We start from the raw sequence: 124,280 nt of genomic DNA, 5'->3' as shown, positions 1-124,280 counted from the left end.
TATAAACGGGGCCAAAGCAGGTATAAACGGGCCAAAGGAGGTATAAACGGGCCAAAGCAGGTATAAACGGGGCCAAAGGAGGTATAAACGGGGCCAAAGGAGGTATAAATGGGCCAAAGCAGGTATAAACGGGCCAAAGCAGGTATAAACGGGGCCAAAGCAGGTATAAACGGGCCAAAGCAGGTATAAACGGGCCAAAGCAGGTATAAACGGGCCAAAGGAGGTATAAACGGGGCCAAAGCAGGTATAAACGGGCCAAAGCGGGTATAAACGGGCCAAAGGAGGTATAAACGGGCCAAAGGAGGTATAAACGGGCCAAAGCAGGTATAAACAGGCCAAAGCAGGTATAAACGGGGCCAAAGGAGGTATAAACGGGCCAAAGGAGGTATAAACGGGCCAAAGCAGGTATAAACAGGCCAAAGCAGGTATAAACGGGGCCAAAGGAGGTATAAACGGGCCAAAGCGGGTATAAACGGGCCAAAGGAGGTATAAACGGGCCAAAGCAGGTATAAACGGGGCCAAAGGAGGTATAAACGGGCCAAAGCAGGTATAAACGGGGCCAAAGGAGGTATAAACGGGCCAAAGGAGGTATAAACGGGCCAAAGGAGGTATAAACGGGCCAAAGGGGGGTGAAAATGGCTGTAAAAGCCGCTAAAACAGCAAAACCGGGGATAAAGGGACCAAAACAGGTACAGAGGGAGAAAACCTTGGTTTAAATGGAGCTAAACCCGGGATAAATGGAGCTAAACCCGGGATAAATGGAGCTAAACCGGGGAGAAACGGGGCTAAACCCGGGATAAATGGAGCTAAACCCGGGATAAATGGAGCTAAACCCAGGATAAATGGAGCTAAACCCGGGATAAATGGAGCTAAACTGGGGAGAAACGGAGCTAAACCCGGGATAAATGGAGCTAAACCGGGGAGAAATGGAGCTAAACCCGGGATAAATGGAGCTAAACTGGGGAGAAACGGAGCTAAACCCGGGATAAATGGAGCTAAACCGGGGAGAAATGGAGCTAAACCCAGGATAAATGGAGCTAAACCTGGGATAAATGGAGCTAAACCGGGGAGAAACGGAGCTAAACCCGGGAGAAATGGACCAAACCCGGGATATATGGAGCTAAACCCGGGATAAATGGAGCTAAACCCGGGATAAATGGAGCTAAACCCGGGATAAATGGAGCAAACCTGGGATAAATGGGCCATAACTGGGACAAATGGAGCAAACCCAGGATAAATGGAGCAAACCTGGGATAAATGGACCAAACCCGGGATAAATGGAGCTAAACCTGGGATAAATGGACCAAACCCGGGATAAATGGACCAAACCCAGGATAAATGGACCAAACCCGGGATAAATGGAGCTAAACCTGGGATAAATGGACCAAAACCTGGGATAAATGGACAAAACCCGGGATAAATGGGCCAAACCCGGGATAAATGGACCAAACCCGGGATAAATGGGCCAAACCTGGGATAAATGGACCAAACCCGGGATAAATGGACCAAACCCGGGATAAATGGACCAAACCCGGGATAATGGACCAAACCCGGGATAAATGGACCAAACCCGGGATAAATGGACCAAAACTGTGGATAGATGGGCCAAACCCGGGATAAATGGACCAAACCTGGGATAAATGGAGCAAACCCGGGATAAATGGAGCAAAACTGTGGATAGATGGGCCAAACCCGGGATAAATGGAGCAAACCCGGGATAAATGGACCAAACCCAGGATAAATGGAGCAAACCCGGGATAAATGGACCAAACCCGGGATAAATGGAGCAAACCCGGGATAAATGGAGCTAAACCCGGGATAAATGGAGCTAAACCCGGGATAAATGGAGCTAAACCGGGATAAATGGGCCAAACCCGGGATAAATGGAGCTAAACCCGGGATAAATGGAGCTAAACCCAGGATAAATGGAGCTAAACCCGGGATAAATGGAGCTAAACCCGGGATAAATGGAGCTAAACGGGGGATAAATGGAGCTAAACCCGGGATAAATGGAGCTAAACCCGGGATAAATGGAGCTAAACCCAGGATAAATGGACCAAACCCGGGATAAATGGAGCTAAACCGGGGAGAAACGGAGCTAAACCCGGGATAAATGGAGCTAAACCCGGGATAAATGGAGCTAAACACAGGATAAATGGACCAAACCCGGGATAAATGAACCAAATCTGGGATAAATGGGCCAAACCCGGGATAAATGGACCAAACCCGGGATAAATGAACCAAACCTGGGATAAATGGAGCAAACCCGGGATAAATGAACCAAACCCGGGATAAATGGACCAAACCCGGGATAAATGGACCAAACCAGCCCAGTCCAGCCCAGGGAACAGAGCCCAGGTGTGGCCACAGGCAGGGCTGAACCTGCCCTGAAATTCAGCCCAGAGCAGCCAAACGGACCCAAAATGGACCCAAAAACCCGGCCCAGGGTGGACCTGAAATAGTCCTAAAATGGAACTGAAATGGTCCTAAAATGGGACTGAAATGGTCCTAAAATAGATTTAAAATGGGTCTAAATGAGACCCAAACCAGCCCTGGAAACAGCCCCAAAGTGGAGCCAAACCAGCCCCAAAATCAGCCCCAAATCAGCCCAAAAACCAGCCCAAAACACCCCCAAAATCAGCCCCAAAACCAGCCCAAAACACCCCCAAAATCAGCACCAAAACCAGCCCAAAACACCCCCAAAATCAGCACCAAAACCAGCCCCAAAATCAGCCACAAAACTGCCCAATAATCAGCCCAAAATAGGCCCCAAACCAAGCCCAAACCAGCTCCAAAATCACCCCAAAACAGCCCCAAAGTCAACCCCAAAGACCCCCAAAATCAGCCTCAAAGCACCCCCAAAATCAGCCCCAAATCAGCCCGAAACACCCCATAAATCAGCCCAAACCAGCCCCAAAATCAGCCCCAAAGTGCCCCAAAACAGCCCCAAAATCACCCCCAAAACAGCCCCAAAACACCCCCAAAATCAGCCCAAAACACCCCCAAAATCACCCCAAAACAGAACCAAAACAGAACCAAACCCAGGGCCAAACCAGGCCCAACCACCCCAAACCACCCCAGAACACCCCAAAAACCACCCCAAAAACACCCCAAAAATCGCCCCAAAACCACCCCAAATCCACCCCAAATCACCCCAAATCCACCCCAAATATCCCCAAACCACCCCAAAAACACCCCAAAAACACCCCAAATATCACCCCAAAAATCAGCCCCAAACCACCCCAAAAATTCAGCCCCAAACCGCCCCAAACCACCCCAAACCACCCCAAACCGCCCCAAACCACCCCAAATCTCCCCAAACCACCCCAAAACCGCCCCAAACCATCCCAAACCACCCCAAACCACCCCAAAACCACCCCAAATCACCCTAAATCTCCCCAAACCACCCAAAACCACCCCAAAAATCACCCCAAACTCCCCAAACCACCCCAAATCACCCCAAACCGCCCCACACCACCCCAAAAATCACCCCCAAACCACCCCAAATCTCCCCAAACCACCCCAAACCGCCCCAAAACCACCCCAAATCACCCCAAATCTCCCCAAATCACCCCAAAACCACCCCAAACGTCACCAACATTTATTTGCTCGTATTTACACGGTGGGGGTGGGGGAGGGGGCGGTGCTGGCCACGCCCCCTCTGTCGCGACAGCGGCGACAGAGGGGAGGGGCGGGAGCCGTCCGGGCTGTCCCCGCGGGTGCCTCCCCCACGCGGGGCTTTTGGGGGGGGGTCGGAAAATTCCCGATTTTCCCTCAATCCCAAAACAGTCAGGGACCCCCCCGGGACCCCAAAAACCCTCAGGGGACCCCAAAAAACCCCCGGGACCCTAAAAACTGTCAGGGGACCCCAAAAACCCCTCAGGGGACCCCAAAACACCCCCGGGACCCTAAAAACCGTCAGGGGACCCCAAAACACTCCCCGGGACCCCAAAAACCCTCAGGGGACCCCAAAATCCCCCCCAGGGACGCACCCAGCCCGAAGCCCCCTCCCCAAAACCGTCCCAGGCAGGAATTGGGGACAAACCCGAGGGTTTTGGGGTCGGGAAGGGGAAATCCGTCCCTTTGTGGGGTCGGGGGGATCCTCCCACCCCAAAACCCCCGGGGAGCACCCAGGGACCCCCCAAATTCTGGCTCCACCGCCTGTGATCGGGATCCCCCTCCCCAAAATAGTCCCAGTCAGGAATTGGGGACAAAACCGAGGGTTTTGGGGTCGGGAGGGGGAAATCCGTCCCTTTGTGGGGTCAGGGGGATCCTCCCACTCCAAAACATGCGGGGAGCACCCAGGGACCCCAAAAAAAAACCCCAAATCCCACCCCCGATCGGGATCCCCCTCCCCAGAGCAGTCCCAGGCAGGAATTGGGGACAAACCCGAGGGTTTTGGGGTCGGGAGGGGGAAATCCGTCCCTTTGTGGGGTCGGGGGGATCCTCCCACCCCAAAACCCCCGGGGAGCACCCCCAAAAAAACCCCAAATCCCACCCCCGATCGGGATTCCCCTCCCCAGAGCAGTCCCAGGCAGGAACTGGGGAGAAACCCGAGGGTTTTGGGGTCGGGAGGGGGAAATCCGTCCCTTTGTGGGGTCGGGGGCTCCCGCGGTGCCCGGGCCGGGTTTTGGGGCGCGGGTTTTGGGGTCGGGGTTTGGCACACGACGCTTCACAGCCCTTCCAGGGGGTCCCGGCGCTGCGGGGCCCTGCGGGGACAGGCCCCGCTTTTGTGGGGTCGGGGGTCCCCGGAAGGGAGGAGACCCCGCGGTCGGTCCCGCCTTTAGGGGCGGCCCCTTCCCCAAACCTTTAATCACCGTTGTGGGGCCGTTCCCCTCCCCAAACCCTTCACCCCGGCTCCTTTGGGGTCCCCTTTTTGGGGACACCCCAACCCCTTAACCCCGGCTCCTTTGGGCTCCGGGGTGTCCCCAAATATCCCAGTTTTGGGACACCCCAACCCTTTATCCCCCACTCTTTTTGGGGACACTCCCAAGCCCTTCACCCCGGCTCTTTTGGGGTCCCCAAATGTCCCTTTTTTGGGGACACCCCAACCCTTTAACCCCCACTCTTTTTGGGGACACCCCAGCCCCTTAACCCCGGCTCTTTTGGGGTCCCCCAAATGTCCCTTTTTGGGACACCCCAACCCTTTATCCCCCACTCTTTTGGGGTCCCCGAAATGTCACTTTTTGGGGACACCCCAACCCCTTAACCCCGGCTCTTTTTGGGGTCCCCTTTTTGGGGATACCCCAACCTTTTATCCCCCACTCTTTTGGGGTCCCCCAAATGTCCCTTTTTGGGACACCCAAACCATTTATTCCCCACTATTTTGGGGTCCCCTTTTTGGGGCCGTTCCCCCTCCCCAACCCCTTAAGCCCGGCTCTTTTTGGGGTATCCCAAATGTCCCTGTTTTGGGGACACCCCAACCCTTTATCCCCGTCTCTTTTTGGGGTCCCCCAAATGTCCCTTTTTGGGGGCAAGCCCTCCCAAAAAATACCCCTTTATCCCTTTAACACCCTCTATTTTGGGGTGCCCTTTTTGGGGCCGTTCCCCCTCCCCAACCCCTTAACCCCGGCCCTTTTGGGCTCCGGGGAGTCCCCAAATGTCCCTTTTTGGGGACAGTCCCTCCCAAAAAAAACCCTTTAACCCCTTAACCCCGGCTCTTTTGGGGTCCCCGTTGTGGGGACACCCCAACCCTTTAACGCCCACTCTTTTGGGGTCCCCCAAATGTCCCTTTTTGGGGACAGTCCCTCACAAAAATCCCTTTAACCCTTTATCCCCCTCTCTTTTGGGGTCCCCTTTTTGGGGCCGTTCCCCTTCCCCAGCCCCTTAACCCCGGCTCTTTTTGGGGTATCCCAAATGTCTCTGTTTTGGGGACACCCCAACCCTTGATCGCCCTCTCTTTTGGGGTCCCCCAAATGTCCCTTTTTGCGGTCGGCCCAACCCTTTATCCCTCGCTCTTTTGGGGTCCCCAAATGTCCCTTTTTAGGACACCCCAACCCTTTATCCCCGGCTTTTTTAGGGTCCCCGGAGTGTCCCTTTTTGGGGACAGTCCCTCCCAAAAAAACCCCCTTTAACCCTTAATCCCGCTCTTTTTTGGGGACATTCCAACCCTTTAACCCCGGCTCTTTTTGGGGTCCCCCAAATGTCCCTGTTTTCGGGACACCCCAACCCTTTATCCCTCGCTCTTTTGGGGTCCCCAAATATCCCTGTTTTTGGGACACCCCAACCCCTTATCCCTCCTATTTTGGTGTCCCCAAATGTCCCTTTTTGGGCTCGGCCCCTCCCCAATTAGCCTTTGCCCCTGTCCCCCTTTCCCCCCGGCAGTTTTGGGGTGTGCCCGGTTTTTGGGGTCCCCTCACCTGCGGCCCTATGTCACCTCCTCGGCCTCCTCCGGGGCTTTCTGCTCGCCGCCCCCCGGGGAGGCTTTTGGGGCCGCGGGCTCCGATTTTTGGGGTTCGCTGGGTTCCTGCGGGGCCTCGGGGGGGCTGGGACCCTGCGGGGCGAGATTTGGGGTCCCCCCTCGGTTTTTGGGGTTCCCCCGACGTTTTTGGGGTCCCCCCGAGGTTTCTGGGATCCCCCCGACGTTTTTGGGATCCCTCCCGAGGTTTTTGGGATTCTCGTGGTTTTTGGAATTCCAGCGGGTTTTGTGGGGATCACCCGACGGTTTTTGGGATTCTCGTGATTTTTGGGATCCTCGCGCGGTTTTTGGGGCCCCCCGAGGTTTTTGGGATTGCCAAGGTTTTTGGGATTTCCGGGGGTTTTGTGGGGATCACCTCTCGGTTTTTGGGGTCCCCACGGTTTTTGGGATTCTCGTGGTGTTTGGGGTCTCCCCGAGGTTTTTGGGTTGCCGAGGTTTTGGGATTCTCGCGGTTTTGGGGATTTCCGGGGGTTTTGTGGGGATCACCCCGAGGTTTTTGGGATTCTCGTGGTTTTTGGGGTCCCCGCGCAGTTTTTGGGATCCCCCTGCGGTTTCTGGGATTTCTGAGGTTTTTGGGATTCTCGCGGTTTTTGGGATTTCCGGGGGTTTTGTGGGGATCCCCCCACAGTTTTTGGGGTCCCCACGGTTTTTGGGATTCTTGCGGTTTTTGGAATTTCTGGGGTTTTTGAGGTCCCTCCGCGGTTTTTGGGGTCCCCACGGTTTTTGGGGTCCCCGCGCGGTTTTTGGGATCCCCCCTTGGTTTTTGGGATTCCCGAGGTTTTTGGGATTTCCGGGGGTTTTGTGGGGATCACCCCGCGGTTTTTGGGGTCCCCACGGTTTTTTGGGTCCCCGCGCGGTTTTTGGGATTCTGATGGGTTTTTTGGGGGGAACTCTCCCCGTTTTTGGGGACTCCCCCAGAATTTGGGAACTCCCGTGGCTTTTAGGAACTCCCGTGGCTTTTGGGATTCCTGTGTTTTTTTTAGGACTCCTGCGGGTTTTTTGGGATTTTTAGGATTTCCCGCGGTGGTTTTGGGGTTCCCGCAGTTTTTGGGGTCCCCTCCCGGGTTTTGGGGTCCCGACCTGGTCGTTGCCCTCGGGGGGGCTCCTGCAGACGATGTCGCTGTACTGGGGCTCCCCGGGGCTCTCCTCGGGCGGCGCCGTGGGCGTGGCGGCTGCGGGGAAAAATGGGGGGAAAAACGGGGAAATTGGGAAAAATGGGGAAAAGGGGAAAAAAATTGAAAAAATTGGGGAAAATGGGGAAATTGGGAAAAAAAATGGGGGAAATGGGGAAAAATTGGGAAAGGGGGAAAAAAATCCAGGGAAACCGGGAAAAAAAATTTGTAAAAATGGGGAAAAATGGGGAAAATGGGAAAAAAATGGGGGAAATGGGGAAAAATGGGGAAATGGGGAAAATTTGGGAAAATGGGAAAAAAACCAGGGAAAATGGGGAAAAAAGATGAAAAAATGGGAAAAAATAGGGAAAATGGGGAAAAAATGGGGGAAATGGGAGAAAATGGGGAAAATGGGAAAAAATCCAGGGAAAATGGGAAATAAACCCCGGGGGAAATGGGGAAAAATGGAGAAATGGGGAAACAGGACAACAAGAAAATGGGTGAGTGGGAAAATGAGAAAAATGGGGAAGTGGGAAAAGGGAAAAGAGGGAAAATGGGAAATAAGGGGGGATGGGAAATGGGAAAGCAGGAAAATGGGAAGAGGAGAAAAATGGGAAAACCAGGAACTGGGGAATTGGGAGCTGGGAATTGGGAACTGGGAGCTGGGAATTGGGAATTGGGAACTGGGAATTGGGAACTGGGGACTGGGAGCTGGGAGCTGGGAATTGGGAATTGGGAACTGGGGAATTGGGGATGGGGAACTGGGAATTGGGAACTGGGAATTGTGGATTGGAGATTGGGAACTGGGAATTGGGAACTGGGGACTGGGAGCTGGGAATTGGGAATTGGAAATTGGGAATTGGGAACTGGGAGTTGGGAGTTGGGAGCTGGGGATTGGGAATGGGGGATTGGGAACTGGGAATTGGGAATTGGGGATTGGGAATTGGGAATTGGGGATTGGGAACTGGGGAATTGGGGATTGGGGACGGGGAACTGGGAATTGGGGATTGGGAAGTGGGGAATTGGCGATTGGAGATTGGAAACTGGGAATTGGGGATTGGGAACTGGGGATTGGGAATTGGGAGCTGGGAATTGGGAACTGGGAGCTGGGAATTGAGGATTTGGGAACTGGGAATTGAGGATTTGGGAACTGGGAACTGGGAATTGGGAACTTGGAATTGGGGACTGGGGAATTGGGAACTGGGAACAGGGAATTGGGGATTGGGAGCTGGGAACAGGGAGCTGGGAGCCGGGGATTGGGATTTGGGAACTGGGATCTGGGATCTGGGAGCTGGGAATTGGGAACAGGGATTTGGGAACAGGGAGCTGGGATCTGGGAGCTGGGATTTGGGAACAGGGATTTGGGAACAGGGAATTGGGAACAGGGAGCTGGGATTTGGGAACAGGGATTTGGGAACTGGGATCTGGGAGCTGGGATTTGGGAACAGGGGATTGGGATCTGGGAGCTGGGATTTGGGAACAGGGATTTGGGAACAGGGATCTGGGATCTGGGAGCTGGGATTTGGGAACAGGGATTGGGATCTGGGATCTGGGAGCTGGGATTTGGGAACAGGGATTGGGATCTGGGATCTGGGAGCTGGGATTTGGGAACAGGGATTGGGATCTGGGAGCTGGGAGCTGGGAGCTGGGAACAGGGATCTGGGATCTGGGATCTGGGAGCTGGGAGCTGGGAACAGGGATTGGGAACTGGGAACAGGGAGTTGGGATTTGGGAACAGGGATTTGGGAACAGGGAGCTGGGAGCTGGGAACAGGGATCTGGGATCTGGGAGCTGGGAGCTGGGATTTGGGAACAGGGATTTGGGAACAGGGATTTGGGAACAGGGATCTGGGAGCTGGGATCTGGGATCTGGGATCTGGGATCGGGCTGTGCCCACCTGCCTCGGCCGCCTTCTCGCTGTTCACCCTCCAGCACCAGAAGGCGCCGCCCAGGCCCACGGCCACCAGGATCAGCGAGAGCACCACGTAGCCCGAGGTGGAGAAGGCCGAGTGTCCCCCTGCCCGCGAGGGACACGCCGTGCCACCCTGCCTGTGCCACCCTGCCTGTGCCACCCTGCCTGTGCCACCCTGCCTGTGCCACCCTGGCCGTGCCACCGCGGCCGTGCCACCCTGGTTGTGTCACCCCAACTGTGTCACCTGGCTCTGCCACCCTGACTGTGCCACCCCGGCCATGCCACCCCGGCTGTGCCACCCCGGCCGTGCCACCCTGGCTGTGTCACCCCGGCTGTGTCACCTGGCTCTGCCACCCTGACTGTGCCACCCCGGCTGTGCCAGCCTGGCTGTGTCACCCCGGCTGTGCCACCCCGGCTGTGCCACCCTGGCCGTGCCACCCTGGCCGTGCCACCCTGGTTGTGTCACCCTGGCTGTGCCACCCCGGCTGTGTCACCCTGCCTGTGCCACCCCAACTGTGCCACCCTGGCTGTGCCACCCTGGCCATGCCACCCCGGCTGTGCCACCCCGGCTGTGCCACCCTGACTGTGTCACCCTGACTGTGCCACTCCAACTGTGCCACCCCGGCCGTGCCACCCCGGCTGTGCCACCCCGGCTGTGCCACTCCAACTGTGTCACCCCGGCTGCGCCACCCCGGCTGTGGCACCTCAGCTGTGCCACCCTGACTGTGCCACCCCGGCCGTGCCACCCTGGCTGTGTCACCCTGGCAGTGTCACCCCGGCTGTGCCACCCTGGCCGTGCCACCCCATATGTGCCACCCTGACTGTGTCACCCGGGCTGTGCCACCCCGGCTGTGTCACCCCGGCTGTGCCACCCTGGCCGTGCCACCCCAACTGTGTCACCCTGGCTGTGCCACCCTGGCCGTGCCACCCTGGTTGTGTCACCCTGGCTGTATCACCCTGGCTGTGCCACCCTGGCTGTGTCACCCTGGCTGTGTCACTCGGCTGTGTCACCCTGGCTGTGTCATCTCAGCCGTGCCAGCCTGACTGTGCCACCTCAACCGTGTCACCTCAGTTGTGCCACCTCAGCTGTGCCACCTCAGCTGTGCCACCTCGACTGTGTCACTTCAGCTGAGCCACCCCAGCCGTGCCACCCCAGCCGTGCCACCCCAGCCGTGCCACCCCGGCCATGCCATCTCATCCATGTCACCCCAGCCGTGCCACCCCTGGCAGTGTCCCTGTGTCCCCAGCCGTGCCCCCGGCCGTGCCACCTCATCCATGTCACCCCAGCTGTGCCACCCCCGGCAGTGTCCCTGTGTCCCCAGCCGTGCCACCCCGGCCATGCCACCTCATCCATGTCACCCCAGCTGTGCCACCCCCGGCAGTGTCCCTGTGTCCCCAGCCGTGCCACCCCGGCCGTGCCACCTCATCCATGTCACCGCAGCCGTGCCACCCCTGGCAGTGTCCCCGTGTCCCCAGCCATGCCACCGCAGCCGTGCCACCCCTGGCAGTGTCCCTGTGTCCCCAGCCATGCCACCCCAGCCGTGCCACCCCTGGCAGTGTCCCCGTGTCCCCAGCCATGTCACCCCAGCTGTGCCACCCCTGGCAGTGTCCCTGTGTCCCCAGCCGTGCCCCCGGCCGTGCCCGGCGCTCACCTCCGCCCTGGCACAGGCTCTGCAGGTGGAACAGGGCGACCTTGTGGTCGGCGGGGTTGCTGACGGTGCAGGCGTAGGTGACGTTGGTGGCGGCGGGTGGCAGTGCCACGCGCAGGGTGGTGCCGTCCGGGGACAGCTGGTGCCGCCCGGGGCCCGGCTCGGCCCAGGCGAGGCTGTCGCGCCGCCAGGTGACGTTGACGGCGCCGCGGCCGCTGCCCTGGCACTGCAGCGTCAGGTTGCACCAGTCCAGGGTGCTGGCCAGCAGCTGGCTGCGCGTCCGCGGGCTGGGCACGGCCTCTGCCGCCGGGAGGGCACGGGACGGCACCAGAATACCCAAAATCAGCCCGAATCAGCCCAAATCAGCCCAAAAATCAGGAAAAATCAGCCCCAATCAGCAAAAATCAGCAAAAATCAGCCCAAAATCAGCCCCAATCAGTAAAACCCAGCCCAAATCAGCCCAAATCAGCCCAAATCAGTAAAAACTAGCAAAAATCAGCCCCAAATCAGCCCAAATCAGCCCAAAAATCAGCCCAAATCAGCCCAAAAATCAGCCCAAATCAGTAAAAACCAGCAAAAATCAGGAAAAATCAGCCCAAAAATCAGCCAAAATCAGCCAAAATCAGCCCAAATCAGTAAAAACTAGCAAAAATCAGCCCAAAAATCAGCCCCAAATCAGTAAAACCCAGCAAAAATCAGCCCAAAAATCAGCCAAAACCAGCCAAAATCACCCCAAAATCAGCCCCAAATCAGTCAAAACCAGCCCCAAAATCAGCAAAAATCATCCAAAATCACCCCTAAATCAGCAAAAATCAGCCCAAAAATTGGCAAAAATCATCTCAAATCAGCCAAAATCAGGCCCGTCAGCCAAAATCAGCTAAAATCAGCCAAAATCAGCCAAAATCACCCCAAATCAGCCAAAATCACCCCAAATCGGCAAAAAAACCCAGCCAAAAACCAGCCAAAATCAGCCCAAATCAGCCCAAATCAGCAAAAATCAGCCCCAAATCAGCCCAAATCAGCCAAAATCAGCCCAAATCAGCCCAAAAATCAGCCCAAATCAGCAAAAATCAGCCCAAAATCAGCTCAAAATCAGCAAAAATCCTCCAAAATCAGCCCCAAATCAGCCAAAATCAGCCCCAAAATCAGCAAAAATCTTCCAAAATCACCCCTAAATCAGCAAAAATCAGCCCAAAAATTGGCAAAAATCATCTCAAATCAGCCAAAATCAGGCCCAAGTCAGCCAAAATCAGCTAAAATCAGCCAAAATCAGCCAAAATCACCCCAAATCAGCCAAAATCACCCAAAATCGGCAAAAAAACCCAGCCAAAATCAGCCAAAATCAGTCCAAAAATCAGCCCAAATCAGCCAAAACCAGCCCCAAGTCAGCCAAAATCAGCTAAAATCAGCAAAAAATCAGTCAAAATCAGCCCAAAATCAGCAAAAATCAGCCAAAATACCCCAAAATTACCCCAAATCACCTCAAAAATCAGCAAAAATCAGCCAAAATACCCCCACATCAGCCAAAATCAGCCAAAATCAGCCAAAATCAGCCAAAATCACTCAAAAACCAGCCACAATGAGCCAAAATATACCAGAATCAGCCAAAATCAACCAAAATCACACCAAAATCACCCAAAATCACAAAAAATTGCCCCAAAATCACCCAAAATCACCCAAAACCACCCAAAATCACACCAAAATCACCCCAAAATCCCCCAAAATCCCCCCAAGGCTCTGCCTCTGCCACCGGGAGGGGCACCCAGCTGGCACCGGGACCCTCAGCCCTCCCTGGGGCTCCAGTGAAGGGAATTTGGGATCCCTGCCTCAGTTTCCCCATCCTAAACGCGCCTTAGCTACGTGATTAATTCGCTAATTAATTAATTAAGTTCATGAATCAAGCCCCACCCACCGTAGACGGACAGGTTGAAGGCCTGCTCACCCACCAGCGCCGGCTAAAAACCCCCATTTGTGCTCCGTGCCTCAGTTTCCCCGCCCAAAAAAACCCCAACGTACCCAAAGGAATAAGGAACTAATGAAGGAATGAATTAAAACACCAGGCCCCGCTCACCGTAGACGGACAGGTTGAAGGCCTGGTCGTCCACCAGGGCGGGTTGCAGCTTGATGCGGGCGCCGAAGACGCCGCTGTCGCCGCGCTGCAGCTCGCGGAGGCGCAGCGCCGTGCCGTTCACCAGCTCCAGGCGCCGGCCGAAGCGGTCGCGCGGGTCCGGCCGCTCGAAGCCGCCCGGGCCCACCTCGGCCACCTGGATGGTGGCGCCGGTGCCCGCCGAGAAGCTCCACTCGATCTCCTTCACCGTCTGGTTGGGCGGCAGCGCCGGCGACAGCAGCACCGAGCCGCCCAGCACGCCGTTCACCTGGCGCGGCGCGGCGCGGGCCTGCCCGAACAGCAGCTCTGCGGCACACAAACGGCGCCCGGGGGAGTTAGGGACATCTGGGGACGTTTGGGGACGTTTGGGGATGTTTTGGGGACGTTTTGGGGATGTTTTGGGGATGTTTTGTCAGGGGTGACAGCAGCACGGAGCCGCCCAGCACGCCGTTCACCTGCCCAGGACTGCCCGAACAGCAGCTCTGGGGCACACAAACGGTACCCGAGAGCAGTTAGGGACATCTGGAGACGTTTTGGGGACATCTGGGGACGTTTTGGGGACATTTGGGGATGTTTGGGGACGTTTTGGGGACATTTGGGGATGTTTGGTCAGGGGTGACAGCAGCACCGAGCCGCCCAGCACGCCGTTCACCTGGCGCGGCGCGGCGCGGCGCGGGCCTGCCCGAACAGCAGCTCTGCGGCACACAAACGGCGCCCGGGGGAGTTAGGGACATCTGGGGACGTTTGGGGACGTTTGGGGACATTTTGGGGACGTTTTGGGGACATTTTGGGGACGTTTTGGGGATGTTTTGTCAGAGGTGACAGCAACACGGAGCTGCTCAGCCTGCCCAGGACTGCCCGAACAGCAGCTCTGCGGCACACAAACGGCGCCCGGGGGAGTTAGGGACATCTGGGGACGTTTGGGGACGTTTGGGGACGTTTTGGGGACATTTGGGGACATTTGGGGACATTTTGGGGACATTTGGGGATGTTTGGTCAGGGGTGACAGCAGCACCGAGCCGCCCAGCACGCCGTTCACCTGGCGCGGCGCGGCGCGGCGCGGGCCTGCCCGAACAGCAGCTCTGCGGCACACAAACGGCGCCCGGGGGAGTTAGGGACATCTGGGGACGTTTGGGGACGTTTGGGGACATTTTGGGGATGTTTTGGGGACATCTGGGGACATTTTGGGGACATTTTGTCAGGGCTGACAGCAGCACGGAGCCGCCCAGCACGCCGTTCACCTGCCCAGGACTGGCCAAAGAGCAGCTCTGGAACACAGAAATGGCTCCCAAGAGCATTTGGGGACATTTGGAGACATTCGTGGATGTTTTAGGGACATTTGGGGACATTTTGGGGACATTTGGGGACGTTTTGGGGACGTTTGGGGACATTTGGGGACCATTTTCAGGACGTTTGGGGACATGTGGGGATGTTTTGTCAGAGGTGACAGCAGCACGGAGCTGCTCAGCCTGCCCAGGTCTGCCCGAAGAGCAGCTCTGGGACACAGAAATGGCACCACAGGGGGTTTGGGGACGTTTCGGGACATTTGGGGACTGTTTTGGGGACATTTGGGGACGTTTGGAGACGTTTGGGGACGTTCTGGGGACATTTGGGGACTGTTTTGGGGACATTTGGGGACATTTGGAGACGTCTGGGGACGTTCTGGGGACATTTGGGGACGTTTGGGGACATTTGGGGATGTTTTGTCAGGGGTGACAGCAGCACGGAGCCGCCCAGCACGCCGTTCACCTGCCCAGGATTGGCCAAAGAGCAGCTCTGGGGCACAGAAACGGCTCCCAAGAGCATTTGGGGACATTTGAGGAAATTTGGGGACATGTGGGGACATCTGGGAACTTTTGTGGACATTTGGGGACATTTTGGGGACGTTTTGTTGGAGGTGACAGCAGCACGGAGCTGCCCAGCCTGCCCAGAGAGCAGCTCTGCGGCACACAAACAGCACCCGAGGGCAGTTAGGGACATCTGGGGACATCTGGGGACGTTTTGGGGACGTTTGGAGACGTTTGGGGACGTTCTGGGGACGTTTTGGGGACGTTTTGGGGACATTTGGGGACGTTTTGGGGACGTTTTGTCGGGGATAACAGCAGCACGGAGCCGCCCAGCCTGCCCGGGATTGGCCAAAGAGCAGCTCTGGGACACAGAAATGGCACCTGAGGGCAGTTAGGGACATCTGGGGACATCTGGGGACAATTTGGGGACATTTTGGGGACGTTTGGGGATGTTTAGGGACGTTTTAAGGATATTTTGTCAGGGCTGACAGCAGCACGGAGCCGCCCAGCACGCCGTTCACCGGCCCAGGATTGGCCAAGGAGCAGCTCTGGAACACAGAAACGGCTCCTGAGAGCATTTAGGGACATTTTGGGGACATTTGGGAACGTTCTGGGGACATTTGGGGACGTTTGGGGACATTTGGGGACGTTTTGGGGACGTTTTGGGGACATTTGGGGACATTTGGGGACATTTTGTCAGGGATGACAGCAGCACGGAGCCGCCCAGCCTGCCCGGGATTGGCCAAAGAGCAGCTCTGGGACACAGAAATGGCACCTGAGAGCATTTGGGGACATCTGGGGACATTTGGGGACGTTTTGGGGACGTTTGGGGACATTTGGGGACCATTTTCAGGACGTTTGGGGACATGTGGGGACGTTTTGTCAGAGGTGACAGCAGCACGGAGCTGCTCAGCCTGCCCAGGTCTGCCCGAAGAGCAGCTCTGGAACACAGAAACGGCTCCCAAGAGCATTTGGGGACATTTGAGGAAATTTGGGGACATTTGGGGACATCTGGGAACTTTTGTGGACATTTGGGGACATTTTGGGGACGTTTTGTTGGAGGTGACAGCAGCACGGAGCTGCCCAGCCTGCCCAGAGAGCAGCTCTGCGGCACACAAACAGCACCCGAGGGCAGTTAGGGACATCTGGGGACATCTGGGGACGTTTTGGGGACGTTTGGAGACGTTTGGGGACGTTCTGGGGACGTTTTGGGGACGTTTTGGGGACATTTGGGGACGTTTTGGGGACGTTTTGTCGGGGATAACAGCAGCACGGAGCCGCCCAGCCTGCCCGGGATTGGCCAAAGAGCAGCTCTGGGACACAGAAATGGCACCTGAGGGCAGTTAGGGACATCTGGGGACATCTGGGGACAATTTGGGGACATTTTGGGGACGTTTGGGGATGTTTAGGGACGTTTTAAGGATATTTTGTCAGGGCTGACAGCAGCACGGAGCCGCCCAGCACGCCGTTCACCTGCCCAGGATTGGCCAAAGAGCAGCTCTGGGGCACAGAAACGGCTCCTGAGAGCATTTAGGGACATTTTGGGGACATTTGGGGACTGTTTTGGGGACATTTGGGGACGTTTGGGACTTCTGGGGACCGTTTTGGGGACATTTTGGGGCGTTTGGGAACTCTTTTGGGGACATTTGGGGACATTTTGGGGCGTTTGGGGACTGTTTTGGGGACGTTTGGGGGGTTTGGGGACATTTTGGGGCATTTGGGGACATTTTGGGGCGTTTGGGGACTGTTTTGGGGACATTTGGGGACATTTTGGGGTGTTTGGGGACATTTGGGGACATTTGGGGACATCTGTTGGAGGTGACAGCAGCACGGAGCCGCCCAGCCTGCCCGGAGAGCAGCTCTGGGACAGAAAAATGTCACCAGAGGGGGTTTGGGGACATCTGGGGACATTTCTAGGACATTTGGGGACGCTTTTAGGACATTTGGAGAGCATTTTGAGGACTTTTGGGGACATTTGGGGACACTTGGTGACACTTTGGGGATATTTTTAGGACGTTTGTGGACATTTGAGGCCGTTTGAGGCCATTTTGGGGTCATTTGGGGCCATTTTGGGGTCAGTTGGGACCATTTTGGGGTCATTTGGGGCCATTTTGGGGCCATTTGGGGATGTTTGGGGGACGTTTTGGGGCCATTTGAGGGCATGGTGGGACATTTGGGGACGTTTTGGGGTCACTTGGGGCCATTTTGGGGTCACTTGGGGCCGTTTTGGGCACGTTCGGGAATGTTTGGGGGACATTTTGGGGCCATTTGAGGGCATTTTGGGACATTTGGGGACGTTTTGGGGTCACTTGGGGCCATTTTGGGGTCACTTGGGGCCGTTTTGGGGTCATTTGGGGACGTTTGGGGTCATTTGGGGCCATTTGGGGAGGAAGAGGAGGAGGAGGAGCGGCCTTGGCCGGGTTCAGAGTTGTTCTTGTTGTTAAAAAAAAGAGGGAAAAGCAGAAATTTTGGGGGAAAAGCGGCCAAAAAGGCGAATCAATCCCAGGCGAGGAATTGCCTCCAAAAAAGAGAAGGAAAGATGGAAATTTTGGGGGGAAAAGCGGCTGAAAAGGGGAATCACTGCGGGTTTGGAGCGGGGTGTTGTCGAAAAAAAGAGGGAAAAGCAGAAAATTTGAGGTGAAAAGAGCAAAAAAAGGTGAATTAACAAACGTGAGGTCTCTGAGCCTCCAAAAACGAGAGGGAAAGGCAGAGGTTTTGGGGAAAAATCGGCCAAAAAGGTCAAAAACTAAAAACTACAGGTTTGGCTGTGGGGTGAACCCCAAAAAAGAGAGGAAAAGGATGGAAATCTTGGGGGGAAATCGGCTAAAAAGTGAATTTATTGCAGGGAAGGGATTTCCTCAGAAAAAGAGAGGGGGAAAAATGGAAATTTTGGGGGGAAAAATCGGCCAAAAAGGTCAAAAACTAAAAAACTACAGGTTTGGCTGTGGGGTGAACCCGAAAAAAAGAGGAAAAGGATGGAAATTTTGGGGGGAAATCGGCTAAAAAGTGAATTTATTGCAGGGAAGGGATTTCCTCAGAAAAAGAGAGGGGGAAAAATGGAAATTTTTTGGGGGAAAAAATCGGCCAAAAAGGTCAAAAACTAAAAAACTACAGGTTCAGATGCGGCCCCATCTGAACTCGGGGCTCACCAGAACAACGCTCCAGGAGAGACTGGGTGGAATTCCCAGCCAGAATTTCCAAAACCTCATTTTCTGCCTCAAAACGCGCCTCCTGCAAGAGCCCTGCGGAAAACCGAGAGGGTTTTTTTTTTTTTTTTGGGGTAGAATTTCTGCAAAATTGGGGTTTTGGGGGCGGAATTTCTGCAAAATTTGGTTTTTTGGGGGTAGAATTTCTGTAAAATTGGGGTTTTGGGGTAGAATTTCTGCAAAGTTGGGGTTTTGGGAGAGGAATGTCTGCAAAGTTGGGGGATTTTGGGGAGTAGAATTTCCACAAAAATTGAATTTATTTGGTGGAGAATTTCTGTAAAATTGGGGTTTTGGGGGCGGAATTTCTGCAAAATTGGTTTTTTTTTTTTGTGGTAGAATTTCTGCAAATTTGGTTTTTTTTGGGGGGCGGAATTTCTGCAAAATTGGGGGATTTTGTGCAGTAGAATTTCCACAAAAAATGGAGTTTATTGGGGGGAGAATTTCTGCAAAACTGGGGTTTATTTGGGGTAGAATTTCTGCAAAATTGGGGTTTTTTGGAACAGAATTTCTGCAAAATTTGGGTTTTTTGGGGGGCAGAATTTCTGCAAAATTGGGGTTTTGGGGGTGGAATTTCTGCAAAAGTTAGTTTATTTGGGGTAGATTTTCTGCAAAATTGGGGTATTGGGGCAGAATTTCTGCAATATTGGGTTTTTGGGAACAGAATTTCTGCAAAGTTGGGGTTTTTTGGGGGTAGAATTTCTGCACAATTGGGTTTTTGGGGGCGGAATTTCTGTAAAATTGTTTTTTTTGGGGAGAATTTCTGCCCAATTCCTGCTCCCAGGAGCCGCTGGGCAGCTCCAGGCAGGGACAAAACCCCAAAATTTTGGGATTGGCGATTCCCCCCGGGATGGGGCCTGATCCCAGCTCCAGGGGAAGGTTCTGAGATTCCATTTGGGAATTTTTCAATTTTTTTTTTTTTTTTTGGCATTTCCCTGGAAAAATTCCGCTCGGCGCCGCCTCCCCCGCTGCTGGCAGCGCCCTCCCCCTGCCAAGCTGTCACCTGCGCCACCCCCGCGTCCCCTGCGCCGGGAATTTCGGGAATTTCGGGAGTTTCGGGAGTTTGTCGGGAAATTTTCGGGAATTTTTCGGGATTTCGGGACCAGCGGCTCCACCCCGCTGGGGATGGGACGGGTCCCTCCCGCCTTGGGGACATTCCCGGGGTCCCCTCCCGGTCCTCGTCCCGATTAAACCGGGCTTAAACCCGGGCGGCGCTCGCTGCAAGTCCCGTCTGGCCGGGCTTGAGTCCCGCTTTTCCCGGGTTTAATTCCCGCTTTTCCCAGGTTTAATTCCCGCTTTTCCCAGGTTTGATTCCTGCTTTTCCCGGGTTTTATTCCTGCTTTTCCCAGGTTTGATTCCCGCTTTTCCCGGGTTTTATTCCCGCTTTTCCCGGGTTTGAGTCCCGCTTTTCCCAGGCTTTATTCCTGCTTTTCCCGGGTTTAATTCCCGCTTTTCCCGGGTTTAATTCCTGCTTTTCCCAGGTTTAATTCCCGCTTTTCCCAGGTTTAATTCCCGCTTTTCCCAGGTTTGATTCCCGCTTTTCCCGGGTTTTATTCCTGCTTTTCCCAGGTTTGATTCCTGCTTTTCCCAGGTTTTATTCCCACTTTTCCCAGGTTTGATTCCAGCTTTTCCCAGGTTTTATTCCCGCTTTTCCCAGGTTTGATTCCTGCTTTTCCCGGGTTTTATTCCTGCTTTTCCCGGGTTTGATTCCCGCTTTTCCCAGATTTAATTCCTGCTTTTCCCAGATTTGATTCCTGCTTTTCCCGGGCTTGATGTTTGCTTTTCCTGAGTTTGATCCCTGCTTTTCCTGAGTTTCATTCCCGCTTTTCCAGGATTTGATCCCTGCTCATCCCGGCTTTCATTCCCATTTTTCCCCGGTTTTATTCCTGCTCCTCCCGGCTTTCATTCCTGCTTTTCCGACCCGACTTTAAAACTGAGGGAATTTTTGAGCGCTCGGTGAAGTTTTTTTGGGGGGCTGAAGCACCCCCAGACCCCGGGGGAGGATGCTGAGAGCCGGGAGGGGCTGGGGAGGCGCTTCCCAAAATCCCCCGGAATTCCAAAATAAATCCCCCCGGCATTCCAAAATCCTCTCCCGAATCCACAACCCGCTCCCGCTCTGGGATCGTCTCCGTGCCCCCCTCCCTTGGCCCCGGCTTTGCAGCCCCCCAGGCGCTCCCTGAGCCTTTCCCGGGATTTTTCCCCCTTTTTCCAGGCCGGGAGAAGCGGCCCGGGGGGATTTGGGGCCGGGGGGAGCGCGGGCTGCAGGCTCGGCCCCTCCCGCGCCAAGCGCCTCCCCGCCTCAGGCTGTTTATCCCAGATTTTGATTTTTTTTTTTGGGAGCACGAGGCTCTCCCGCAGCCTCGGCAGCGCGGAGAGGAGGGAGGAGGAAAAGCGGGATCCATCCCTGCTCCCAGTCCATCCCGAACCGCCAAAAATTCCCAAAAAACCAACTCCAGCCTGGCGTTTAACCCCGCGTCTCTTCCCCCCCAGCCGCGCTCTGCTTTTCCTCGCTTCCCACGCTCCCAGCGCTCCCAATCCCGGGAATTCGCGTTTTTCCCACCTTTCCCGAGCTGATTTTGTGGGGCATCACCTGGCGGCACCATCCGCGAGGCCAATTAATCACCGAGGCTAATGACCCCCCCCCCCCGTAATTAACCTGCCTGCCCGGTGGGACGCTCTTCCCGCAGGAATCCTCCCGCGGATGGGGATTTGCGGGAATTCTGGAATGTTTGGGAATTCCGAGGGGATCCCTCGCTCCCGGCTTTACGTAACTTCCCAACCCCCGGGGAGGGGGGGGGAAAAATCGCAGCCCCCCCCCAATAAAAAACCAAAAATCCGCGTCGGGAGGGGTGGGGAGACCCCGGCGGGTGCGGCATTCCAGAGCTTTCCAGGGATCGGGGGGGGGCGAGGGGGTCCGGCCCCAAAGCCCGAGGGGGTCCCGCGGCTCCGGGGTCGCCCCCAACTCACCTGGGCCGAGCCCCAGCAGCGCCAGGAGCAGCGAGGGCAGCCGCGATTTGGCGCGGGGCAGCTCCCGCTCCATCCCCGCGTTATTTCTGGCTCTGTTTTCCCGGGAATTGCCTCGGCTCGGAGCAGGAATCAGCGGCCGGAGCGGCGAGGAGGAGGAGGAGGAGGAGGAGGAGGAGGAGGAAGGAGGAGCGACCACCCCGGGGCGCGGAGCATCGCGGGGCTCAGAGCGAGCGCTTCTCCATGGCGGGGGGAAAAAACCGGGAATGGGGGGGGGGGGGGAAAACCGGGAATGAGGGGGGGAAAAAGCCGGGAATGGGGGGAAAATCCGGGAGCGCGGGCGGGCGGAGCGCGGGCGGGGCGGGGGCCGCGCTGACCCCCGACCCTGCGGCATCAGCCCGGATCAGTGCCCGGATTAGCGGCGGCCGCGCCGGGCACGGCCCCGGGCAGCTCCCGCTGCCTTCCCGCGGGGATCCAGCGGGGAAATTCCCCAATTCCTGGCGTTCCAGAGCGGCTCCCGCGGAACCGGCGCGTCCCGGAGCCGGGAAAGGTTCGGGGCGTTTGGGGAAAAGGAGCCGGAATCGCTGCCGGGGGCTCCCGGTTCATCCAGCCGGGATCGCTCTGGGAATCCAAATCCCAAACCTGGCGAGGGAAAACAGGGAATGTGGGGAGAGGGGATCCGCGGCGGGCTTGGCACCCAAGGGGTTAATCCCAGCTTTATTTTATTTATTTTATTTATTTTATTTTATTTTATTTTATTTTATTTATTTTATATTTTATTTTATTTTGTTTTATTTTACTTTTATTTTATTTTATTTTATTTTATTTATTTTATTTTATTATGTTTTATTTTACTTTTATTTTATTTTATATTTTACTTTATTTTATTTTATTTTATTTTATTTTATATTATATTAATTTTATTTTATTTATTTTATTTTATTTTATTTTATTTTATTTTATTTTATATTTATTTTATTTTATTTTATTTATTTTATTTTATTTTATTTTATTTTCACTGATTTTTTTTTTTTTTTTTAGGAATTCCCAAAATGGACACGGGAGAATCCAGGGGTCCCAAAAAGTCGATTTTTTTGGGGCGCTTCAGCGGCCTTTGGGTGCCCCAAACCCCTCCAGGATTCCCCTTTTTTCCGCCTCATCCCAAAAAAAACCTCCTGGAAAAACGGCCGCAGCTGAAGGGTTAATTAAGGATAATTAAGGGTTAATGAAGGGGGAATGAAAGCTCTGGAATTCCCAGGGGGAGAAAGGGAAGAGTTTGGAGCAAAATCCAACCTGGGAAATTCGGGATGCAGAGAAGGAAAATTGAAATTATTCCCAAAAAATTTTTAGGGATCCTGAAGTGAAACCACGCAGGAAATTGGGAATGGGGAATTTTTTTTTTGGGATTTATCGGGATCAGAGCCGGAAAAAAATAAGGAAACGAGAAAAGGATCCAGGGAAAAACGCATTCCCAGCGCCAGGAATGGCCGGGATTTTTTGGGAATCCTGGAATAATTTGGGTTGGAAGTCCCAGGATGCTCCGAGCTGGGATTTTGAGAAATTCCCGATTTTTTTCCCAGCCCCATTTCCTTGGATCATAGCGGTGGGAGATCCTGTCGTGTGGAAATTAGGGAATTTTCGGGAATTTTTGGGAATTTTCAGGAATTTCCGCTTCTTGATTTTAAAGAATTCTAAGGGATTTTCAGGATTTTTCAGGAATCTTCAGGAGTTTTCAGGAATTTTCAGGAATTTCTGCTCCTTAATTTTAAGGGATTTTAAGGAATTTAAGGCATTTTAAAGAGTTCTAAGGGATTTCAGGGAATTTTCAGGAATTTTAGGGAATTTTCAGGAATCTTCAGGAGTTTTCAGGAATTTTCAGGAATTTCTGCTCCTTGATTTTAAGGGATTTTAAGGGATTTTAAGGGATTTAAGACATTTTAAAGAATTCTAAGGTATTTTAGGGAATTTTCAGGAATTTTCAGGAATCTTCGGGGATTTTTAGGAATTTTCAGAAATTTTCAGGAATTTCAGCTTCTTAATTTTAAGGCATTTTAAGGGATTTTAAGGAATTTAAGGCATTTTAGGGAACCTTCAGGAATTTTCAGGGATTTTAGGGAATTTTCAGGAATTCTAAAGAATTTCCAGGAATTTTCAGAATTTTTCAGGAATTTTCAGGGATTTTAAGGAACTTTCAGGAATTCTAAGGGATTTTAGAAAAGTTTCAGGAATTTTCAGGGATCTTAAGGCACTTTAAAGAATTCTAAGGGATTTTAAGGCATTTTCAGGAATTCTAAGGAATTTTAGGGAATTTTTCGGGGATTTTAAGGCCTTTTAAAGAATTTTAAAGGATTTTATTGGATTTTAGGGAATTTTAAGGCCTTTTAAAGAATTCTATGGGATTTTAAGGACTTTTCAGGAATTTTCAATAATTTTCAGGGATTTTAGGGAACTTCCAGGAATTCTAAGGAATTTAAAGGAATTTTCAGGAATTTTCAGGGATTTTAGAAAATTTTCAGGAATTTTCAGGGATTTTAAGGCATTTTAAAGGATTCTAAAGGATTTTAAGGGATTTTCGGGAATTTTTGGGAATTTTCAGGAATTCCCGCTTTTTCCCAGCCCCGCAGATGGGGAAGGATCCGTGGGATACCCCCGGGATGGATCCGTAGGGATCCACCCCAAATCCAGGAATGGGACCCCAAATCCAGGAATGGGACCCCAAATCCAGGGAAGAGAGATCCAGGGTTTGGGATCCAAAATTCAGGGTTTGGGATCCCCAAATCCTGGAATGGGGACCCCAAATTTAGGGAAGAGAGATCCAGGGTTTGGGATCCAAAATTCAGGAATGGGACCCCAAGTTTAGGGAAAGGGACCCCAAATCCAGGAAATGGGGGGCCCAAAATTCAGAGTTTGGGATCCCCAAATCCAGGGAATGGGACCCAAAATCCAGGAATGGGGACCCCAAATTTAGGGAAAGGGACCCCAAATCCAGGAATGGGACCCCAAATCCAGGAATGGGACCCCAAATCCAGGAATGGGGACCCCAAATCCAGGGAAGAGAGATCCAGGGTTTGGGATCCAAAATTCAGAGTTTGGGGTCCCCAAATCCAGGGTTGGGAACCCAAAATCCAGGAATGGGACCCCAAGTTTAGGGAAAGGGACCCCAAATCCTGGAATGGGGACCCCAAATTTAGGGAATGGGACCCCAAATCCAGGAATGGGGACCCCAAATCCAGGAATGGGGACCCCAAATCCTGGAATCGGAACCCCAAATCCAGGGAAGAGAGATCCAGGTTTTGGGATCCAAAATTCAGAGTTTGGGGTCCCCAAATCCAGGGTTGGGAACCCAAAATCCAGGAATGGGACCCCACATTTAGGGAAAGGGACCCCAAATCCAGGAATGGGGACCCCAAATTCTGGAATCGGAACCCCAAATCCAGGGAAGAGAGATCCAGGGTTTGGGATCCAAAATTCAGAGTTTGGGGTCCCCAAATCCAGGGTTTGTAACTGAAAATCCAGGAATGGGACCCCAAATCCAGGAATGGGGACTCCAAATCCAGGGAAGAGAGATCCAGTGTTTGGGATCCAAAATTCCGAGTTTGGGATCCAAAATTCAGAGTTTGGGATCCCCAAAGCCAGGAATGGCACCCCAAATTTAGGGATGGGAAGCCAAATTTAGGGGTTGGAGCCCACAGCCAGGGACGGGACCCCGAACCCGGGGGGGGACGCCCCCGAACCCCACAGAACTGGGGGGACCCTCACAGCCCCGCTTGGGACCCCCCAAACCCCCCCGGGCCCCGGGGCCGCTCCCTGAGGCCGCAGCGCTCCTGGGGCCGCACACGGGGGGGATCCAGGCGGGGATTTTGGGGGGATTTTGGGGGATTTTGGCGGATTTTGGGGTTTTTTGTCACCCCGACCCCTCTCGGGGGACCCCAACCCCCATTATGGCAGAATGACGTCATGGGGAGAAGCCACGCCCACTACGCTATGGCGGGACGGCAAGTCTCGCGGGATCTCGCGGTATCCCGAGGTTATAAATACCCCCGCATGCGGGACGCGGCCCTCAGAGCCCGCCCAGCCGGGGGCGGGCGCGGGTAGGGGGGGGCGCTGCTCTGCGGGTCCGACCAGGCCCCGTCATGGCGGAGTTTGTGAGGGGAGAGGGGCCAAACGCCGGGAATCCGCGCCGGGAATTCGGGGATTCCTCCTTGGAACGACCCCGCTGTCCCCCTGTCCCCCTGTCCCGCTGTCCCCTGCCTCGGGGGTCGCTGGCTCTGGAAGAGCTGTGGGCGGGCGGGGGAAACTGAGGCACGCTGGATCCCGCTTTTCCATTTTTCCGTATAAAATCCTGGAAAAATCCCTCCCGATTCCTTCTTTTCCTCTGCCAGGTTGAGGAGAATTCCAATGGAATGAATTAATTAGTGGCGTTTTGTCAGCAGGCCGGGGAAGGGAAGGGCTGCAAGGTGAAATTCCAGCGGGATGGGGAAAGAAAAAAAAAAGGGAATTTTCCTTCCAAAAGCCAAATTCCGCATTCCGTGAGGGAATCCTGATTTAATTTTTGGATTAAAAGCGTTTTTCACATAAAGGGAAGCGCGAGGAAGGATGAGGCGAGGGATTTGTGGTGAAAATTCTCGGGGAATAAATGGGGATAAAGGCAGGAATAAATCAGATAAATCCCTGGAATAAATTCTTCCGGAAATCTGGGTTTTTGCACCAAAACCCCTCCAGGGATTTGGGAACGCTGGAATTGTGGGAATTCCGGATGGAAAAGGCAAATATTCCTCCCTCCATCCATTCCTCAATTCTCCCAGAAAAACTATTGAGCAATGACAAAAATCCCCCTTTTTTTAAAGTAAAACCCCCCAAAAAGTTAAAAGGAAAACTCGGAGCCGCTTCAATTATTTTTTTAACCATTTATATTTATATATATATATATAAAAAAATTAAATATATATAATATATCGTGTTTAAGACTAAAAATATAGTACAGAATATTTAAAAAAAAAAAAAAAGGAAAATGCAACATAAAATTAAAAAAAAAAAAGGGGGAGAAATCGCGGAATTTTGGGGGGGAAAGAATGGAGGGGGGGGGGTCTCTCTAAACCAACCTGCACTAAAAAAAAAATGCAAAAAAAAGGGGGAAATTCCATTTTCCAGCCCCAAAGTGGGGTTGGAATGTTAAAGCTTCCCGGCGGCCGGGGCGGGGCTCCCCCTTTTCCCGTGGGATATTGCTCTGGAATTTGGGGTGCAGCACCTGGAGCGGGAATTCCCTCCCCCCTCGGGGTGTTTGGGGTCAGTTCAGGCACCTTTGGGGCTTTCGGGACCTCCTTTTGTTGTTTTCGGGGAATTTCGGGAGAGGGGAACGAGGTCCCGCGGCTCGTACCGGGATTGGCCGTGGGGGATTTGGGAATTCGGGGGTTTTGGGGAAGCTCCCGACCCCGGGGCAGCCCCCGGAGGGGTGGGGAGGGGTCTCGTACCTCATCCTTCTTTTTGGGAATCGACCGGGAATTCTCCCCAAAATTCATCACCTCAAAATTCATCCCGCAAAATTCAACACCTCAAAATTCGTCCCCCCAAAATTCATCATCCCAAATTGGGGCTGGGAATCCTCTGGGAATTCCCCCCAAAATTCCCCCATCCCAAATTGGGGCTGGGAATCCTCTGGGAATTCCCCCCAAAATTCCCCCATCCCAAATTGGGACCCCCTTTGGGAATTGGGGCTGGGAATTACCTCCAAAATTCATCCCCCTAAAATTCATCCCCCAAATTCTCCCATCCCAAACTGGGGCTGGGAATCCTCTGGGAATTCCCCCCAAAATTCCCCCATCCCAAATTGGGACCCCCTTTGGGAATTTGGGCTGGGAATTGCCTCCAAAATTCATCCCCCCCAAAATTCATTCCCCCCAAATCCCATCCATCCCAAACTGGGGCTGGGAATCCTCTGGGAATTCCCCCCAAAATTCCCCCATCCCAAATTGGGACCCGCTTTGGGAATTTGGGAATTGGGGCTGGGAATTGCCTCCAAAATTCATGCCCCAAAATTCATCCCCCAAATTCCCCCATCCCAAACTGGGACCCCTTTGGGGATTTGGGCTGGGAATTCCCCCCAAAATTCATCCCCCAAAATTCCCCCATCCCAAAATCTCCCACCCCATACTGGGGCCCCTCTGGGAATTTGGGAATTGGGGCTGGGAATTCCCTCCAAAACTCATCCCCCAAATTCCCCACCCCAAACTGGGGTCCCCAGTACCCCCCAGTGCCCGGAACTGGGACTCAGGGCCTGGCCGAGCTCCTGATCCCGATGTTTTGGTCGATCCCGGCGCCCGGAATTCCCGGGAACGCGATTCCCGGCCGGATTTACATTCTCAGCAGGGACCCCCCGATCCCGGTTCTGGGGACAGCCCCGAGCGGGCGATCCCGGTGCTGCCTTTCCCGTGGGAACGGTGTGCGTGTGGGGCTGCTCCCAAAAACCCCAAATCCCCGCCGCCGGCTCCGGGGGCATTCGGGAAAACGGGGGGAGCCGGCCCTGAGGGAGGGGTGGCCCCAAAATCAAGGCACAGGGAATGGGAATGGTTCGGGATGGGGCTGGTTTTGGGATTTGTGCATCCCCTCTGGATTTGGGAACACGCGGATCCCAGTGGGAATGGAATGGTTCAGGATGGGGCTGGGTTTGGGATTTGTGCATCCCCTCTGGAATTGGGAACACGCGGATCCCAATGGGAATGGTTCGGGATGGGGCTGGGTTTGGGATTTGTGCATCCCCTCTGGAATTGGGAACACGCGGATCCCAATGGGAATGGTTCGGGATGGGGCTGGTTTTGGGATCTGCACGTCCCTCTGGATTTGGGAACACGCGGATCCCAATGGGAATGAAATGGTTTGGGATGGGGCTGGGTTTGGGATTTGTGCATCCCCTCTGGAATTGGGAACACGCGGATCCCAATGGGAATGGTTCGGGATGGGGCTGGGTTTGGGATCTGCACGTCCCTCTGGATTTGGGAACACGCGGATCCCAATGGGAATGAAATGATTCGGGATGGGGCTGGTTTTGGGATTTGTGCATCCCTCTGGAATTGGGAACACGCGGATCCCAATGGGAATGAAATGGTTCGGGATGGGGCTGGGTTTGGGATTTGTGCGTCCCCTCTGGATTTGGGGACACGCAGAACCCTCCTGCTGATCCTGATGGGAATGGAATGGTCTGGATGGGGGTTTTTTAGGATATGCACATCCCTCTGGATTTGGGAACTCATGGATCCCAGTGGGAATGGTTCAGGATGGGGGTGGTTTTGGGATTTGCGTGTCCCTCTGGAATTGGGAACATGCGGATCCCAATGGGAATGGTTCAGGATGGGGCTGTTTTTGGGATTTGGGCATTCCCTCTGGATTTGGGAACACGCGGATCCCAATGGGAATGAAATGGTTCAGGATGGGGCTGTTTTTGGGATTTGCGTGTCCCTCTGGATTTGGGAGCACGTGGATCCCAGTGGGAATGGTTTGGGATGGGGCTGGTTTTGGGATTTGCGTGTCCCTCTGGATTTGGGAGCACGTGGATCCCAATGGGAATGGTTTGGGATGGGGCTGTTTTTGGGATTTGTGTGTCCCTCTGGATTTGGGAACACGCGGATCCCAATGGGAATGAAATGGTTCGGGATGGGGCTGGGTTTGGGATTTGCGTGTCCCTCTGGAATTGGGAACACGCGGATCCCAATGGGAATGGTTCGGGATGGGGCTGTTTTTGGGATTTGCGCATCCCTCTGGATTTGGGGACGCACAGAGCTGCCCCCTGGGAAAGCTCCGGGAACGACGACGGGGGCGCGAACCCCGGCGGGCGACACGGAGGGAACAACGACCGCGGCGCCAGCTCCTCCCGTGCGCCCGCGGGGGCGCGGAAGTACCGGCGGAACAACCAACGGGACGAACGGAAGCTCCGAGGAGAGGTCGGGGGGCATCGGGGGGGGGTCGGGGCGAACCCCTGAATATCAGGGGACGCTCGTGAGGTACCCGCGGAGCCCTCCCCGCCCTAAACGTGCGTCTGCATGCGCTGCTGGAAGCGCTGCCCGTAGTCCGAGTGCTGCGAGGTGTACGAGAACCGCGCCGCGCCGCCGAACTTCCCCACGGCCTCGTAGGCCTCGTAGGCGCCGCGCTCCAGCCCCGCGGCGGCGCCGAAGCCCAGCCGGTACGGCGGGTACGCCGCGCCGCCCGGGAAGGCGCCGCCGCCGCCCGCGTAGTTCTCGTAGGACAGCTGGCTGGCCGTGTCCCCTGCCGTCGCCGTCGCCGGGGCCGCCGCCGCCTCCGGCGGGAACTCGGGGCCGCCGCGGGGGTAGGAGCTGAGCTGGGCGTAGCCGCTGGAGTGCGAGAGCCGCGACGGCGGCCGCGCCTCGAAGCGGCCGGGGCCCGGCGCGCGGTAGTCGCCGTAGAGGACGGAGCGCGAGGCCGGCCGGTCCTCGTGGGCGCGGACGTTGTAGTAGCCGTTGGTGGGGTCCTGGGAAGGAGACGAGGGGGAAAAGTCCGGCGGGTTTCGGGAATTCCGGGGTTGGCTTTGGAGGGGCATGGGATGGCGGGAATGGAGGGTGGGGGTCCTTGGGGATTGCTTGGGAGGGTGGGAATTCCTTGGGAGAGTGGGAATCCTTTGGGATTTCCTGGGAGACGGCTCTAGGGCAGGGCTGGATTTCATGGAATTGTGGATCTCTTGGAATTACGGAATATCGAGGTTGGAACGGACACACCGAGATCATCCAAGTCCGAAGTCCCACCCTGTCCCTTGGGAGTCTTGTCCAAACGCTGCCGGAGTTTTTGGGGCCCCAACCCCCCTTTTTTTCCCTAAAATCCATCCCAAATCCCTCCCCGGAACATCTCCATCCGTTCCCTGCGATCTCATCCCCGGTCTCAGAGATCCGAGCTGTACGTTCCCAAAATTTCCCCTCCATCCCAACAATTCCAGCTCCTCACGCCTGAAATCCCAGGAGTTTTCCACCCATTCCAGGGGGGGAAAAAAAAATTTGGGATCTGCCCCTCTTTTCCCACCCTAAAATCCCGGCGGGACCGGACCTTGAGCTCGTACTCCTCGCGGGTGTCGATGGTGTCGCAGCGCAGGTCCTGCTTCAGGTCCACGTCGTCCTTGAACGACTGCAAAATCCATGGGAATATCGAGTTATTATGGAATTGTGGAATTATGGAGTGGGATGGGCGGGGAGGAACCTGGAGGAACCCGTGGTGGGAAGGGGCGGCTCCCGCTAGCCCAGGTGGATCCAAGGTGGAGTTGGGCACTCCCAGGGATGGGGAATCTGGGATCGGGGATGGGTCCAGGACCGATCCCTAAAATCCCATTAAACCGGCCCAGGGAATGCGGGAATTCCTTGGGATGGAAAAAAACCCAAAGATCCTTAAAGATCCGAGGGCAGGGACGTTCCCACCATCCCAGGTGGCTCCAGCCTGGCCTTGGGGACATTCCCAGGGTTGGGGACAAACCCTGCCAACAGCTCCCGGCCATCCCAGGTGACAATTCCTGTGCCAGGTCCCATCCCGGCCATCCCAGGTGACAATGCCCTCACCAGGTCCCATCCTGGCCATCCCAGGTGACAATTCCCGTGCTAGGTCCCATCCCATCCCATCCCATCCCATCCCATCCCAGGTGACAATTCCCTCAGCCGGTCCCATCCTGGCCATCCCAGGTGACAATTCCCGTGCCAGGTGCCATCCTGGCCATCCCAGGTGACAATTCCCTCAGCCGGTCCCATCCTGGCCTGGCCCAGGTGACAATTCCTGTGCCAGGTCCCATCCCGGCCTGGCCCAGGTGACAATTCCCGTGCCAGGTCCCATCCCATCCTGGCCCAGGTGACAATTCCCGTGCCAGGTCCCATCCCAGCCATTCCAGGTGACAATTCCCGTGCCAGGTCCCATCCCAGCCATTCCAGGTGACAATTCCTGTGCCAGGTCCCATCCCGGCCTGGCCCAGGTGACAATTCCTGTGCCAGGTGCCATCCCAGCCATTCCAGGTGACAATTCCTGTGCCAGGTGCCGTCCCGGCCATCCCAGGTGACAATTCCCGTGCCAGGTCCCATCCTGGCCATCCCAGGTGACAATTCCCTCACCAGGTCCCATCCTGGCCTGGCCCAGGTGACAATTCCCATGCCACGTGCCATCCTGGCCATCCCAGGTGACAATTCCCTCGCCAGGTCCCATCCTGGCCTGGCCCAGGTGACAATTCCTGTGCCAGGTGCCATCCCGGCCTGGCCCAGGTGACAATTCCCGTGCCAGGTCCCATCCTGGCCATCCCAGGTGACAATTCCCGTGCCAGGTCCCATCCCGGCCATCCCAGGTGACAATTCCCGTGCCAGGTGCCATCCCGGCCATTCCAGGTGACAATTCCTGTGCCAGGTCCCATCCCGGCCTGGCCCAGGTGACAATTCCCGTGCCAGGTGCCATCCCGGCCTGGCCCAGGTGACAATTCCCGTGCCAGGTGCCCTCCCGGCCTGGCCCAGGTGACAATTCCCGTGCCAGGTGCCATCCCGGCCTGGCCCAGGTGACAATTCCCGTGCCAGGTGCCATCCCGGCCTGGCCCAGGTGACAATTCCCGTGCCAGGTGCCATCCCGGCCTGGCCCAGGTGACAATTCCCGTGCCAGGTGCCATCCCGGCCTGGCCCAGGTGACAATTCCCGTGCCAGGTGCCATCCCGGCCTGGCCCAGGTGACAATTCCCGTGCCAGGTGCCATCCCGGCCTGGCCCGCGTGTCCCTGCTGTCCCTCACCGAGTAGATGGCCTTCATGACGCGGGTGGCCGTGGACACGCTGGCCGTGTCCTCCTCCCTGTCCGCGTGCAGCGTCAGCGGCTCCCGGTTGACCGTCTCCACCTTGATGTCCAGCTTGCGCAGCGTGACGTCCTTGCGGCCTGCCAGGTGACCACAGAGTGACCACTGAGTGACCACGGAGTGACCACGGAGTGAGCACTGGGTGAGCACTGAGTGAGCACTGAGTGACCCCTGAGAGAGCATGGAGTGACCACTGAGTGACCACTCAGTGAGCATAGAGTGACCACAGAGTGACCACGGAATGACCACTGAGTGAGCACAGAGTGACCACTGAGTGAGCACGGAGTGAGTACAGAGTGAGCACTGAGTGATCACTGGGTGACCATGGAGTGACCACTGAGTGACCACTGAGTGAGCATGGAGTGAGCATGGAGTGAGCACAGAGTGACCCCTGAGTGACCTCTGAGAGAGCACAGAGTGAGCACAGAGTGAGCACAGACTGAGCACAGAGTGACCACTGAGTGACCACGGAGTGACCCCTGAGAGAGCATGGAGTGACCACTGAGTGAACACGGAGTGAGCACTGAGTGACCACTGAGTGACCACTGAGTGACCACTGGGTGACCATGGAGTGACCACTGAGTGAGCATGGAATGAGCATGGAGTGAGCACTGAATGACCCCTGAGAGAGCATGGAATGACCACTGAGTGAGCATGGAGTGACCACTGAGTGAGCACTGAGTGAGCAGAGTGACCACTGAGTGGCCACAGAGTGAGCACAGAGTGAGCATGGAGTGAACACAGAGTGACCACTGAGTGATCCCCATAGAGACACCTAAGGTGACCACTGAGTGACCACAGAGTGACCATGAAGTGACCCCCACAGAGACACCCAGAGTGACCACAGAGTGAGCACGGAGTGAGCACGATGTGACCACAGAGTGACCATGAAGTGACCCCCACAGAGACACCCAGAGTGCCCCCAGAGTGCCCCCAGAGTGAGCACGGAGTGAGCACGGAGTGAGCACGATGTGACCACAGAGTGACCATGAAGTGACCCCACAGAGATACCCAGAGTTGCCCCCCCAGAGACACCCAGAGTGACCCCAGAGTGCCCCAGAGTGCCCCCAAGGCCGCCCGGCGTGCCCCGCTGTCCCTCACTCACTTCCTTTGCGGCGCCGGTAGAGGAAGCAGGCGAGGGCCGCCAGGCAGCCGATGAGGAGGATGCTGGCCCCGATGGTGGCCCCGGCGATGATGCCCACGGGCAGGACCTCTGCGGGGACACGGCGAGCTGGGGACGAGGCCAGCGCCACGGCCGGGCTCTCGTCCCAACACCCCCCCAACTCGGCTCGGAGAAGAACTGGGGCGTCACCGAGTCCAAGAGGGGACCTGTCCCCAGCTGGTCACCCGGAATTCCGGGAATTCCTCGGACTCTCCAGGGATGGAGAACCCTTCTGAGGCCTGACCGCCATTCCCAGGAGGAATTCCCCCAAATTCCCAACTCGAGGCCACCCAAAGCTGTCCCCAAGCTCCCTGTTGGTGTCACCTTTCTCCTCGAGCTGGATGATGGCCGTGCCGGGCCCAATGTTGTCTCATCCCAACCCAACTCAAGGCTGCCCAAATTGTCCCCAAGCTCCCTGTTGGTGTCACCTTTCTCCTCGAACTGGATGATGGCCATGCTGGGCCCAAAGCTGACCCAAATAGAGGCCATTCCCTGTCACCCCAAATTGTCCCCAAGGTCCCTGCTGTGTCACCTTTCTCCTCGAGCTGGATGATGGCCATGTCCAGCCCAATGATGTCCCAACCTGACCCAACTTGAGGCCACCCAAATTGTCCCCAGGCTCTCTCTGGGTGTCACCTTTCTCCTCGAGCTGGATGATGGCTGTGCCGGGCCCAAAGTTGTCCCATCCCAACCCAAACTGTCCCCAAGCTCCCTGTTGTGTCACCTTTCTCCTCGAGCTGGATGATGGCCGTGTCCAGCCCAAAGCTGTCCCAACCCAACCCAATCTGAGGCCACCCAAACTGTCCCCCAGCTCCCTGCTGTGTCACCTTTCTCCTCGAGCTGGATGATGGCCGTGTCCAGCCCAATGATGTCCCAACCCAACCCAACTTGAGGCCACCCAAATTGTCCCCCAGCTCCCTGTTGGTGTCACCTTTCTCCTCGAGCTGGATGATGGCCATGCTCAGCCCAAAGCTGTTCCAACCTGACCCCACTCAAGGCCACCCAAATTGTCCCCAGGCTCTCTCTGGGTGTCACTTTCTCCTCGAGCTGGATGATGGCCGTGTCCAGCCCAATGATGTCCCATCCCAACCCAACTCAAGGCCACCCAAACTGTCCCCCAGCTCCCTCTGGGTGTCACCTTTCTCCTCGAGCTGGATGATGGCCGTGCCGGACCCAAAGTTGTCCCATCCCAACCCAACTCAAGGCCACCCAAACTGTCCCCCAGCTCCCTGCTGTGTCACCTTTCTCCTCGAGCTGGATGATGGCCGTGTCCAGCCCAAAGTTGTCCCATCCCATCCCAACCCAACTTGAGGCCACCCAAACTGTCCCCCAGCTCCCTGTTGGTGTCACCTTTCTCCTCGAGCTGGATGATGGCCGTGTCCAGCCCAATGTTGTCCCATCCCAACCCAACTTGAGGCCACCCAAACTGTCCCCCAGCTCCCTGCTGTGTCACCTTTCTCCTCGAGCTGGATGATGGCCGTGTCCAGCCCAATGATGTCCCAACCTGACCCAACTTGAGGCCACCCAAACTGTCCCCCAGCTCCCTGTTGGTGTCACCTTTCTCCTTGAGCTGGATGATGGCCGTGTCCAGCCCAATGTTGTCCCATCCCAACCCAACTTGAGGCCACCCAAACTGTCCCCCAGCTCCCTGCTGTGTCACCTTTCTCCTCGAGCTGGATGATGGCCGTGTCCAGCCCAATGTTGTCCCATCCCAACCCAACTTGAGGCCACCCAAACTGTCCCCCAGCTCCCTGCTGTGTCACCTTTCTCCTCGAGCTGGATGATGGCCGTGCTGGGCCCGAAGCTGTCCCAACCCAACCCAACTCAAGGCCACCCAAACTGTCCCCCAGCTCCCTGCTGTGTCACCTTTCTCCTCGAGCTGGATGATGGCCGTGTCCAGCCCAATGATGTCCCATCCCATCCCAACCCAACTTGAGGCCACCCAAATTGTCCCCCAGCTCCCTGTTGGTGTCACCTTTCTCCTCGAGCTGGATGATGGCCGTGTCCAGCCCAATGATGTCCCAACCTGACCCAACTTGAGGCCACCCAAACTGTCCCCCAGCTCCCTCTGGGTGTCACCTTTCTCCTCGAGCTGGATGATGGCCGTGCCGGGCCCGAAGCTGTTCCAGGCCGTGCAGTTGTAGCGCGTCTGGAAGTCGGCGTCCACGACGTTGTTGATGGTCAGCGTGGACAGGACGCCGCTGCCCGTGTTGCTCCTCTCCACCGTGTAGCGCTCCAGCGTGCCGGCTTCCAGAACGTTCTCCTTCCACGCCCAGGCCTGCGCGGGGACGGGGCCGCGTCAGCACCGCGGGCTCGGGGCCGTTTAGAGAAATAAGGAATTCTGTGCTCGTTGCTTTCGCTCTTTGGTGTTGGGTTTGGGGAATTGTTTTGATATGAATGCAGTTGTTATTTTAGTTAGTATTATTTTTATTATTTAGTTATTATTTCATTTTATATTATTTTTATTTATGATTTCATTTTACATTAATTTTATTGTTTATTTATGATTTCATTTTATATTATTTTCATGATTTCATTTTATATTATTTTTATTTATTTATGATTAAATTTTATATTATTTTTCTTATTTATTGTTTTATTTAATATTTTTATTATTTAACTTTTATTTATAAACTATATTTTGTTATAAATATGTGTTAGCTACTCTTTATATTTACTATAAAATCTTTTCTCTTCAGAAATTATTTAATTATCAAGATATAGTAATTTATATTCACATATATTGTATATAAATATATTTGATATATATAATATCATACATATCTTATTGTATATATGACATTACAATATCTAGTCAATACTTTATTGCATTACTTTTATTATTCAAAATTTATTATATGTATAAAATATATTATATATAAATATTTTATAATTTATAATAAATGTAATATTATTTATTTACAATAATATTAAATAATATAACATTATTTAAATTATTTATCACATTATCATTTAAGTTATTTTTATTATTTTTATTACTGATTTAGTTTCTATTTATAAATTGCATTATGAGTGTGTATTTATATTACCATCTATTTTGCATTATTTATTTGCTATTTATAAATTATATTTAATTGTAAATTTTAACTATTAACACATATTAATTATATTATATATTTATATATTATAAATAATATATAATTATATATACAATTAGAGATATAATTATAGATATAATTATATATAATATATGATATATGATATAATTATACTTATAGATAATGTATATCATTATATATAATTATATTTTTATGTATAATCTATTATATCTACTATCTTAATTATATTCTATATTATAACATAAAAATTACTTTGATTTTTTAATTTAAATCTTTAAATTTTCAATTTTATTTTTAGTTTCGTAACACAATTATTTTTATAAAGTAATAAAAATTAATAAAATTTAAAATCCTATGTATAAATTTGTAATAAAAATTAATATTTTAGTGGAAAGGGTGTCAGGTTTTGTCTCGGGGACTCACGATGCGGTCGGGCGGCGGCGTGCTGCCGATGAAGCACTCGACCTTGCCGCGGTCGCCGCGCACGGCGAACTGCACCGGCTCGCTGGAGATGATGGGGGGCCCTGCGGGGAGATGGGAATTCGGGGTGATCCGGGGGGAAATCGGGAATTTGGGGTCATCCAGGAGGAAATTTGGGGTGATTCAGGGGGGAAATTGGGAATTTGGGGTGATTCCAGGGGAAATCGGGAATTTGGGGTGATTCAGGGGGAAATCGGGAATTTGGGGTGACTCCAGGGGAAACTGGGAATTTGGGGTGATTCAGGGGGAAATCGGGAATTTGGGGTCATCCAGGAGGAAATTTGGGGTGATTCGGGGGGAAATTGGGAATTTGGGGTGATTCGGGGGGAAATTGGGAATTTGGGGTGGTTCAGGAGGGAATTCGGGGTGATTCGGGGGGAAATTGGGAATTTGGGGTGATTCGGGGGGGAAATCGGGAATTTGGGGTGGTCCGGGAGGGAATTTGGGGTGGTTTGGGAGGGAAATTGGGAATTTGGGGTGATTCGGGGGGGAAATCGGGAATTTGGGGTCATCCAGGAGGGAATTTGGGAATTTGGGGTGGTGCAGGAGGGAATTTGGGAATTTGGGGTGGTGCAGGAGGGAATTTGGGGTGGTGCAGGAGGGAATTTGGGAATTTGGGGTGGTCCAGGAGGGAATTTGGGGTGGTCCAGGAGGGAATTTGGGAATTTGGGGTGGTGCAGGAGGGAATTTGGGAATTTGGGGTGGTGCAGGAGGGAATTTGGGGTGGTGCAGGAGGGAATTTGGGAATTTGGGGTGGTGCAGGAGGGAATTTGGGGTGGTGCAGGAGGGAAATTTGGAATTTGGGGTGGTCCAGGAGGGAATTTGGGGTGGTCCAGGAGGGAATTTGGGAATTTGGGGTGGTGCAGGAGGGAATTTGGGAATTTGGGGTGGTCCAGGAGGGAATTTGGGGTGGTCCAGGAGGGAATTTGGGAATTTGGGGTGGTGCAGGAGGGAATTTGGGAATTTGGGGTGGTGCAGGAGGGAATTTGGGGTGGCCCAGTGGGGAAACGGGTGGAGGAAATTTCCAGCGCTGTGCCCAGGTCGCGCCAGGAATGAGGGATTGGAGGAAAAAATTCCTTGTTTTATCTGGAACTGGGGGAGCCTCCAATGGAAAGTTCCAGGTTGAAATTCCTGGAATTCCCAACCCCCATTCCCTCCTCCCTGGAAGGAGGGACGGTGTGGAAAATCTCCTTTTGGGGATTTATTCCCTTTCCAATAATCCCGTTTTGCCTTTTCCCTTAATCCTCAATTCCAAACCCAAACAAAAAAAACCCAAATTTCATTTCCACCCCCGCCAATTATCTGAGCCACCCTGATTTGTAAATTCTAAAATTGTAAATTTGAATTCCTATTTGTAAATTCCAAAATTGTAAATTTGAATTCCTATTTGTAAATTCCAAACCTGTAAATTTGAATTCCTATTTGTAAATTCTAAACTGTAAATTTGAATTCCTATTTGTAAATTCAAAACTGAAAATTTGAATTCCTGTTTGTAAATTCCAAAACTGTAAATTTGAATTCCTATTTATAAATTCTAAACTGTAAATTTGAATTCCTATTTGTAAATTCTAAACTGTAAATTTGAATTCCTATTTGTAAATTCTAAAATTGCAAATTTGAATTCCTATTTGTAAATTCCAAAATTGTAAATTTGAATTCCTATTTGTAAATTCCAAAATTGTAAATTTGAATTCCTATTTGTAAATTCTAAACTGTAAATTTGAATTCCTGTTTGTAAATTCCAAACCTGTAAATTTGAATTCCTATTTGTAAATTCCAAAACTGTAAATTTGAATTCCTATTTGTAAATTCTAAACTGTAATTTTGATTTCCTATTTGTAAATTCAAAACTGAAAATTTGAATTCCTGTTTGTAAATTCCAAAACTGTAAATTTGAATTCCTATTTGTAAATTCTAAACTGTAAATTTGAATTCCTATTTGTAAATTCCAAACCTGTAAATTTGAATTCCTATTTGTAAATTCCAAACCTGTAAATTTGAATTCCTATTTGTAAATTCTAAACCTGTAAATTTGAATTCCTATTTGTAAATTCCAAACCTGTAAATTTGAATTCCTGTTTGTAAATTCTAAACTGTAAATTTGAATTCCTGTTTGTAAATTCCAAACCTGTAAATTTGAATTCCTGTTTGTAAATTCCAAAACTCCCTCCTCTCCACCCCGCCAAAAACGACGGAAACCGAGAATTTTTGGGGGACTGGATCCGCCCCGTTCCCAGGGAACCCCAGGAGGTTTTTTTGGGGTTTTTGGGGTTTTTGGGGTCGCTGACCGTTGACGAAGAGGGTGACCTCCCTCTCGCCCACGCCGATCCGGGGGACGATGGCCTTGCAGACGTACTGGCCGGCGTCCGCCTGCGTCACCGCCTTCAGGTACAGCTGGTTGCTGTTGCTCAGGACCTGCGCGGGGACACGCGGGGACACGCGGGGACATGTGGGGACACGTGGGGACACATGGGGACACGCGGGGACATGTGGGGACACTTGGGGACATGTGGGGAAACGTGGGGACACGCGGGGACATGTGGGGACATGTGGGGACACGCGGGGACACGTGGGGACACGCGGGGACATGTGGGGACATGTGGGGACACGTGGGGACACGCGGGGACATGTGGGGACATGTGGGGACACGCGGGGACACGTGGGGACACGTGGGGACACGCGGGGACATGTGGGGACATGTGGGGACACGCGGGGACACGTGGGGACACGTGGGGACATGTGGGGACACACGGGGACATGTGGGGACACGTGGGGACATGTGGGGACACTTGGGGACACGCAGGGATATGTGGGGACACGCGGGGACATGTGGGGACACTTGGGGACACTTGGGGACACTTGGGGACATGTGGGGACATGTGGGGACACACAGGGACACGCGGGGAAACACGGGGACGCACAGGGACACTTGGGGACACGCGGGGACACGTGGGGACACGTGGGGACATGCGGGGACACACAGGGACGCTTGGGGACACACGGGGACACGTGGAGACACTTGGGGACACGTGGGGATACTTGGGGACACACAGGGACACTTGGGGACATGTGGGGACACTTGGGGACACGTGGGGACACGCAGGGACACGTGGGGACACTTGGGGACACGTGGGGACACTTGGGGACACACAGGGACACTTGGGGACACGCGGGGACACACAGGGATGCTTGGGGACACCGGGGGACGCTTGGGGACACGCGGGGACACTTGGGGACACACAGGGACACACAGGGACGCTTGGGGACACACAGGGACACACAGGGACACTTGGGGACACGTGGGGACACTTGGGGTCACGTGAGGACACTTGGGGACACACAGGGACACACAGGGACGCTTGGGGACACGTGGGGACACTTGGGGACACACAGGGACACTTGGGGACACCCGGGGACACTTGGGGACACTTGGGGACATGCGGGGACACTTGGGGACACTTGGGGACACACGGGGACACACAGGGACGCTTGGGGACACTTGGGGACACTTGGGGACACGCAGGGACACACAGGGACGCTTGGGGACACGTGGGGACACGCGGGGACACGTGGGGACACTTGGGGACACGCGGGAGGGGACGCGGGACGTCCCCCCAGAGCTCAGCCGCCTGGCCCGGGGTCGTTCCCGTGGGAATGCCAGTCCCTGTTTCTGGGGGGATTTGGGGGGTGGAGGGGGCACGGAGGAACGGTGGGGACCTTCGGGGCCAGGTTTGATCCCAATCCCAATCCCAACCCCAATCCCAACCACAAACCCAATCCCAACCCCAATCCCAACCACAAACCCAATCCCAACCCCAATCCCAACCACAAACCCAATCCCAATCCTGAATCCCAACCCCAATCCTGAAACCCAACCCCAACCCCAATCCCAAATCCCAATCCCAACCCCAATCCTGAAACCCAACCCCAACCCCAATCCCAAATCCCAATCCCAACACCAATCCTGAATCCCAACCCCAACCCCAATCCCAAATCCCAATCCCAACCCCAATCCTGAATCCCAACCCCAACCCCAATCCCAAATCCCAATCCCAACACCAATCCTGAATCCCAACCCCAATCCCAAATCCCAATCCCAACACCAATCCTGAATCCCAACCCCAATCCCAAATCCCAATCCCAACCCCAATCCTGAATCCCAACCCCAGCCCCAATCCCAAATCCCAATCCCAACCCCAATCCCGAATCCCAACCCCAACCCCAACCCCAATCCCAAATCCCAATCCCAACCCCAATCCTGAATCCCAACCCCAACCCCAATCCCAAATCCCAACCCCAACCCCAATCCTGAATCCCAACCCCAATCCCAAATCCCAATCCCAACACCAATCCTGAATCCCAACCCCAAGCCCAATCCCAAATCCCAATCCCAACCCCAATCCTGAATCCCAACCCCAGCCCCAATCCCAAATCCCAATCCCAACCCCAATCCTGAATCCCAACCCCAACCCCAACCCCAATCCCAAATCCCAATCCCAACACCAATCCTGAATCCCAACCCCAACCCCAATCCCAAATCCCAATCCCAACCCCAATCCCAATCTCAATCTCAATCTCAATCTCAATCTCAATCTCAATCTCAACCCCAACCCCAACCCCAATCCCAAATCCCAATCCCAACCCCAATCCCAATCTCAATCTCAATCTCAATCTCAATCTCAATCTCAATCTCAATCTCAATCTCAACCCCAACCCCAACCCCAATCCTATTCCCAATCCCAATCCCAAATCCCAACCCCAACCCCAATCCCAATCCCAAATCCCAACCCCAACCCCAATCCCAATCCCAAATCCCAACCCCAACCCCAATCCCAATCCTGAATCCCAACCCCAACCCCAATCCCAATCTTAATCTCAACCCCAACCCCAATCCCAAATCCCAATCCCAACCCCAATCCCAACCCCTATCCCAAATCCCAAACCCAATCCGAATCTGAACCCAAATCCCATTTCCCATTTCCAGGGAGTTCTGGGGAGGGGACACAGAGCCACAGTGGGGACGTTCTGGGGTTCTGTTTGACCCCAACCCCAATCCCAATGGGAATCATGTGGAAACCGCCCAGGATGCGGCTTCTTTTTGGGATTTCTTTTGGGATTTCTTTTGGGATTTTTTGGGGATTTCTTTTGGGATTTTTTTGGGGATTTCTTTTGGGATTTTTTGGGGATTTTTTTGGGGGATTTCGGGACATGTGGAGTGCCCCTGATCCCGACGGGATGGGGAACATTCCGGAAGCCCCAAGAACGGGCTCCTACCATGTTGGATTCCTTCTTGGTCCAGGTGAGGGTCAGCGGGGGATTCCCGGACCACACGCAGGTCAGGGTGACGTCGGAGCCGATGTCGGTCACCGTGGGTTTGGGGTCCACCACGATCCGGGGGGCGACTGGGGGGGGAAAACCGAGGGGCGGGGTGTGGGGAAGGAGGTTTGGGGCCGGGGAAGGGGTTTGGGGCCGGGGAAGGGGGTTTGGGGCCGGGGAAGGGGTTTGGGGCCAGTTCTGGGGCCACTCACAGTGGACGTCCACCAGGGTGCTGACGTTGGTGCTGCCGATGTCGTTGTGCACCTCGCAGGACACGGGCTCGGTGAAGAAGGTGTAGTCCACCTGCGTGTCGTACCTGTTCTCCTTGGCCTCTTCGATGATCACCCCCCCTTTGGCCCACCTGGGGACATCCGGGGACACCGTGGGACCCCGATCCCCACCCTAAATCCCAATTCACACCCTAATTCCCAATCCCCGCCCTAAATCCCAATTCCCATCCTAAATCCCAATCCCCATCCTAAATCCCAATTCCCATCCTAAATCCCAATTCCCATCCGAAATCCCAATCCCCATACTAATTCCCAATCCCCACCCTAAATCCCAATTCCCATCCGAAATCCCAATCCCCACCCTAAATCCCAATCCCCACCCTGATTCCCAACCCCTGCCCTAAATCCCAATCCCCACCCTAAATCCCAATCCCGATTGCCGTTTCCAGGGGGTTTTGGGGAGGGAACCCAGAGCCATGGTGGGGACGTTCAGGGACACCGTGGGACCCCAGTCCTAATTCCCGATCACCCCCACTGTGGCCCACCTGGGGACATTTGGGACCCCGATCCCCCCCCTAAATCCCAATCCCGATTGCCATTTCCAGGGGGTTTTGGGGAGGGGACTCAGAGCCATGGTGGGGATGTTTGACCCCATTCCCAATCCCAATTCCCAATCCCAATCCCAATTGCCATTCCCAATTCCAATTTCCAATCCCAGGGGTTTTGGGAAGGGGAGGGGACCCAGAGCCAAGGGGGGGACATCGGGTGGCCCCAGGTGACCCCAGCCCCATCCCGGGCGGTTTGGGGCTCACCTGTAGCCCTTGATCTCGGGGTTGGCCGTGGCCATGCAGGTGAACACGACCCTCTCGCCCTCCTGCACCGTCTGCGGCTGGATGGACAAGGTGACCGTCGGGGGATCTGTGGGGACGGGGCCGGGCTCAGGGGGGCGCGGGGGGGACACACAGGGGTCCCCCAAGCTCTGGGCTGGGGCAGCGCCCGCCCCTGTCCCCCCCCCGGCGCTGTCCCCTCCCGCTGGTGGCCGCCCCTTCCCGCAGCGGCCACCGGAGGTCGGTGTTGGCCACCGAGTCCCGGCCCTGCCTCCTCTTCCTCCTCCTCTTCCTTCTCCTCCTCCTCCTCCCCTTCCCCCTCCTCCACCCCCTCCAGCAGATCCCATCCACAGGCGCCGCTCCCACCTGCGGCACCCCAAAAATCCCCCAAAACCCCCCAAAATCCCCATCCACCCCTGGTGTCCCCGTGTCGCAGTGCCCCCTGTGTCCCAGTGTCCCATGTCCCCATGTCCTGTGTCCCCATGTCCCGTGTCCCAGCATCCCCATGTCCCCGTGTCCCGTGTCCCATGTCCCCTGTACCCCGTATCCCAGTGTCCCCCTGTCCCCATGTCCCCTTTCGTCCGTCCCTGTCCCTGTCCCTGTCCCGGTCCCCATGTCCCCTGTCCCTGTCCCCATGTCCCCTGTCCCTATTGCACTGATGGTGCATGTTGAGCCTGACGAAGGTCTCCCATGTCCCCTGTCCCTGTCCCTGTCCCCTGTCCCTGTCCCTGTCCCTGTCCCTGTCCCCATGTCCCCACTGACGGTGCATGTTGAGCCTGACGAAGGTCTCCCATGTCCCCTGTCCCTGTCCCTGTCCCCTGTCCCTGTCCCCTGTCCCTGTCCCCATGTCCCCACTGACGGTGCACGTTGAGCCTGACGAAGGTCTCCCATGTCCCCTGTCCCTGTCCCTGTCCCCTGTCCCTGTCCCTGTCCCTGTCCCTGTCCCCATGTCCCCACTGACGGTGCATGTTGAGCCTGACGAAGGTCTCCCATGTCCCCTGTCCCTGTCCCTGTCCCCTGTCCCTGTCCCTGTCCCTGTCCCGGTCCCCATGTCCCCTGTCCCTGTCCCCATGTCCCCACTGACGGTGCACGTTGAGCCTGACGGAGGTCTCCCATGTCCCCTGTCCCTGTCCCTGTCCCCTGTCCCTGTCCCCTGTCCCTGTCCCCATGTCCCCACTGACGGTGCACGTTGAGCCTGACGAAGGTCTCCCATGTCCCCTGTCCCTGTCCCCATGTCCCCTGTCCCTGTCCCCATGTCCCTGTCCCTGTCCCCATGTCCCCACTGACGGTGCACGTTGAGCCTGACGAAGGTCTCCCATGTCCCCTGTCCCTGTCCCCTGTCCCTGTCCCCATGTCCCCACTGACGGTGCACGTTGAGCCTGACGAAGGTCTCCCATGTCCCCTGTCCCTGTCCCCTGTCCCCATTTCCCTGTCCCTGTCCCTGTCCCCATGTCCCCACTGACGGTGCACGTTGAGCCTGACGAAGGTCTCCCATGTCCCCTGTCCCTGTCCCCTGTCCCTGTCCCCATGTCCCCACTGACGGTGCACGTTGAGCTTGACGGAGGTCTCCCATGTCCCCTGTCCCCATTTCCCTGTCCCTGTCCCCATGTCCCCACTGACGGTGCACGTTGAGCCTGACGAAGGTCTCCCATGTCCCCTGTCCCCTGTCCCTGTCCCCTGTCCCCTGTCCCTGTCCCCATGTCCCCACTGACGGTGCACGTTGAGCCTGACGAAGGTCTCCTTGCCGGCCGGCACGGCCTCGTTGGAGCTGCGGCAGGAGAAGACGCGGCCGATGTCCAGGTCCGTGGGGTTGATGGCCAGCAGGCTCGTGGTGCTCTCGCGCTTGCCATCGGCCAGCAGCTCCTGGGGAGGGGACACGGGGAGGGGACAGCTCCAGCGGGGCTGGGGACACCGGGAGGGGACACCGGGAGGGGACGGCCACCACACTGAAGTGTCCCCATCCTGTGCTGGTGACAGCGGTGTCCTGCTGGGGCCTGGCGTGGATCCACACCATGGTGGCAGTGGGCAGGGGGGCAGCACAGGGTGGGTGGCGGTGGGCACAGGGACAGGGTGGCGGTGCTGGGGACACCGGGAGGGGACACCGGGAGGGGACGGCCGTACCGTGCTGGTGACGGCGCCGTCCTGCTGCAGCCCGTCGCGGAACCAGGCGATGGTGGCCGCGGGCTTGGCGCTGCGGGCGCGGCACGTCAGGTTGTAGGGGGTCCCCGCCCTCAGCAGGATCTCGGGGGCGCCGTCGATCGTGGGGTCCTCCGGGGGGACTGCGGAGGGCACAGAGGGGACACCGGCTCGGTGGGGACGCCCTGGTGGTGGGGAGGGGACACAGGGAGTGGGGAGGGGACACCGGGAACCGTGCGGGGCACAGGGAACGGTGAGGGGACGTGAGAGGCTCTGAAGGACACAAGGGGGGGACTCGGGGGACACGGGACCGTGCGGGGCACTGGGGACAGCGGGGATAGCGGGTCGGCCCTCACTGAGCACGGTGAGCTTGGCGCGGCGCGAGCGCAGCGCGGCCTCGGTGGCCTGGCACTCGTAGACGGCGTCATCGGAGAGCTCGGCGTCGCGGATCTCCAGGTTGTACTGGCCCGAGTCGGCCGTGCCCACGATGCGGTACCGCGGCCACGCTGCGGGGACAGCGCGGGGTCACCGGGGACACCCCGGTCCCACAGGGACACCCCGAAACCATGGGTCACACAGGGGAATGCCCCAATCTCACAGGGACACCCCCAACCCATGGGTCACACAGGGAGACACCCTGGTCCCACAGGGACACCCCAATCCCATGGGTCACACAGGGACACCCCAACCCCACAGGGACACCCCAAAACCATGGGTCACACAGGGGGACACCCCGGTCCCACAGGGACACCCCGAAACCATGGGTCACACATATGGGGACACCCCAATTGCACACCCACGCTGCGGGGACAGCACGGGGTCACTTGGGGACACCCTGGTCCCACAGGGACACCCCCATTCCACAGGGACACCCCAAACCCATGGGTCACCCACAGGGACACCCCAATCCCATGGGTCACACAGAGGGGGAAACCCCAGTCCCACAGAGACACCCCAATCCCATGGATCACACAGGGGGACACCCTGGTCCCACAGGGACACCCCAATCCCATGGATCACACAGGGGGACACCCTGGTCCCACAGGGACACCCCAATCCCATGGGTCACCCAGGGGAATGCCCCAATCCCACAGGGACACCCCGAACCCATGGGTCACCCAGGGGAATGCCCCGGTCCCACAGGGACACCCCAATCCCATGGGTCACACAGGGGGACACCCTGGTCCCACAGGGACACCCCAATCCCATGGGTCACACACAGGGGAACACCCCAATCCCACGCCCAGGCTGTGGGGACAGCACTGGGAAGTCACACGGGGACACCCCCAGGGCCACCCCCCCTTTCCCGGGTACCTTTCAGCCTGTGCCCTGTGAGTGTCACCCCCAAAGCCACCCATCCCCAGCAGTGTCACCCCCATGCCCCCCGTCCCTGGCGGTGTCACCCCCAGGGCCCCCGTCCCCACCCAGTGTCACCCCGAGGGCCACCTGTCCCCAGGGTGTCCCCCCCAGGACTCCCCGTCCCCAGCGGTGTCACCCCATGCCCCCCGTCCCCAGCGGTGTCACCCCCAGGGCCACCCCTCCCCACCCAGTGTCACCCCCATGCCCCCCGTCCCCAGCGGTGCCACCCCATGCCCCCCGTCCCCACCCAGTGTCACCCCATGCCCCCGTCCCCAGCGGTGTCACCCCATGCCCCCTGTCCCCAGCGGTGTCACCCCCATGCCCCCGTCCCCAGCAGTGTCACCCCATGCCCCCCGTCCCCAGTGGTGCCACCCCATGCCCCCCGTCCCCAGCGGTGTCACCCCATGCCCCCTGTCCCCACCCAGTGTCACCCCATGCCCCCGTCCCCAGTGGTGTCACCCCATGCCCCCCGTCCCCAGCGGTGCCACCCCATGCCCCCCGTCCCCAGCGGTGTCACCCCATGCCCCCTGTCCCCACCCAGTGTCACCCCATGCCCCCGTCCCCAGTGGTGTCACCCCATGCCCCCCGTCCCCAGCAGTGTCACCCCCAGGGCCACCCCTCCCCACCCAGTGTCACCCCATGCCCCCCGTCCCCAGCGGTGTCACCCCATGCCCCCCGTCCCCAGTGGTGCCACCCCCATGCCCCCGTCCCCAGCAGTGTCACCCCATGCCCCCCGTCCCCAGCGGTGCCACCCCCATGCCCCCCGTCCCCAGCAGTGTCACCCCATGCCCCCCGTCCCCAGCGGTGTCACCCCATGCCCCCCGTCCCCAGCGGTGCCACCCCCATGCCCCCGTCCCCAGCAGTGTCACCCCATGCCCCCCGTCCCCAGCGGTGCCACCCCACGCCCCCGGTGGCCGCGGGCACCTTTGAGGCCCTGGCCCATGCCCAGGGCCAGCCCGTCCTTGGTCCATTGCACGATGCCGGAGTAGTTGAGCACCACGCAGGACAGGACGATTCTCTGCCCGGCCACCACCGTCTGGTCCTCGGGCTCCTCCACGAAGCGCGTCTGCACCGCTGCGGCCACGGCACCGCGGTCACCGCGCGGCGCCCGGCACCGCGGCACGGCGCCCGCCGCCATCCCGGGGTCCCCGGGGTCCCCTGAGACCCCCTGAGGACTCCCTGAGACCCCCCCGAGATCCCCCTGAGATCCCCCAGGATCCTCCTGAGACCCCTGAGAACTCCCCGAGACCCCCCAAGATTCCCCTGAGATCCCCCGGGATCCCCTGAGACCCCCTGAGACCCCCCTGAGAACCCCTGAGAACTGCCCCGAGATCCCCCTGAGATCCCCCGGGATCCCCTGAGACCCCCCTGAGAACCCCTAAGAACTCCCCCGAGATCTCCCTGAGATCCCCCCCGAGATCCCCCTGAGATCCTCTGGGATCCCCCAGGATCCCCCCGAGATCCCCCCCAAAGATCCTCCAGGATCACCCAGGATCCCCTGAGGCCCCCTGAGAACTCCCTCAGACCCCCCCCAAGATCCCTCCGAGATCCCCTGAGACCCCCTGAGACCCTCTGAGACCCCCTGAGACCCCCTGGGATCCCCTGAGATCCCCCAGGATACCCCTGAGACCCCCCTGAGAACTCCCTGAGACCCCCTGGGATCCCCTGAGACCCCCCTGAGAGATCCCTGAGACCCCCGGGGTCCCCCAGGACCCCCCAGACCTGCCCCGATCCTCCTGGAGGCACCCACAGGATCCCCCCGGATCCTCCTGGATCCCCCCAGGATCCCCCCAGAGCTTTCTGTGACCCCGGGATCTCCCCGAGATCCCCCCCCGGAGCTCCCCACGACCCCCGGAGCTCCCAGGGACCCCCGAAGCCGCCCCAGCCCGGGCCCCGCCGCTGCCGCCGCTGCTGCCGGCGGCTGTTGGGGATCGATGCCGGTCGGGGATCGATGCCGGTCCCGCTCCGGTGTCACGCGGCCCGCGGGAATCGAGCGGGACGTGACAGGGACAGGAGCGGGGGGGAGGGCCGGGAATGCGACAGGGAACGGGCGGCGCGACCCCCGCGTCCCCCCGCTCCCAGCCCAGGCTTTAATTCGGGAGTAACGGCAATAAATATTCACGGGACGGCACGGGACGGCACGGGACGGCACGGGATGGCACGGGATGGCACGGGATGGCACGGGATGGCACGGGACGGCACCGCTCCGGCTCCCCACCCCGCTCCTCTCCTCCTGAATCCCGGGATATCCACAGGCTCCGGGAGCCTCCTGCTTTTGAGCCCGAAAATAAAACCCCCGGCGGCTCCAAACATCCCCCAAAAAATCCACAAAACCCCCCAAAAATCCCCCAAAATCCCCGCGTGGGGGTGTCCGCTCCTCCTCGCGGCATCCCAGGATCCCTGAGATCTCCGGGATGGGGAACCCCGGGATCCCCGGGACGGGACACCCCCAGATCCATGGGCTGGGACACGCCGGGATCCCCGGGAATAAACCCCGGGACGGGGCCCCGCCAGCCTCGTGCTCCCTCCCCTGCCGGTTTTTGGGGACAGCCACCGCTCCGGGCCGCCCCGGGGTGCCCCGGTGCCACCCACGCCCGGGAGGGAGGGCGGGGGGCTGCGGGAATTTTGGGGGAAGATAAAGGAAAAGCGGGGGATGGAGAGCAGGGGATGGAGCGGGAGATCAAAGAGGGGAAGGTGCCGGGAGAGGGGGCTGGGAGCGAGGATCAGAGCCGGGAGAGGGGGCAGGGAGCGGCGGCGGGGACCCGCAGCCCGCGGGCACCGCGGTGGCACCGGGCTGGCACCGGCCCAGCCGGGAGTGGGCCGGGCTTTGGGGGAGATCGAGGGGAAAACGGGCACTGGGATGGCACCGGGATTTTGGGGAAACGGGCACTGGGGTGGCACCGGGATTTTGGGGAAACGGGCACTGGGATGGCACCGGTATTTTGAGAAAAAGGGCACTGGGGTGGCACCGGGATTTTGGGAAAACGGGCACTGGGGTGGCACCGGGATTTTGGGAAAACGGGCACTGGGGCGGCACTGGGATTTTGAGAAAAAGGGCACTGGGGTGGCACCGGGATTTTGGAGGAGATCGAGGGGAAAATGGGCACTGGGATGGCACCAGCCCAGCCCAGAATCGGCCAGAATTTTGGGGGAGATCGAGGGGAAAACGGGCACTGGGATGGCACCGGGATTTTGGGAAAACGGGCACTGGAATGGTTTGGGATTTTGGGGGACATCGAGGGGAAAACGGGCACAGCTCGGGCTGTCGTGCCCTGCGCCATCCATGCCACCATTCCCCGTGTCGCTGTCCCCTGCCTGGCCAAATTCCAACCCGAACTGGCACTGGTGGCACCCGCCCGGCGTGCCACCATCCCTTTGTCCCCACACATTGTCCCCAACCCCGAAACGGCAGCGCCGGGTCCCCGTAGTGCCAGTGCCACCTCCCAGTGCCACCTCCCTGTGCCAACCCCCAGTGCCACTCCCCCAGTGCCACCCCCCAGTGCCACCGCTCCAGTGCCACTCCCCCAGTGCCACCTCCCAGTGCCACCTCCCAGTGCCACCCCCCCAGTGCTACCTCCCAGTGCCACTCCCCCAGTGCCACCTCCCAGTGCCAACCCCCAGTGCCACCCCCCAGTGCCACCGCTCCAGTGCCACTCCCCCAGTGCCACCCCCCAGTGCCACCGCTCCAGTGCCACCGCTCCAGTGCCACTCCCCCAGTGCCACCTCCCAGTGCCAACCCCCAGTGCCACCCCCCAGTGCCACCGCTCCAGTGCCACTCCCCCAGTGCCACCCCCCAGTGCCACCCCCCAGTGCCACCGCTCCAGTGCCACTCCCCCAGTGCCACCTCCCAGTGCCACCCCCCCAGTGCCACCTCGCCGTGCCACCTCCCAGTGCCACCTCCCAGTGCCACCCCCCCAGTGCCACCTCGCCGTGCCACCTCGCCGTGCCACCTCCCAGTGCCAACCCCCAGTGCCACTCCCCCAGTGCCACCTCCCAGTGCCACCCCCCAGTGCCACCGCTCCAGTGCCACTCCCCCAGTGCCACCCCCCAGTGCCACCGCTCCAGTGCCACCGCTCCAGTGCCACTCCCCCAGTGCCACCCCCCAGTGCCACCGCTCCAGTGCCACCGCTCCAGTGCCACTCCCCCAGTGCCACTCCCCAGTGCCACCGCTCCAGTGCCACCGCTCCAGTGCCACTCCCCCAGTGCCACCTCCCAGTGCCACCCCAGTGCCACCCCCCAGTGCCACCGCTCCAGTGCCACTCCCCCAGTGCCACCTCCCAGTGCCACCTCCCAGTGCCACCTCCCAGTGCCAACCCCCAGTGCCACCGCTCCAGTGCCAACCCCCAGTGCCACCTCCCAGTGCCAACCCCCAGTGCCACCGCTCCAGTGCCACTCCCCCAGTGCCACCTCCCAGTGCCACCTCCCAGTGCCAACCCCCAGTGCCACTCCCCCAGTGCCACCTTCCAGTGCCACCCCCCAGTGCCACCTCCCAGTGCCACCTCCTAGCGCCAGCCGCGGTGACAAACCGCCGCCGGGGGCTGGTGGCGATTGTCACAGCCGGAGCCACCTCCCGCCACTGTCCCCGTCCCTCCTCCCCTGGCAGGGACCGGCATGGGGGGTGGGTGGCGGTGCCACCCCTGCGGTGTCGCGCGGCCGAGGTGACACTGCGCCGAGGTGACAGCGGTGGCCCCGCGGCCGGCGCGGGGACAGGCACGAGGTGGCGCCTCGCTGCTGTGTCCCTGCTTGTCGCCACGGTCCCCTGGCCGCTGTGCCCCCCCTCCTTTGTCACCACGGTCCCCTCCCGCGTGGCAGCGCGTGCCTGTGCCCGCGGCAATGTCCCCCTGTCCCCAAACCCCCACGGCGATGTCCCCAAACGCTGCTGTCCCCACGGCGATGTCCCCGAACCGGGCAGAGCCAGGACCCTGATGGAGCTCCCCGTGTCCCCCACCCCGTGTCCCCCCCCGTCCCCGTGTCCCCCCGTGTCCCCCCCCGTGTCCCCGCTCCCCCGTGCTGTCTCCCCCATGTCCCAGTGTCCCCCCCTGTCCCCAATGTCCCCCATGTCCCGGTGTCCCCCCTGTCCCCAATGTCCCCCCTGTCCCGGTGTCCCCCTGTCCCCGGTGTCCCCCCCCATGTCCCGGTGTCCCCACCATGTCGCGGTGTCTCCCCTGTCCCGGTGTCCCCCCTGTCCCCAATGTCCCCCCTGTCCCGGTGTCCCCCCTGTCCCCGGTGTCCCCCCCCGTCCCCAATGTCCCCCCTGTCCCCGGTGTCCCCGCTGTCCCCAGTGTCCCCCCTGTCCCCGGTGTCCCCGCTGTCCCTGGTGTCCCCCCCCTGTCCCCGGTGTCCCCCCCCTGTCCCCCGTGTCCCCCCTGTCCCCGGTGTCCCCCCTGTCCCCGGTGTCCCCCCCTGTCCCCGGTGTCCCCCCGCGGATGGCGCTGGCCGCTCTCACATGCAGCCAAACCTCCCCGCGCCGGCTCCGCTTCTCTGCACTTCTGTCCCTTTCCTCCCCCTTTCTTTTCCTGTTTTTTCCCATTTTCCCCCTTTTTTCCCCCCCATTTTCTTCCCCCCTTTCCCCCCATTTTCCCCCTCCTTATTTTATCTCTCCCTCCTCCCCTCCCTGTGCCTCAGCTTTGCTTCTCTGCATTTTTTCCCCTTTTTATCCCCCTTTTTCCCCCGTTTTTTCCCATTTTTTCCTTTCCCCCCCCCCTATTATCTTCCCCCCTTTTCTCCCATTCCCCCCCCCCTTATTTTATCTCTCCCTCCTCCCCTTCCCTCTCCTCGCGGCTTTCAAATTTAAAACCTTTCCCCTCTTCCCTTCTCTTCCCGAGCTGTTCGCTGCTATTTTTACATGAAAAAAAAAAAAAAATTAAAAAAAAAAAAAAAAAAAAACCCAAACCAAACCAAACTAAACCAAACCAAACCCCGAAAGAGGCGAGGAGGGAGGAGAGCTCTAAAAAAACCCAAATAATAAAATAAAAAAGCTCTTCCCGGGTTGGTTTTTTTGGTTTTTTTTTCCCTTTTCTGCGGGGAAGGAAAGAGGATTTGGGTTTCTTGGAGCGGGAAGGGAAGAGGCTGGGGCAGCTCCGGGGTCACCGCTGTGCCCCGTGTCCCCTCGTGTCACCACTGTCCCCTTGTGTCCCTCGTGTCACCGCTGTGCCCCGTGTCCCCTCGTGTCACCACTGTCCCCACTGTCCCCTTGTGTCCCTCGTGTCACCGCTGTCCCCTCGTGTCCCTGATGTCCCCCTCGTGTCACCGCTGTCCCCTCGTGTCCCTGATGTCCCCTCGTGTCACTGCTGTCCCCTCGTGTCCCTGATGTCCCCCTCGTGTCACTGCTGTCCACTCGTGTCCCTGATGTCCCCCTCGTGTCACCGCTGTCCCCTCGTGTCCCTGATGTCCCCCTCGTGTCACTGCTGTCCCCTTGTGTCCCTGATGTCCCCCTCGTGTCACTGCTGTCCACTCGTGTCGCTGCTGTCCCCTCGTGTCACTGCTGTCCCCTCATGCCCCTACTGTCCCCCTCGTGTCACTGCTGTCCACTCGTGTCGCTGCTGTCCCCTCGTGTCGCTGCTGTCCCCTCGTGTCACCGCTGTGCCCTCGTGTCACTGCTGTCCCCTCATGCCCCTACTGTCCCCCTCGTGTCACTGCTGTCCACTCGTGTCCCTGATGTCCCCCTCGTGTCACTGCTGTCCACTCGTGTCCCCTTGTGTCCCCACTGTCCCCCTCATGTCCCCACTGTCCCCTTGTGTCCCCTCGTGTCACCGCTGTGCCCCCATGTCCCTGATGTACCCCTCATGCCCCTACTGTCCCCTCATGTCCCCTCGTGTCCCTGATGTCCCCCTCGTGTCACCGCTGGCCCTTTGTGTCCCCTCGTGTCTCTACTGTCGCCTTGTGTTCCCTCGTGTCGCTGCTGTCCCCTCGTGTCCCCAGTGTCCCCCTTGTGTCCCTGATGTCCCCCTTGTGTCACTGCTGTCCCCTCGTGTCCCTGATGTCCCCCTCGTGTCACCGCTGTCCCCTCATGTCCCCGCTGTCCCCTCATGTCCCCGCTGTCCCCTCGTGTCCCCACTGTCCCTCTCATGTCCCTGATGTCCCCCTCGTGTCACCGCTGGCCCCTTGTGTCCCCTCGTGTCCCTGATGTCCCCAGGGGACACCGGGGGCACCTCCGGGGGTGGCACCGCGGGGTGGGGACAGTGAGGGGATGGGGCGGGATCAGTGGGGCGGGGTGGGATCGGTGGGATCCATGGGGTCCATGGGATGGGATCCATGGGATTGATGGGATGGGATCCATGGGATCCATGGGATGGGATGGGGAGGGATTTATGGGATTTATGGGATGGGGAGGGGTCCCGAGCTGTTTTCCAGGGAATTCTGTAATTCCGGCCCCGTTTTCCCAGGAATTCCGGCCCCGTTTTCCCAGGAATTCTGGCCCTGTGTTCCCGGGAATTCTGGCCCCATTTTTCCGGGAATTCCGGCCCCGTGTTCCCAGGAATCCCGGCCTTGTTTTCCCAGGAATTCCAGCCCCGTTTTCCCAGGAATTCCGGCCCCGTTTTCCCGGGAATTCCGGCCCCGTGTTCCCGGGAATTCCGGCCTTGTTTTCCCAGGAATTCCAGCCCCATTTTCCCGGGAATTCCAGCCCCGTTTTCCCAGGAATTCCAGCCCCGTTTTCCCAGGAATTCCGGCCCCGTGTTCCCGGGAATTCCGGCCCCGTGTTCCCGGGAATTCCGGCCCCGTGTTCCCGGGGGTGCCGCCCCCCTCCCGGCCGCGCCGCCCGGGCTCGCAGACGAGATGAGCCCTGGCACATCCCCGCTCCCCCCGCTCCAGGAACTATTTTGGGATGCGGAATTTGGGACTTTCGGCTCCGGGGCAGCGGCGGCGCTGGCGCGGGAGGGGACACGAAGGCACCGCCGAGTCCCCGGGGGTCCTGCCCGGCCTGACCCCAAAACCAGCGGGATGAGGATTCCAGAGGGAACTCGCCACGGTCCTGGCTTTGGGGATGCCCGCGGCGCATCCCCCCCGGTCCCTCCCCGCTTCCCAAAATTCCCAGCCCTGGGGGATTCCCGGGGTCTCCTCCCTCTTCCCCCGGCTCTGGAAAAGCCCCCGGGGGGAGCTGTGGGTGGGGTCGCGGAATTCCAGGATTTTCTGAGGTGGGGAGAGAATTCCGGGTTCCAAGCTGTCCCCGGCCCCCGCCTTGTCACCAGCCGGTGACACCTCCGGGCTGTCCCGGGAATCTCGGGGCTCAGGGATCCACCCCCGTGCTGGGTGCGCCCTTCGGGGGTCCCACCTCGGTGTCCCCCCCCCACCCCGATGTCATTCTGGGCCCTTTTGTCACCCCGAAGTCCCCGAGCCGCTTTGGCCGCAATCCCCGTCCTCTAATCCCGCCGTAATTAAATATTCCAGCCCTTAATTCCTCGTTAATTGAGGCCCGCAGCCCCAATCCCCGCCATGGGTGGGGAACGGGCGATGTCCCCGCGGTGTCCCCGCGGTGCCACCGGCCTGGCGGAGCGCTGGCCCGGTCCCTGTCCCCATCGCTGTCCCTGCGTCCCCATCCCTGTCCCTGCCATGCCACTGTCCTCAGTGTCCCTGTGTCCCCATCCCTGCCACGCCACCATCCCCCGTGTCCCTGTGTCCCCATATCTGCCACGCCACCATCCTCAGTGTCCCTGTGTCCCCATCCTTGTCCCTGTCCCTGCCATGCCACTGTCCTCACTGTCCCTGTGTCCCCATCCCTGCCATGCCACTGTCCCCACTGTCCCTGTGTCCCCATATCTGCCACGCCACCATCCTCGGTGTCCCTGTGTCCCCATCCTGTCCCTGTGTCCCCATCCCTGTCCCTGTGTCCCCATCCTGTCCCTGTGTCCCCATCCCTGCCATGCCACTGTCCTCACTGTCCCTGTGTCCCTGTCCCTGCCATGCCACCATCCTCAGTGTCCCTGTGTCCCCATCCCTGTCCCTGTGACCCCATCCTCAGTGTCCCTGTGTCCCCATCCCTGCCACGCCACCATCCTTGTTGTCCCTGTGTCCCCATCGCTGGCCCTGGCCCTGTCCCCATCCCTGCCATCCCAGACTTCTCAGTGGCTCTTTGTCCCTGGCCCTGGCCCTGTCCCCAATCCTGTCCTGCCATCCCAACCTCCCCAATGTCTGTCTGTCCCTGTGTCCCCATCCCTGTCCCTGTGTCCCCATCCTGTCCCTGTGTCCCCATCCCTGCCACTCCACTGTCCTCGGTGTCCCTGTGTCCCCATCCCTGTCCCTGTCCCTGTCAGGGGGTAGCCAGGGGGGACAGGAGGTGACAGGGGGTGGCACAGGGGGTGGCAGGGGAAGGGAGGGAAGGGAAGGGAAGGGAAGGGAAGGGAAGGGAAGGGAAGGGAAGGGAAGGGAAGGGAAGGGAAGGGAAGGGAAGGGAAGGGAAGGGAAGGGAAGGAAGGGAAGGGAAGGGAAGGGAAGGGAAGGGAAGGGAAGGGAAGGGAAGGGAAGGGAAGGGAAGGAAGGGAAGGGAAGGGAAGGGAAGGGAAGGGAAGGAAGGGAAGGGAAGGGAAGGGAAGGGAAGGGAAGGGAAGGGAAGGGGCTCTCTCATCTCTCTGATCTCCCCGGTCTCTCTCAGCTCTCCGGTCTCCCCGGTCTCTCCGGTCTCCCCAGTCTCCCTGGTCTCTCCGGTCTCCCCAGTCTCCCCGGTCTCTCTGATCTCCCCGGTCTCTCTGAGCTCTCCGGTCTCTCCGGTCTCCCCAGTCTCCCCGGTCTCTCCGGTCTCCCCGGTCTCCCCAGTCTCCCCGGTCTCTCCGGTCTCCCCGGTCACTCCGGTCTCCCCGGTCTCTCTGGTCTCCCCGGGCTCCCCGGTCTCTCCGGTCTCCCCGGTCTCTCCGGTCTCCCCGGTCTCCCCGGTCTCCCCGGTCTCTCTCAGCTCCCCGGTCTCTCTGAGCTCCCCGGTCTCCCCGGTCTCTCTGAGCTCCCCGGTCTCCCCGGTCTCCCCGGTCTCCCCGGTCTCTCTGAGCTCCCCGGTCTCTCTGAGCTCCCCGGTCTCCCCGGTCTCTCTCAGCTCCCCGGTCTCCCCGGTCTCCCCGGTCTCCCCGGTCTCCCCGGTCTCTCTCAGCTCCCCGGTCTCCCTGGTCTCCCCGGTCTCTCTGAGCTCTCCGGTCTCTCCGGTCTCTCCGGTCTCTCCGGTCTCCCCGGTCTCCCCGGTCTCTCTGAGCTCTCCGGTCTCCCCAGTCTCCCCGGTCTCTCCGGTCTCCCCGGTCTCTCTGAGCTCTCCGGTCTCCCCGGTCTCTCCGGTCTCCCTGGTCTCTCCGGTCTCTCTGAGCTCTCCGGTCTCCCCGGTCTCTCTGAGCTCTCCGGTCTCCCCGGTCTCTCCGGTCTCCCTGGTCTCTCCGGTCTCTCTGAGCTCTCCGGTCTCCCCGGTCTCTCTGAGCTCTCCGGTCTCTCCGGTCTCTCCGGTCTCTCCGGTCTCCCCGGTCTCCCCGGTCTCCCCAGTCTCCCCGGTCTCCCCAGTCTCCCCGGTCTCTCTGGTCTCCCCGGTCTCTCTCAGCTCCCCGGTCTCCCCGGTCTCCCCGGTCTCCCCGGTCTCCCCGGTCTCTCCGGTCTCCCCGGTCTCTCCGGCCCTTTCCACGCTTGAGAGGCGGAATCAGAAAAGCGAACGGGCGGAGATCGCCGCCCCTCCCCCTCTCCCGGCTCGCTCCCCTCCCCCTCCCCCTGCCCCTCCCCCCGCCGGGGTCCCCGTGGCCCTCCCGGGGTCACCTTGGCGGTGCCGCCGCGGCGCGGGGGCAGGGCGGGGCCGGGGCCGGGCACCCCCGGGGTGGCCCCGTGCCCCTGGGGGCACCGGGATGAGCGATGGCCTCCCTTGGGCACCGGCATCCCTTGGGCACCGAATTTCCGCGGGGAAACTGAGGCACGGAGGGGATTTCCAAAGGGAAACTGAGGCACGGATGGGGTTGCTTCCCATGGGGGAAACTGAGGCACAGATGGGGTTTCCATAGGGGAAACTGAGGCGCGGATGAGGGGAAACCGAGGCACGGATGGGGTTATACCATGGGGGAAACTGAGGCACGGTGGTGGATTTCTAAAGGGAAACTGAGGCACGGGCGATCCCGATCCCTCCAGGGATCCCCTTGGACACGGGATTTCCATGGGGAAACTGAGGCACGGGTCCCTGGATTTCTTTGGGCGCTGAATTTCCAAGGGGAAACTGAGGCACGGATCAGAGGAAACCGAGGCGCGGATGGGGTTATTCCACGGGGGAAACTGAGGCACGGGCGGTGCTGCTCCTTCCCCCGCTCCCTGCGGCCCCGGGGCCGGGACTGGGGCGCCTCTCCCGCCATCCGGGGCCGTTAATCCCATTAATTAGCGATGTCTCATTAAGGCATCTGCTAACGAGGCCGCAGCTCCGGGGGGGGGGGGGGGGGGGAACGGTTCCAGCGCTTCTTTTTTTTTTTTTTCTTTTTTCTTTTTTTTTTTTTTTTAATTTTCTCCCCGTTTCCCTCTCAAAAAAATCCTCCCCCCGCCCAGCGCCCGAGCGAACGAACAAAAGTCTTAATTAGAGATTGTTCCTGCGCTAATTAATTAAAGCCGCGCCAATGGAGGAGCGCGAGGGACGGGGGGGGAGGGGCGGATTGGGGGGGGCAGGGGCGGTTTGGGGGTCAGGGAGGGGTCGGGGGGGTTTGGGGGGGGCAGGGCAGTTTTTTGGGGGGGCAGGGGGAGTTTGGGGGGGTCAGGTCCGGGTTTTTGGGGGGCTCTGATTTGGGGAGGGGTCCCTGGAGCCTCTGGGGGGCTCAATTTGGGGGGGGTCAGATGAGGTTTGGGGGGGATCAGGGGGGTTTGGGGGGGCCAGGGCGGTTTTCGGGGGCTCTGATTTGGGGAGGGGTCCGTGGAGCCTCTGGGGGGCTCAATTTGGGGGGCTCAGGGCAGTTTTTGGGGGGGTCAGGGCGGTTTTTGGGGGGGTCAGGGCAGTTTTTGGGGGGTCAGAGCAGTTTTTCGGGGAGTCAGGGCAGTTTTTAGGGGGGGTCGGGGGGGTTTGGGGGGTTCTGATTTGGGGAGGGGTCCCTGGAGCCTCTGGGGGGCTCAGTTTGGGGGGTCAGGGCGGTTTTTGGGGGGTCAGGTCCGGGTTTGGGGGTCGAGGGGGGTTTGGGGGGGCCAGGGCGGTATTGGGGGGCTCTGATTTGGGGAGGGGTCCCTGGAGCCTCTGAGGACTCGGTTTGGGGGGGGTCGGGGGGAATTTGGGGGGGTCAGGTCCGGGTTTTTTGGGGGGCAGGGGGGTTTGGGGGGGTCAGGGCAGTTTTTGGGGGGTCAGGGCAGTTTTGGGGTTTTTTTTGGGGGGGGTTGATCCCCCTGGGTCACCCCAGGAGTGAAATTTGGGAACTTTGGGATTTTTCTGGGTTATTTTTGGGGTATTCGGGATCTTCCTGGGGACATTCGGGTTTTTTGGGGGGAGATTTGGATTTTTTTAGGGGAATCCGGGATTTTTTTTTTTTTTTTTTTTTGGTGGGGAGATTCTGGATTTCTTTGGGGTGGGATTCAGGATTTCTTCGGGTGAGATTCGGGATTTATTTGGGGTGAGATTCTGGATTTTTTTGGGGTGAGATTCAGGATTTTTCGGGGTGAGATCTGGGATTTTTTTGGGGTGGAATTCGGGATTTCTTTGGGGTGAGATTCGGGGGAGTTTTGGGGTGGAATTCGGGGTTTCTTTGGGGTGAGATCTGGGATTTTTTGGGGTGGAATTCGGGGTTTTTCGGGGTGAGATTTGGGATTTTTTGGGGGTGAGAGCCGGGATTTTTTTGGGGTGAGAGCCGGGATTTTTTTGAGGTGAAATCCGGGATTTTTCGGGGTGAGATTCGGGATTTTTCGGGGTGAGATTCGGGATTTCTTTGGGGTGGAATTCGGGGTTTTTCGGGTGGGATTCGGGTTTTTTTTTTGGGGTGTCCCGAGCCCTCCCGCTCCCGCTCCCTCCCCGCTGCGGTCGGGCCGGGCGATGATCCCACACTCCTGGAATTTGAGGAATTTCCTGCCAAGGCTCCCTCTGGAAAGGCGAGGAAAGGCAAAAACGCCGAGTTTTTAACCCTTCGCGCGCCGGCCCGGCCGCTTTGATCCATTTTGGGATCATTTCTGATTTTTCCCTGATTTTTTCTTCGGGACGGAAAAGCCGAACCTGCGCAGGGATCGCGGCTTTTCCCGGAAAACCCGAAATGTCGTGCCTCAGTTTCCCTCCCTGCTCCTCTCCTTGATCCCAAGGGTTCCATTCCTGCCCTAAATCCCTTTAAAAATCCCCCAAACCACCCCAAAAACCGCCCTGGCGGAGCTCAAATCCCAGTTTGGGTGGGAAATTCCCTTTTTCCCAACTTTACTTAAACCAAATCCGCTCGGGATTTTCTTTTCTTTTTTTTTTTTTTTTTTTTTTTTTTTTTTTTTTTTTTTTTTTTTTTTTTTTTTTTTTTTTTTTTTTTTTTTTTTTAATGAAATTTCAACAAAATAGGGGAAAAGAGGAGGAAAAAGGGGCCTGGAATTGTCCCCCCCAAAAGTGGCCCCAGCTTCGGGATATTCCCATTTCCAGCCCCAAAGAGGGTGGGAAAGTGGGAAAAATGTGAATTTTGGGGAAAATCCGTTTGGGGAAGGGGGGAAAAAAGTGGAATTTGGGAAAAATCCAACCGGGGAAAGGGGAAAAATGTGGATTTTGGGGAAAATCCGTTTGGGGAAGGGGGGAAAAAAGTGGAATTTGGGAAAAATCCAGCTGGGGAAAGGGGAAAAATGTGGATTTTGGGGAAAATCCATTTGGGGAAGGGGGGAAAAAAGTGGAATTTGGGAAAAATCCAACCAGGGAAAGGGGAAAAATGTGGATTTTTGGGGGGGAAAGGTGGATTTTGGGGAAAATCCACATGGGGAAAGGGGAAAAAATGTGGATTTTGGGGGAAATTCAATTGGGGAAGGGGGAAAAAAAGTGGAATTTGGGAAAAATCCAGCTGGGGAAAAGGGAAAAATGTGGATTTTTTGGGGGGAAAGGTGGATTTTGGGGAAAATACTAATGGGGAAAGGGGAAAACGGTGGATTTTGGGGGGGAAATGTGGATTTTGGGGAAAATCCATTTGAGGAAGGGGGAAAAAAAGTGGAATTTGGGAAAAATCCAACCGGGGAAAGGGGAAAATGTGTATTTTGGGGGGGAAACATGGATTTTGGGGAAAATCCACATGGGGAAAGGGGAAAAATATGAATTTTGGGGGGGAAATGTGGATTTTGGGAAAAGCCCAGCTGGCTGAAGGGAGAAAATGTGAATTTTTTTGGGGGGGAAAAATCCACCTGGGCAAGGCTCCCTCCCCGATCCCACGGGACACCCCAAGGATTGATCCCGACCCCGGAGCCTTCATCGCGTTCCTCCTCCTCCTCCTCCTCCTCCCCGCCCCTTCCCCATTCGCGTTTAATTAAAAAAAAAAAATCACAAAAAAATTAAACTTTCCCCCTCCCCCGTTCCCATGGCAACGCCTCCAACCGCTCTCGCCTTGGAAATAAAAGTTGTTTTTTCCTTCCCCCTCCTCCTCCTCCTCCTCCTTTTCCTCCTTCCCTTCCCATTCCCATCCCAAACCTCCCCCCCCGGATTTTGATTTCCATTTGGATCATAATCCGCCCGTTGCCATGGCAACGCTGCCAGCCCTTTATGTCCCAGCCCTTGCACAAAAGGCCTCCTTCCCCCTTTTTCCCCTTTTCCCTCCCTTTTTCCCCCTTTTTCCTCCTTTTTTTCCTCTTCTCCCACTTCCCTCCCCATTTTCCCCCTTTACTCCTCCATTTTTTCCCATTTCCCCCCCTTTTTTTTCCCAGTTTCCCCCATTTCCCCCCATTTTTCACATTTTCTCCCTAATTTTTTCCTATTTCCCCCTCATTTTTCCCATTTCCCCCATTTTTTCCTATTTCCCCCCATTTTTCCCATTCCCCCCCCCATTTTTTCCCATTTCGCCCATTTTTTCCCCATTTTTCCCCCTTTTCACCCCATTTTTCACATTTTCTCCCTAATTTTTTCCTATTTCCCCCTCATTTTTTCCCATTTCCCCCATTTTTTCCCATCCCTCCCAATTTTTTCCTATTTCCCCCCATTTTTCCCATTTTCCTCCCCATTTTTTCCCATTCCCCCCATTTTTTCCCCATTTTTCCCCCTTTTCACCCCATTTTTCCCCCGCTCCTTAGATCCCCTCCCGGGGGTCCCGGTGTCACTTTTGGGGCGGGGGGAGAAGGGACAGGAGGGGCTGCTCCAGCTCCTGGTGCCTCTGGATGCATCCCGGAGATCCCAGATCCCAAACCCCAAATCCTAAATCCCAAATCCCAGACCCTAAACCCCAAATCCCAAACCCCAAATCCCCGATCCCAAATCCCAAACCCCAAACCCAAATCCCAAACCCCAAATCCCTGATCCCAAATCCCAAACCCCAATTCCTAAACTCCAAATCCCCAAATCCCAAATTCTCGATCCCAAACCCCAAATCCCAACCCCCAAACCCCTGATCCCAAATCCCAAATCCCTGATCCCAAATTCTCAATCCCAAATCCTAAACCCTAAACCCCAAATCCCCAAATCCAAAATTCTTGATCCCAAATCTCAAACCCCAAACCCCAAATCCCTGATCCCAAATTCTCAATCCCAAACCCCAAATCCCCAAATCTCAAATCCTCGATCCCAAATCCCAGATCCTAAACCCCAAATCCTAAATCCCCAAATCCCAAACCCCAAACTCCAAAACCCAAATCCTACGCCCCAAATCCCCAAACTGCAAACCCCAAATCCCCAAACCCCAAATCCCCAATCCCGAATCCCTGATCCCAAACCCCAAATCCCAAATAACCCCAAACCCCAAATCCCTGATCCCAAATTCTCAATCCTAAGTCCCAAATCCCCAAACCCCAAACCCCAAATCCCCAATCCCAAACCCCTGATCCCAAACCCCAAATCCCAAATAACCCCAAACCCCAAATCCCTGATCCCAAATTCTCAATCCCAAACTCCAAATCCTAAACCCCAAATCCCCAAATCCAAAATTCTCGATCCCAAATCCCAAACCCCAAACCCCGAAATCCTAAACTCCTGTTCCCAAACCCCAAATCCCTGATCCCAAATTCTCAATCCCAAACCCCAAATCCTAAACCCCAAACCCCAAATCCCCAATCCCAAAACCCAAATCCCAAATCCTAAACTCCAGTTCCCAAACCCCAAATCCCCAAACCCCAAATCCTAAATCCCAAATCCCTGATCCCAAACCCCAAATCTCCCATCCCAAATCCCAAACCCCAAATCCCCAAACCCCAAACCCAAATCCCAAATCCCAGATCCCAAACCCCAAACCCCAAACCCAAATCCCAGATCCCAATCCCAAATCCCAAATCCCTGATCCCAAATCCCAACTCCTCAAATCCCAAATCCCTGATCCCAAACCCCAAATCCCAAATCCCCAAATCCCAAATCCCTGATCCCAAATCCTCAAATCCCAAACCCCAAATCCCCAAATCCCCAAACCCCAAACCCCAAACCCCAAACCCCAAACCCCAAATCCCAGATCCCAAATCCCAAATCCCCAAACCCCAAACCCCAAACCCCAAGTCCCTGATCCCAAACCCCAAATCCCCAAACCCCAAACCCCAAATCCCTGATCCCAAATCCCAAATCCCTGATCCCAAACCCCAAATCCCCAAACCCCAAACCCCAAATCCCCAAACCCCAAACCCCAAACCCCAAACCCCAAGTCCCTGATCCCAAATCCCAAATCCCTGATCCCAAACCCCAAATCCCCAAACCCCAAACCCCAAATCCCTGATCCCAAATCCCCAAACCCCAAACCCCAAGTCCCTGATCCCAAATCCCAAATCCCTGATCCCAAACCCCAAATCCCCAAATCCCAAATCCCAAATCCCAAATCCCGCCCCTTTCCCCCTCAATCTGCCCCAGCTCCTTGGGGGGGTTTTGGGGGTTTTGGGGGGTTTTGGGCGTTTTGGGGGGTTTTGGGGATTTTGGGGGGTTTTGGGGGGTTTTGGGGGGCTCTGGGGGGGGTTCGGGGGGTTCTGTCCTCCCCCCCCCCCCGGGGGCCCCTCCCCGCCGCGTTATGCAAATGAGCCGCGTGCCCAATTAGCGCCAAGCGATTAATTAGGAGATAATGAAGAGAGCAGGAGCCGGGAGAGGGAAAAGGGGCGGGGCTTGGGGGCAGCGTGGGGAGGGGGAGAATTCCCGAAAATTCCTGAAAATTCCTGAAAATTCCCGAGAATTCCCGAAAATTCTCAAAATTTCCTGAGAATTCCCGAAAATTCCTGAGAATGCCCAAAAATTCCTGAGAATTCCTGAAAATTCCTGATAACTCCCAAAAATTCCCAAAAATTCCCAAAAATTCCTCTGAATTCCCCCAAATTCCCAATATTAATTCCTGAGAATTCCCAAAAATTCCTGGTAATTCCTGATAATTCCCAAGAATATCCAAAAAATTCCCGATAACTCCTGAGAATTCCCGAGAATTCCCAAAACTTCCCAATAATTTGGGACATTAATTCCTGATAATTCCCAAAAAATTCCGGAGAGTTCCCGATAACTCCCGAGAATTCCCAAAAATTGCTGAGAATTCCCCAAAATTCCCGAGAATTCCCCAAAATTCCGAGCTGGGCATTCCCGGGATGTGCCCAGGTGGGATTTGCTCAGCCCCGGATGGAACCGGGGGCGTGAAATGAGGAAACCATTAACGAGTGAAGGCATTAATGAGTTAATTAATGAGTTAATGGGCTAATTAATTAATGAGCTGGGATGTTAATGAGCTTAGGGACGCTCCAAAATCACCCAAAATCACAAAAAGTCACCCAAAATTACAAATAATCACATGAAATCGCCCCAAAATCACCAAAAAATCACCTGAAATTGTCCCAAAATCACCCAAAATCACAAAAAATCACCTGAAATTGTCCCAAAATCACCCAAAATCACAAAAAATCACCCAAAATTACAAAAAAAATCACCAGATATCGCCCCAAAATCACAAAAAAATCACCTGAAATTGTCCCCAAATCACCCAAAATCACAAAAAAAATCACCTGAAATTGTCCCCAAATCACCCAAAATTACAAAAAATTCACCAGAAATCGCCCCAAGATCACAACAAAATCACCAGAAATCGCCCCAAAATCACCTGAAATCGCCCCCAAATCACCCAAAATCACAAGAAAATCACCAGAAATCGCCCCAAATCACCCAAAATCACAAAAAAATCACCTTGAAATAAAAAAACCACCCAAAATCACAAAAAATCACCTGAAATCACCCAAAATCACCCCAAAATCACAAGAAAATCACCCTAAAATCACCTCAAATCACCCCAACTAACCCCAAAATCAGCCCAAGTTCACAAAAAATCACCCCAAAATCACCCAAATCACCCCAAATCACCCCAAAATCACAAAAACACCCCAAAACCAGCCAAATCACCCCAAATCACCCCAAAATCACAAAAAACACCCCAAAATCAGCCAAATCACCCCAAATCACCCCAAAATCACAAAAACACCCCAAAACCAGCCAAATCACCCCAAATCACCCCAAAATCACAAAAAACACCCCAAAATCAGCCAAATCACCCCAAATCACCCCAAAATCACAAAAAAACACCCCAAAACCAGCCAAATTACTCCATAATCACCCCAAATTCACAAAAACCACCCCAAATCACCCCAAATTCACAAATAAGGACCCAAAAATCCCCCCAAATTCCCACAAAACCACCCCAGAATTCCCCCAATCACCCCAAAATCCCCCCAAATTCCCACAAAACCACCCCCGAATCTCCCCGATCCCCCCAGACACCCCAAAATCCCCCAATCCCCCCGGTCACCCCAAATTCCCCCCAATCCCCCCAGACACCCCAAAATCCCCCAATCCCCCCAGACACCCCAAAATCCCCCAATCCCCCCGGTCACCCCAAATTCCCCCCAATCCCCCCAGACACCCCAAAATCCCCCAATCCCCCCAGACACCCCAAATTCCCCCCAATCCCCCCGGTCACCCCAAATTCCCGCCGCCCCCAGTTCCCGTTCCCGAGCCTGGGGTCAAGGGTCACATCCCAGTCCATCCCAGTCCATCCCAGTTCAGTTCCAGTCCATCCCAGTCCATCCCAGTCCATCCCAGTCCATCCCAGTCCGTCCCAGTCCATCCCACTTCATCCCAGTCCATCCCAGTCCGTCCACTTCATCCCAGTCCATCCCAGTCCATCCCAGTCCATCCCAGTCCATCCCAGTCCATCCCAGTCCGTCCCACTTCATCCCAGTCCATCCCAGTCCATCCCACTTCATCCCAGTCCATCCCAGTCCATCCCAGTCCATCCCAGTCCATCCCAGTCCATCCCAGTTCAGTTCCAGTCCATCCCAGTCCATCCCAGTCCATCCCAGTCCGTCCCAGTCCATCCCAGTTCATCCCACTTCATCCCAGTCCATCCCAGTCCATCCCAGTCCATCCCAGTTCATCCCACTTCATCCCAGTCCATCCCAGTCCATCCCAGTCAATCCCAGTCCATCCCAGTCCATCCCAGTCCATCCCAGTCCATCCCAGTCCATCCCAGTCCATCCCAGTCCATCCCAGTCCATCCCAGTCCATCCCAGTCCACCCCAGTCCATCCCAGTCCATCCCAGTCCATCCCAGTTCAGTTCCAGTCCATCCCAGTACATCCCAGTTCATCCCACTTCATCCCAGTCCATCCCAGTCCATCCCAGTTCATCCCAGTCCATCCCAGTTCAGTTCCAGTCCATCCCAGTCCATCCCAGTTCATCCCAGTCCATCCCAGTTCATCCCAGTTCAGTTCCACAGGATCCCAAATCCCTTGGGGACAGGGAAAGAGGAAAAGGCAGGGAAATTAAAATAAAATAAAAAATAAAAAAAAAAAAAAAAAAAAAAAAAAAAAAAAGTAAAATAAATTAAATTAAAATAAAAAAATAAAAATAAAAATAAAATAAAATTATAAAACAAAATGCAAAATAAAATATAAATCTAGCATAAAATAAAATATAAAATAATAAAAAAATAAAATAAAAAGTAGACTATAAAATAAAAAAATAAAATAAAAAACAAAGTAAAAAATAAAATAAAAACCCAAAATAAAACCCAAAATAAAAAACCAAAATAAAACCCAAATGAAATATAAAATAATAATAAAACCCAAATAAAACAAATAAAGAGCCCGCAGAGAGGAGGAGAGCGGCCGGGAACGCAGCAAAATTTCGATTTGAGGCGCGGTCACGGCGGAGATTGAAACGGGGCTGGAGTGGAGAAGGGTGGGATCCAGGGAATGATTCCGAGAGAAACGACGGAAGCACGGAACCCAAAAATTCCAGAAAGAACCCAACTTTTCCTGGAAAACCCCACGCTGGCCCGAAAAAAACCCCAAATTTTCCAGAAAAAAACCAAAAAAATTCCAGAAAAAACCCCAAATTTTCCTGAAAAACCCCATGTTGGGCTGAAAAAACCCCAAATTTTCCAGAAAAAAAACAAAAAAAATCCAGGAAAAAACCAAAAAATTCCAGAAAAAAACCCCAAATTTTCTTGAAAAAAAAAAAAAAAATCCAGAAAAAAACCCCAAATTGTCCTGAAAAAACAAAAAAAAATCCCAGAAAGAACCCCCAAATTTTCCTGAAAAACCCCACGTTGGGCTGAAAATAACCCGAATTTTCCTGAAAAAAACAAAAAAATTCCAGAAAAAACCCCAAATTTTCCTGAAAAACCCCACACTGGCCCAGAAAACCCCCAAATTTTCCTGAAAAAAACCAAAAAATTCTAGGAAAAAACCCCAAATTTTCCTGAAAAACCCCATGTTGGCCTGAAAAAAACCCCAAAATTCCAGAAAAAACCCCAAATTTTCCTGAAAAGCCCCACGTTGGCCCGAAAAAAACCCAATTTTTCCTGGAAAAACCAAAAAAATTCCAGAAAAAAACCCAAAATTTTCCCGAAAAACCCCACGTTGGCCTGAGAAAACCCAGAATTTTCCTGGAAAAACCCCAAAAATTCCAGAAAAAACCCCAAATTCTGTCCGGGCTCATCTTGGAGGTGATGGAGGAACACAAAGGGGGGATTGGGATGGGTTTGGGATGGGTTTGGGATGGGATGGGATGGGTTTGGGATGGGTTTGGGATGGGATGGGTTTGGGATGGATTTGGGATGGGTTTGGGATGGATTTGGGATGGGTTTGGGATGGGTTTGGGATGGGTTTGGGATGGGTTTGGGATGGGATGGGTTTGGGATGGGTTTGGGATGGGTTTGGGATGGGTTTGGGATGGGTTTGGGATGGGTTTGGGATGGGTTTGGGATGGGATGGGATGGGTTTGGGATGGATTTGGGATGGGTTTGGGATGGGTTTGGGATGGGTTTGGGATGGGTTTGGGATGGGTTTGGGATGGATTTGGGATGGGTTTGGGATGGGTTTGGGATGGGATGGGATGGGTTTGGTTTGGGATGGGATTGGGATGGGTTTGGGATGGGATGGGATGGGTTTGGGATGGGATGGGTTTGGGATGGAATGGGATTGGGATGGGTTTGGGATGGGTTTGGGATGGGTTTGGGATGGGTTTGGGATGGGATGGGATGGGTTTGGGATGGGATGGGTTTGGGATGGAATGGGATTGGGATGGGTTTGGGATGGGTTTGGGATGGGTTTGGGATGGGTTTGGGATGGGTTTGGGATGGGATGGGTTTGGGATGGAATGGGATTGGGATGGGTTTGGGATGGGTTTGGGATGGGTTTGGGATGGGTTTGGGATGGGTTTGGGATGGGTTTGGGATGGGATGGGTTTGGGATGGAATGGGATTGGGATGGGTTTGGGATGGGTTTGGGATGGGTTTGGGATGGAATGGGTTTGGGATGGGTTTGGGATGGGTTTGGGATGGGTTTGGGATGGGTTTGGGATGGGATGGGATGGATTTGGGATGGGTTTGGGATGGGTTTGGGATGGGTTTGGGATGGGATGGGATGGGTTTGGGATGGGATGGGATGGATTTGGGATGGGTTTGGGATGGGTTTGGGATGGGATGGGTTTGGGATGGGTTTGGGATGGGTTTGGGATGGGTTTGGGATGGGTTTGGGATGGGTTTGGGATGGGTTTGGGATGGGTTTGGGATGGGTTTGGGATGGGTTTGGGATGGGTTTGGGATGGGTTTGGGATGGGTTTGGGATGGGATGGGATGGAATTGGGATGGGTTTGTTTTGGGATGGGTTTGGGATGGGTTTGGGATGGGATGGGATGGGTTTGGGATGGGTTTGGGATGGGCTTGGGATGGGTTTGGGATGGGTTTGGTTTGGGTTGGGCTTGGGATGGGTTTGGGATAGGTTTGGGATGGGTTTGGTTTGGGATGAGTTTGGTTTGGGATGGGTTTGGGATGGGATGGATTTGGGATGGGTTTGGGATGGGTTTGGGTATCACTGGGATTGTCACGCAGGGACGTGAGCCCTGATCCCAAACTGAGCCACTGATCCCAAACCGGATCCCTCCCATCCCAAACTGGAGCCGTTGATCCCAGAGCCATCGATCCCAAACCGGATCCCTTCCATCCCAAACGTGAGCCACTGATCCCAAAACGGATCCGTCCCATCCCAAACAGAGCCATCAATCCCAAACTGGATCCTTCCCATCCCAAACCGGATCCCTCCCATCCCAAACTGGAGCCGTTGATCCCAGAGCCATCGATCCCAAACCGGATCCCTTCCATCCCAAACTGGAGCCACTGATCCCAAACCGGATCCCTCCCATCCCAAACTGGAGCCATCGATCCCAAACCAGAGCCATCCCAACCCAAAATGGATCTGTCCCATCCCAAACTGAGCCATCGATCCCAAACTGGATCCCTGCCACCCCAAAACGGATCCTTCCCACCCCAAACTGGAGCCATCGATCCCAAACCGGATCCCTTCCATCCCAAACTGGAGCCACTGATCCCAAAATGGATCCGTCCCATCCCAAACAGAGCCATCAATCCCAAACTGGATCCTTCCCATCCCAAACCAGATCCCTCCCACCCCAAACTGGAGCCATTGATCCCAAAACGGATCCCTTCCATCCCAAACTGGTTCCCCCCTATCCCAAAATGAAGCCACTGATCCCAAAACTGACCTGTTCTATCCCAGTCGGAGCCATCAATCCCAAACCGGATCCCTTCTATCCCAAACGGGAGCCATTGATCCCAAACTGGATCCCTCCCACCCCAAACTGCATCTATTGATCCCAAACCGGATCCCTCCCACCCCAAACTGGAGCCATTGATCCCAAAACGGATCCCTCCCACCCCAAACCAGATCCCTCCCACCCCATCCCAATTGGAGCCATTGATCCCAAAACAGATCCCTCCCACCCCAAACCAGATCCCTCCCATCCCAAAATGAAGCCATTGATCCCAAACAGAGCCATTGATCCCAAACTGGATCCCTCCCAACCCAAACTGGATCCTTCCCATCCCAAAATGAAGCCATTGATCCCAAACCGGATCCCTCCCATCCCAAACCGGATCCCTTCCATCCCAAACTGGATCCCTCCCATCCCAAACCGGATCCCTCCCATCCCAAACCGGATCCCTTCCACCCCAAACTGGATCCCTCCCATCCCAAACCGGATCCCTTCCACCCCAAACTGGATCCCTCCCATCCCAAACCGGATCCCTCCCATCCCAAACCGGATCCTTCCCATCCCAAAATGAAGCCATTGATCCCAAACCGGATCCCTTCCACCCCAAACTGGATCCCTCCCATCCCAAACCGGATCCCTCCCATCCCAAACCGGATCCCTTCCACCCCAAACTGGATCCCTCCCATCCCAAACCAGATCCCTTCCATCCCAAACTGGATCCCTCCCATCCCAATCGGAGCCATCTCACCCCAAAACAAATCCCTCCCATCTTAAACTGGACTTGTCCCGCCCCACACCGGCGCCCCCCGCCCCACACCGGAGCCATCCCACCCAAAATTGGAGCCGTTTCACCCCAAACCAGAGCCCCCCGCCCCACACCGGCGCCCCCCGCCCCACACCGGAGCCCCCCGCCCCACACCGGCGCCCCCCGCCGCTCGGGGCCGCTGCCGCCGCTCCCCGCGTGGCCCCGGGGCGGGAGCGCGGCCGCTTTTGTTCCCGGGGGGCGCGGAGCCCCCGGCGCTGCCCCGGCCCCGCGGAGCCCCCGGCGCTGCCCCGACCCCGCGGAGCCCCCGGCGCTGCCCCGGCCCCTCGGGGGTCCCGGGGGTCCCGGGGTCCCGGTGCTGCCCCGGCCCCTCGGGGGTCCCGGGGGTCCCGGGGTCCCGGTGCTGCCCCGGCTCCTCCGCTCGCTCCTTTTCAAAGCCCCGCGGTCCCGGCGGGTTTATTTTTGGGGGTTTTATTTTGGGGTGGTTTTTCTTTTTTTTCCCCCCTTTATTTTATTTTTTTTTTCCTGCCTTCCCCTCTCTCCTCCTGGCATCTTAGCAACGCCGCCCCCTTAATTAAAAATTAGATTGGATTTTGCAGCTGGGAAGAGCCGGAGGCCGCGCTGGGGCTGCCCGGGCGCGGGGCACAGCCCGGCCCCGGCCCTGCGGACGGGGGGGAGACCCCCCGAAACTCCCCGCGGGGATGGGGGTGCCCCTCCCCTTCCCTCCGAGAGGTTTTGGGGACCCCCAGCCCCCCCCTCCCCCCACCAAGCCCGCAGCTTTTCCTCAGCGTGACCTTGGCAGAGCAGCTCCCCGTGCCTCAGTTTCCCCCGGGGAGGGCACAGCGCGGGTTTTGGGGGGTCGTGGCGGGGGGGGGAGATTGGGTTGTTCCCCACCCCGGGTGGGGGCTCTGAGGGGGTGGGGGTGGGCAAAGGGTGGGCAAAGGGGGCTCCGGGCTCCCCCCAGACCCTTTTCCAAGGAATGCCTGGGCTGGGGTCCTGGGGGCCCCCCCCGGAGGTGGCCGCTGCACTCGCCACGGACGGACGGACGCACGGACGGACGGACAGACCCCCCCCCCCCCCCCGGCCGGGTCAAGTCCCCCCATCACCCTCAGCCCTGTCCCCCCCGTCCCCCCCCCCGGGGGTCCCGTTTGACCCCAGGGTCCCCGACCCCCCCCCACCCCCCCCGGCCAGCGCTGCCCACCGGAACCGGCCCCGGGCACCGGGAGGGGGGCCCGGGACCCACACCGGGATGGGGGGGCCCGAAACCTCGGTCCCGCTCCGGGGGCTCCGACAGGACCGGAACCGGGGGGAACCGAGCGGCACCGGGAGGGGAGAACCGGGCCCGGTTCCGTCGGGATCCCGGTACCGGAGGGGGGTGGTCCAGGAGAACCGGGCCTGGTTCCATCAGGACTCCCCGGTAGGGAAGGGGAGGTCCATGAGGAGCAGCCACAGGACCGGGGAGAACCGGGGCCGGTTCCACCGGGACACCCCGGTACCGAAGAGGGGGGGGGTCCATGAGAACCAGCCCTGGGCTTTGGGAGAACCGGGCTCGGTTCCACCGGGATCTCCCGGTACCGAAGCGGGGGGGTCCACGAGGAGCAGCCCTGGGGTTTGGGAGAACCGGGCCCAGTTCCACCGGGACCCCCCGGTACCGGGAGGGGGTGATCCAGGAGGATCGGCCCGGTTCCATCAGGACCCCCCGGTACCGAAGGGGGGGTCCACGAGGAGCAGCCCTGGGGTTTGGGAGAACCGGGCCCGGTTCCATCGGGATCCCCCGGTCCTGGATCGGGGGAATCCACGAGAACCCACCCCAGGATTTGGCAAAACCGGGCCCGCGACTGAGGCGAACCGGCCGCGATTCCATCTGAACCCTCCGGCAGCACAACGGCGGCTCCACAAGCACCGACCCCCGGGCCCGCCAGCACCGCCAGCACCGCCGGAACCCCCCGGGACCCCTCGGAGCCCCGCTCCCGGCCGGAGCCGCTCTCATCCCTCCGGGAACGGGCGGGACCGGCGGCGAGCGGGGCTGGAGCGTTGCCCGCGGAGTTGGGAACGGCGCTCCGGGGCGGCCCCGCTGCCCCCGCCCGCTGCCCGCTCCCGCTCCCGGTCCGGCTCGCGGTGCCGCTCCCGGTGCCGCTCCCGGTGCCGCTGCCCTCCCAACGCGCGGTCCCCGATCCCGGCGCCCCCCGCCCGCCCGGTGCCCGCTCGCCCCCGGCGGTGCCCACCTTGCCCGCGGGTCCCGGCGAGAGTCAGCAGGCACAGGAGGAGGATCCGCATGCTCCCGTCCCGTGGCGGCGGCCGCGCTCCGGGGCAGGGCCCGCCGGGGGTCCCGGGGGTCCGGGGGGGTTCGGGGCCGGGTGATCGCCGCCCCTCTCGGCCCCGCGCCGCCCCCGGTACCGGCAGCGCTCTTGGGGAGCCTGGCCCGGCCGGGCCGGGGCCGGGCAGGGGCCGGGAAGGGCCACGGAGCTCCGGCGGCTCCGCTGCGCGCCGAGCCCCGAGCGAGCGGCGGCGGGGGCGGGGCGGGCGGGGGGCGGGCCGGGGGGGCGAGCACGGGGGAGAGGGAGCCGCGAGCGCGGGGGGAGGAGGAGGAGGAGGAGGAGGAGGAGGAGGAGGGAGGGAGGGAGGGAAGGAGGGGGAGAGCGGGGACGTGCGCGCGTGTCACGCGTGGGGCTGCGCGGGGGAGCGTCTGTGGGGCGGCGCGCGAATGCGCGCTGGGGCGGGCGAGCGGGATTTGGGGCGGGCGAGGGGGATTTGGGACGAGCGAGGGGGATTTGGGGTGTGTGAGTGTGGTTTTGGGGCGGGCGAGCGGGATTTGGGGCGAGCGAGGGGGATTTGGGGTGTGCGAGGCGGAATTTGGGGCGAGCGAAGGGGATTTGGGGTGTGCGAGTGTGGTTTTGGGGCGGGCGAGGGGGAATTTGGGGCGAGCGACGGGGATTTAGGGTGTGCGAGTGTGGTTTTGGGGTGGACGAGGGGGATTTGGGGTGTGCAAGGTGGAATTTGGGGCGAGTGAGCGGGATTTGGGCGAGCAAACGGGATTTGGGGCGAGCGAGGGGGATTTGGGGCTAGCGAACGGGATTTGGGGTATGCACATGTGTGTTTTGGGGTGTAAACGTATGGTTTGGGGTGTAAATGTGTGTTTTGGGGTGTAAATGTGTATTTTGGGGTGTAAATGTGTGTTTTGGGGTGTTCATGCACAGCTGCTCTCATGCCTCGCTCATGTTTGCACACGTGTTGGGTGCACATCTGCATTTTGGGGCACACATCTGCATTTTGGGGCGCACATCTGCATTTTGGGGCACACATCTGCATTTTGGGGCGTGCATCTGGACCAGGGTTGCGCTCCTGCGTGCACATCTGGGCGCGTGCACATCTGGACAGGGCTCGGGACACCTGGACACACCTGGAGACGCGCGCGTGCACATCTGGCCACGTCTGTGCACATCTGGCCACGTGTGTGTGTGTCCGTGTGTGCGTGCGGGAGCTCCTCCATCTTCCCGGAATCTTTTCAGGGCTGGAATTTTTTCCCCCCCTCCCTCTCTGTTCCTCTTTTTGAGCTTTTTCTTTTTTCTCCCTCCCTCTCTCTCTCTTTTTTTTTTTTTTTTCCTCTTTAATCTTAAATAGAATTTTTTTTTTCTGCCTGGAGGGATTTGGAGGAAACCTGGGAAAAATGGGAAGTGGCGCCCGACACAGCCCGGCCCTGCTGTGCCCCCGGAGCTGGGCCAGGGGGGTCGGAGAGCAGATTTTTTGAGCAGCAGAAATCCTTCCCAGATTTTTTTCCATGGAAAAGACCATTTTTTTCCCTCTCTCCCGGGGATTTCCAAACTTTTTTTTGCCTGCCCTGGCTGCGATCCCAGGCCTTGTCCTGGCGGCTGCACATTCCCGGGACACGCCAGGGGCTCCCTCCTCTCTTTCCCGTGGATCCCCCAGCCCCAGGAATTCCCAAATTCCCGGGGGGCACTGAAACCTTCCAGCCCCAAAGCGCCCGAGATTGGCTGCAGCAAAAATGGGATGAAAAGATGGGATTTTTGTTAAAACTCATCCCCTGGGAACCATGCGTGGGAGAGCCCGGGCTGGGACATCGCCGTGCCCGTGGGGTTTTCGTGGATTTTCCCCCAAATCCACCCGAATTCTCTGCTCGAGGGGCCCCGGAGCGGGAGAGGCCCCGGAGCTGCCCCCACTGCCAGGAATGTGAGGAGGAGGAGGAGGAGGAGGAGGAGGAGGAGGAAGTCAGGGGTCAGGGAGGAGCCGGGAATTTGCTGACGGATCGGGACAAGCCGCTGTGTCCGCACTCAGGAGCCGGGCGTGGGGCACTGGGGGGCCGGGAGAGGCAGCAGAGACCCCAAAATCTGGGAAGAGTGGGAGGAGAAGGTGTCATGGCCTGGACAGCTCAGCTGCAGCTGCTACCCCGGGGTTGGGTCCATTATCGCAGTGTTGGGTCCATTATCCCGGTGTTTGATCCCTTATCCCAGTGTTTGATCCGTTATCCCAGTGTTTGATCCGTTACCCCGGTGTTGGGTCCATTATCCCGGTGTTTGATCCGTTATCCCAGTGTTTGATCTGTTATCCCAGTGTTTGATCCGTTACCCCGGTGTTTGATCCGTTACCCCAGTGTTGGGTCCATTATCCCGGTGTTGGGTCCGTTATCCCAGTGTTTGATCCGTTATCCCGGTGTTTGATCCGTTATCCCAGTGTTTGATCCGTTACCCCGGTGTTTGATCCGTTATCCCGGTGTTTGATCCGTTACCCCGGTGTTTGATCCGTTACCCCAGTGTTTGATCCGTTACCCCAGTGTTGGGTCCATTATCCCAGTGTTTGATCCGTTACCCCGGTGTTTGATCCGTTACCCCAGTGTTTGATCCGTTACCCCGGTGTTTGATCCGTTATCCCAGTGTTTGATCCGTTATCCCGGTGTTTGATCCGTTATCCCAGTGTTTGATCCGTTACCCCGGTGTTTGATCCGTTATCCCGGTGTTTGATCCGTTACCCCAGTGTTTGATCCGTTACCCCAGTGTTTGATCCGTTACCCCGGTGTTTGATCCGTTATCCCAGTGTTTGGTCCATTATCCCGGTGTTTGATCCGTTACCCCAGTGTTTGATCCCTTACCCCAGTGTTTGATCCGTTATCCCAGTGTTTGGTCCGTTACCCCGGTGTTTGATCCGTTACCCCGGTGTTTGATCCGTTATCCCGGTGTTTGATCCGTTATCCCAGTGTTTGATCCGTTATCCCGGTGTTTGATCCGTTACCCCGGTGTTTGATCCGTTATCCCGGTGTTTGATCCGTTACCCCAGTGTTTGATCCGTTACCCCGGTGTTTGATCCGTTATCCCGGTGTTTGATCCGTTATCCCGGTGTTTGATCCGTTACCCCAGTGTTTGATCCGTTACCCCAGTGTTTGGTCCGTTATCCCAGTGTTTGTTCCGTTATCCCGGTGTTGGGTCCATTATCCCAGTGTTTGATCCGTTATCCCAGTGTTTGATCCGTTACCCCAGTGTTTGATCCGTTACCCCAGTGTTTGATCCGTTACCCCGGTGTTTGATCCGTTATCCCAGTGTTTGATCCGTTACCCCGGTGTTTGATCCGTTATCCCGGTGTTTGATCCGTTACCCCAATGTTTGGTCCGTTATCCCAGTGTTTGATCCGTTACCCCAGTGTTGGGTCCGTTATCCCGGTGTTTGATCCGTTACCCCGGTGTTTGATCCGTTACCCCGGTGTTTGATCCGTTATCCCGGTGTTTGATCTGTTATCCCGGTGTTTGGTCCATTATCCCAGTGTTTGATCCGTTACCCCAGTGTTTGATCCGTTACCCCAGTGTTTGATCTGTTATCCCGGTGTTTGGTCCATTATCCCAGTGTTTGATCCGTTACCCCAGTGTTTGATCCGTTAGCCCGGTGTTTGATCCGTTACCCCAGTGTTTGGTCCATTATCCCAGTGTTTGGTCCATTATCCCAGTGTTTGATCCGTTATCCCGGTGTTTGATCCGTTAGCCCGGTGTTTGATCCGTTACCCCAGTGTTTGGTCCATTATCCCAGTGTTTGATCCGTTATCCCAGTGTTTGATCCGTTATCCTGGTGTTTGATCCGTTATCCCAGTGTTTGATCCGTTACCCCGGTGTTTGATCCCTTACCCCAGTGTTTGGTCCATTATCCCAGTGTTTGATCCGTTATCCCGGTGTTTGATCCGTTACCCTGGTGTTTGATCTGTTACCCCAGTGTTTGATCCGTTATCCCAGTGTTTGGTCCATTATCCCAGTGTTTGATCCGTTATCCCGGTGTTTGATCCGTTACCCCGGTGTTTGATCCGTTACCCCGGTGTTTGATCCGTTATCCCGGTGTTTGATCTGTTATCCTGGTGTTGGGTCCGTTATCCCGGTGTTTGATCCGTTATCCCAGTGTTTGATCCGTTACCCCAGTGTTTGATCCGTTATCCCAGTGTTTGATCCGTTACCCCAGTGTTTGGTCCGTTATCCCAGTGTTTGGTCCATTATCCCAGTGTTTGATCCGTTATCCCAGTGTTTGATCCGTTACCCCAGTGTTTGATCCGTTACCCCAGTGTTTGATCCGTTATCCCAGTGTTTGATCCGTTACCCCAGTGTTGGGTCCGTTATCCTGGTGTTTGATCCGTTACCCCAGTGTTTGATCCGTTACCCCGGTGTTTGATCCGTTATCCCGGTGTTTGATCCGTTACCCCGGTGTTTGATCCGTTATCCCAGTGTTGGGTCCATTATCCCAGTGTTTGATCCGTTATCCCAGTGTTTGGTCCATTATCCCGGTGTTTGATCCGTTATCCCAGTGTTTGATCCGTTACCCCAGTGTTTGATCCGTTATCCCAGTGTTTGATCCGTTATCCCAGTGTTTGATCCGTTATCCCAGTGTTTGATCCGTTACCCCAGTGTTTGATCCGTTATCCCAGTGTTTGATCCGTTATCCCAGTGTTTGATCCGTTATCCCAGTGTTTGATCCGTTATCCCGGTGTTTGGTCCGTTATCCTGGTGTTTGATCCGTTACCCCAGTGTTTGATCCGTTATCCCAGTGTTTGGTCCGTTATCCCGGTGTTTGGCCCATAATCCCAGTTTTGGACCCATTTTCCCAGTATTTGGTCCATTATCCCAGTGTTGGATCCCAAATCCCAACACTAGATCCACCTCCCCATCACTGGATCCCAAATTCCATCTCTGGATCCCAAATCCCAGCCTTGGATCCCAAATCCCGACACTGGGAAGTGTCGAGCGCGTCCCTCACACCGCAGGGCCCCAGCCGCTCCCCAATCCCAAAATCCCAGACCCAATCCCGGAACAGCCCAGGGGACACGGCCCCAGAAGTGACAGACCCAGGACTGGCACCCGGAGATCTGGGATTGGTGCCTGGAATTCTGGGATTGGCACCAGAGCTCTGGGATTGGCACTCCAAGTTCTGGGATTGGCACCTGGAATTCCAGATTGGCACCAGATCTCTGGGATTGGCAAATTGTCCCAAATTCTGTGATTGGTACCTGGAGCTCTGGGATTGGCACCTGGAATTCCAAGATTGGCACCAGAGCTCCGGGACTGGCAGCCCAAATTCTGGGATTGGCATCTGGAATTCCAAGATTGGCACCCTGAGTTTTGGGATTGGCACCAGGAGATCTGGGATTGACACCTGGAATTCCGGGATTGGCACCCGGAGCTCCAGGATTGACACCTGGAATTCTGGGATTGGCACCCAGAGCTCCAGGATTGACACCTGGAATTCTGGGATTGGCACCCGGAGCTCCAGGATTGACACCTGGAATTCTGGGATTGGCACCCGGAGCTCCAGGATTGACACCTGGAATTCCGGGATTGGCGCCCGGAGCTCCGGGCCTGGCAGCGGCCGCGCTTTCCTCGCGCCGCAGCGCCGGCGGCGGGCAGGATCTCCGGTGGGCCGTGAAATGCCAATCTGTGCCGGGAATGATCGGGATATTCATCCGGAGCCTCGCGGCTCCCGGCAGCTCCCAGAGCCGGCTTCACCCATTCCCGGCGCCACCGGAGCGGGAGGGACGAGGAGAACGTTCGGGATGGATGAGAAGAACATTCGGGATGGATGAGGAGAACATTCGGGATGGACGAGGAGAACATTCGGGATGGATGAGGAGAACATTCGGGATGGCCAAGGAGAACATTTGGGATGGACGAGGAGAACATTTGGGATGGACGAGGAGGATCCTTGGGATGGACAAGGAAAATATTTAGGATGGATGAGGAGAACATTCGGGATGGACGAGGAGAACATTTGGGATGGATGAGGAGGATCCTTGGGATGGACGAGGAAAACATTTGGGATGGCCAGGGAAGATCTTTGAGGTGGCCAAGGAGGATCCTTGGGGTGGCCAAGGAGGATCTTTGAGGTGGCCAAGGAGGATCCTTGGGGTGGCCAAGGCGAACACTCCCAGCCAGCCCCTGGATCTCTGTTGGGATTCCCTGGGGAGCTGCGGCCCCGGAATTGGGATGGAGGGCAGGAATTCCATGATTTCCGTGTTATTTTTGGATTTTGGGAAGTGTTTCTGCAGGGGAAGGAGCAGCCGGGCAGGAGGAGCCTTTAGGATCCCTTCTTTATCCTTTTCCCATTCCCCCCCCCCAGAAATCAATTCCCAAATCCCCGGCCTCCATCCCGCGGGAATTATCTCTGGCCGGCAGCCGGGATTTGCAGGAGCTCCATTCCCCAGGAAAGGACTCCGGGGCTCGGGGGGTTCTGCCAAAGCCCGGCGGCGCGGGGAGGGGACCGAGGGGGGCACTGGGGGCACTGGGGGAAACTGGGGGAAACTGGGGGAAACTGGGGGGCACTGGGGGAAACTGGGGGAAACTGGGGGAAACTGGGGGGCACTGGGGGGTGCTGGGGGACAGTGGGGGGCCCTGGGGGGTGCTGGAGGCACTGGGGGAAACTGGAGGGCACTGAGGGACACTGCAGGGCACTGGGGGCACTGGGGGAAACTGGGGGGTGCTGGGCACTGACACTGGGGGGCACTGGGGGGTGCTGGAGGGCACTGGGGGAAACTGGGGGAAACTGGGGAGGGCTGGGGGGCACTGGGGGTGCTGGGGGTGCTGGGGGGTGCTGGGCACTGACACTGGGGGGCACTGGGGGGCGCTGGGGGTGCTGGGGGAAACTGGGGGGCACTGGGGAGGGCTGGGGGGCAATGGGGGGCAGTGGGGGGTGCTGGGGGGAACTGGGGGGCACTGGGGGGGCTGGGGGAAACTGGGGGGCACTGGGGAGGGCTGGGGGGCAATGGGGGGCACTGGGGGGGCTGGGGGAAACTGGGGGGCAGTGGGGGGCAGTGGGGAGGGCTGTGGGTCACTGCGGGGTGCTGGGGGATACTGGACACTGGTGGACACTGGTGGACACTGGTGGGCACTGGGGGACACTGGTCACTGTGGGTGCTGGGTACCAGCGGTCACTGGGGGTCACTGGTGGTCACTGGTGGTCACTGGTGGGCACTGGTGGGCACTGGTGGGCACTGGGGGACACTGGTGGTCACTGGGGGTCACTGGTGGTCACTGGTGGACACTGGTGAGCGCTGGGTGCCCCATTCTCCCCCCACCCCAGAGCTCCTCCTCGGCCTGGTCCTGATCCGGGCACATCCCAGACGGCCGAGCCGCGCTCCCGGCCCTAATCCCGGCTCCGGCTGCTCCCGGCAATTCCCACCCGGCGCCCCTGCACAGGTGCTCCGTGCCTCAGTTTCCCCAGCTCCTCAGTCCTGCTGCTCTCTGGCCACGGGGTTTCTGAATTCCAGAATCCCAGAACCCCAGGAACCCAGAAACCCAGAAACCCAGAACTCCTGAATTCTGGAACCCCCCAAATCCCAGAATTCCAGAATCCTGGGATCCAAGAATCCAAAGGTCCCGGGGTCCAAGAATCCTGGAATCCCAGAATTCCTGAATTCCAGAACCCCAAAATCTCAGAATTCCAGAATCCAAAGATCCCCAGATCCTGGAATCTCAGAATCCCGGAATTCCAGCCCCCCAGGATCCCAGGATGGATGAGGCTGGAGAAGCCAATCAAGTCCAGGCCATGCCCGATGCCCACCTGGCCCCCAGAATTCCTGGAATTCCTGGTGGCCCCTCCAGCCCTCCCCGAGCCCCTTCCCGGTGGGAATTCCGGGAAATCCCGGACCCTGGGGGGCCGATTTGGGAATTGTGGCACAGGAAAAGGGGACAAAGCCCTTTTGGGGAGCAGCTCCGGGCGGGATCCGGCTCCCGAGGCCCCTCCGAGGGCTCGGCTGTGCCCGGGATCTTCATCCCCTTCATCCCCTTCATCCCCTTCATCCCCACCCTCCTCCTCATCCCCCAAATCTCCTCGGCTTTGTCTGGGCCTTTGTTTTGCCCGCCCGCGGGGCAGAGGTAGCCACCATGGTGACAGAGGTGGCCACCAAGGACAGAGGTGGCCACCAAGGACAGAAATGGCCACCAGGGCAACAGAGGTGGCCACCAAGGCGACAGAAGTGGCCACCAGGGCGACATCTGCCGCCGGGATTAGCGCGGGACCACGCCCCGTCCCCGCTAAACGATTCACTGTGAGGCGACCAATTAATCACTCTGAATTAATTAATTAATTAATTAAACCGCATTAATTAATCCCCGCATCAACAGTTGGCCGTTAAGCCAAACGTCGCTGGCCGGATGGAGCCATCCCGGCCTGGAGAAATCCGGATTTTCCCCTTTTTCCCCCCATCAAACCCCTGCGTTTGGAATGGGCATTTCCCAAAATCCCTTCCCGAAATTCCTCATAAATCCTGGGGTTCTGGAATTGTGAGGTCCTGCGATCTTTGGATTCTGGGATCCTGGGATTCTGGGATTTTGGGATTTTGGGGTTCCGGAATTCAGGGATTCTGGGGATTCTGGCATTCTGGAATTCCAGGATTCTGAGATTCTGGGGTTCTGGAATTCTGGGATTCTGAGATTTTGGGGTTCTGGAATTCTGGGATTCTGGGATCGTGGGCTTCTGGGATTTTGGGGTTCCAGAATTCAGGAATTATGGCATTCTGGGATTCAGGGATTCGGGGATTCTGGGATTTTGGGGTTCTGGGATTTTGGGATTCTGGGGTTCTGGAATTCTAGGATTTTGTTCTGGGATTTTGGGATTCTGGGGTTTTGTTCTGGGATTCTGGGATTTTTGGATTCTGGGGTTCCGGGATTCTGGGTTCCTGCGATTCTGGGGTTTTGGGGTCCTGTCCCATCCCGACCCTTTTCCCGTCGGAACCAGCTCGGACACGGCTCCAGGATTTTATCTGGGCTGGGGGAGGCTGGGGCACCCCACAAGGCGCAGCTGCATCCCGGCTCCTCCTTTCCCGGAGGGATTTGGGATTTTGGGGGGGTTCGGGCACCCCCCGGCCGCTCGCGGTCTCCTGCTGCCACCTCCCGGTCTTTGGTTTGCAAAGAATTCCCTGGATTTTCCCTCCCTGCCGGCTCGGGAGCGCGGGATGGGGCGGGGATGGGGCTGCGGGGGGCGGCAGGGGCAGCAAATCCCATAAAATCCGCTCGTCTGAGAGCTCGGGGGGGTTTTGGGGCTGGAACGGGGTTTTTGGGGCTGAAGGAGGAGAATTTTGGGGCTGGAACGGGCTGGGTTTTGGGCTGGAACGGGAATTCTGGGGCTGGAACGAGAAGGATTTTGGGGCTGGAAGGAGGAGGATTTTGGGGCTGGAAGGAGGAGAATTTAGGGCTGGAAGGAGGATTTTGGGGTTGGAACGAGGAAGATTTCGAGGCTGGAACGGTGATTTTGGGGTCGGAAAGTGCATTTTGGGGTTGGATATTCCTCCCCAAAGGTCCCGACCCTGCTGCTGGGGTGTCCGAGCTGGGGACAGCGGAGCCACCGCGATGTCCCCGAGTGTCCCCGGCGCTGGCAGCAAAGGGAAAGCAAAACCCTCCCAAAAAGCCCGCGCCCTCCCGGGACAATTCAAATGAATTCCCTCCGAGTTTTGGGGCTGAGAGCGCCGCACCCCCGACATGGCCTTGTCCCCTCTGCCAGAGGGGTGGCCTGGGGGAGGAGGAGGAGGAGGAGGAGGAGGAGGAAGGAGCCGCACAGAGCCGGGGCAGAGGAAGTCCCCGCCGGGCACTCGCCAGCCCCGAGGGGTCCCCGCGCCTCCCGCGGCCGCTCCGGGGGCGCCGCTCCGAGATGTCCCCGCCCGGGGGTCGCCGCTGTCCCCCGGCGTTGCTGGCGCTGCTGCTGGGCCTGGCTGGGAGCCGAGGTGAGGAGGGGGCGCGGGGCTGGGGGGGCTGGGGAGGGCAGCGAGGATGCGGCGATTCGGGAATTCCGGGGAGAAGAGCGGTTTGGGAGGGGTGGAGAGGGGCTGGGGGCGGATTTGGGGGATTTCTCCTCGGTTCTCTCAGCCCGCCGTGCCCTGGGAAAGCCGAGCCGGGCCGGGCCGTGCCGCGGGGCCGGTTCCCCTTCCTGGGCAGCGTTTGGGGTGCGGAGTTTGCCTGAAAGCCGCGACTTCCCTGTCACGACAGTTCCCGAGCCTGTGACCTTTCCCTCTTCCCAAACTCAAATCCCTCTGCCGAACCAGCACAGCCCCGTTTTCCCGGGATTTTGGGGCAGCTGGGGCTGGCCGAGGGCCTTTTTATTCCCTGAAAGCAGCGACTTTGGGGTGTGGGGAGCAGGAACAGCGGGATTTGGGAGACGGATCCACCCTGGAGCACCTCCAGGTGCCTGGAGCCCCTTCTGGCCGCACCTTGGCGGGGTTTGGCGTCGCTGTTTTCCTGACAGCTCCAGGATTCGCAGAATCCCAGGATTTTCGAGGCTGGGGAAGAGCTCCGAGGTCATTGAGCCCTGGCTGGGACCAAGCCCTGCCTGGTCGCCCAGAATTCCAGGAATTCCTCGGACACCTCCAGGGGTGGGGGTCCAACCCTCCCTGAGCCCCTTCCAAAGCCTTTTCTCTTTTCCAGGAGGAATTTTCCCAATTTTCCTGCCCTGGCACAGCTCGAGGCCTTTCCCTCTTGACCTGTTCCATTCCCTGGGGGGATCAGATCCCAAATCCCCCCTGGCAGATCCCAAATTTCCCCCGTATCCCCCTTTCCCCCCACTCCCTCAGGAGAGCTGGGGACCCTCTCCCACCCCCCGGCAGCTCTGGAGCAGCAGGAAAAGCCCATTCCCGTGTCCTGCAGGAATTTCGGGCCCTGGAGCCGGGGGGAAAAGCCCTTTCCACACCCCGCAGGTCCCACTGATCCATAATCCCGGGAAGGCTTTCCTGCCTTTCCCTGCTCCAGCCTGGAATTCCCGAATTGCCCGAGCCTCAGGAACCTGCAGCTCTGCCCGGAGCCAGCTCGGAGCTGGAGCCGCTGGAACTTCAGGAGCTTCCAGAGCAAAGCCGGCGGCTCTGGATGCGCCCGGGGAGGAATTTCCCGGCGGAAAACAGCCCGGGAAGGGTGGGATTGGCACCGGGAAGGGGGGGTTTTGGGGGGTTGGGCCGTGCAAAGGTGCCCCCAGAGCGGCCCTGACCACACGGAGCCCCAGGAAGCGGCGTCGGCCCTCCGGATGTTCCGCGGGTTTTATTTTGGGGACCTTCGACATCCGGGGCCGCTCTCGAGCAGAGAAACCGAGAAAGTTGAGAGGAAAGGGGGAAGGGGGTGAAATTCCCTGGGACTGGGAGGGGGGACAGGCGCTGGGGTGGTGTGGAGAGAGGGGAACCCCTGGAATGGGGAATGGACACAGAACCAGGCTGGGATAACGGGAGAGAAATTTGGGATAGGGAATGGACACAGAACCAGGCTGGGATAACGGGAGAGAGGGGAACCCCTGGAATGGGGAATGGACACAGAACCAGGCTGGGATAACGGGAGAGAGGGGAACCCCTGGAACAGGGAACGGACACAGAACCAGGCTGGGATAACAGGAGAGAAATTCGGGATAGGGAATGGACACAGAACCAGGCTGGGATAACGGGAGAGAAATTTGGGATAGGGAACGGACACAGAACCAGGCTGGGATAACGGGAGAGAAATTCGGGATGGGGAATGGACACAGAACCAGGCTGGGATAACGGGAGAGAAATTTGGGATAGGGAATGGACACAGAACCAGGCTGGGATAACAGGAGAGAAATTCGGGATAGGGAATGGACACAGAACCAGGCTGGGATAATGGGAGAGAAATTTGGGATAGGGAACGGACACAGAACCAGGCTGGGATAACGGGAGAGAAATTCGGGATAGGGAATGGACACAGAACCAGGCTGGGATAACAGGAGAGAGGGGAACCCCTGGAATAGGGAATGGACACAGAACCAGGCTGGGATAACGGGAGAGAAATTCGGGATAGGGAACAGACACAGAACCAGGCTGGGATAACGGGAGAGAGGGGAACCCCTGGAACAGGGAACGGACACAGAACCAGGCTGGGATAACGGGAGAGAAATTCGGGATAGGGAACAGACACAGAACCAGGCTGGGATAACGGGAGAGAAATTCGGGATGGGGAATGGACACAGAACCAGGCTGGGATAACGGGAGAGAAATTCGGGATAGGGAATGGACACAGAACCATGCTGGGATAACGGGAGAGAAATTCGGGATAGGGAATGGACACAGAACCAGGCTGGGATAACGGGAGAGAAATTCGGGATAGGGAATGGACACAGAACCAGGCTGGGATAACAGGAGAGAAATTTGGGATAGGGAACGGACACAGAACCAGGCTGGGATAACGGGAGAGAAATTCGGGATGGGGAATGGACACAGAACCAGGCTGGGATAACGGGAGAGAAATTTGGGATAGGGAATGGACACAGAACCAGGCTGGGATAACAGGAGAGAGGGGAACCCCTGGAATAGGGAATGGACACAGAACCAGGCTGGGATAACGGGAGAGAAATTTGGGATAGGGAATGGACACAGAACCAGGCTGGGATAACGGGAGAGAAATTCGGGATAGGGAATGGACACAGAACCAGGCTGGGATAACGGGAGAGAAATTCGGGATGGGGAATGGACACAGAACCAGGCTGGGATAACGGGAGAGAAATTCGGGATAGGGAATGGACACAGAACCAGGCTGGGATAACGGGAGAGAAATTCGGGATAGGGAATGGACACAGAACCAGGCTGGGATAACGGGAGAGAAATTCGGGATAGGGAATGGACACAGAACCAGGCTGGGATAACGGGAGAGAAATTCGGGATAGGGAATGGACACAGAACCAGGCTGGGATAACGGGAGAGAGGGGAACCCCTGGAATAGGGAATGGACACAGAACCAGGCTGGGATAACGGGAGAGAAATTCGGGATAGGGAACAGACACAGAACCAGGCTGGGATAACGGGAGAGAAATTTGGGATAGGGAACGGACACAGAACCAGGCTGGGATAACGGGAGAGAAATTTGGGATGGGGAATGGACACAGAACCAGGCTGGGATAATGGGAGAGAGGGGAACCCCTGGGATGGGGAACGGACACAGAACCAGGCTGGGATAACAGGAGAGAAATTCGGGATAGGGAATGGACACAGAACCAGGCTGGGATAATGGGAGAGAAATTTGGGATAGGGAACGGACACAGAACCAGGCTGGGATAATGGGAGAGAAATTCGGGATAGGGAATGGACACAGAACCAGGCTGGGATAACAGGAGAGAGGGGAACCCCTGGAATAGGGAACGGACACAGAACCAGGCTGGGATAACGGGAGAGAAATTCGGGATGGGGAACAGACACAGAACCAGGCTGGGATAACGGGAGAGAAATTCGGGATGGGGAACGGACACAGAACCAGGCTGGGATAACGGGAGAGAAACTTGGGATAGGGAATGGACACAGAACCAGGCTGGGATAATGGGAGAGAGGGGAACCCCTGGAATGGGGGACGGACACAGAACCAGGCTGGGATAACGGGAGAGAAATTTGGGATAGGGAATGGACACAGAACCAGGCTGGGATAACGGGAGAGAGGGGAACCCCTGGAATGGGGGACGGACACAGAACCAGGCTGGGATAACAGGAGAGAAATTTGGGATAGGGGACGGACACAGAACCAGGCTGGGCTAACGGGAGAGAAATTCTTGATAGGGAATGGACACAGAACCAGGCTGGGATAACGGGAGAGAAATTCGGGATGGGGAATGGACACAGAACCAGGCTGGGATAACGGGAGAGAAATTCGGGATAGGGAATGGACACAGAACCAGGCTGGGATAACAGGAGAGAGGGGAACCCCTGGAATAGGGAATGGACACAGAACCAGGCTGGGATAACGGGAGAGAAATTTGGGATAGGGAATGGACACAGAACCAGGCTGGGATAACAGGAGAGAAATTTGGGATGGGGAATGGACACAGAACCAGGCTGGGATAACGGGAGAGAAATTTGGGATAGGGAATGGACACAGAACCAGGCTGGGATAACAGGAGAGAAATTTGGGATAGGGAACGGACACAGAACCAGGCTGGGATAATGGGAGAGAGGGGAACCCCTGGAATGGGGGACGGACACAGAACCAGGCTGGGATAACAGGAGAGAAATTTGGGATAGGGGACGGACACAGAACCAGGCTGGGATAACGGGAGAGAAATTCGGGATAGGGAATGGACACAGAACCAGGCTGGGATAACGGGAGAGAAATTCGGCATAGGGAACGGACACAGAACCAGGCTGGGATAACGGGAGAGAAATTTGGGATGGGGAATGGACACAGAACCAGGCTGGGATAATGGGAGAGAAATTTGGGATAGGGAACGGACACAGAACCAGGCTGGGATAACGGGAGAGAAATTTGGGATGGGGAATGGACACAGAACCAGGCTGGGATAACGGGAGAGAAATTTGGGATGGGGAATGGACACAGAACCAGGCTGGGATAATGAGAGAGAAATTTGGGATGGGGAATGGACACAGAACCAGGCTGGGATAACGGGAGAGAGAGGAAATTCGGGATGGGGAACAGACACAGATCCAGTCTGGGGCGGTGTGAAGAATGGAAAATTTTGGGAATGGGATGGGGAACCAGCCCAGGATGGTGAGAAGAGAATGGAAGCCCTGGAATGGGGATGCTTGATCCCAGTCTGGGATAATGGGGAGAGAGGAGAAATTTGGGGATGGGGATGGGGAAGAGACACAGAACCAGTCTGGGATAATGGGAGAGAAATTCGGGATGGAGAATGGACACAGAACCAGGCTGGGATAACAGGAGAGAGAGGAAATTTTGGGATGGGGAATGGACACAGAACCAGGCTGGGATAACGGGAGAGAAATTTGGGATAGGGAATGGACACAGAACCAGGCTGGGATAACAGGAGAGAAATTCGGGATAGGGAATGGACACAGAACCAGGCTGGGATAATGGGAGAGAAATTTGGGATAGGGAACGGACACAGAACCAGGCTGGGATAACGGGAGAGAAATTCGGGATAGGGAATGGACACAGAACCAGGCTGGGATAACAGGAGAGAGGGGAACCCCTGGAATAGGGAATGGACACAGAACCAGGCTGGGATAACGGGAGAGAAATTCGGGATAGGGAACAGACACAGAACCAGGCTGGGATAACGGGAGAGAGGGGAACCCCTGGAACAGGGAACGGACACAGAACCAGGCTGGGATAACGGGAGAGAAATTCGGGATAGGGAACAGACACAGAACCAGGCTGGGATAACGGGAGAGAAATTCGGGATGGGGAATGGACACAGAACCAGGCTGGGATAACGGGAGAGAAATTTGGGATAGGGAATGGACACAGAACCAGGCTGGGATAACAGGAGAGAAATTCGGGATAGGGAATGGACACAGAACCAGGCTGGGATAATGGGAGAGAAATTTGGGATAGGGAACGGACACAGAACCAGGCTGGGATAACGGGAGAGAAATTCGGGATAGGGAATGGACACAGAACCAGGCTGGGATAACAGGAGAGAGGGGAACCCCTGGAATAGGGAATGGACACAGAACCAGGCTGGGATAACGGGAGAGAAATTCGGGATAGGGAACAGACACAGAACCAGGCTGGGATAACGGGAGAGAGGGGAACCCCTGGAACAGGGAACGGACACAGAACCAGGCTGGGATAACGGGAGAGAAATTCGGGATAGGGAACAGACACAGAACCAGGCTGGGATAACGGGAGAGAAATTCGGGATGGGGAATGGACACAGAACCAGGCTGGGATAACGGGAGAGAAATTCGGGATAGGGAATGGACACAGAACCAGGCTGGGATAACGGGAGAGAAATTCGGGATAGGGAATGGACACAGAACCAGGCTGGGATAACGGGAGAGAAATTCGGGATAGGGAATGGACACAGAACCAGGCTGGGATAACAGGAGAGAAATTTGGGATAGGGAACGGACACAGAACCAGGCTGGGATAACGGGAGAGAAATTCGGGATGGGGAATGGACACAGAACCAGGCTGGGATAACGGGAGAGAAATTTGGGATAGGGAATGGACACAGAACCAGGCTGGGATAACAGGAGAGAGGGGAACCCCTGGAATAGGGAATGGACACAGAACCAGGCTGGGATAACGGGAGAGAAATTTGGGATAGGGAATGGACACAGAACCAGGCTGGGATAACAGGAGAGAAATTCGGGATGGGGAATGGACACAGAACCAGGCTGGGATAACGGGAGAGAAATTCGGGATGGGGAATGGACACAGAACCAGGCTGGGATAACGGGAGAGAAATTCGGCATAGGGAACGGACACAGAACCAGGCTGGGATAACGGGAGAGAGGGGAACCCCTGGAACAGGGAACGGACACAGAACCAGGCTGGGATAACGGGAGAGAAATTCGGGATAGGGAATGGACACAGAACCAGGCTGGGATAACGGGAGAGAAATTCGGGATAGGGAACAGACACAGAACCAGGCTGGGATAACGGGAGAGAAATTCGGGATGGGGAATGGACACAGAACCAGGCTGGGATAACGGGAGAGAAATTCGGGATAGGGAATGGACACAGAACCAGGCTGGGATAACGGGAGAGAAATTCGGGATAGGGAATGGACACAGAACCAGGCTGGGATAACGGGAGAGAAATTCGGGATAGGGAATGGACACAGAACCAGGCTGGGATAACGGGAGAGAAATTCGGGATAGGGAATGGACACAGAACCAGGCTGGGATAACGGGAGAGAGGGGAACCCCTGGAATAGGGAATGGACACAGAACCAGGCTGGGATAACGGGAGAGAAATTCGGGATAGGGAACAGACACAGAACCAGGCTGGGATAACGGGAGAGAAATTTGGGATAGGGAACGGACACAGAACCAGGCTGGGATAACGGGAGAGAAATTTGGGATAGGGAATGGACACAGAACCAGGCTGGGATAATGGGAGAGAGGGGAACCCCTGGGATGGGGAACGGACACAGAACCAGGCTGGGATAACAGGAGAGAAATTCGGGATAGGGAATGGACACAGAACCAGGCTGGGATAATGGGAGAGAAATTTGGGATAGGGAACGGACACAGAACCAGGCTGGGATAATGGGAGAGAAATTCGGGATAGGGAATGGACACAGAACCAGGCTGGGATAACAGGAGAGAGGGGAACCCCTGGAATAGGGAACGGACACAGAACCAGGCTGGGATAACGGGAGAGAAATTCGGGATGGGGAACAGACACAGAACCAGGCTGGGATAACGGGAGAGAAATTTGGGATGGGGAACGGACACAGAACCAGGCTGGGATAACGGGAGAGAAACTTGGGATAGGGAATGGACACAGAACCAGGCTGGGATAATGGGAGAGAGGGGAACCCCTGGAATGGGGGACGGACACAGAACCAGGCTGGGATAACGGGAGAGAAATTTGGGATAGGGAATGGACACAGAACCAGGCTGGGATAACGGGAGAGAGGGGAACCCCTGGAATGGGGGACGGACACAGAACCAGGCTGGGATAACGGGAGAGAAATTTGGGATAGGGGACGGACACAGAACCAGGCTGGGCTAACGGGAGAGAAATTCTTGATAGGGAATGGACACAGAACCAGGCTGGGATAACGGGAGAGAAATTCGGGATGGGGAATGGACACAGAACCAGGCTGGGATAACGGGAGAGAAATTCGGGATAGGGAATGGACACAGAACCAGGCTGGGATAACAGGAGAGAGGGGAACCCCTGGAATAGGGAATGGACACAGAACCAGGCTGGGATAACGGGAGAGAAATTTGGGATAGGGAATGGACACAGAACCAGGCTGGGATAACAGGAGAGAAATTTGGGATGGGGAATGGACACAGAACCAGGCTGGGATAACGGGAGAGAAATTTGGGATAGGGAATGGACACAGAACCAGGCTGGGATAACAGGAGAGAAATTTGGGATAGGGAACGGACACAGAACCAGGCTGGGATAATGGGAGAGAGGGGAACCCCTGGAATGGGGGACGGACACAGAACCAGGCTGGGATAACAGGAGAGAAATTTGGGATAGGGGACGGACACAGAACCAGGCTGGGATAACGGGAGAGAAATTCGGGATAGGGAATGGACACAGAACCAGGCTGGGATAACGGGAGAGAAATTCGGCATAGGGAACGGACACAGAACCAGGCTGGGATAACGGGAGAGAAATTTGGGATGGGGAATGGACACAGAACCAGGCTGGGATAATGGGAGAGAAATTTGGGATAGGGAACGGACACAGAACCAGGCTGGGATAACGGGAGAGAAATTTGGGATGGGGAATGGACACAGAACCAGGCTGGGATAACGGGAGAGAAATTTGGGATGGGGAATGGACACAGAACCAGGCTGGGATAATGAGAGAGAAATTTGGGATGGGGAATGGACACAGAACCAGGCTGGGATAACGGGAGAGAGAGGAAATTCGGGATGGGGAACAGACACAGATCCAGTCTGGGGCGGTGTGAAGAATGGAAAATTTTGGGAATGGGATGGGGAACCAGCCCAGGATGGTGAGAAGAGAATGGAAGCCCTGGAATGGGGATGCTTGATCCCAGTCTGGGATAATGGGGAGAGAGGAGAAATTTGGGGATGGGGATGGGGAAGAGACACAGAACCAGTCTGGGATAATGGGAGAGAAATTCGGGATGGAGAATGGACACAGAACCAGGCTGGGATAACAGGAGAGAGAGGAAATTTTGGGATGGGGAATGGACACAGAACCAGGCTGGGATAACGGGAGAGAGAGGAAATTTTGGAATGGTGAATGGACACAGAACCAGGCTGGGATGGTGAGGAGAGAGTGAAATTTTGGGATGGGGAATGGACACAGAACCAGGCTGGGATAACGGGAGAGAAATTTGGGATAGGGAATGGACACAGAACCAGACTGGGATAATGGGAGAGAAATTCGGGATGGAGAATGGACACAGAACCATGCTGGGATAACGGGAGAGAGAGGAAATTTTGGGATGGTGAATGGACGCAGAACCATGCTGGGATGGTGAGGAGAGAGTGAAATTTTGGGATGGGGGTGGGAAATGGGCCCGGGGGCCAGGAGTGGCCTTGGTGGACGCTGCAGGTGTGGCCCAGGGGGGGCCCCAGCAGTGACCGGGTCCCCTCCGGGGCCGCGGAGCCTCTGGTGGGGTCACAGCCTCACGCGGGGCTCCGGTTTAGGATCCCGGGAATGCCAAACCCGAGCGGTGACCGCGGGAGGATCGCTGTGTCTGGTGCCGGAGGAACCCCCGTGGGAGTGGACACAGGTCAAATGGGTAGTGGAAATTGATTCATCAACGCAGCAGAAGATCCTGAGGGCCACCAAGGATGGAGTTTTCTTCTATCCCAGAGATCCCCTCAATGGGAGAGGGAAATTCCAGCGGGAAAACCTCTCCCTGTGCATCTCCCCGGCTCACAGAGCAGATAACGGGGTCTATAAGGCCGAGTTCGAGAATTTCTCAGGGTTTTTCTCTCAGTGCTTCCGAGTGTCCGTGTGGGGTGAGTGGCTGGGTCCTCGTGCCCCCGTGTCCCCGTGTCCCCCTGTCCCCTGTCCCTGTCACCCTCGCTGTCCCCGCAGAGCCCATCGCGCAGCCGGAGCTGAGATCCCAAATCCTGCAGCGGGATCGGGGCTGGTGCCGCCTGGCCCTGCTCTGCTCCAGCCCCGGGAACGTCTCCTACAGCTGGGCCTGTGCCGGGGCTGCGCCGGGGGAGGTCCCGGGGGAGATCCCGGGGGAGATCCCGGAGGAGATCCCGGGGGAGATCCCGGGGGAGATCCCAGGAGAGGTCCCGGGGGAGATCCCGGGGGAGATCCCGGGGGAGATCCCGGGGATCCCCTCCCGCCTGATCCGGAGGCTCCCCGAGGGCGCGGAACCCCAAATCTGCCTCTGCAACGTCAGCAGCCCCGCGGGGTGGAGCGCGGCCCGCGCCCAGCTCACCTGCCCAGGTGATCTTCCCGTGGGTGCCGGGAGCTCAGGGAGCCGGGAGGGACCCACCGGGCTGGGGCTCAGCATTCCAGCTTTTAGAGGCCACGAGTGGGGAAACAACTGTGGCAAAAATCCTTTGCACAGATGCAAAATGCAGAATTTCTGATTTAATTTTTGTGTGCAATAGTCACACGAACATATTTAATATATCATTATATAGAAATAATTGCATATTAATTATATTAATATATGAATAATATATAAATATATTTAATTTTTGTGTGTAATTTTTGTTTGTATTCTATGTAAATCTATATCTATATAAAACCCATTTGTATATAAAATATATACTTACACATACAATATATACTTATTCATATAATACACTTATTTATATATATAATTTATACTTATTCTTATATATAAATATACTTTTTATTATATAAAATATACTTATCTTGGTATATAAAATCCGTACTTATTTTCTCATATAGCATACTTATTTACCTGTAAAAAAATAAACATTTATCTGTACAAAATTGACACTTATTTTTATATAAAATAGGCACTTTATATAGGTAATTATGTTTAGTTATTATTATTTATTATTTATACTTATTTATTTCTTTATGCCATGATTATTTGCATATGAAACACAAACTCATTTTTATATCCTTAATCCATAATTATTTATACTTTTTTTTTTTTAAATTCTATATAAGGCAAAAATATCATTTTAGAGATTCAGGAAATCCTGGGATGGTTCGGGTGGGAAGGGACCCCAAATCCCAGCCCAGTTCCAGGATTCTGGGATTCTTTTCCAGGAATTCCAGGGAATTTCAGCCGCTGGACCCCGCTGGCCGTGGCCGTGGCCGTGGGGCTGATCCTGCTCCTCGTGGGCAGCTGCTGCTGGTGGAGGAAGAGGAGGAAGAATTCCCGGGAAGGTTTGTCGGGAATGTTGGGGCAGGATCCCAAATCTGGGGGTTCTGACCCCACACTGACACTTGGAACCCCAAAATCCGGGAATTCTGACCCCAAAATGACCCTTGGAATCCTAAAATCTGGGAATTCCGACCCCAAACTGACCCTTGGAACCCCAAAATCCGGGAATTCTGACCCCAAACCGACACTTGGAACCCCAAAATCTGGGAATTCTGACCCCTCACTGACACTTGGAACCCCAAAATCCGGGAATTTTGACCCCACACTGACCCTTGGGACTCCAAAATCTGGGAATTCTGACCCCCCATGGACCCTTGGAACCCCAAAATCCGGGAATTCTGACCCCACACTGATCCTTGGACCCCCAAAATCCGGGAATTCCGACCCCACACTGGCCCTTGGGACCCCAAAATCCGGGAATTCTGACCCCTCACTGACACTTGGAACCCCAAAATCCGGGAATTCTGACCTAACACTGATCCTGGGAACCCCAAAATCCGGGAATTCTGACCCCAAACTGGCCCTTGGAGCCCCAAAATCCGGGAATTCTGACCCCCCACAGAGACCCTTGGAACCCCAAAATCCGGGAATTCTGACCCCACACTGATCCTTGGAATCCCAATTTGGGAATTCTAACCTAACACTGATCCTTGGAACCCCAATTTGGGAATTCTGACCCCACACCAATCCTTGGGATCCCAAAATCTGGGAATTCTGACCCCACACTGACCCTTGGAGCCCCAAAATCCGGGAATTCTGACCCCACACTGACCCTTGGAGCCCCAAAATCCGGGAATTCTGACCCCGCACTGACACTTGGAACCCCAAAATCCGGGAATTCTGACCTAACACTGATCCTGGGAACCCCAAAATCCGGGAATTCTGACCCCACACTGATCCTTGGAGCCCCAAAATCCGGGAATTCTGACCCCACACTGACCCTTGGACCCCCAAAATCCGGGAATTCTGACCCCCCACAGAGACCCTTGGAAGCCCAAAATCCGGGAATTCCGACCCCACACTGACCCTTGGAACCCCAATTTGGGACTTCTGACCTCACAGAGACCCCCGGAGCCCCCCCGGGACCCCCGGAGCAGGAGCTGACGGTCTACGCCGAGGTGGGAGAGAAGAAACCCCGCCAGGACCCCGTGAGTGCCGGGAATGTCCCTTCCCACCCAAAATCTGGGAATTTTGGAGTCGGAAAAACCCTCCAAGGCCCTCGAGTCCCCCCTGGGCCTGAGCCCAGCCTGGTCACTCCGCCTCCGGCCATTCCTCGGACACTTCCAGGACTGGGAGCCCAAACCTCGGGCAGCTCCCAGGCCTGGCCGCGCTTCCCGTGGGGAAATCCGCTCTGTGTGGGAATTCCGGGAACCCCAAGTTGATCCTTCCAACCATTCCCGGCTTTTTCGGTGTCCCCAGGCCGGGACCGGCGAGGCCACCCAGGAAGGAGCCACCATCTACGCCGTGGTCACTCCCAGGATGCTGGTAGGGTCATTCCCGTGGGATCCCCGTTGATTCCCAGGCTGGATCCATTTTTTTATCCCAAAATTCACTTTTTTTTGTGCATCCCGACCCCTTTTCCCTGGCAGGAGCACCCCAGGCACCAGGAGGAACGCGGGAATTTCACCCTTTACTCCACGGTCCAGTTTGGCCAGAGGGTGAGGCTGTCCCAGAGTGTCCCCAAGCCTTGGGGACACCAAATCCGCATCCCCCGAGGTTTTGGGATCGTCATCCCGCTTTTCCCAACGGGAATTTCCCCCCTTTTTTCCTGCAGCCTTCCTCCATCAAGAGGAAGAGGCTGGACCCAGCTTTGGTCTCCACTGCCTACTTGGAGGTAATGGAGAATCCACGGGGTTTTTTTTTTTTTGGATCAAAACCATCCCCAACATGTCCCACATCCCACCCGTTTCCTTGCAGGATAACGGGGGTTACAGGCGCCTGGGCTTCCCAAATCCTGCCGGCCACCAGCGCCCCTAAAACCCCGGAATTCCCATCCCTGTGGAATTCTTCTCCTGGAAACTCCAGCGGCCACTGGGATCCCACCCCATGGAATAGAAATATCCAGAAATCCGCGGCTTTTCGCCCAAGATTCACCCCCCAGCTGTGCCTCGGAGCGAAGATTTGGGGATGGGAAACTCCGGAAGGGATTTGGGATTGGACAGGCGGGATGGGCGGGGAGTGGGAATTTTGTGGGGTTTTTAGGGCTTGGAAGTTTGGGAATCCTTTTTTTATTTTCTTTTCCTTGGTGCAAATACAACAGAGCCGCACAATGAACCTGTTTAATTAATTAATTGGCTGATTAGAGTCTTAATTACACTTCGGGCTCGGGGAGGGAGCGAGAATTTCTTTGGGAATCGGGAATTCCGGGCTGGAATCCGTGTGGGGATGGGGTCGGAGAGGTGATGCCAGGATCGGGGTTTTCTTTGGGATCGGGATGGAAAGGGGTGGCGCCTCCTCTCCCTCATCCCAAACATCCTCGTGGCCGCTCCCGGGCGTTAATTGGGATGATCCACCAGGAGGGAATTTAGGGAATTGCGGCATTCCCGCTTTTCCCCGGTGTTTCGGGGTGATCCCAACCCTTCCTCTGCTCGTGGAAGTCGGCGCTGTGTGCGGGATTGGGTGGGAGAAGCTCAGGATTGGGGAAGAGGGTGGAAAACCCTTTGGAAAAGGCGCTGGGAATGCCGGGGTGGCATCTCGTGGAATCATGGAAAATCCCGAGTGGAAAAGACCCTCCAGGATCATCCCAGCCCCCCCAAAACCCAGAATTTTCCCTAAAATCCATCCCTAACTTCCCCCTGTAAAGAAGAATTTCCCCTAAACCCCCCCCCCCCGGGCGCAGCTCCAGCCCCTCCTCATCCCAAAGGACAACGGCGGATGCGCTGTAATTTACTCTAATGACCCTCATTTGCATATCAGGATTAATTAATTGCCCGCCAGTTCGCCGTTCCCATTTCTCCCGTTTCGGTTTTGGCGACCCCGGGGCAGGACGGGGCCAGCTCCGAGCCGGGGCCCCGCGGGGGTCGCGGGGGTCCCTTTGTTCGCTGCCCCCCGCCGGTGGGAAGACGCCAGCGGCCGTTTGTCGCCAGCCAGGGGACAGCGGTGGCCCCGGGGAGCGGGGACAAAGGCGCCGAGTGTCGCCTGGCGGGGAGGAATCCGGTCTGGAATTCCAAACGCTCCCGGCGGCGGCTGCAGCGGCGATCCCGGGAAATCCCGCCGGGATTCTTCGGGGCTGGGGGGAGAACGCCGGGAGAGAGCGGGGATCGAGGCCGGCCTGGCCATCCACTGGCCATCCAGTGGTCATCCAGTGGTCATCCAGTGGTCATCCAGTGGTCATCCAGTGCTCAGCCAGTGGTCATCCAGTGCTCATCCAGTGGCCATCCAGTGCTCATCCAGTGGTCATCCAGTGCTCAGCCAGTGATCATCCAGTGATCATCCAGTGGTCATCCAGTGGTCATCCAGTGGTCATCCAGTGATCATCCAGTGGTCATCCAGTGGTCATCCAGTGCTCAGCCAGTGATCATCCAGTGCTCAGCCAGTGGCTATCCAGTGATCATCCAGTGGTCATCCAGTGGTCATCCAGTGGTCATCCAGTGGTCATCCAGTGCTCAGCCAGTGATCATCCAGTGGTCATCCAGTGGTCATCCAGTGCTCAGCCAGTGGCCATCCAGTGATCATCCAGTGGTCATCCAGTGCTCATCCAGTGGTCATCCAGTGGTCATCCAGTGCTCAGCCAGTGATCATCCAGTGGTCATCCAGTGGTCATCCAGTGCTCATCCAGTGATCATCCAGTGGTCATCCAGTGGTCATCCAGTGCTCATCCAGTGGCCATCCAGTGGTCATCCAGTGCTCATCCAGTGGTCATCCAGTGGTCATCCAGTGCTCAGCCAGTGGTCATCCAGTGGTCATCCAGTGCTCAGCCAGTGATCATCCAGTGGTCATCCAGTGGTCATCCAGTGCTCAGCCAGTGGTCATCCAGTGGTCATCCAGTGCTCAGCCAGTGATCATCCAGTGCTCAGCCAGTGATCATCCAGTGCTCAGCCAGTGGCCATCCAGTGATCATCCAGTGGTCATCCAGTGCTCATCCACTGGTCATCCAGTGCTCAGCCAGTGGCCATCCAGTGGCCATCCAGTGGTCATCCAGTGACCATCCAGTGATCATCCAGTGGCCATCCAGTGCTCATCCAGGAATCCCTTGGACCCCTCCAGGGATGGGAATCCAACCCTCCCTGACCTCTTCCACTGCTTCCCAACCCTTTTTCCATGGAAAAATCATCCCAAATTTCCAGCCCTTGCACAGCTCGAGGCCGTTCCCTCCTGTCCTGCCCCATTCCCTGGGATCAGATCCCAAATCCCCCCTGGCTGCCCCCAGGCCTTGGGGTCACTCTGGTCACCCACAGTGAGGGGGAGATGTGACCCTTGGGGTCGGTGTCCCACCGGCCATCGGGACAATGAAGGGGGGAGTCCTGGATGGATTTGGGGAGATTTGAGGCATTTGGGGGACTCTGGGTAGATTTTATGGGGATTGGAAGGGTCTTGGAGGCCCCAGGCGGTTTTTGTTGAGGATTTGATGGGTTTTCGTGTTTTTTGTTGAGGATTTGAGGGGCTTTGGGGTCACCCCGCTGGGGATTTGGGGCATCCGTGGGGCGCTGTGTCCCCGTGGGGCTGTCTATGACTCTCTTGTGGCACCCAGCGCGTGGTTTGTGCGCGGAACAGGAACATCTATGACGCGCTCCTCCCCCCCCACTTCCCTTCAAAACCCTCCCGCCCCGGATTTTGGGGGGGGTCTCGGGGTGCTCCGGCCTTGGGGGTCCTTGGGGAGCAGCTGCCCCGTGAGCGGGGTCCTACCCTGAGGGGGGGTCCCACCCCGGGTTTGGCCCTGTCCTCCCTGTGGAGGTGACGCTGATGACAGAAGATGGCGCTGGGGCCGAGGCCGAACCTCCTCTTCCTCCTCTTCCTCCTCTTCCTCCTCTTCACCCTGCAAGGTACGGGGCTGGGCGAGGGGCTGGGGTGGGCACGCGGCGCTGGGGACAGTTGGGGACCTTGGGGTGAACCCACGCTGTCCCCACGAGGTGCCACCACCGGGTCCCTCCCCACGGGAGCCACCACGCTCGGGTGGGGGACGCACTGTCCCGCAGGAAACCCCAAAAAAATGGAAGCGAGGGGAAAAATGAATCCCTGAGGAATTTGGGGTGGGAAAACATGGAATCCTTGCAGAGGGCTCCAGAAAGGGCAGAGTTATTTGGATTTTATTTTCAATATTTGAGTTATTTTTTGCACGTGTCGGGAATTCCGAGTGGGACGAGACCTGGGGAAGGACGAGCGACCCAACTCCACCATCCCCAATTTTTTTGGCAGCCTGGGCACAAGAGCCCGGAGCCTTGCGGGTGACCGGAGCCGTGGGCGGGGTGGCGTTGCTGAACCCTCCCAGCCCCCAGAATCCCTCCGAATATTCCCAAATCCACTGGCGCTGGGAAAACCAGCTGAGAATCGCCAGCCGGAAACGCGGCGAGGAGCCCAAGTACCCCCAGAGCCGCTTTCGGGGCCGCCTGGAGCTCCTGGACAACACCAGCCTCCAAATGAGTCACCTGAACCTCGGGGACAGCGGCGAGTACCAGCTGTACCTGGAGGATGACACGGGCAGGGAGAGCGTCGAGAAGGTCCAGCTGAAGGTCTACGGTGAGTCTGGGGACAGGGGATTGTCCCAGAGCTCCACGGCGGGGGTTGGGGATGGAGTGATGTCCTTGAGAGATTGTCCCAGAGCTCCAGGGGGACTTCGTGACATCCTGGTTGTCCAAGAACCTCATGGGGACTTTGTGACATCCTGGTTGTCCAAGAACCTCATGGGGACTTTGTGCCGTCCTGGTTGTCCAAGAACCTCATGGGGACATTGTCCCAGAGCTCCAGGAGGATGTTGTGACATCCTGGGCATTGTCCCAGAGCTCCATGGGGACTTTGTGACATCCTGGGGGTTGTCCTACTGCCCCACAGGTACTTTGTGCCATCCTGGTTGTCCAAGAACCTCATGGGGACATTGTCCCAGATCTCCAGGAGGACTTTGTGACATCCTGGGCATTGTCACAGAGCCTCATGGGGACTTTGTGCCATCCTGGGCATTGTCCCAGAGCTCCATGGGGACTTTGTGCCATCCTGGGCATTGTCCCAGAGCTCCATGGGGACTTTGTGACATCCTGGGCATTGTCCCAGAGCTCCATGGGGACTTTGTGCCATCCTGGCCTCTCCTGCAGACCTGGTTCCGAAGCCCCGCGTGGTGGCCATCACCAATGGTGACCCCCAGCAGTGCAACGCCACCCTGAGCTGCTCCGTGGCTCTCCAAGGGGTCACCTACGAGTGGATCCCACCCCAGAAGCCCCAGATGAAGGAGGGCCCGGTCCTGAAGGTCTCCTTCAACCCCATGGTGGAAACCTACATGTGCAAGGTCAGCAACCCCGTGTCCTCCAGGAACGCCTCGCTGACCTTCCGGCACCCCTGCAGCTGGACAGGTACGGCCACAGCTGGACACAGCTCCAGGGAGGGGTGGCCTGGGCTTTGGGATGTCCCCAGAGTGGCTTCGGGAGGGGGATCTGGGGACTTTCAGGGCGATCCCGCAGAATCGTTTGGGTTGGGAAAGAGTTCCGAGGTCATCGGTCCAACGTGGGGCTGACCCCGCGAGGTCACCCAGAGGGATCTCCAGGGGTTCCTCGGACACCTCCAGGGATGGACACCCCAAACCTCCCTGATCCCCTTCCAAGGCCTTTTCCCCATTTCCAGGAGGAATTTCCCCAAATTTCCCACCCTGAGCCTCCCCTGGCACAGCTCGAGGCTGTTCCTCTGTCCTGATTTTTGGATTCCACCCCAAAATTGACGCCGCTGTGGTGTCAGAGGATTCATGAACCCCAAAACTGAGCCCAGAGGGGATCCAGAGGTCCCTAAACCCCAAAAATGAACCCTTGGGGCATCAGGGGGCCCTGAACCCCAAAAATCAGTCCAGGAGTGGTCAGGGGGTCCCTGCACCTCCCAAAATGATCCCTTTTTCCCTGGGAACACATCCCAAGCCCAAGGTGGATCCCGGGGGTGGTGGATCCCTTTCCCCTCTGCCCCAGGTGGGTCTGGGGAGGGATTTGGGGACCACCCCGGAGCTCCTGGATCTGCCTCTGCCTCCAGATGAGTCCTCGTCCGTCACCCGTGCCACGCCCGGCGCCCTGGTGGCCCTGGGACCCCTCGTCCTCCTCTTCCTCCTGCTCACCGTGGCTTGAGGACCCCGCGGGCGACACCTCCGCTCACCTCCTCCCCTTCCACCGTCACGGGGCCGACGTCCGGACAAAGATCCCGGAATCCTCCGGGCGCGGAAAACCGCGGCCGCGCCGGGGAACGGAATCCCCGGAACCGTCCCGTTCCCAGTTCATTTGGAAATCCTCCCATCCCCTGCCCCAAAATCTGCGGGGAGACCCGACCTGAGCCTGTCCCGGGGTTTCCTGGAAGTTTGGGGGATCCACATTTTTTTGGTGCTCCCTGCGAGGGAGGGTTTGGGGTCAGTTTTGGCTTTCCCAGATGCTTCTTTGTGCATTAAATTCCATCCTGGACACCACATTTTTAAGGTTTTCTGGATTTTTCCCTGGGCTGGGACATCCCACGGCTCGGGGATTGGGGGATGATGGAGAAAGCTCAGAGGCGTTTCCCTCCAGCCCCGTTTTTGGGGACAAAATCCCTTCCTTTGTCCCCCAGAGGAGGAGCCGGCTCCGGAGGGTGGGACACGGATCCAGCGGGGTGGGAATAAATCTCGGGAATGACGGAGATGATCCCTCAGCCTCCAAAAAAAAAAAAAAGTGGAAAAGTTTGGGACACTTCCAGCTCCAGCAACCCAGCCCAAAAAAGGGGAAAATCAGGGATTTCACCTCCATAAATCCCAAAATGTTCCACTTTAAGCAAAGATTTCCAAAGCTGGAATCATCCAAGCATCAACAGGGACCTCCTTGGAAAATCCCGAGTGGTTTTTGGGGTCTTGGTCCATTCCCGTGTGGAGATTTCGAGCTTTTGTTCCACTTTAAAAATCCAGGAGATATATCCAAAAAAACTCTGGAAATTAATAAACATTGATCCTGCTGCTGAATCTCAGGCGAGTTTCTGGAAAATTCCAGGATGAGTTGATGGGGAGAAGAAAGGATTTGGGGTCATTATTTCCACTTAAAAGGCTTTTTGGTGCCATTTTATGTTCCTTATTCCCAAAAATGCTTCCCAAAAAGAATTTTCTTCTGGATGATTTCACTTCATTCATTTTTCCTGCCCAATGCCAGCCAAGCCCAGGTGGAGAAAATTGCTTTTTGGGGGCATTTTTTGCCTTTTCTGGACCATTTCCTGGTTGAAAATTTTCCTTTTGGGACCTGGAGGTTGAACCGGTGGAGAAATCCATGGAGAAATCCAGCCTGGCCATGGGAATTCCAGGTGGGATTTGTGCCTCTAAAAACACCCCCAAAATACACCCCTAAAAAACCCCAAACATCCCAGACCCAACAACTTTGCCACCCCAAAATCGTTCCAAGCTCCCATTCCAGAAGTTTCCAGGAGGAACCACCGCTGTTTTTCCTGGATTAATTCATCCTGCGCTTCCCCGTCCATATTTTTTCTGTAAAAGTCTGATTTTTGGGAAATGATGGCTTTGGGTTTTTACCTCATCAGGTGCTTTCTGAGCAAGGAAGGAGGAGCCTCACAGGACGTTCCGGGTGGGGGTTTTTGGGTGGTTTCGGGTTTTTTTTGTTGTTTAAAAATCATTTCCCGGCAGCAAAACCTCGTGGAAAACTCCGAGCTGGGCTTCCCTGGAAAGCAGCGGGATGTGATCCAATCCTGGGATTGGATTTGGGTTGAAATCCTGGAATTTTCATCCCTGGAGGTGTCCAAGGTGGGAGTCGGTGACATCTTGGGGTGTTGGGATCCTGGAGCTCTTCTCCAACCTCAGGAATCCTGGAATTCCCGCTCCATCCGCACCCTGAAAATTGGGAAAAACGGCGAAATTTGGAGAAAGAAAAAGGCAAAAACCCTCGGATTTTAAAGCTCTTCCACCAAAACCAGCCAAGATTTTCCAGCAGCAGATCCATGACTGGATTTTTTCTGGCTTTTCCCAGCCATTCTATTGGGAAGGGCCATCCCCATCCCCAGCTGATCCCAAATCCACCCAAAATCCACCGACAGCGAGGATTTGGCTTCTCCCAGGTGAGTTTTTGGGGACCTCCCATCCTTCTCCTCCTCTCTGTGGTTCCCATGGAGCTCCAAGCTGGGATATTCCTGGGAAATTTGGGGTTTTCTCACCTTTCTGGGTGGTCTCACCCCTGGGGGGACGGAGCAGATTTTGGGATGCTCCGAGGAGCCACCCACATCCTTTAGCGGGATTGCTTCAAAGCTTCCACCTCTCCAGAGCTGGAAAAAAATCCGTGAAATTCCTTCAAAACTGGGTTTTCCCTCTTTTTTTTCAGAGCAGTTTGAGGACCCCCAGCAGGATGAGGGAATTCTGGCGGAAAAACCAAATCTAAATTTTCTGCTTTTCTCTGCAGCTTTTTGGGGCACGAAGCACAACCCCGTGCTTTGAATAATTTCCGACCGAAGAGGATAAAAGGCAAAGATTCGACTCATTCAGCCCCCAAAAAAACAGGAAATGAGAGGCCTGGAGGTGAAGGTCTTCCTGTCACCACCTGCCCCGAACCCCGGAGCGGTGGAGGTTCCGTGAACCCGGGATGGGCTCCGGCGCTTGGCTCCGGCTGCTCCTCACCCTCGGAGCTCTTTGGGGTAGGTAGGGTTTCCCCCCCAATTTTGGGGGGGTTTTGGGTGGTTTTTCCTGAATTTTGGGGTTTTATGGGTGGATCTGAAGGGGTTTAGGGCTTTGGGGTGGAGTCCAGGTGGGATGTGAGGAGTGTCCCGAAAAACCTGACAGAGGGAGGAGGGGATTAAAAGGTGATGGGAAAAGATTCAGCTGGAAAAGTGAAGGATTTGGGTGAATTTTAGCGGGGTTGTGAGAGCCCCGAGGGATTAATCCAGTGCCGGATGGAGTTGGGAGGTTCCAGAGGAAGATTCCCGGAGGATTGGCTCAAATCACTGGGCTGGGAGATTCCCAAGGCATAAAATCATGGAATGGTTTGGGCTGAAGGACCTTGAGCTTCCGTCAGCTTCCAACCCTTTGCCATGGGACAGCTTCCATGAAAATGGGGCCAACCCCTGGTTTTGGGGGGTCTGGAGAGGCAAAATTCCCTCTGGGCTTCCAGTTGAAATTCCAGGCTCCACCAGTAGGAGGTCGCTTCCCTTTTCCCTTTTCCCTTCCTTTTTTTCCTTTCCTTTTTCCTTTCTTTTCCGGGGCAAAACCGATGGAAAAAAGACTTTGGAAAAGGAGGGGAGTGGCACAATGGGGACTCTTCTCTGCTTTTGGGAGCTCCAGATTTGGCTCCTCCCCTTCCTCTTCCTCCTCCTCCTCCCACAATTTCCTACAAAAACAAAATTTGTTTGCCCAGAAATGAGGGAAAATCTGAATCGAGGAAAATTTGAATTGAGGAAAATCTGAATCACTGGCTTGGAATAAAAAACAGCAAAGGGGTTTTGGGGGGGAAAAAAATCCTCCCACAGGAATCCCGGCGTGTGGGAGATAAAACCCCTCAATTTTTTTTTTCCCAAAAAAAACCCCCAGCCTGGGACCACCTCGCCCAGAAGGAAAATGTGGGATTTGTACCTGAGCCTGCTCCCAGGTGGCTGCAATTCCCAAAATTCCAGGATATTTGAAGTTTGGAAAGAGACTCCTTTGGATTTGGGGTCTCTCCTTTGGATTTAGGGTGTCACCTTTGGATTTGGGGTTTCTTGTCTTGGATTTGGGATTTCTCCTTTGGATTTGGGGTTTCTTGTTTTGGATTTGGGATCTCTCCTTTGGATTTGGGGTTTCTCTCTTGGATTTGGGATCTCTCCTTTGGATTTGGGGTTTCTTGTCTTGGATTTGGGATCTCTCCTTTGGATTTGGGGTTTCTTGTCTTGGATTTGGGGTCTCTCCTTTGGATTTGGGGTTTCTTGTCTTGGATTTGGGATCTCTCCTTTGGATTTGGGGTTTCTCTCTTGGATTTGGACGTGGAGGTTTCTCCCGTGGATCTGGGATCCTGTGGATCACCAGGCTGGATCCAGTGTCATCCCTGACCCGATCCCGGAGGATTCCTGGGATTAGGACGAGGATGGATCCCAACCATTCCAGGGCTGGGACGAGAACGATCCCCGCGAGCCTCAACCCTTCTCCCTCCCCTCTTCCCAGGGATCAGAGCCAGGGAAAAGGTGCTGGGAATTCTGGGGGAGGCGACGCTCCTGCGGATCCCCCGCGAGCTCCGGGAACGCACCGAGGAATTCGGGGAAGCCTCCTGGAAAAAAACCACGGAGGAGCCGCTGAAGAAGAAATTCCTGCTGAAGATTTCCGGCGGGAATTACACGGAGTTCGAGCCGGAGCGGATGCGCTTCCACAAGGAGGACTTTTCCCTGGAAATCCTCAACACCAGCCGGGATGACCGGCGGCTCTACGAGTACAGCGTCAGCAAGGGGCCGGACGAGGAGGTCTGGCAGATCCAGCTGGAAGTGTTCGGTAAAAAAATCCTCTGGGAATCGCCGTGATGGTGATCCCGGCCTTTTCCTGGATGTCCCAGGCCTTCTTCTGGATGTTCCAGGCTTTTTCCTGGATGATTCTGGCCTTTTCCTGGATGTTCCAGGTTTTTTCCTGGATGTTCCAGGCCTTTTCCTGGATGTTCCAGGTTTTTTCCTGGATGATTCTGGCCTTTTTCTGGATGTCCCAGACCTTTTCCTGGATGTTCCAGGCTTTTTCCTGGATGTTCCCGGCCTTTTTCTGGATGTTCCAGGCTTTTTCCTGAATGTTCCAGGCCTTTTCCTGGATGTTCCTGGATGATTCTGGTCTTTTCCTGGATGTTTCAGGCCTTTTCCTGGATGCTCCATGTTTTTTCCTGGATGATTCTGGCCTTTTCCTGGATATTCCAGGCCTTTTCCTGGATGTTCCCGGCCTTTTTCTGGATGTTCCCGGCCTTTTCCTGGATGTTCCTGGTCTTTTCCTGGATGTTCCAGGCCTTTTCCTGGATGATTCTGGCATTTTGGGGGCAGGTCTGGGAGGTGGGTGGTGGTCAAGGGGCTGCGAAATGCCCACTTCGATGTCCAAAGCAATTCTGGAATTTCCATTTCTCCTTTTTCCAGAGCTGGAGGCCGATCCCAGCCTTTTGCTGGAATCTCCTGGCTTTCTGTTGGATATTCCCAGCCTTTTCCTGGAATTTCCTGCTGTTTTCCTGGATGCTGCTGTTTTGTTTTTTTTTTTTTTTTTCTGGGTGTTCTTGGCTTTTTGGGAGCAGCTCTGGGGTGCGGGCGGTGATCACGGAGGTGGAAAACGCCCAAATCCTGGAATTCCCGTCTCTCCCCAGAGCCGGTGGCCAATCCCAGCATCCGGATCCTCCATCGGGAATCCTCCAACGGCAGCTGCTCCCTGGCTCTGCGCTGCTCCTCGGAGCGGGGGGATGAGGTTTCCTACAGCTGGGACAGCCGGGACAACGGCACCGGGGGGATCTGCTCCGGGAGCGGCGGCGTCCTGAACCTCTCGTACTCCCTGCGCGGCGCGGCCTTCGGCTGCGTCTGCACCGCCAGCAACCCCGTCAGCAGCCGCCGCGCCGCCTTCCACTCGGCCCAGTGCGGCTCCGAGCAGTGGGGTAGGTCCCGGCATCCCGGAAGCCCGGAATCCTGGAATTCCAGAACCCTGCAACCCTAGAATCCTGTGACCCTGGAATTCCAGAACCCTGGAACCCTAGAACCCTGGAATCCTGGAATTCCAGAACCCTGGAACCCTAGAACCCTGGAATCCTGGAATTCCAGAACCCTGGAACCCTAGAACCCTGGAATCCTGGAATTCCAGAACCCTGGAACCCTAGAATCCTGTGACCCTGGAATTCCAGAACCCTGGAACCCTAGAATCCTGTGACCCTGGAACCCTGGAATCCTGGAATTCCAGAACCCTGCAACCCTAGAATCCTGTGACCCTGGAACCCTGGAATCCTGGAATTCCAGAACCCTGCAACCCTAGAATCCTGGGATCCCAGAACCCCAGAATCCTGGAATTCCAGAACACTGGAACCCCAGAACTCTGGAATCCTGGAATTCCAGAACCCTGGAACCCTAGAATCCTGGGATCCCAGAACCCCAGAATCCTGGGATCCTATAAAGCCAGAACCCTGGAACCCTAGAATCCTGGGATCCCAGAACCCCAGAATCCTGGGATCCTATAAAGCCAGAACCCTGGAACCCTAGAATCCTGAAACCCCAGAACCCTGGAATCCTGGAATTCCAGAACCCTGGAATCCCAGAACCCTGGAATCCAAGAATCCTGAAACCCCAGAACCCTGGAATCCTGGAATTCCAGAACCCTGGAATCCCAGAACCCTGGAACCCCAGAATCCTGGAACCCCAGAAGCCTGGACTCCTGGAATCCCAGAATCCTGGAACCCCAGAATCCTGAAACCCCAGAACCCTGGAATCCTGGAATTCCAGAACCCTGGAATCCCAGAATCCTGGAACCCCAGAATCCTGGAACCCCAGAATCCTGAAACCCCAGAACCCTGGAATCCTGGAATTCCAGAACCCTGGAACCCTAGAATCCTGGGATCCCAGAACCCCAGAATCCTGGGACCCCAGAATCCTGGGATCCTATAAAGCCAGAACCCTGGAACCCTAGAATCCTGAAACCCCAGAACCCTGGAATCCTGGAATTCCAGAACCCTGGAATCCCAGAAACCCAGAACACCATAATCCCATAGTCCCATAGGACCAGAATCGCAGAATTTTGGAATCCAAAAATCCTGGAACGCCAGACTCCCAAAACATCTGAATGCCAGAATCCCAGAATCTCTGAATCCCAGAATCCCAGGATTCCAGGTGGGAAAGGAGCTCTGGAGATGTCCCCGTGCTGTCAGGGTGAGGGTGGGATTTGATGGATTTGGGTGGGAATTTTGAGAGATTTCTATGGATATTTGAGATATTTCTATGGATTAAAGGGATCCCCCTTTAGACGAGAGATTTTTATGGATATTGGAGATATTTCCATGAATATTCAAGATATTTCCATCCCTCAAGCCCCCTTAAAGCCAGGGAGATTTTAGGGGGTTTTCCTGGCCCCAAATCCAGCCCCCAGTGGGTTTTTAGCTCAAATAAGGCAAATAAAGAGAGCTCAGAGGCATTTCCTGCCCTTTGCTTCCTGTTCCACAGCAAATCAGCCCCAAATCAGGTGACAGAGGTGACAAACTCAGCCTCCGAGTCCGGTGATGAAGTGACAAAACTCAGACCCAAAATCAGGTGGCAGGTGTGACAAAAAGCAGCCCCAAAATCAGGGAACAAAGTGATGGAAACCAGCCCCAAACTCAGGTGACAGAGGTGAAAAAAAACCAGCCCCAAAATCAGGTGACAGGTGTGACTAAAACCAGCCCCAAAAATCAGGTGACAGGTGTGACAAAAATCAGGGGAAGAAGTGACAAAAAACAGCCCCAAAATCAGGTGACAGGTGTGACAAAAACCAGCCCCAAAATCAGGGAACAAAGTGACAGAAATCAGCCCCAAAATCAGGTGACAGGTGTGACAAAAATCAGGGGACAAAGTGACAAAAACCAGCCCCAAAATCAGGTGACAGGTGTGACAAAGGTCAGGGGAAAAAGTGACAGAAATCAGCCCCAAAATCAGGTGACAAGTGTGACAAAAATCAGGGGACAAAGTAACAGAAATCAGCCCCAAAATCAGGTGACAGAGGTAACAAAATTCAACCCCAAAATCAGGTGGCAGAGGTGACAAAAACCAGCCCCAAAAATCAGGTGGCAGGTGTGACAAAAACCAGCCCCAAAATCAGGGGAAAAAGTGATGGAAATCAGCCCCAAAATCAGGTGGCAGGTGTGACAAAAATCAGGGGACAAAGTGACAAAAACCAGCCCAAAAATCAGGTGACAGGTGTGACAAAAATCAGGGGACAAAGTGATGGAAATCAGCCCCAAAATCAGGTGACAAGTGTGACAAAAATCAGGGGACAAAGTGATGGAAATCAGCCCCAAAATCAGGTGACAGGTGTGACAAAAATCAGCCCCAAAATCAGGTGACAGGTGTGACAAAAATCAGCCCCAAAATCAGGTGGCAGAGGTGACAAAAATCAGCCCCAAAATCAGGTGGCAGAGGTGACAAAAATCAACCCAAAATCAGGTGGCAGAGGTGACAAAAGGCTCTGGGGGGTGACCCCGGGCCACGTCCCCTGTGTGTCCTCTCCTGTCCCAGATGTCCCCAGGGTGAGGCCAGAGCTCCTGGTGTCTCTGGTGGTGCTCGGTGTCATCGTCATCGTCATCGTGGTCCTTGCCACCTTCAGGGCCACCCGCTCGGCCAAATGTGAGTTTGGGGGGTCCCGGAATGGGTGGGGGTCCCCAGGGGCCGATCCCCAAAATCCCGGAGGTTGGGGAAGAATTCCGAGCTCATCGAGTCCAAGCTGGGACCGGTCCCCACGCGGCCACCCGGTGTCCCGAGGGACGGCAGCTGGACACGGGTGGAACTGGGATTGGGAGCGCTGGGATCCTCTGCCAGCTCCGCCCTGAGGGAGCAAGGATGAGCTGCTGGGAGAGAAAATCCTCAAAGGAGAATTCCTCAGGGAGCTGGGGCCGGGGGGGGGGGCTCAGCCTGGAGAAAAGGGGGAGCCAGGGGGGGGATTTGGGTTCTGCCAGGCCGGGATTTGGGATCTGATCCCGGGGAACAGGGACAGGACAAGAGGGAACGGCCTCGAGCTGTGCCAGGGTGGGAAATTTGGGAAAATCCCTCGTGGGAAAGGGCGGCCAGGCCTTGGAAGGGGTTCAGGGAGGGTTGGAGTGGCCGCCCCTGGAGGTGTCTGAGGAATTCCTGGAGATTCCTCGGGATGACCAAGGTGGGTCTGGACACAGCTCGGACTCGGTGACCTTGGAATTCTTTTCCAACCTGGCTGATCCGGGGATTGTGCGACCCCTCCCCACCCCACAGGTGACCCGGACCCCTCCCAGGTCACCCCGGACCCCTCCCAGGTCACCCCGGCCAGCGCCACCATCTACGCCCAGGTGCAGCGGGTGCAGGTGAGGGGGAAAAATGGGGAAAAAAGAGGGAAAAGGGGGGGAAAAGGGAAAAAAAAGGGATAACGGGGAAAAAGGTAAAAAGAGGGGGAGAAAGTAGGGAGAAAAGGGTGAACAAAAGGGGGAATAAATCCGAGTTACACAACTTGCTGAGCCCCCAACGTCCCACGGTGGCTTTGGGGACAAACTCGGGGGTTTTCCCCCTTTTCCGAGCCCCGCTGGGCACAACCCCGGCAGGAAAAGGTGGTGGCAGGAAAAGGTGGTGGGGACCCTCGGGTCGCTGCCCTCCCTTTGTCTCCTCCCTCAGAAGCCCAAAGGGACCGTCCCCACCGCCACCCCCCTGTCCTGCACCACCATCTACGCCGCGGCCACCGGGCCACCCCCGGCCCCCGACGGAGCCCCCCGGTCCCCGGCCGGGTCCCCAACCCCGCGGGGACGCCCCGCGCTGTCCCAGGTAAGGGGGACCGTCCCCACCCCCCGCCCGTGGGGCACCCCCGGCCGGGCCACCTCGCTGACCCCTTTGTGCCCCCATTTTTGTGCCCCCCAAGGAGCCCACGACGGTTTACGCCAGCGTGACCCTCCCGGTGGCCTGAGCCTCCCCGGGATCCGCGTTCCCGGCTGGAATCGCCGCCGATCCCGGGGGAATCCTTTGGGGATCCCGGAGCGAGCCCAGAGGAATTGGGGGAACTCTCCGGAGCCAGTGGCGTCCCCGACGTGATGTGGGAAGGTCGCGCGAGGGCTGATCCCAATTAACGCCAGTAAATGATCCCAATTAACGCCCGGGAGTGGCCACGAGGATGTTTGGAATGAGGGAGAGGAGGCGCCACCCCTTTCCATCCCGATCCCAAAGAAAACCCCGATCCTGGCATCACCTCTCCCACCCCATCCCCACATGGATTCCAGCCCGGAATTCCCGATTCCCAAAGAAATTCTCGCTCCCTCCCCGAGCCCGAAGTGTAATTAAGACTCTAATCAGCCCATTAATTAATTAAACAGGTTCGTTGTGCGGCTCTGTTGTATTTGCACCAAGGAAAAGAAAATAAAAAAGGATTCCCAAACTTCCAAGCCCTAAAAACCCCACAAAATTCCCACTCCCCGCCCATCCCGCCTGTCCAATCCCAAATCCCTTCCGGAGTTTCCCATCCCCAAATCTTCGCTCCGAGGCACAGCTGGGGGGTGAATCTTGGGCGAAAAGCCGCGGATTTCTGGATATTTCTATTCCATGGGGTGGGATCCCAGTGGCCGCTGGAGTTTCCAGGAGAAGAATTCCACAGGGATGGGAATTCCGGGGTTTTAGGGGCGCTGGTGGCCGGCAGGATTTGGGAAACCCAGGCGCCTGTAACCCCCGTTATCCTGCAAGGAAACGGGTGGGATGTGGGACATTTTGGGGATGTTTTGATTCCAGAACTCCCAGATTTTGGGGTTCCAAGGGTCAGTGTGGGGTCAGAATTCCCGGATTTTGGGGTTCCAAGGGCCAGTTTGGGGTCAGAATTCCCCAGATTTGGGATCGTGCCCCAACATTCCCGACAAACCTTCCCGGGAATTCTTCCTCCTCTCCCTCCACCAGCAGCAGCTGCCCACGAGGAGCAGGATCAGGCCCTCGGCAACGGCCACGGCCAGTGGTCTCCAGTGGCTGAAATTCCCTGGAATTCCTGGAAAAGAATCCCAGAATCCTGGAACTGGGCTGGGATTTGGGGTCCCTTCCCATCTGAACCATCCCAGCATTCCCTGAATCTCTAACTTGATATTTTTTGCCTTATATGAAATAAAAATATATAAATAGTTATGTATTAAAGATATAAAAATAAGTTTATATTGTATGTATATAAAATATATATTTAATATACAAGATTATGTATATTTATATAAAAAATAAGTATACACTATATATAGAAATAAGAATGTTATATAAATATATATTATATATATAAGTACATATTTTATAGATACAAATAGATTTTTTTATACAGCTCTAGATTTTACACAGAATACATACAAAAATTATGTATATTACACTCAAAAGCTAATTTTATAATTTACATCTCCATAAACGCTTTTAACCCAATATTTTCCAGCACTGTAACCACAGTTGTTTCCCCACTCGTGGCCTCTAAAAGCTGGAATGCTGAGCCCCAGCCCGGTGGGTCCCTCCCGGCTCCCTGAGCTCCCGGCACCCACGGGAAGATCACCTGGGCAGGTGAGCTGGGCGCGGGCCGCGCTCCACCCCGCGGGGCTGCTGACGTTGCAGAGGCAGATTTGGGGTTCCGCGCCCTCGGGGAGCCTCCGGATCAGGCGGGAGGGGATCCCCGGGATCTCCCCCGGGATCTCCCCCGGGATCTCCCCCGGGACCTCTCCTGGGATCTCCCCCGGGATCTCCCCCGGGACCTCCTCCGGGATCTCCCCCGGGATCTCCCCCGGGATCTCCCCCGGGACCTCTCCTGGGATCTCCCCCGGGATCTCCCCCGGGACCTCCTCCGGGATCTCCCCCGGGATCTCCCCCGGGATCTCCCCCGGGATCTCCCCCGGCGCAGCCCCGGCACAGGCCCAGCTGTAGGAGACGTTCCCGGGGCTGGAGCAGAGCAGGGCCAGGCGGCACCAGCCCCGATCCCGCTGCAGGATTTGGGATCTCAGCTCCGGCTGCGCGATGGGCTCTGCGGGGACAGCGAGGGTGACAGGGACAGGGGACAGGGGGACACGGGGACACGGGGGCACGAGGACCCAGCCACTCACCCCACACGGACACTCGGAAGCACTGAGAGAAAAACCCTGAGAAATTCTCGAACTCGGCCTTATAGACCCCGTTATCTGCTCTGTGAGCCGGGGAGATGCACAGGGAGAGGTTTTCCCGCTGGAATTTCCCTCTCCCATTGAGGGGATCTCTGGGATAGAAGAAAACTCCATCCTTGGTGGCCCTCAGGATCTTCTGCTGCGTTGATGAATCAATTTCCACTACCCATTTGACCTGTGTCCACTCCCACGGGGGTTCCTCCGGCACCAGACACAGCGATCCTCCCGCGGTCACCGCTCGGGTTTGGCATTCCCGGGATCCTAAACCAGAGCCGGGGAAGTCGCGGCTTTCAGGCAAACTCCGCACCCCAAACGCTGTCCAGGAAGGGGAACCGGCCCCGCGGCACGGCCCGGCCCGGCTCGGCTTTCCCAGGGCACGGCGGGCTGAGAGAACCGAGGAGAAATCCCCCAAATCCGCCCCCGGCCCCTCTCCACCCCTCCCAAGCCGCTCTTCTCCCCGGAATTCCCGAATCGCCGCATCCTCGCTGCCCTCCCCAGCCCCCCCAGCCCCGCGCCCCCTCCTCACCTCGGCTCCCAGCCAGGCCCAGCAGCAGCGCCAGCAGCGCCGGGGGACAGCGGCGACCCCCGGGCGGGGACATCTCGGAGCGGCGCCCCCGGAGCGGCCGCGGGAGGCGCGGGGACCCCTCGGGGCTGGCGAGTGCCCGGCGGGGACTTCCTCTGCCCCGGCTCTGTGCGGCTCCTTCCTCCTCCTCCTCCTCCTCCTCCTCCTCCCCCAGGCCACCCCTCTGGCAGAGGGGACAAGGCCATGTCGGGGGTGCGGCGCTCTCAGCCCCAAAACTCGGAGGGAATTCATTTGAATTGTCCCGGGAGGGCGCGGGCTTTTTGGGAGGGTTTTGCTTTCCCTTTGCTGCCAGCGCCAGGGACACTCGGGGACATTGCGGTGGCTCCGCTGTCCCCAGCTCGGACACCCCAGCAGCAGGGTCGGGACCTTTGGGGAGGAATATCCAACCCCAAAATGCACTTTCCGACCCCCAAATACCCGTTTCAACCCCAAATCTCCTTTCCAGCCCCAAAATGTTGCCCTTCAGGTCCCTTCCAGCCCAATCCAGGCTGGGCCAGCAGCTCCCAGTTCCTCACTGGGACCTGAGGGCAGAGGAACCAGGTTTTTTTTCAGGATTTTTAATCCATTTTTAAAGGACCTTTTTAGAACATTTTTAGAATATTTTAAGAGCATTTTTTAATCTGCTCCAGTTCACTTCCCCCTCACCCCAAAATTTCACCACGACCGTCGGCATGTGACCTTCTCAGACTCATCCGGATTGGGGAAGTGCTGCTTTCCCAAAATTGCCATTGTCCCCACTTTTGGGGGTGGATTTCGGGGTTCGGAGGGGCCTGGAACAGTTCCTTTATGGTCCAGGCTGAGGGACCGGGGCCGGTCCCATGGAGCACCTGAGCTGTTTGACCCACATTGACTCTCTTGGTCCAGCTGCCACCCTTATTTTCCATGGAAATTCTGGTTTTTTTTGCCCAGAAACATCTCCAAGCATGCCTTTTGAGATTTTCTTGACGTCATTTCCTTGCAACCACATCAAAAGCCCTTCGCTCCACCCAGGCACATAAAACCCATCCAGGTTCTCTTCTTCTTCCACTTCGCGGCGCAGATTTTTGGCGTGCTGATGTCCCAAAATCCTCTCCATTTCTGGACGCCCATGGACGTGTTTTGGATCCCTCTTCTCGCCATCCTCATGCTCCTTCACCAAACCCGTGAGTGCCAGGTGCTCCTTGTCCCCTGCGAAGGAGATCTTGGGGTGGTTTGAGGGATTTTAGGGTCAGGGGAGAGTGTGGGACCACCAGAGCATCTCCACGGGGTGGATTCATGTCCAATTTTGGGATCCAGGGTTGCCATGGAGCTCCTGCTGCCATGGAAACCTGCTGGGAGAGGGCTGGTGTCCATCTCTGGTCCAGCCTCTGGACAGCTGCTGCCTCCTGGCAGAGGTTATTCCATGGATTTGCCATCCCTGGAGTGACCGAGGCCGGGATGGACCCACCTGGGACACTGGAAGCTTCCAGGAGGTGGAACGAGATAATTTTAGGTTCCCTCCCAACCCAAACCTTTCCAGAATCCCACGATTCTCCTCCAAGGAGCAGCTGCACGTCTGGCCAGGAGCTCCCTGTCCTGCTCGGGTCACTGAGCTCGGACTTTGGTGCTCGGAGCGAACCTTTCCGACCTTTCCAAGCCATCTCCAGCTTTCTCCCTTTCATTTTCACCTCCAGGCTCCGTCCTCGCGCCCCTTTGCACGTGCTAGGTGCTCCTCGTCCCTTGGCAAGGAGCCCGTGGGGGGTTTGGGGTGGTTTAGGGGCCCCCAGGAGGGTGAGGACATGTGGGATCGGCTCTCCAGGGGTGGAGAATTGGGCAACCAGGGAGAAAGATGGGGCAACCAGGGGAAAAGATGCCCAGGCCACTCTCCTGGCCATGGGACCCCTCTGAAAAGGAGTGATCAGGTCCACCTCTGGTCCAGATGTTCTCCAGACATCCAGATCTCCTGGATTTTTGGACAACTCATCTTGGGGTGTTTTTTGGCCAAAAAGAGGGAGATTGGGCAAGGTTTGGCCCCAGCCCTTCCCCGCAGCCTCTGGGGGGGCGTTTATCACATGAACCATCCCGTGGCTTCGTTATTCAGCAAATTTCCCATGAGTTTATCTTCCCCAGCAGCTTTTTCCTACCACATGCTCCGCTGTCCGTGTCCCAGAGGGGGCTGGGGCTGAGGGAGACAGAAATTCTGAGCCTGAGCCAGGATCAGTTCCCTGTTAGAAAAACTGGGAAGAAAAACTCCATTCCCAGTATAAATCGGGTGGCGTGGGTTATTGAAAATGGGAAGTCACAAAAATAATTGAAAGAACTCCTTCCTCCTTGAACTGGTGACCCAAGGTCAATGCTGGGTCATGGAGGGAAGGGATGGGATCAGAGGGACCTTGGACCCTGTCTGGGGCTGCATCCAAAGGAGTGCGGGAGGGTTCTCATCTCTGGAATGGTGAGAGTCCACCTGGAATAGTGAGAGTCCACGTGGAATGGTGAGAGTCCACGTGGAATGGTGAGAGTCCACGTGGAATGGTGAGAGTCCACGTGGAATGGTGAGAGTCCACCTGGAATGGTGAGAGTCCACCTGGAATGGTGAGAGTCCACGTGGAATGGTGAGAGTCCACCTGGAATGGTGAGAGTCCACCTGGAATGGTGAGAGTTCACGTGGAATGGTGAGAGTCCACCTGGAATGGTGAGAGTTCACCTGGAATGGTGAGAGTCCACGTGGAATGGTGAGAGTTCACCTGGAATGGTGAGAGTCCACCTGGAATGGTGAGAGTTCACGTGGAATGGTGAGAGTCCACCTGGAATGGTGAGAGTCCACCTGGAATAGTGAGAGTCCACCTGGAATGGTGAGAGTTCACCTGGAATGGTGAGAGTCCACCTGGAATGGTGAGAGTTCACGTGGAATGGTGAGATCCCATGTGGAATGGTGAGAGTCCACCTGGAATGGTGAGATCCCACCTGGAATGGTGAGAGTCCACCTGGAATGGTGAGAGTCCACCTGGAATGGTGAGAGTTCACCTGGAATGGTGAGAGTCCACCTGGAATAGTGAGAGTCCACGTGGAATGGTGAGAGTTCACCTGGAATGGTGAGAGTCCACCTGGAATGGTGAGAGTTCACCTGGAATGGTGAGAGTTCACGTGGAATGGTGAGAGTCAACATGGAATGGTGAGAGTCCACCTGGAATGGTGAGAGTCCACGTGGAATGGTGAGAGTCCACCTGGAATGGTGAGAGTTCACCTGGAATGGTGAGAGTTCACGTGGAATGATGAGAGTCCACGTGGAATGGTGAGAGTCCACCTGGAATAGTAAGATCCCACCTGGAATAGCGAGATCCCATGTGGAATGGTGAGAGTCCACATGGAATAGCGAGATCCCACCTGGAGTCTCATGAGATCCCACCTGGAATCTCCAGGTGCCACCAGGTCTGGTGCCCCAGCATGAGAAGCTCATGGAACTGTTGGAGCGAGTCCACAGTTTCAAAGGGGCCCTTCCCTACGGCCACAGGGAGTGGTCAGCTGGAGCTGGAGCTGCCCCATGCACCCCCGGCAGTGCCCAAGGCCAGGCTGGACAGGGCTGGGAGCACCCGGGGCTGGCGGAAGGAGTGGGGATTTTAGGGGAGTGGAATGAGAGGGGTTTGGGGTCCCTCCCAATCCAAACCTTTCCAGAATTCCCTGATTCTCCTCCAAGGAGCAGCTGCATGTCTGGCCAGGAGCTCCCTGTCCTGCCCAGTGACCCATCCTGACCTTCCCATCTCCAACTCCTCGTTCCCCTTTCAGTTCCCCTCCAGGCTCCGTCCTTGGCACGAGGCTGCGGGGGCTCAGCCTGGGGGTGGCCTCGTGCTCTTCCTTCTCCCAGGAACCCTTCCATGAGCCCCCCATGAGCCTTCAAACAGCCCCAGCCCTGATGGGCTTCCTTCTCCGGGTGCAGCAACTTCATCCCACCTTGATCCCACCTTGGTCTCACCTTCATCCCACCTTGATCCCAACTCCATCCCACCTTTTCATCCCACCTTCATCCTACATTCCCCCCACCTCCATCCCACCCCATCCCAAGTTCCCTCCCCACTTTCTCTCCCCAGTGAGCGTCAGCGACACCAAGGAGGAGATCCGGGTCCTGGGCGGCTCCGTGACCTTCCAGAGCCACAACAGGGACACAAAACCCGCACTCTGGAGTTTTGGGGATGATCCCATAGTGACTGTGGCATTTGAGGATCCTACTCGACCCATATTTCATAAGGACGAATTCAAAACCCGTTTTGCTGTCTCCAAGAAAGGCCGCGCGCTCAGCATCTCCCCGCTGAGGATGGAGGATGCCGGGACCTACTTTGTAACCATTGATGGGAAAAAGTCCAGCTTCACCCTCCAGGTGTTCAGTAGGTGCTTTTTGTGCTCTGTGGGGGTTTTCACACTAAAAGAGAGGTTTGTAACACCCCCGTGTCCCCAGGGGAGCTGGCAGAGCCCACGGTGACCTGCGAGGCCCGGAACTGCTCGGGCAGGAGCTGCAGCTTCTCCCTGCGCTGCTCCGCGCCCGGCGCCGGCTTCGGGAACGTCTCCTACACCTGGAGGGTGCGGGATCAGCTGTGGGGTGAGGGCTCCGTGGTGCCGTGGGCCAATGAATCGGCCTGGGATGGGCCGGAGCCGCTGACGTGCACGGCACGGAACCCCGTCAGCAGCAGGAACGTCACCGTCACCACGCCAGAGGTGCTCTGCAACGGTGAGAGCCGGGGAGAGGTGGGATGGGCTGATCCCGATGCCCTGAGAAACACGGGAAGGTTGGGATTTGCGGATGGGATGGGAATGTTGGGGTAGGGATGGGATGGGAATGTTGAGTTTGGGATGGGATGGGAATGCTGAGTTTGGGATGGGATGGGATTAATGGGATGGCAGTGTTGGGGTTGGGATGGGCTGATCCCGATTTACTGAGAGCCATGGGAACATTGGGATTTGGGGATGGGATCAGTGGGATGGGATGGGATGGGATGGGATGGGATGGGATGGGATGGGATGGGATTGATGGGATGGGATGAGGTGGGATTGATGGGATGGGAATGCTGAGGCTGGGATGGGCTGATCCTGCTCCCCTGAGATCTTCTGCATCTTCTCCCTTTTCCAGGCGCCCTCTCCAGCAGCCAGGTCGGGGTCGAGGTCGGGGTCAGGGTCATAGCCGGGGCTGTAGTCTTGGTGCTTTTATTGATTTCTGTCTTGTTCTTCTGGAGATCCAAAGGTGAGCGTGGAAAACAATCCCTGGAGCCCTGGGAAGCAAGAGGTGGGACCTGGGAGGGGGGACAGAGCCAGGATGGGGAGGATTTGGGGTGGGTTTGGGGTGGATTTTGGGTGGATTTGGGGTTCTGATTCTGTCGCATCTCCCCCAGGCTGGAGGAAATTCCATCTCTCCAAATCCAAGCCTGCGGACACAGGTGGGATTCTGGGGCAGTTCCCTGCCCTTTTTCCTAGTGGGAATAGCCAGGGAGTTCATTTAGGATCAGGGGAATCATCCCCAGTGCCGTGGTTTGGGATCGGAGCTGAAGGACCCCGACCCCTCTGTCCTGGCGGGGAGTGGGAGGGGCTGATCCCAGGGGATGATCCCAGATTCCTGAAATCCCATTCCCCCCACCCCCCCCTTTTTTTTTTTGCTGGAAAATTTCATCCCAGACCACCAAGGGAGGGCTGGGAGCTCAGCTGTGGGACCATGAAAAAAAAGAGGGAATTCAGGGAAAAATAAAGGCTGGTAAGAGACATTTGGGGGGAAAAGCCAGGAATTCCACTCGGCGACTCAGGGTTAGTCCAACCAAGAATTCCAGAATCCCCAGAGCTGGAAAATCCTTCCAGGACCACCGAGTCCAAGCTGTGCCCGATCCCCACCTGCTCCAGGAATTCCAATGGGAAATTTAGACCCAAAAAAGGGATTTCAAAGGATTTAAATCCCCATTTCCCCCGCTCTGTTCCATGAGCAATGGAGGGGGGGATCCCATGAAGGAGAAATAAATGGATGTTGTCCTCCAAAAGCAGCCAGGGATTTGGGATTTAAACAAAACAAAACAAAACAAAACAAAACAAAAAACAAAACAAAAAGCGGATTTTTCCTGTCCTTGGTGCTGGAAGTTCATCCCAACCCCACAGCTCCAGGGAGGGTGGGATGAGGAGCAATTCCCACGTCCAGCAGCTCCGAGGGGCTTTGGGCTCGAGGTTTTACCCAAGCCTGGACTCCTGAGGTTGGGATTCCCTCCATCCCCCCGGCCAGGAGCAGCCAGGGGGATTCCCTGCATCCCAAATCCCCAAATTCCTGCTTTTCCCCCCAGCTGCAGCGGCCACAGCCGAGTACACGACCGTGTACGCCGAGGTGGGCTCCTCCCAGCCGGTGAGTCCGGGATTGGGGACACCCCGGGGACACCCTGGGGACATCCCGGGGACACCCTGGGGACACCCTGGGGACACCCTGACAATCCCTGTCTCCTTTGGAGAATTCCAAACGGGATGTGCCACAGCTGGAGGTGGCCCAAGGGCACCTGAACTTGCCCAAAACTCCGCGCCCAGCCCCAAAAACTCGGTTTTAGAGGGATCAGAGAGAAATGGGGGGTTTTGGGGTTGGAGGTGGCCCAAGGACACTTGAACTTGCCCAAAACTCCATGCCCAGCCCCAAAACTTCAGTTTTAGGGAAATCAGAGAGGAATGGGGGGTTTTGGGGTTGGGAGGGAGCTTAAAATCGTCCCATTCCAAGGGCGGGGACACTTCCCACTGTCCCAGGAGGCTCCAGCGTGGCCTTGGGGCCAGAGGTGGATCCAGAGGTGGATCTTTGCGGGATCTCTGGCTTTGGGATCTTTTCTCCAGCACCGAGCCCTGAAACTCTTCCAAAATCCTCTTCCCGCAGCGCGTCCCTGACGGAACGAAAGCCAAACCAGCGGATGAGGGATCCCCCACAACCATTTATTCCGTGGTCAATCTTCCGGACCGGGTGAGCTGGGCGACCCCGGGGTGGGGGATGGAACCCCTGGAGCTGGGACGGGGACAGAGCGGTCCAGAGCCTTAAACCAAAGCCCTGGATCTCTGTCCGAGGCTGGGATCAGCTCCCGTGATCCCAAACCAAGCTCGTGTCCCTCTGTCCTCGCAGGCAGGGATGGCAGAAAATGCCACCATGACTGGCCTAAAGCTGGTCTAGAACCTAGGACTGGCCTAGAAGGACCTAGGACTGGACCAGAAGGACCTAGGACTGGTTTGAAAGACATGAGATTGGTTTGAAGGACATGAGACAGGTTTGAAGGACATGAAACTGGTTTGAAGGACATGAAACTGGTTTGAAGGACATGAAACTGGTTCTGAACAGGTTTCAGAATATGAAACATGGAAGTGATTTAAAACTCTGGAGCTATTTTAATGAGTCCGGACCTGGTTTGCAAGGAACCGGAACTGGTTTAGAAGAAGCTGAAACTGGTTTCAAAGACCCAGAACTGGTTTAAAAGACCTGGAACTGGTTCAGAAGGACCTGGGACTGGTTTAAAGGGTCTCCACTCGCCGGTCAGACAGATGGACCCCACAAGGTGACTCTGGACCAGCTCCAACACCCCCAATCCCGCTCCGGACCCGGATCTCACCCTCCTGGCATCTCCCCTTCCCCTCCTCATCGCTGCTGCCTCGGTTTCCCTCTCAGCACCCTCAGTTTGGGATTTCAGGGAGGATTTTTGGGATGTCTCTCCGTGGTTTTGGGATTCAGGCTCCTTTTGCCACCTTCTCCCACCAGGATCCTGGACTAAAACTCTGCCAAAGCTGCAGGGACTCCCAGACAATCTGGAGGAGACTCTTAAAAGGGTTTTTCCATGGAATCCCGGAATTCCCGAGGTTGGAAAAGCCCTCCAGGACCACCAGTTCCAGCCTGGGACCAATCCTGGTCACCCAGACCAAGGTCCAGTGGGTTCCTTGGACACCTCCAGGGATGGGGGCTCCACACCGGCCCCTTTTTGGGTGGAAAACCCATTTTTTTTTTAAAGGAATCATCTCAAGGAAGCTTTGGGAAAGTGTTTTTTTGGTACATGATTATTTTCTACAAATGGCTTTTCTCTAAATGATTTTGGTCTTTCTCTTCCGCTGCGTTCTGAGCCTTGCAAAGCTTCAGCTTCTGGCTGCGTTGAAAACAACCAAAAATAAACCCAGGAAGCTGCAGCGAGAACAACAAGGACCCGCCTTCCCCTGTGAGATTTTTGTGGTTTCAGCACCTGCTCCTTTCCCCCACATTCTGAATTTTACAGCACCCACTCCCCGCCTCCCCCCCCCAAAAAAACCCCAAACCCTCAGCCCCACCAATCCCTGCAGGGCCAGGATTTTGGATCCGGGATCTGGGATCTGGGATCGGGGATTTGGGGTGGATCTGAGGGAAAATGGGACACGGAGAGCAGCTTTGGTGTCTTTGGGTGCGGGGTTTTGCTTTTGGTTGGGGGATTTGTGTTGCACTGGGTGGGCGCCCAGCAGGAATTGGGAAATCCCAGTGGAAATCCCAGCAGGAATTTGGGGATCCCAGCAGGAATCTGGAAATCCCAGTGGAAATCCCAGCAGGAATTTGAAAATCCCAGCAGGAATCTGGGGATCCCAGAGGAAATCCCAGCAGGAATTTGGGGATCCCAGAGGAAATCCCAGCAGGAATTGGGAAATCCCAGTGGAAATCCCAGCAGGAATTTGGGGATCCCAGCAGGAATCTGAAAATCCCAGTGGAAATCCCAGCAGGAATTTGAAAATCCCAGCAGGAATCTGGGGAATCCCAGCAGGAATCTGGGGATCCCAGAGGAAATCCCAGCAGGAATCTGGGGAATCCCAGCAGGAATCTGAAAATCCCAGTGGAAATCCCAGCAGGAATTTGAAAATCCCAGCAGGAATCTGGGGAATCCCAGAGGAAATCCCAGCAGGAATCTGGGGAATCCCAGCAGGAATCTGGGGAATCCCAGCAGGAATTTGGGGATCCCAGCAGGAATCCCAGCAGGAATTTGGGGATCCCAGAGGAAATCCCAGCAGGAATTTTGGGATCCCAGCAGGAATCCCAGCAGGAATTTGGGGATCCCAGAGGAAATCCCAGCAGGAATTTGGGGACCCCAGCAGGAATTTGGGAATCCCAGCAGGAATTTGGGGATCCCAGAGGAAATCCCAGCAGGAATCTGGGGATCCCAGCAGGAATCCCAGCAGGAATTTGGAGATCCCAGCAGGAATTTGGGGATCCCAGCAGGAATCCCAGCAGGAATTTGGGGATCCCAGCAGGAATTTGGGGATCCCAGCAGGAAATCCCAGCAGGAATTTGGGGATCCCAGAAGAAATCTCAGCAGGAATTTGGGGACCCCAGCAGGAATCCCAGTAGGAATTTGGGGATCCCAGAGGAAATCCCAGCAGGAATTTGGGGACCCCAGCAGGAATTTGGAGATCCCAGCAGGAATCTGGGGACACCAGCAGGAATCTGGGGATCCCAGCAGGAATCTGGGGATCCCAGCAGGAATCCCAGCAGGAATTTGGGGATCCCAGCAGGAATTTGGGGACCTCAGGAGAAATCCCAGCAGGAATCTGGGGATCCCATCAGGGACCCCAGCAGGAATCTGGGGATCCCAGCAGGAATTTGGGGATCTCAGCAGGAATCCCAGCAGGAATTTGGGGATCCTAGAGGAAATCCCAGCAGGAATTTGGGGATCCCAGCAGGAATCCCAGCAGGAATTTGGAGATCCCAGCAGGAATTTGGGGATCCCAGCAGGAATCCCAGCAGGAATTTGGGGATCCCAGAAGAAATCCCAGCAGGAATCTGGGGACTCCATCAGGGACCCCAGCAGGAATTTGGAGATCCCAGCAGGAATCTGGTGATCCCAGCAGGAATTTGGGGACCCCAGCAGGAATTTGGGGATCCCAGCAGGAATCCCAGCAGGAATTTGGAAATCCCAGCAGGAATCTGGGGACCCCAGCAGGAATTTGGAGACCCCAGAAGAAATCCCAGCAGGAATCTGGGGATCCCAGCAGGAATCTGGGGATCCCAGCAGGAATTTGGGGACCCCAGCAGGAATCTGGGGATCCCAGCAGGAATTTGGGGACCCCAGCAGGAACTTGGGGATCCCAGCAGGAATCCCAGCAGGAATTTGGAAATCCCAGCAGGAATCTGGGGACCCCAGCAGGAATTTGGAGACCCCAGAAGAAATCCCAGCAGGAATCTGGGGATCCCAGCAGGAATCTGGGGACCTCACCAGGAATTTGGATACCCAGCAGGAATCCCAGCAGGAATTTGGAAATCCCAGCAGGAACCTGGGGATCCCAGCAGGAATTTGGGGAATTTGGGATTCCCAGCAGGAATCTCCAGGAGCAGAATTCCTTCGGGATGTGTGCCCTGTGGGGGGACAAGGACCCAATGGGGGGGGACACAGGACACGTTCCCCCTTTCCCTGCTCCCCAAATCCACCTGGAAAGGGCAGAAATCGCCCCAAAACCCCAACCTGGCCTGGATTTTCCAGAAGGCCTCCGGAATTGTGGGAATTCTCTTCCCTCCCGTGCCTCTTCCCGCTGCTCTTTGTCTGTGCCTTGGTGAATTATTCACGGATGGAACCGGAGCCGCCTTTGAAGTCTCTGGAATAAAAATTCAAGGCGCATCCCGGCGCCCTTCCTGCCTGCACTTTATTTTTTGGAGTAAAACCGGCATGGCTATGGAATAATTGGTGTTTTCCCTGTATTTTTTGAACATTTATTGAATTTTTGGAATGTTATTTTGAGTTAAAAGCAGCTCAGGTTTTATAGGGGAGGGATTTGCCCACGGGGCTCCAAATCTGCCCCTGGAAATCCGATCCTTGGATTGGGATTGAAACAACTCCAGGGATTGTCCTGAAGGGATTTTGGGGGAGTTCTGGAGCTTCTCCTCCTCCTTGGGTTGGGTTTGGGACAACTCTGGTGGCTCCAAATCCTTGGATTGGGGTTGGGACAGCTCTGGTGGCTCCAGGGATTGTCCTGAAGGGATTTTGGGAACTCCTGGAGCTTCTCCCACTCCTTGCCCAGACCTAAAACCCTTTCCCTGCCTCTTCCCATGGAAAAACAAATCCATGGGGTGGAAAAATGATCCATGGAGTGGAAAAATGATCCATGGGGTGGAAAAATGATCCATGGGGTGGAGAAAAAAATCCATGGGATTTCTCCGTGGAACGGAGAAACAATCCTATGGGATGGAAAAGTAATCCCATGGCAAGGAGAAACGAATCCATGGGGAGGAGAGATGATCTATGGGGTGGTGAAATAATTCC

General features: G+C 56.2%; 7 protein-coding genes across 15 annotated transcripts; 4 read left to right on the top strand and 3 right to left on the bottom strand.

The window, feature by feature from the left end:
- Positions 1–3,586: 3,586 nt before the first annotated feature.
- Positions 3,587–21,429, bottom strand: LOC128801157 (SLAM family member 5-like). Of its 3 annotated transcripts, XR_008435141.1 has the most exons (8): positions 21,155–21,427; positions 13,162–13,503; positions 11,094–11,390; positions 9,427–9,546; positions 7,499–7,590; positions 6,360–6,493; positions 3,948–4,709; positions 3,587–3,908 (listed from the first exon to the last, which is right to left on the bottom strand). XR_008435141.1 is itself a non-coding variant. In XM_053966841.1 (7 exons), exons 1-6 carry the CDS (start codon positions 21,225–21,227, stop codon positions 6,368–6,370), a joined length of 1,050 nt encoding a protein of 349 aa, XP_053822816.1. In that variant the 5' UTR covers positions 21,228–21,429; the 3' UTR covers positions 3,587–4,699; positions 6,360–6,367. The 3 variants fall into 3 exon arrangements, 2 of the variants coding, with proteins under 2 accessions (XP_053822816.1, XP_053822815.1); XM_053966841.1 differs by having other exon boundaries at positions 3,587–4,699; positions 21,155–21,429; XM_053966840.1 differs by having other exon boundaries at positions 3,587–4,709.
- A 4,226-nt stretch (positions 21,430–25,655) lies between these two features.
- On the bottom strand, positions 25,656–72,865 carry KIRREL1 (kirre like nephrin family adhesion molecule 1). The gene is made up of 15 exons (XM_053967179.1): positions 72,610–72,865; positions 47,470–47,619; positions 45,543–45,692; positions 45,172–45,329; positions 44,763–44,913; positions 43,036–43,141; positions 42,206–42,354; positions 41,952–42,079; positions 38,966–39,092; positions 36,621–36,721; positions 35,197–35,395; positions 33,061–33,168; positions 31,896–32,035; positions 30,197–30,274; positions 25,656–29,630 (listed from the first exon to the last, which is right to left on the bottom strand). The coding sequence occupies exons 1-15, from the start codon at positions 72,659–72,661 to the stop codon at positions 29,169–29,171; spliced, it is 2,259 nt and encodes a 752-aa protein (XP_053823154.1). The 5' UTR covers positions 72,662–72,865; the 3' UTR covers positions 25,656–29,168.
- A 9,565-nt stretch (positions 72,866–82,430) lies between these two features.
- Positions 82,431–95,798, top strand: LOC128801133 (uncharacterized). Of its 3 annotated transcripts, none has more exons than XM_053966808.1 (9): positions 82,431–82,576; positions 91,904–92,221; positions 92,301–92,666; positions 93,471–93,590; positions 94,651–94,736; positions 95,008–95,073; positions 95,178–95,246; positions 95,363–95,422; positions 95,506–95,798. In XM_053966808.1, exons 1-9 carry the CDS (start codon positions 82,504–82,506, stop codon positions 95,563–95,565), a joined length of 1,218 nt encoding a protein of 405 aa, XP_053822783.1. In that variant the 5' UTR covers positions 82,431–82,503; the 3' UTR covers positions 95,566–95,798. The 3 variants fall into 3 exon arrangements, with proteins under 3 accessions (XP_053822783.1, XP_053822784.1, XP_053822782.1); XM_053966809.1 differs by lacking the exon at positions 82,431–82,576 and adding an exon at positions 91,481–91,518; XM_053966807.1 differs by lacking the exon at positions 82,431–82,576 and having other exon boundaries at positions 91,748–92,221.
- Positions 95,799–98,326: 2,528 nt separating this feature from the next.
- Positions 98,327–101,175, top strand: LOC128801139 (SLAM family member 8-like). Its single transcript, XM_053966820.1, has 4 exons — positions 98,327–98,570; positions 98,944–99,264; positions 99,834–100,088; positions 100,750–101,175. Exons 1-4 carry the CDS (start codon positions 98,501–98,503, stop codon positions 100,839–100,841), a joined length of 738 nt encoding a protein of 245 aa, XP_053822795.1. The 5' UTR covers positions 98,327–98,500; the 3' UTR covers positions 100,842–101,175.
- Positions 101,176–102,754: 1,579 nt separating this feature from the next.
- Positions 102,755–110,592, top strand: SLAMF1 (signaling lymphocytic activation molecule family member 1). The gene is made up of 8 exons (XM_053966816.1): positions 102,755–102,792; positions 103,131–103,362; positions 104,858–105,178; positions 106,017–106,298; positions 108,895–109,002; positions 109,621–109,709; positions 110,014–110,160; positions 110,255–110,592. Exons 2-8 carry the CDS (start codon positions 103,311–103,313, stop codon positions 110,297–110,299), a joined length of 1,044 nt encoding a protein of 347 aa, XP_053822791.1. The 5' UTR covers positions 102,755–102,792; positions 103,131–103,310; the 3' UTR covers positions 110,300–110,592.
- A 131-nt stretch (positions 110,593–110,723) lies between these two features.
- Positions 110,724–113,165, bottom strand: LOC128801137 (uncharacterized). Its single transcript, XM_053966817.1, has 5 exons — positions 113,020–113,165; positions 112,437–112,754; positions 111,896–112,357; positions 111,239–111,358; positions 110,724–111,059 (listed from the first exon to the last, which is right to left on the bottom strand). Exons 1-5 carry the CDS (start codon positions 113,090–113,092, stop codon positions 111,055–111,057), a joined length of 978 nt encoding a protein of 325 aa, XP_053822792.1. The 5' UTR covers positions 113,093–113,165; the 3' UTR covers positions 110,724–111,054.
- Positions 113,166–113,974: 809 nt separating this feature from the next.
- Positions 113,975–123,691, top strand: LOC128801135 (SLAM family member 7-like). Of its 5 annotated transcripts, XR_008435136.1 has the most exons (8): positions 116,764–117,413; positions 117,485–117,754; positions 118,154–118,264; positions 118,413–118,457; positions 119,346–119,398; positions 119,909–119,992; positions 120,149–121,223; positions 123,504–123,691. XR_008435136.1 is itself a non-coding variant. In XM_053966814.1 (7 exons), exons 1-7 carry the CDS (start codon positions 114,131–114,133, stop codon positions 120,065–120,067), a joined length of 1,020 nt encoding a protein of 339 aa, XP_053822789.1. In that variant the 5' UTR covers positions 113,975–114,130; the 3' UTR covers positions 120,068–120,191. The 5 variants fall into 5 exon arrangements, 4 of the variants coding, with proteins under 4 accessions (XP_053822789.1, XP_053822788.1, XP_053822787.1 ...); XM_053966814.1 differs by lacking the exon at positions 123,504–123,691 and adding an exon at positions 113,975–114,218 and having other exon boundaries at positions 117,120–117,413; positions 119,909–120,191; XM_053966813.1 differs by lacking the exon at positions 123,504–123,691 and having other exon boundaries at positions 120,149–121,296.
- Positions 123,692–124,280: the final 589 nt, after the last annotated feature.

The sequence above is a fragment of the Vidua chalybeata genome, chromosome 29 (genome assembly GCF_026979565.1).
Source record: "Vidua chalybeata isolate OUT-0048 chromosome 29, bVidCha1 merged haplotype, whole genome shotgun sequence".
NCBI lineage: Eukaryota > Metazoa > Chordata > Aves > Passeriformes > Viduidae > Vidua > Vidua chalybeata.
Note: the sequence above shows the minus strand (reverse complement) of the source record. Positions and strands in the feature narration are given on the sequence as shown.

Bases quoted from the DNA above. Each gene is read 5' to 3' on its own strand.
- LOC128801135 (XM_053966812.1), top strand. From the start codon at position 116,918: ATGAGCCTTCAAACAGCCCCAGCCCTGATGGGCTTCCTTCTCCGGGTG. The intron at 117,414-117,484 runs GTAGGTGCTTTT...CCGTGTCCCCAG, and splicing joins CTTCACCCTCCAGGTGTTCA to GGGAGCTGGCAGAGCCCACG. The intron at 118,265-118,412 runs GTGAGCGTGGAA...CATCTCCCCCAG, and splicing joins GTTCTTCTGGAGATCCAAAG to GCTGGAGGAAATTCCATCTC.
- SLAMF1 (XM_053966816.1), top strand. From the start codon at position 103,311: ATGGGCTCCGGCGCTTGGCTCCGGCTGCTCCTCACCCTCGGAGCTCTT. The intron at 109,710-110,013 runs GTGAGGGGGAAA...CTCCTCCCTCAG, and splicing joins CCCAGGTGCAGCGGGTGCAG to AAGCCCAAAGGGACCGTCCC. The intron at 110,161-110,254 runs GTAAGGGGGACC...GTGCCCCCCAAG, and splicing joins GACGCCCCGCGCTGTCCCAG to GAGCCCACGACGGTTTACGC.
- LOC128801157 (XM_053966841.1), bottom strand. From the start codon at position 21,227: ATGGAGCGGGAGCTGCCCCGCGCCAAATCGCGGCTGCCCTCGCTGCTC. The intron at 9,547-11,093 runs GTGAGCGCCGGG...CCTCGCGGGCAG, and splicing joins GAGCCTGTGCCAGGGCGGAG to GGGGACACTCGGCCTTCTCC. The intron at 7,591-9,426 runs GTGGGCACAGCC...TTTTCCCCGCAG, and splicing joins CGAGAAGGCGGCCGAGGCAG to CCGCCACGCCCACGGCGCCG.
- LOC128801133 (XM_053966807.1), top strand. From the start codon at position 91,768: ATGGGCCCGGGGGCCAGGAGTGGCCTTGGTGGACGCTGCAGGTGTGGC. The intron at 93,591-94,650 runs GTTTGTCGGGAA...CTGACCTCACAG, and splicing joins GAGGAAGAATTCCCGGGAAG to AGACCCCCGGAGCCCCCCCG. The intron at 95,074-95,177 runs GTAGGGTCATTC...TTTCCCTGGCAG, and splicing joins TGGTCACTCCCAGGATGCTG to GAGCACCCCAGGCACCAGGA.
- LOC128801139 (XM_053966820.1), top strand. From the start codon at position 98,501: ATGGCGCTGGGGCCGAGGCCGAACCTCCTCTTCCTCCTCTTCCTCCTC. The intron at 98,571-98,943 runs GTACGGGGCTGG...TTTTTTTGGCAG, and splicing joins CCTCCTCTTCACCCTGCAAG to CCTGGGCACAAGAGCCCGGA. The intron at 100,089-100,749 runs GTACGGCCACAG...CTCTGCCTCCAG, and splicing joins GCACCCCTGCAGCTGGACAG to ATGAGTCCTCGTCCGTCACC.
- KIRREL1 (XM_053967179.1), bottom strand. From the start codon at position 72,661: ATGCGGATCCTCCTCCTGTGCCTGCTGACTCTCGCCGGGACCCGCGGG. The intron at 36,722-38,965 runs GTCAGCGACCCC...ATCTCCCCGCAG, and splicing joins GGTCACCCTCTTCGTCAACG to GGCCCCCCATCATCTCCAGC. The intron at 30,275-31,895 runs GTGAGGGACAGC...TGGATTTTGCAG, and splicing joins TCATGAAGGCCATCTACTCG to TCGTTCAAGGACGACGTGGA.
- LOC128801137 (XM_053966817.1), bottom strand. From the start codon at position 113,092: ATGTCCCCGCCCGGGGGTCGCCGCTGTCCCCCGGCGCTGCTGGCGCTG. The intron at 112,358-112,436 runs GTGAGTGGCTGG...CTGTCCCCGCAG, and splicing joins CTTCCGAGTGTCCGTGTGGG to AGCCCATCGCGCAGCCGGAG. The intron at 111,359-111,895 runs GTGATCTTCCCG...ATTCTTTTCCAG, and splicing joins CGCCCAGCTCACCTGCCCAG to GAATTCCAGGGAATTTCAGC.